Raw genomic sequence first — 113050 nt, 5'->3', positions numbered from 1 at the left:
CTCTCAGAAAGGAACTGCATCATCATAGGTGGGTCCAAGAGGATGAGCAGCCTCCGAAGAAGTAATAGGCCAAGACTTCCAGGAGAAGCTGAGAACAAGTGGCTTCTGCTGGCATGTGAGCAGCTGTGCCTCCAGCATTCTCTAAGCTGGGCCTGGAGGCTGTGAGGACCCCCGAGAAGCTAAGATATGAGGACTTTTTATATTTGGGCTAGAAGCACCCATCCACTGGAGAAGCATCTCCAAAGTATATTTGACGATGGAAGGGACCAAGAAGTACTCACAGGGCAGGTCTCCCACATGGTCCCACCATTATCCTGGGCCAGGATCCCATCACAGAAATCCAAGGAAACAAGCTGTGGCTGTGCCATTACCCCCTTACTCCCTCCCATTAGCCCCTTGCTCCCAGACCTCAAACACAGAGACAAAACCAGAACTCTGCTGCAACGTGTTTATTATGTGCCAAAAAAACTACACCACAGCTTACTCCACACATCTGTAGGAGAGTGCAGTCTTGCCTGCATATACTACAATGAGGTAGAGACTTCACACACAGCTTCACAAAACCCACAGAGTAGCTGGGATATGCAACAATGCAACGTCAGCTCAGCAGGAGGGAGGGGTTATGACACTGGTTCTTTGGCACACAGCTTCCCTAGGAGGGGCAAGTAGTTTTTGTGGGTTTTTTCTTTTTTCTTTTTTTAAAAAAAAAAAAAAAGGGAAAGAAAAAAAAGTCAAGTTTTCAAATTCCAGTGGCATTTCAGTCAACTGCAACTGTTATCTCATACATTCCTCAAATTAAAGATACAAGGGAAGGGTACTTGCCCCCTCTAAGAGAAAGGGCTCCTGTGAGCCTTCATCTGCCCCCACCGAAAAGCAGCCCTTTTTAGCTCAGTTACAAAAGAAAAAAGTCCTGTGACTTTGTGATTAAAAACTTCTATCAACCCCACCCCCCCCACATAAGTGCAACTTAAGGAGGTGCAATAAACCATTTAAAACTATATACAGCAGCCGCTCAAACACCGTTTATCCGGTCCAGTTTCAAATAAAACAAAAATATTTTTTTTTCTTGGTTGCAAATGCCTTGATTTGCAACTGTGAGAAACAGTGACCAGCAGTCCCCCAGACACAAATTTGCTATAATGTTAAAAGCTGCCAGGAAAGAAAAAATATCTTGTTCCAAACGACTTAAAAACTGTTTTAAGGAGTGTAAAAAGGAACCGGTAAAAACCCTCGAGCGTAAAATATGAAATATGATTTTGGTTTAAATGAAGAGCAAAGTCTCCTTATTGTTTACAGTAAAAAACACCAGCTGAACACTCAGTTTATGCCGTTCAGGTGGGGGTTAAATAAATGGAAAGGCACTGTATGGCAACTGCAAGAATGAAACCAATGAGACCTGCGCATCATCACCATCAGTATTGCAAGGAATGTAAAAAAGCGCTTTTAATAAATAAACCTAGGTGTAGGCATCCGTGTCAATACCTCAATACCTTCTGGACACGTAGTTCTTTTTTTCTTTTTTTTTTTTTTTCCCGCTTTTCATCTGCAAAATGAGGAACTAAAATCTGGGAAAACTACAGAGTCGCTTGGAGGGTAAGCCAGAGGGTCCTTGCCCTTGGTATACCCCCTGAAAACAAAACCTGACAAAACTCAATGTGCATTAATTAGTGCAGAAACAAAGACAGATTCAGCAAGTGCAAAGGTGACTACAATTTTCCCTTGTCCTTGGGAAGCCAGCTCCCTGGTCGCCAGTGGCAGGGTGGTGCAGGCTGTTTGCCTGACCTGCCAGCTTTGGGCGCCACAGGCCACTGGGCAAGGCCAGCTCCTCTAGCTGGAATCTCGGTTCTTCTGGTTCCGCATCAGGGGGCTGTGGTGGCGCAGGCCCTCCATGCTGTGCCGCCAGTGCCAGCAGCTCCGGCAGAAGTATTTGAAGCAGACCTGGGTTGGGGGAACAAAAAGGAGGATGCCATGCCTGTGCCAGCACCAGACACAGGAGCTGTTGCACGAGCTGCTTGTTCTGTTTGGAGAAGGGGTGGGAGACTCCCGATGGCCTCTGTGGGTTAGAAGAGATGGTCCCTAGGAATGCTCTCACCCCAACACAGAAGCCTGATTAACTATGGCAAACCCACCATCCTTGTTACAGGTCCCCTTACTTAAACATGTTGGGCTCGTAGTGTGTGCAGAGACCATGCTAGTTTCTCTTAACCCCTCTAACCATGACAGCTGCTCACCTATTCCCCTGCCCTTCTCACCTCCTACAGAGTAGTTGTATCACATGGCTGCTAACGTGGAGAATGTATAAAGATACTGACTAAAAATTCTAATGCTAGGCAACATCCTGCTTTCTTCCCATTAAGTGAGGAGAGGTGACTGGGTTTCTCAGTCTAGTCCCATCTCTTGGTTGCTGTGTAACGTCAGGCAAGCCACTAATCTCTGAGCAATTATCTGACTATGGAGATTATCTGTGAAAGATCCAGATCCATAAAAGCCTCGCAGATGAGGCTGATCAGAGAGATACTTGGTCTCAGGCTTTAGCTAACAATTCAAACTTAACTTCAAACTCTCACTTCAGAGCCTCAGTTTAACCATATTCAGAGACTCCAAATCTGATCAATGGCATCACTGCAACAAATTTTTAAATAAAATTTAAAAAGCACCCACTAAGCATGGAAGGACTGCTGCTGGTGTCCTAAGAGGTCCCAAACTTCCCCTAACACCTGTCAAAGGATGATACTGACTAGCAGCATTGACACCACTTGGATACTTGTTGGACACATGGAATCTCAGGGTCCGCCCCAAACCCACTGAATCAGAATCTAAGATCCTCAGGTGATGTGTCTGTAATTAAGGTTTGAGAAGCACTGCCAAACACATCCAGATCCACATTCCATCACCCAGGAACATTCAATAGAAAGCCACCTCGCTGCTTTCTGCCTGTCGCTGACACCTGTGGGTACAGCCCAGATGCAAATATCAAAGTCATCCAGAAGTTCAGATGTAAAGGAGGACGAGGCCCTTGAGTACAGAAAAATCAGCTTAGAAGGCCTCAGGGTTAGGCAGCTGAGCCTGGCTCCCACATGCTGCTGACCACACCCAGCCAGGCTTCTATCATCTACAAAACCACCTCTCAGCAATAGTGGCATACTGCATAGCAATATCCCAGGCAAGAAAAAGACCAAAGTATAAAGACTCAATTCAACATATTTTCTTAAGAGTTCTGGATCAAGCTATCTAAAGTATGTCTGTCCCTGGTCTGACCTTCAGCAAACATTACTGCTGCCTCCTCTATGCTCTCAGACACCACAGGGTACCTCAGAACTCCAACATTCAATGTCATGAACTTGGCATAACAATTTTTTTTTTTTTGACACGGAATCTCCCTCTGTCCCAGGCTGAAGTGCAGTGGCGTGATCTCGACTCACTGCAACCTCCGCCTCCTGGGTTCAAGCTATTCGCCTGCCTCAGCCTCCCAAGTAGCTGGGATTACAGGCGCCTGCCACCACGCCAGGCTAATTGTTGTATTTTTAATAGAGACGGGGTTTCACCATGTTGGCCAGGCTGGTCCTCCTGATCCGCCCACCTTGGCATCCCAAAGTGCTGGGATTACAGGTGTGAACCACCGCGCCCAGCCAACAATTTTTAATAGAGGGCAGGGACTTCATAGACATCGGACCCACCTGATCTCGACAGAAGAAAGGACCAGGCTGAGAACTGCAGATATGACACAGAGAATCTTCTAGGTAGGGGTCAATCTGAACCTGCACAAAGGCAAAATAAGAAGATGAAGTGGCTCTTCTTACCAGGAGGCTCGATAGGCTATAGAAGAAGGGCACATTATTGGCCACACACAGGAATGCGGGATATTGGAATGCAGGATATTTGCCTGTTTTAAAGGAGGCTTGGAGAGAATTATGGGCCTGAAGTACAGAAAGGAGTTCTAGAGGACAGACTCATACACCATGCACAGTCAGGCTGGATGCCTCTGGGATTCAGGCAACCACACACCTTAATGCCTGGTCTTCTAGGCAAACTGTACCTCAGTCCTCTATCAATTAGCAGTATAGGCAAGTGTTCGGAGGATTCCCAAAAGGTTGGAAAATAGGAAGTCAGGCTACTTAGCAATGCCAAAGAAATACCACAGTGAGGGAAGGCACCCTACACACTGAAGAGGCTCAACAGTCCCAGTTCCCTTCCTCCTCGGCGTACAAAGACCAAGCCCACTCCCAAACCCTAACCTCAATGTTAATTCTCAGGAATTTGGCTCACTTCCCTAAACACACCCAGCACAAACAGCTTCAGGTCTCAGGCCTGCCCTGGGTAGTAACTGCCCAAACCCCTCTCATATACCCCAGAGTAAGGGCATAAACCAGCCAACTCACCTTCTTTGTGAACTTGGTGGTTTTGATCTCCACAAAAGCAGCGCTGACTGCTTTCAGGTAACTCCGTTGGTTATTGAAAGTCACACGACCAGAACCTAGGACAACAGACACAAGCTTCCCTTCTAACCAAATTCTCCCAAATGCTACTTTTTTTTTTTTTTTTTTTGAGACGGAGTCTCGCTCTTTTGCCCAGGCTGGTGTGCAGTGGCGCAATCTCTGCTCACTGCAAGCTCTGCCTCCCGGTTTCACACCATTCTCCTGCCTCAGCCTCCCGAGTAGCTGGGACTACAGGCATCTGCCACCACACCCAGCTAATTTTTTGTATTTTTAGTAGAGATCGGGTTTCACCATTAGCCAGCATGGTCTTGATCTCCTGACCTCGTGACCCGCCCGCCTCAGCCTCCCAAAGTGCTGGGATTACAGGCGTGAGCCACCGAGCCTGCCCTAATGCTACCCTTTTAAAATGCAGGAAACCCTTTACGATACTAGTGCTGTCCGACAGAAATATAATGTGAGCTACTATGTAACTTTATTTATTTTTTGAGACAGGGTCTCCCTCTGTCACTCAGGCTGGAGTGTAACGGCGTGATCTCAGCTCACTGCAACCTCTGCATCCCAGGCTCAAACAATCTCCTGCCTCAGCCTCCCAAGTAGCTGGGACTACAAGCATGAGCCACCACGCCTGGCTAATTTTTGTATTTTTTTGTAGAGACGGGGTTTCACCATATTGTCCAGGCTGGTCTTGAACTCCTGGACTCAAACGATCTGCCCCAGCTCGGCCTCCCAAAGTGCCAGGATTATAGGTATAAGCCATCACGGTCAGCCCTTATGTAACTTTAAATTTTCTAGTAGTCACACTGAAATTTTAAAACAGTGGTGACATTAATTTTAATAATATATTTTATTGGCCGGGCACGGTGGCTCACACCTGTAAACCCAGCACTTTGGGAGGCCAAGGTGGGCGGATCATGAGGTCAAGAGATGGAGACCATCCTGGCTAACATGGTGAAACCCCGTCTCTACTAAAAATACAAAAATTAGCTGAGCGTGGTGGCGCACACCTGTAGTCCCAGCTACTCAGGAGGCTGAGGCAGGAGAATCACTTGAACCCAGGAGGCAGAAGTTGCAGTGAGCTGAGATAGCACCACTGCACTCCAGCACGGCAACAGAGTGAGACTCCATCTCAAAAAAAATTTTTATTTAACCCTATATGTTAATAATATTATTTCCAAATGTGACAACAGCTGTGTTTCCAAAACTCAATGGGGCCACATTTAGCTGGTGGCTACCATATTCGTACCATATTTGACAGTGGAGATCATGTTAGCGTGAACCATTCAGGAATGGGGGAAGAATTTGCAGATCAAGATGGGAAGGGAAGATAGAGCATAGGTTAAGGTTAAAGGATTCAGAGTGGAAGCCAAGATGCAGATAGAACACTTGTCTGAAGGGTAAGCCCAGCAGTTGAACTGAACCTCTCCTAGCCCTTAGGCACTCTGGAGACCTATTAAGAGAGCTGGAAGAAGCCCCATCCTGCCAAGTTCCTCCTCCGCTCCTGCGGCTTCTGAAGTCCCTGTTCTCAATCTGCTGCACAGTATTGGTGAGTACATGGTGCTCCTTCCTGACCAGATTCAGTGTGGGTGTGAAGACTAAGCATTTGGGGAGGTGGGTTAGCCACATGTTAATCACAGAGGTCAGGCTCTGCTCCACCTCCATACCTCATCATTGACATTTTGCCAGGACTGGCGAACTGACCTCCTTTCTCAGAGGAGCTGATCAAAACCTAGTGGTTAGGCCCACAGACTTCTGAGTTAGGAAAGCACAGGCCACACTCTGTTGCCTGACTCACTCAGAAAGTCCTCCTCCAGCCTGACCTGGTCTCTGACCTTAGACAATGCCAGAGCTTTTCAAGAACTTTTAATAAAAAACTCCAGGCAAGTTCAGAGAATTGCAGCCTTTTCATGAAATAGTACCTGTTGTCTGTTCCAAACTGGTTTTGCTGTGAACTCGGAGCTTCCAACAAAGTTCCTACCTCACTCTCACTTCTTATCACCTCCTGTAGTCTCCAATTGCTTTTTCTCCCACTGCGTGGGAGATGATGGGTAGAGGGCTAGATACAGAAGGGCCAGTACTCGTGACTTGTCTAGAAAAAGATAGTATGGTGCTGGTATATGCTGATCTGCAGACCTGGGTCAGGCCTCTCTCCTCACTCCCATGGGGAAGTATCACAATCTTGGTCTACTCCCAGGGGCCAACCAAGCTTTCGCACACAGAAGTGGGACACTTACCAATGGGATACTTGTGCTTATCTGTGTCAATCCCGGCATACACCACTCCACCAAATAGGTCGTTCAAGATGGCTGCCAGGGCCTCAGCATTTAGCATTCCATGCAGAGCACCGACAAACACCGTCCTGCTGGGGTCAAGCCTCTGAGATGGGCTCCGGACAAAGTTACTGTCGGCTAATACCCAGGGGATCACCTGCACCTGAAAACCACCCAAAGGTGTATCAGCCCTGGCAGAGAGCCACAGAGAGAGAGGTGCTTGCATGGCAAGGTACATGCTCTGGAGATACTGAAGCTGAGCTAAGGCCCTTACAGGGGTGAAAAGGTGCCGTTGCCCAATCTCAGGCACACAGGCGTCCAATAAACCACCCTGACTCCACCCCAACTGGAGTTGAATTTTACTGAGTCCATGTGTCCAGAATGGTAGAAGTGGACACAGTACTCACTCATGCTGGAAAGTAAGCAAAAAAGTACCACATGGCCAAACCCAGGAGCCCAGCATTCTATTTCAACCTCCAACTGTGTAGTTCCAACAAAGGGCTGTGGACACTGATGAAAAGAGCATAATCTGAAGTCCTCAAGAAAGGAAGGACTCACAGAGAAATGAAAGGCTAGGATCCTGAAGGACAGAGGGGTGGGAGTGCTTACGATATTTGTATGAGATGGTTACTGGCCCAACCTAGCCTTCAGAGGGTTTGTGCCAGAGCAGTGGAAATGACTGGCGAGAGGTTGGGTAGAAAGTCACATACAAGATCCCTGGAGTCTTAAAGGGCTGGGGCTAACCATGTCCTTTGCCTCTGAATCTCCTGAACCTGGAACAAAACCTTGTAGAGCAGGTGGAGTTGTCCAGAATGAAGTGAAGATCTAAAAATATGTCTTGAAGCAGGAAGAGATCTGAGGCAGAAACCAGCAAGGAGGCAAAAACAGTAGTTTCAAAGGACAGGTGATTAAGACTTGGACAAGGCTGGTGGCAACGAGCAGAGAACAGGCCAAGACCAAAGAGATTCTTCAACACAAGAGTCTGCAGTACTCAGACGGCATAAGCAGGATGGGCAAGCAAGGAAGAATCAGGCCTGGTAGGTGCTGGGCCTACACGGTCTTGGGATGAGAGGACCTGGCAGAAGTTATAAGAGGGGAGCCAATTTCACTGGAAGATGAAAAAGCCAATTTTGCCCACAAAAGAGTTTGGGATTACAGGACATCCCGAAGAAGGATCCCACAGGAAGGTGAGGCTCAGGTAGGACATGAGGCTAGAAAGGTGAATCTGGGTCTAAAGGTGAGAGAAGCCACAAAGTGAGTCATTTATCTGAACTAGAAACGAAGAGGGGAGTCAAAGATTGGCTATATTGGCGCTGGCGGGGAGAGGAACACAAAGGAAAAAGAAGAGAGGAAGGAGAACTGCATCAGCCTGTAGCCCGTGAATCAAAGAAAGATTAAATCCCTGTAAGGTGATGAGGAGGGAATGGGAGACAGGATGGTGTCTACAGGGGCACTGAGGAAGGGGAAGGGCTCTGTGATATGCATATGGCCATCTCTGGTTGTGAAAGCAGGAGGGGAGGAAAAAGGAGCATGTTAATTAAGTCCTAGAACATACTAAGGTGGGAAGACTACACGAGCTCCAGAGAGTAAAGAAGCAGAGAAGGTAGGGAAGCTGTGTGTCACTGTGGGCAGCCAGAGGATGAGCCTGCCCTCTCACTAACGCAGAACAAGAGCCAGCTTTGTTACATGGATTTATTTTAAATCTAATGTGACCATCCCAATAAAATAGGCATTTCTCCTCTTACCCTATAGATTTTTTTAGAGAAGCTTTAAGGTTCACAGCAAATCTGAGCAGAAAGTACAGGGATTCTCCAAATACTCTCTGCCCCCACACTTGTGTGACTTCCCCACTATCAGGATCCCGCATGAGAGTGGAACATTTTTTTATACTGACCCATCATCCCCACCCAAAGTCCATGGTTTGCATCAGAGTTCACTCCTGGTGTTTGTTTTACCTTCTATGGGTTTGGACCAAAGTATAATGACATGTATCCACCATATACAGAATAGTTTCACTGCCCTAAAAATCCTCTGTGCTATGTCTCTTCATCCCTTCCTGCTAAACCCCTGGCAACCACTGATCTTTTTTACTAAAATAGGCATTTTAGTTTCCCATCTTATAGAAGAGAAGAGGAAACAAAGTTTCAGAGATATTAAATATCTAGTCCAATGTCACAAAAGTTGTGTGCTCTCAAATCCGATTTTACCACCGCACTGATTCCTGAGCTCAAAACTTGCTTTGACAAGTGGTTCTCAAACACTACCCACTAGAACCACCTGGGGATCTTTATTCAGTTGGAGATTCCTAAATTCCACCCAGAGTGATTCAGTAAGTCTGGGATAAGGCCCAAGAATGTGCAATGAGATCCCCAGGTGAGATAAACTCGTTAGAGACCCATGCTGCCAAGGATACATAAGGCTGATATTAGAAAAAGCGTAGGAAGAGAGAATCTTGTGGGGAAAACCCACAAAACTAAATAAAGCCCTGAATAAGAATGAAGAAGTGACCCACAGGTGGGTGTGGGCTAAAGAGGAATTCACCCCCACAGACTGGGAGGTCACAAGGCACAGGAAGGGCAGGACCAGGGAAAAACAGCTGTAGGTTTATCAGTTAAGTCCAAGTAGAGAAGTTTGCTGTTCTCAATTTCATTTCTAAGACAAGAGGTTTGAAACCAAAGTGTTGGCTACAAGAAAGAAGAGCAGAATAAAGACGGGCAGACCATTTGATTACCATGAGCAGGCATGCGCATGTGTGCATGCACACACCCCATTAAGTCCCAAAGGTTGCTTTTTTTTTTTTTTTTAATGTAATTGAGAGGATACTGCTATTTTATTGTGGGACAAGAAGAGCCTTCTTGCCTCAGCAGGAATACTCCTTGCCTGCAGCCTGCCTATCCACCTACCACAAGAAAATCCAGTGCCTCAATATTCCAAGACCCTCGATCCAGAAAGGACATCACGCTAACTCACCTCCTTGCAGCGCATCCTTCGGCTGGACATCTTGAAATAATATTCACTCAGGCCATCTGGGCTCAGCGGGTCATGAGAGCAAGCCTGAAGCAAGGATCGGACAGACTTCTCTAGTTCGAAGACCAGATACACATACCCTATTCCCAATGAGAGGAAAAATCGCATTAATATCCCTTAGGTGGCCACTCCTCAGCCTTGGCTTTGCAGCAGGGCGTTTCTTCCAAGAAAGAAGGTCTTGTGTATAAGATACATTTTTGTTTTACTCCTGAAAAGTCTTGTTGAGTGGAAGCATTTGCTATGCAGATGCCCTGGGTTGTGGGCCTCCCTCCCACCCTGGTGAAGGAAAGGACTGGCAAGCTGAGACAGAGGATCCCACCATTACCACAGCTCTCTATGCAAGAACACAGAGCATGTTCAGGTCAGCAGAGCCAGGCTTTCCTGGGGGCAGGAAGGATGGCAGGTATTGCTTTAAACACCTACTTAAACCATTAGTTCAGTTCAATGAAGATGGGGCAGGGTGAAAATAGCACCTGCTCCTTTCTACAGGGAAGGGATCTCATTTCAGACCAGTGAGGAATCAGATGCTTGGTCCTCATTCCTGCCAACTCCAAAGGGACTTCAGAATTAGGTCAGGCAACAACGTAACTGGGCAGGACAGGCCGGCAAGGGAAAGCTTTTCAAATGCCTTATTTTGAGAGGAAAGGTGCTGCTTGGGTTCAGGTTTAGAGAGAAGTGTACAAGGAAGGGGTTTCAGAGGCAACTCCCACTGCTGTGTAAGTCTGGACAGATGGAACATTAGCTCAGAAGAAACAGAGGGACATGTTAGGTTGAAGAGAAAGTGCTGACAGATGGCAGGTCTGTGCCCTGGAGTGCCCACCATGTTACCAACATGCAGCTGTGACATCCCAGCACCCCTAGGTGCAGTTATGTACTAGGGAAGGGAAAAAAAAGCTCCTACCATGTCTTTATTACCTTTAGGCATATTACCTTTGGGAGGACACCGGGGATGCTTGCCATCCTTACCAGGCCACTCCACACTCAAAGAGCCAAAAACACGGAAGGTGTTAACTAATCCAGCTGCAAAGAGACAGAAAAGAATGGCAGAAGCTGAGGAACCATCTTTCCCAGTAAAGACACAAACACAGAATCACCAGCATTCTCCTCCCTGGCTCATCCCCACTGACAAACAACTCAGAAACGAATGCTGATCTCCGGTGTAAGCTCCCGACATAGGAGCACTATGGGGGTCTATGAAATGCACCTCTCCCCTCAGACACTCATGTAATACCCTGAGCTCAGGCAGGGCATTCAGCCCCTGGCCTCAATTCCAAGTTTCATGCTCCTGAAAGACATGCCCCACCCTTCAACTCTTAAAGCAGGTCTTAGAGACAGCTCACCTTCTGTAATATCCCAAGGAACACCTCCTAGAAACACCTTGCAAGAGTAGATGGGGTTCTTATAGTTCCGGGGAGGAAGCTGGCCACTCCAGGTACAGGTGGCTTCATTCACAGCTTTGGTAGATGGCAAAGAGATAAACAGGGGAGGTTAGAGAATCAACAAAGCCACACTCTTCCCTGGGGTGAACTTGTCCAGTAAGAACCTGACTGGCCACAATCCTTGCCCAGATGCCTGAGAGAATATCCATGATTATTCTGAAAAGCAAGAAATCTATGTCTCACCAATCCACTCAGTCAAGTATGATAATCCTACTTTGCTAATTCTGTCCCCACTAAAATTGAAAGGAATACCAAACCAGATGTGTAGGGTAAAAATTTACACCCCATGTTATTTTCAAACATTCAACTAATATGCTAACCACAAAGCAGTTTTATCCTGTTATTGCTTACAGTACTAATTCATAATTACTTGAAAATAAACAGAGCAATACAACATCTTGCAGGCTTACTGGTACAAATGGGCCTTCTCCCCAATGTTCAAATGAGAAACATTCTATTCTGTTTCCTTGTCTTGGCTCTGAACTCATGAATCACAGAAGTTAGGACACTGCCAATAAAAACCAGCACTGGCAACCCAGTAAGACAAGAATGTCACAACTGTTCCAAGCCAGACTCATCTTTATAGCACCCAAATAGACAATGGGCCTTCCTTGATGCCAGCATGGTAACGTAATGAATCAGTCTTCAATCCTGTCCCCACTGTTTGTACCTTTCCAAATCAGAGACTGACCTTAGTGAGGACTAGCTAGTTCTTGCCCATTTATTTCACCCTCCTCTTTCAGCAGAGAGGCAGACAGCCAATGAAAGGAACTATCATTTTCATTCAGGACAAAGATGTGGAAGGATATTTCCTAAAAGGAATAGGCCCAACGTGTTGCTACAGCAAGAAACTGGGCAATGTCAGCAATCTTTTACGACAAAAACAGAATATAATGGTCTCATCCAAAAGCATGGTAATGTCATTTCACAGGAAAACAATGGCACCAGAGAAAGTACAAAGATGGGTTGCCAAAATCATTAGGTGAACAGGGCACAGCACTATCAGAGGAGAATGAGATCCAGCCCAACTCTGTGAGCAAACAGACACACTGAAGCCTATGGAAACAAATGGAATGCAGAAACTAACACTAACTTAGTCATCAAATTCAGGACCTCTGAAGAGCCAGTGGTTAATGAATATCTCCCTGAAGCAGTACTAGACAAAGATGAAAAACATATTTAATACATATTTAGGATAATTTATTTTTTAAACCTTTTAAAATATATAGAGATGGGGTCTTGCTATGTTTCCCAGGCTGGGCAACTCCTCGGCTCAAGCCATCCTGCTGCCTCTGCTTAAGTGCTGAGCCACCCAGGCCAGCCTGAGATTAAATTTAAATGTCAGAACCTTAAGGATTCCTAAGAGACCAGGACATCTGGTGACATTCCTTACCTTAGAGGTTGACAAATGGACCCCTCCTTCCCCAGTGCATCCCTGAGTATACCGATCAGAAAGCCTCAGGGAAGAAAGCTCCAGCATGAGTTGTGTCTGATGGTCTTTGAATTAGAATGTGGGGAGGGTAGACAAAATTCTGGGCATCCCTTCCAGAGTTTCTCTTGAGGACATCCACCCGTGGAAAAAGTAAAAGCAAGAGCAGCACACAGCCAGTCTCCACGGAACGGCACAAGTGAGAGATGGAGCCAGCTCCTTGTGCTGTGGCACATGCGTGTGCCAGATAAACTGCCTCTTTCCTCTCCACTCAGCCTCAAGAAGTTCCTGAGTCTGTTCCCATTAGTATTTACTCCACAGAAAGATAATTCTTTGCAGATATGGAGACTTCACCATGCAACCAAGCCTCCTCTAGACAGTTCACAAGTGTGTGAACTAAGGTCACTTCCTCTCTGCTCCCAAAATGAGGCCTCAGGCCTCACACATGCTCACGGCACACTCACCTGCAGCTTGTCGGTGCAGCCTGGCCTCTCTCTCTATGCTGAAGGGGTCTTTGGGAGTTTCGAGGAGGTCCCAGGATGGCCACACAGAAGCTCCTGGCCATCTCTTTGAAGCACTGGTTGGGGAGGGAGTGACTGCAGCAAGAGCAGCTTGCTCTTGGTCCATCCGAGACCCTACCCCCATCTTTAAAGGGTCTCTGGGACCACCCCCTGACAGAGACAGGAAGGGCAGAGGTGGAGAAATGCGAAGGCTTGACTAGGGGAGGAAAAAGGAAGACAGAGTTTTAAAGGCTAGTTTTGTTATAAAGTAATAATCACATTATAGAAATTATTAAAAACATCCAATAGACATTTAGCATTTGACATATATTCTTTTAGACTTTCTTCCTGAGCAATTTTGATTAGTTCTAGTTATACTATAATTTAAACAAATGCTCCTTCTCTCCTCATTCAACTTTTCCATATTGCCAGTCTTTATAACCATTTAAAATGCATTTATCATATTCTATTTAGGGAACAAGGTGCATCTCACTGACCCATACTCTTCCTGTTATATATATACTTTCCAAGTTTTCAGAACCATAAATAAAAATTAAGATGTAGCTTCTTCATATTTTGTGTTTTCTTTGGTCAGATTCCTAGAAAGCTGAATGCCAAAAACGCTATCTATGAGAGCTCTGCATTGTATCATAAATGTATCAGAACACCATAAGCTGTGTCAAACCTTTAAATTCTAATTTACGTGTGTGAAATGATACATTATCAAAATAACTCGTTGACAGAATATTTTAAAATCCCCAAATATTAATCAGTCATGAGATAAATTTCCAAGACTGAGTCCAATCTAAGTAATATAGACAGAACTACCAGCACTGTATCTGACCCCATTTTACAGAAGAGGTAACTGCAGCCCAGAGAAGCAAAGAGACCCGCATGTGACTGCCCTTTTAGAAATGCAGCCTTAACAGATAAAACCAATGGTCAGTGAGAACACCATCGCCAACTTCCATATTCTAGGACAGGCTGACAGGCGATCACAACCAAAGTTGCCAGTCCTGGGTATGGGGAAGAGAAGAAGGTGGTAAAATAAGTAATTCTATTCACTGCACATTCAGCTCGGGAGATTTGGCCACAAAAATGCTTATAAAGCATCTGAAACTGTATTCTTATTTTGGGGTAATTTCTCACTGCCAATCCCACCTGTATTTACTTCTACTATCTCCTATCTATATTATCTGTACTAATCTATCTATAATATCCCCTACCTATTCTAATTCATTTGCCAACTCCACTTAGCATGAAGACCACACGCATCATACATGGCTGTAGATAAGGAACGTGAAATGCAAAAATTAACTGAGGCAACGTTTCATAGATTCATCATGGCATGAATTGAAAGCTGACACGGGTCAGTGGAAAAAATACAGGAGCTACAGTCAGATCTGGATTAAAATCCTATCTCTGCTAATTACTACTTAAAAATTTTTTACGTTATTACTTAATTGTGAGATATCATACATCAAAGTACATAAATGACACTGTTTAAGGGCTAAAGAAAGCACCCCGTGTAGGTAAAGAAACAGAACACTGCCAGGGCCCTCACGTTTACTTTTGAAATTAAGTGTTTTCCAGTACTCTTGGAGTAGCTAGTAAAATGAGAGTCCTGAGCTCAGGTCCTGCAATGTATTGCTCAATGGGTCTTCAAAGCATCCTCTATCCTGTTAAGGATGAGAACTCTACAAATGTCCACAATGATCTCCACTCCTCCCCTCATCCCATCTCCCAGCCTGCATTCCAGGGGACAGGCATCCCATAGATATTGTACCCTCCTTCCCCTTGGACACACACAGGCAACTCCACCCACAACTCCCCTTTCCCAAATGAGTTACATACAATCAAATCTGAGAGATGATCTGATCCAGAGCTGAAGCCACTGGTGTCTGAGTCAGAGGGGCTGCTAGATCGAGAGTCCAGGATGGGCCGGGTGTCCAGGCGTGATCCTCTAACTGGGGGTGCTGGAAACTTGTCCACCAAGTCAGACCCAAGGGGATCCAGAGGCAGGAAGCTCAAGGGGGGTTTTCCTAGGACATTTCCCAGTGGGTTATGGAGCATGCTCAGTACTAGGAGGACAAAAAAGGAAACCTCATGACCTCTTAGTTTTCTTTGCAGCCAACAGCCTCTTTCTTCTCCTACAGCCACCCAACAAGAGATACCAAAGGCAAGACAACTAAAAGCGTGCCAGCAAAACACAATATAATGAACAGATATATATCCAGCTCTGAGACCTGGCCGCAAGGGCCCTGTTAGAGGAAGTTACAAGCTGACTGAAGACCAGAGTTCCTGCTGTTACAATAGCAGCAAAACTGCTGGGTTCTGCTACCCAGGCTTAAAAGGTCAATGCCATTACTTGGGAAACTGTCACTGGGGACCCTGGTCACAGCTGCTATTAATGCCTGGATACACCTACAGCACACTTAGAAATCCCAAACCATACTTCATCTTTACTGCCTGACGATTTGTTTATTAGAAGAATTCTCACCTTTCTAATGCTATAATATAGAATTTCAGGCCACACCCCAGAAATCTGGTATAGCATAAGCATACCACCTCATGTGAGAGGTTCACTTATGCAAACTTCTAGCATATACAGATTCTCTTCAATGTACCCCTGAACTTGAAATGTTTAGGATGGAAGCAGAATGACATGGTTAAGCCCATTCTTTGACTTAAACTTAGGATGAAACCCTGTGTCTGACACCTCTTGTATATGTCTGTGAGCTCTGGGAAGCTCACTTAGCTTCTCTGACCCTCTGTTTTCTCACTGGCATTTAGGGTGGAGTATCAACTATTTCATGACATTGTTAGGACAGCTCAATAATTAGATACCAGATGGAAAGAGCTCAGCACAGTAGCACCCAGCACACAATAAATATTTAAATAGGAAACAAAAAAAGAGCAACGTTTTCCACACTTGGCCTGGGGGAACCTAAGCAAATCACACCCTCTATCTATGAGAATAAGGAATAAGAGGGCTTTGCCATGGAGCTATGGGTGTGCTAAATCTAGGAAAGAAGCCTTAATTTGAAGTTTTTTTTTTTTTCATCTGAAGAATGAGAACATTCACCTCAAAATGGCTGAGGTAAAACCAAAATAATATGTGTAAGTGCTGAATAACTGGCTGTGATTGGCCCCACTTCAGCCCTGACTAGCAATGAAATGAAACACAGGTCACCCAGAGCTGGTTTCCTCCCAGGCCTCTAAGTCAGTTTGAATGCTTGTCTGGAGCTGGAGTCCCAAGAAGCAGGAATAAACCCCTCAAGACTGAAATCAAAATCAATGCATGCTTTCAGGGTACCAGACACACATGCCATTGATGGAACATATACACAAGATCCCAAACATCTGTTAATATGGGACCAGACCAGCCCACGCTCCTTTAGGTATATGACCTCCCCTTTTGGATAAGACATGGTAGGTGTATCCTTAACATTTAACACAGGGGAAACTGTAGATATATCTATTTATCTAGTTATTATTTTGTAGTAAAAATAGCTTTAATTTTTAAAGAGACTGTCATAATACTGTTTTCCAAGTAGATGGAACTATACCATTTTACATTCCCACCGGCAGTGATGAGAGTTTCAGTCCCTCTACAACCTGGCCAACACCTGGTTTGATCAATCTTTTTATATCTAGCCAGTCTAATATGTATGTATGTTGTGGGATGTGGGTGGGGTGGAGCCACAGCACATCCAGCAAGGAGTTAGTTTAGCATTTTGTTTTTCAAGGAAACATTCCTAACTTTGAAATTGCCTTTTGAAGCAGTTTTCAAAGCTCTAACATTTAACTGTATGCTAAAACTAAGTGTCTCAAAATGCTTGGATTGATAACCATCAGAAATAATCCCTGACAAACTTCTCAAATAATCCTTTGGTCGGGTGTGGTGGCTCACGCCTGTAATCCCAGCACTTTGGGAGGTTGAGACAGGTAGATCACCTGAGGTCAGGAGTTTGAAACCAGCCTGCCTAACATGGCGAAACCCCGTCTCTACTGAAAATACAAAAATTAGCCAAGCGTGAAAGTGCACGCCTGTAATCCCAGCTACTCGGGAAGCTGAGGCACAAGAATTGCCTGAACCCAGGAGGCAGAAGTTGCAGTGAGCCGAGATTGCGCCACTACACTCCAGCCTGGGCGATAGAGCAAGACTCTGAAAAAAAAAAGTTCCTTGACAAACTCCTGCCTGATAGAAATCCAAAATCAAAGCCTGTAGAGTCCATGCCCTGAGAAGGCAGAATATGTGAAGATTTTATTCAAGGTTCCACCCTAATGCTGCAAAGCCTGGCAAAGAGGCACTGTGAAAAATCAACAGATCACATGCACTGGTCTTAAAAGTGGTACCGATGCCCTGGAGGGCCTCATCCTTTTCCACATTTCACAAAAACAAGTTAGGGTAATGAACAATGAGGTAACAATTCAAATCACAAAGAACCCTGACAACTAGGTTAAATAGTTTTTATCTTATTGTCATTTGTTTTTTTTTTTTTTTTTTTTGAGACAGGGCCTAGTTCTGTTGCCCAGGCTGGAGTGCAGTGGCTCACTTCAACCTCAATCTTCCCGGGCTCAAGCGATCTTCCCACCTCAGCCTCTAGAACAGCTGGGACTACAGGCATGTGGTATCTACCACATCTGCCTGATTTAAAAAAAATTTTTAGTAGAGGTAGCATCTATGTTGCCCAGGCTGGTCTCGAACTCCTGAGCTCAAGCAATCCTCTTACCTCAGCCTCATAAAGTCCTAGGATTACAGGCATGAGCCACTGCACCCAGCTTGATTTTATCTTAAGGGTAACTGAGAGACATGGAAAAGGGGATCTGCAGAGCTGTTGTGTGGATAGCAAAGAAGGCTGACCAGGGAAACTAAGGAAAAGTACCAGTAGGAACCAGTGTCCAGCAAAGAGGAAAACTAAGTTGGACTTAAAGGATTTTCTCCAGCAGAGCTCAGATACCTGGATGGACATTTGGAGCCATACAGAGCTATGATTTTGTTCCCCCAGGGGGGTATGAAGGAATAAATGTGACAACAGAATTGATGATAACAGCAACAAAGGAAATGAAGAATGGGTCGTGCATTATAGGCTAAAGACAGAACAAAGTCAATAAATTAGGAGCAAATAAATGGAAAACCAGTGATTTCAATAGGCTGATAGCTATAAGAGGAATGAGGGTGGCAGACAATATAAACACGAAGAGGTGGGACATTGAAGATTAAGAGCTCTGAGGATGGCAAGGTCCAGAGTATGGTAGAGGTGGCTGACTCAGAATGTGAGAAGTCTGAAATATTAGATAAGTCATTCATGTGGACACTAAAAAGACCGATGGTGATAACTGGGCCTGGAGTTAAACAATGAGATTTTCAGAGACCTGGGACAATGAGTAGGCTCTACTTGGCATAGCAGCATCTTAAAGGAAAAGTCTTCAGCTAAAGCAGAAGATGGGGGGAGCATTCACCAGTAAAAAGAAGAAAGCCAGTTTGTTAACCCTGGAAAAGGGGAGTTTCAAGTGGCACAGCAGAGAGCTCTGAGAGTTGTCAAGGGAGAAACAGCATAAAGCAGAACGCCAGAAAAAATACTCAAGAGGGGATGCTGCCCCAAAGGCTTGTATCTGAAAACACCAAAGATGGCAAGTATGGGCTCTGGTAACTGTCCTCACCCAAGGTTTTTTTTAAAAGGTATTTTGGAAAGAGTCAAAAAAGCAACATGGTAAGCACTACAGACCCCTTTCCTCATTCACATCATTTGTATTCACTATTGTGTTGGTACACCTGTTTTACCAGCCACAAACCCATCTACCTCCGCTAACTTGAAAGTTCTCTACTGTGCCTACAAAGGTATCTTGAGGCTTTGTCAAATTCCTGTACAAAGCTAGGAATTATCTCTGTAGTGATCCTCTAATCTGGCAATAAACCTAAGTAGAAAATGGCATGAAAACCCACGTTGGTCACTAACGAACTCTACTTCGTTAAGTGCTCACAGTTCATGGTCATTCATCTGTTCCGCAATCTGGACCAGGTTCAGTTAAGCTTCTAACAACTTACTGAACGTCTAGCACATGTCAAACACTGTGTTAGAAGCACTTTAGGTAAACAGTCTTCACCAAATCCTAAGAAGTGGCTGTTACTACTGCATCTTAACAAAAGGAAACCAAGACTTGGGGCAGTCAGTTTGTAAAAGTAACAGCTAATGAGTGACAGAGACTGGATTCTTTCCCACTCCAAGTACCATTCACTAGCTACTTTTTTTTTTTTTTTTTAATCTTTAGGACTTCACATCTGTTTGTCTTCACATTCCTCAGCACTTTTCCTTTGTCTGAATCCTTTAAGACCATCAACTACAGACTACTGATCTTCCCTACCAGAAGTCCCTGCTTTAGGACCTAGAGTATTTGGGTCTTCAATCTATCTAGGGCCTTGCCACTACAGGAACTCATTAAAAATGCACTTTGGGTCCCACCCCAGACCTGAATCAGAATCTGCATTTTTAAAAGATCCCCAGGAGATGTGTATACACATTAAGTTTTAGAAGCACTGATCCATACAAACCCGAGGCTTGCTACTTCAAATTCCTAATCAATTGCCTTATCATACCCAAACATCTTTCATATATAATTATTTCCTCTGACTTAAAGACTGGAGGTTATGGCCAAGTGCAGTGGTTCACGCCTGTAATACCAGCACCTTGGGGGACTGAGGCAGGAGGACTGCTTGAGACCAGGAGTTCAAGACCACCCTGGACAACATAGCAAGGCCTGTCTCTAAAAAAAATAAATCAGCCAGGCATTATGGCATGCACTGATAGTCCCAGTTACTCAGGAGGCTGAGGCAGGAGGATCACTTGAGCCTAAGAGGTTGAGGCTGCAGTGGGCCATGATCGTGCCACTGCACTCCAGACTGGGCAACAGGGCAAAATCCTGTCTCAAAAAAAAAAAAAGACTGGAGGTTATAATTTAAATACAGTTCTCACACTAAAATGGTAAATACCTAAGAGAAAAAAAAAAAGGCATCAGATAAAGAAATCAACAAGACTATATAGGACATTTACTTAAGAGTTCCTTCTCTCTGAAAACACTGGGTGGGAGTGGAGGACAACACAGAGAGGCAAGACAGACACAGTAACCATGAACAAATAAGAATATAAAAAAAGAATGGTAAGGATTATCATAGTTTCAGGAAAAGTGATGGCTAGAACAAGCTGATCACTGTGAAAAACATTCAAGACAACCCAAGGGACTTTGTAAGCTCACACGGAGCAAAACCAAAAGGAGCAAGGGCCTACTTAGAGCAGAAAGAGAAAAACGTTATTAAGGATTTAAGGACATTACTGGGTCACTTGACAAAACTGGAATATGAATGACAGTTTAATCAAAGTAGTGTTATCAACTTTAAATTGACTAAAGTTAACTGTTTTGTTACATATGAATGTTTGTAAGATCATCTCTATTCTTTTTTTTTTTTTTTTTTTTTTTTTTTTTTGAGCAAGGGTCTCCCTCTGTAACCCAGGCTAGAGCGCAGGCGCACAATTACAGCTCACTGCAGTCTCAACCTCCCACCTCAGCCTCCAAAGTAGCTAGCGGCATGCCACCATGTCTGACTAATTTTTTTTTTTTTTTTTTTTGGTAGAGGCAGGATCTCACTCTGTTGCCCAGGCTGGTCTCGAACTCCTGGGCTCAAGCAATCCTCCTGCCTCAGCCTCCCAAAGTACTCAGATCACAGGTGTGAGCCTCCGTGCCTGGGCCAATTATCTCTCCTCTTAATGATTCAGAAAACAATTATGTATTGATACATGGAGAGAGAATGTGCAAATGATAAAGCAAATGGGGTAAAATGAACATGAACAATAGGAGGTTCTGGATAAAAAGGATTACAAATATTCTTTGTATAATTTTATTTGTATAACTTCTATAAATTTTAAATTATTTCCATTTTTTTTTAATGACAGGAAGAAAAACAAGTCAATTCCCATTTGGCTTTCTTTGCCTCTTTCAAGGTAACTTATCTAATCAGCAGAGGGAAATCAAGCACAAGTAATAGGAACTAGGATCCCAGAGGATAAGATAGTAATTGAGTACTTTTGGAGTCTCTATTAGAAGAAATAATCTTCTTTTAAACATGCTTTTTAAAGTCTCAAAAAAATCTGCATAGATATTTGCAGGCCCACATGTGTAAAAAGTTGTGCCTTCTCAACCAAGCATACCAAGACCAATCTTTACCACCCTACTCCAATAGCAACTAGCTCAACATCTGGCAAAAAGCAGGTGAACAATGACTGCTGAATTCTACTGAAAGACAGAGAGTACGTATTCCATAGAGCCAGTACGCTAAGGCCCTACCCTTTTCTATCAAGGATATTCAATTTAAGGACACAATGGTTTTTTTTGTTTTTTTGTTTTGTTTTTTTTTTGAGACGGAGTCTCGCTCTGTTGCCCAGGCTGGAGTGCGGTGGCGTGATCTCAGCTCACTGCAAGCTCTGCCTCCCGGGTTCACGCCATTCTCCTGCCTCAGCCTCCCGAGTAGCTGGGACTACAGGCACCTGCCACCACACCCGGCTAATTTTGTGTGTGTGTGTTTTTAGCAGAGACGGGGTTTCACCGTGTTAGCCAGGATGGTCTTGATCTCCTGACCTTGTGATCCACCCGCCTCAGCCTCCCAAAGGGCTGGAATTACAGGCGTGAGCCACTGCGCCCAGCCTAAGGACACAATGTTGACTTAGAGTGTAATACAGATTTAGGGGAATAAACCTTAACTCATCCCTACCCAGCCCATCGCCAAAACAGAGGTTTAAAAACCAGTGACTCACCGCATCACATCTGCAACAATACTTCTTCCCTGAGTCTCAATTTCTTCAAAGAGAAAAAGGTTGAAGAAAGCTCCTCTGCTTGAGGAGGGGCAGGGTGGAAATCACTCTGTCCTAATCAACCCTCCCCAGACTCTACTGGGATCTTCAGGGCCACTGCAATACACTCCTACATTCAAGTACAGGAGCAAGAAAGAGTGTCTCACTGAATTATATACCAACCACATAGAAAAACGGGGAAAGGACTTGGATTGATGGCTCAGAAAGGGGCAATGCCATCCTAGAGAATAGGATCAGGGTGCCCCAGAATTAACACGTGGAATGTCAGCATCTCCATGCATCAGTTTCCTGCAAATATTAAATCAGAAGGGATATACTGTAAATTTGACTAGAAGATACCAAGAAGACAAGAGGCCTAGAACTTGCCAGCTGGTTTGATATTTCCTTCAACCCACAGAACAAGTGAATTTTGTGGAAACTGCCACCCATGGTCAGATGCCCTAGAGTGACCTAATTGTACCTCTATAGGGTCTGGCCAGGCAGTTCTCTGAGTGTCTACAGATCAAAGGAAGGAAAGCAGCAAAGACAATGGAAAGAAAGCAGCAAAGCAGCAAAGACAAAGGGAAGTGGGGAGACCTCATTTCAAGAAAGAAAACCTGTCTTGCTCCCAGCTCATGAGACCATACCTGCCCTATGTAAGGTTGCTGAGTACGCAGCACCGATTTCCACCAGCTGGGAATCAGAAGGAAAGGAGCAAAATAGCTAGCGTTAGACTGTTCCCATTTATATTCAAAGCCACGAGCATACCTAACTGGAAAGGCATTCTCTTTAAGCCACACAAACTAAAATCCAGTGGAAATGACAGGTCCCTTATAATGCAGGCCAGTGTCTCATCTCAAAGTCCACTCCCCATCATGGGGCACACAACTTCATAATTCCAAATGTCAAGTATTAACCTAGATGGATTAGAGGAGAGGGAGGGGTGGTGAGAAGTCCTAGAGTCAATCTCCAATAACGGCCAAGGCCCTGACCTCTTTGCTCTGTTCTTTCCTGGCCTCCAGAACACAAGGGATCATGGAAAGTCTGAGGTTTACCAAGTGCCTCCAGCTCTGGTGTCCAAGTGTCCAGCAAATTCCTATCTTCTAAAAATGGGTAAGACATTGTGCTCTTCCTAGAACAGACGTACCCATCCCCATTCACATGCTGGCAGGAAATCAGCTACAGACATCTCTCAGGGAAGTCATGGGGAGGAGAGGACCTGGCAGAGGGTTCCAGTTCATTAATGCTACCTCAGAGGGTATAAGAGACCAAATCAGCAGTAATATTTTTAGACTGATTGTTAATTTTCTCTACTTTCACCCTTCTATGCCAGCTCCTGTCGGTTTTACAGCTGAGTCACTGTTCAAATTTTTGGAAGCCTTCCCCAAGAGTACAAAGGCACCTGGAGTGTGATGGCAGCATTAGCAATGGCAACAAGAGCCTGGCACTGAATGCCTGCATTATAAGACCATCTGAGCTTGAGCTTAGCTGAAGGAGAGACTAGCCCCAAGACATGATGGTCAGATATTTGTTATCTAATGGGAATAGTCTAATGGGGAAAAAAATCTAACGGGGAAAATCCAGACCAGGAGCCATTATTTCTAGCCTGTGATATAAGGCCGTATACCTGGAACCCTTCTTCCCTATCACCATCCTTGGTTCTAGGTTGCTTACTCAGGATCTCTCTGAAGGAATAGGAAGGGGGGAGAGTAGCATTCATTCCATGTATGAAAACAGACCACTCTGCCTGTGACCCCAAATCTGCAACTCTATACCCTATCTCTACTGTGGCAGTAATCAGAGTGTGGACTTCCCCCCGACTGTGGATCCCACAAGTTCAAGTTAGTGACAAACACAGCCCTTCTCCCCAGTATAACTCCCAGTCTTGATCATCAGGCAAGTTCCATTACCTGTAGAAAAGACATATTCATGTCCCTTGTAAGGTCAGCACACATCCTGCCCCTGTCACTAACCACCTCAACTTCTTTCTCACCTAGGAGGCCTCCCTGGCCACACTGCTTCCCAGGTTCTCCCTCCTCTCTGCACTAAAAGCTTTCCCAAATAGACTACTTGAGTCCACAATACAGCTCATGCTCCACTGTATGATGAAAACTTTGTATAATTACATCACCGTCCCCTAGAAGTTACAGGGCCCAAGATACTGATCTTTGAAGAATCTGTCCATCCAGCTAAATCAACACAAGCAGGAGGCAGAAGGATGGGAGAGACCTTGTCTGAACTCTGCAGTTAAAAAACAACCAGGATAAACACAGTGGCTCAGCACTCATCATTCATTCAAAAAATATGTATTAGACAGCCATTAGCCAAGCACTGTTGTACTGCTGGGAATACAGTATTGGAGAACTGGGAGTTGAGGAAGATTTACAAGAGACCTGGTTGGGCCGAGGAAGTCCATGTTCCACATGAGAGAGACCTAATCCCGTTCTGAATGTCGCCTCAGAATGGTTGTTTGGAAGAAGCTTCAGATGAAAATTGCTTAAGACTCCCCACTCATCTTAGGCTGATCTAGCCTGCAGATCAATGGGGAGCCTGCAAGTGACACAGCACAGGGAACATTCCATTCACTGATTAGCAGTTAGGGTAGAAAACCAGAGTGTGGGCCAGGCACGGTGGCTCACATCTGTAATCCCAGCATTTTGGGAGCCCGAGGCGGGTGGATCACAAGGTCAGGAGTTCAAGACCCGCCTGGCCAAGATGGCGAAACCCCGTCTCTACTTAAAAAAAAAAAAAAAAATTAGCTCGGTGTGGTGGTGGGCACCTCTAATCCCAGCTACTCAGGAGGCTGAGGCAGAGGATTGCTTGAACCCGGGAGGCAGCGGTTGCAGTGAGCCAAGATTGCACCACTGTACTCCAGCTTGGTCGACAGAGTGAGACTCCATCTCAAAAAAAAAAAAAAAGAAAAGAAAACCAGAGTGTGAACAGGTTAGTCCTCAAGAGACTTCTAAAGGGGAGTGGGAAAAAACAGACATGCCATCTGGCATCCTTAGACTGCACATCTGGTCTGCCCACTGGGCTTCTGTACAAGGCATCATTAAGAGAGTCCTTGTTTCCAGGTCCCCCACAGTAGTCTCAGTCACCTCACTCTTCTGCTGCATAATGCTGCACACAAAAGAGTCGCAAGGGGGAAGGCAGGAAGACAAATCCAGTGGGTGGTACAGCTGATAAGCTGAGACTCAGGGATCAAGATGGGGCTGGAACTGTCTACCATATGCCCTCACCTTCAGAGATCTCATCAAGGGAGCACATCACCTCTAGCTGAATAGCCCCTAGAGTAGTATATGGTTACTTTAAGTTTTCTCACCCAATATGTTAGAGTTCTGCTAACAGGACCACAGGTGTAACAGGAAGCATATGAGTTTTGTAACCAGAGACCTGGGTTAGAATTCTGAGTCTTCCAGGAGTTGTGTCACTTTGGGCACTTTGTAACCTCCATGAGCCTATTTCCTCATCTGTACAAGCATTAAAATCATGTGATGTACTTAGCACAAAAATTAGTCGATAAATGGTGGTTATTAGTCACTCCATGCCCCATTCCAGGATACTGAGGACAGTTTCCACAGCCCTTCTGTTCCACTACGGATCTTAAGACATTGCAAGCAGGACAAGGGTAGCCCTGGACATGAGAAAGGGTAGCACTGGGGTATGAGAAAAACGCACTTATAACACTCATCTTGCCCCCAAAGTCTTCCTCCCCATCAAGGGGTGGTGCCTCAGGGTAGGCACAGTCTAGAAGAGAAGGACCCCACAAAGTGTTACATCCAAGCCCATGCAGGCCTTGCAGGTACAATTCTCAAAAACAGACTCTATCCCAGGGTCTTCTTGCAGGACTCTGAGGCCAAGGAAATCTAGATAGCAGAAGTACTCTGGCCCCTGGAGAATGGTATCCATGTACCAGCCTCAAGCTAAGAATCCAATGAAAGGTTGTTACAATGAAGAAAATCCTTAGGGGAAAAAATGAAAGCCCCTATCATAGCAGATGCAGCACTCGGTATACCTCCTCATTTGTTTTCCTTTGATAGCCACGGAGATTCTTAAAGGTAACAATTTTATCTTAATCAATGTTGTACTTCCAGTGCTGCACACAACGAATGCTCGATGTTTGCCAGATGAATTTAGCCAACAGCCCTACTATCTCCAACCTTGCTCGTTACTTAAGAGTGGTAGAAGATGGTCAGATGTGATGCCATAGCTGCCTTGGGCAATATATCACCAAACAGAGCTCAAGGAATAAGCTTGCATCTTGGTCTCTACACAGAGACAACAGTGTAACAGGGTATCTGCAAGGATAACTCCGAAAATGCCCAGAGCTGTTGAAAGCCTCCTCCCTCACTGAAGCAACTGAGCTAGCTGGTTTTCAGACGGAAAGGCAGTGTAGGCACTGGAATGTGGGCTGCATGTTCCCGCATTGCTGGTGAGGGTGCACGATCTGGCACTGCAGCTGGCTGGTGGGAGGGCTGCATCCTACTCCAGGAGGTAGTACCCTCATGTGGGCTTTCCAAGAAGGCCCAGAGCCCAGGGAAAGAAGAGCAATGGCTGTCACCACAGCTCCAAAACCAAAGGCAACATGACGATTAGGGATGGGTGTGTCCTCAACCCTCAGAAAGGAAAACATACCCACACTAACCTGCCTACACAGCCAGATCATACTGCTGGGGCAACTCTGGTTCTGGTCCTTATGAATTCTGAGGCTCAGGCTGCAGTCCCTCCCTGGTCCACAAAATCATGTAATATTTATCACTAAAGTGCTTGGGATGGAAAGTGGAAAAGAAAAACCATTTCTATTTCAGAGACAAACAGCTACAAGCACAGGCCTTTCAGGTGGTGGAGAAGCTGTGGATATTATGACTAGATCCAAGCTACTTTTAATAGCTGAATTTCATAGTAACTTTCAGACCAAGCTCTCCAAGCCCCCAGTGGGGCACACCTGCATTTCTATGGGCCCAATGTTATAATGTATTTCAGAAAGAGCATTGCAGCTTAGAGAATGAGAGCCAAAGAAGGGCTATACTTCAACCTGATGCCAATGAAAGACAGTGCCTTGGTCAAACACTGATCACCCACAGACAGGTGCCCATCTCCTGTGTGGGTTATTCTATCTTTTGCTCAGATACGGTGGAAGTGAGGCCAGGGGAGGCTGGCTTCATAGGCCCCCAAGGTTGGCGTCAAGAACACACAAAACAAAGTACCGTGGTCTCCAGGCATAGAATACCAAACAGTGACACCATACTTCCTTGCCCAGGGGAACAGGGTAGTTGCTGACCTTTCTGGAAAAACCTGAGTCAGCAGAAGGCCAGTACTTCAAGAAACCCTATCTTAACCCAGAGATAGTTACTTAAGGTAAAGCTCTCCCCATCCACATCCACATAAAACACAATTTCAATACCCCTCTCCTAAATGGGGTTTTACCAAAACAACTGGGCATTAAAATGCCTAACAGACACAACGGGCCCAGGCTCTGCAAAGCATTCTAAAAAAAGACCTGCGCCAAACAGGGTGGAGGCCACAGAAATCAACAAGACAGTACCTTGCTGCCATGGCTGCCGGTTCCTGGACCAGGGAGGGAAGGGAAGGACAGCAGGCTTGGTGTTTCCCACTGTCAGTACCAACAGCGAATGGCTGTACCACCCCCTCCCCCCCGCCCCTTACCACCTTTTCATTTTCCTAGAGTATCTGCTGCCAATACCTCTTTATTATAATTTACATAAAGCAAAATATGTAGCTTGTAAGTATACCTGTAGTGTTTAAGTTCACATTTCTTCCTGAATACTCCAAGACTTGTATTTGGGCAACCCTCCTCCTTGTACCACAAGAGGGAAATAAACAGGTAACAGAAGGTATAAGCAGAAGCAATTTAAGGGGGGGCTGCCAAGAAGTCCCTTTAGTTTGTCCCCACTGAACCCTACCAAGAAGACAAGGGATCCTAAAGGGGAGTGGCTCTTCTTTTATCCAGCTGGTCACTCTCAACACAAAGGGAAAAAAAAAAAAAAGATTCTCTAGCTGGGAGTTACCCCACCCCACTCACCCTGCCTACCCCTTTCCAGGATCAATGCTCTGAACCCTATGTTAAGTCAATTCCAAATATCTCAGTGCATTATCCAGCCTCATCTGAGGTTAAAATCCTTCCCTTGCCATGATTCAGAGACCACTCACTCTTCATATAACTCCCTGGTTTTTAAAACCACTGAATAATTCTGGTCATCCAGTAATCAACCCCTTAACTCCCCTCCCCCACCTAAAAGTGTTTTGCTTCATCATCTCCAAGACAGGCCTGGGCACCAGGGGGTTAGCTGGATCTTTTCTGCACAAGGCCACCACACCTTGGGGACCCTCCTCAGGGCCACTCCAGGTGCAGACTAACAACTCCAGGGAATTTATCAGGGTAAGTGGAAGAGCCATGCCTGCCTTTACGCGGAGCCATCTGTCCTGCCACACTCACAGCTTGCATTTCCATCTCTTGCAAAACAGCTCCATGTTGTATGTGTGTATGGTGGGGAGTGATGCAAAGGGGAACAGAACAACTGTTGCTGTGGATATCTTCGTTCACCACCCCCATGCATCCCCTTACCCCAGCCAACTCATTCTCTGGCACTCACCCGAGTGTGTGCTGCTCTGGGCTGAGGAATCTGAGTCCTGGGTGCTCCAGGGTCGGTCCCAGCCTGTCAGACTGAGGGACTGCAGGCCAAGGCACAGGTCATTTGCATCTGGGAGGCCACGGGAAGATTCTTGCGCAGAGGTTGGGAAAAGCATCCTGCTTGTAACTGTTTCTTCAGAGTCCTGGAAGTCTGTTTTGGACAGGAGCACAGCAGAAACCTCAGAGTTAAGGGCTGTTTTCCCCAATATTATCAACAGTAAATATTATTAATAATAGTTTCCCCAGGCTCACAGGCCAGACATCCAAGCTGGCTGGATGCTGCAGCCGCTGCCTCTGCACTTTTGGGGACGCTGGAGCAAGAGCAGTTGCCATACAGGCCCCCTCCCCTCACACACACACCCCTATCCCGTCTGCATTACAGACTGGGCCAGCATGTGATCAGGCTGCTGATGCTTCCCGCTGCCAGTGACATCAGCCGGCTGAGCCGTGCAATAGAGAGCGGCATCATCCCTCACAGAACGGGGGAGGAGCAGGAGGGGACGACAGGGAGGAGACTTGCCTCCCAGGGAAAGACAGCACAACAGCTACTTGGAATAGTCCCGGTGCAGTGCCGGTAAGTCTGGGTTGCAAGGCAGCGCCCTCCGGTCTCCAGCAATGGTGGCCAAGCAGCCCTTACGCACGACTGAAGTCCTCTCCGCCGACAGCAGAGCCAAAGCAGCCAACTGCCTGCTCGTGTGGCTCTGCCCTCCTGCCCCTCCCTTTCCCTCCCCCTGCTCTCCACCCCCAAACCCAAAAACACTCTAGTCCTGGACTCTCTCCAGCTGCTGGCTCAAGCCCTGGCTTTGCAGCCCAATGCAAAGCTTCACAGTCCTGCTAGCAAAAATCTGTGCTCCAAGTGGCCCCTGAGCAGCACCCTGACACAGCAGTGTTTACCACTGAGGAAGAAGATAACCTTCAGAAAAATACTGTACACTTGGACCCTGGGGAACAACACCTGGTGTTCCAGGCTTGTCTAGAGCAGCTTATCACAGAGAAAGGGGGTAAGCGTTGGCAGAGTGGGGGAGAGTCACTGGGCTGTTCCAGGTACACCTCAAAGGACATGGCCCACAACCCACATGCCAGAGTGAGACCTGCCCTGACTAGGATAATCCCTGTGCCCAGGTTCCCTCATCCCAACAAGATGGGTATTAGTCATGAACAGATATAGCGGCTCAGCTCCTCCCCTCCCTCCTGCAACTGTAGGCACAGACTGAGGAAACACTCTCAAAGCAGCATCTGACAAACCAAGAGAAACAGTCTCTGAAGTATCGTTACGCCCTATTAGAAACACCAAACTCTGAAACTTAATCACCTAGCTCTGTCAATATTGCTTCTCTTGCCCTTCCAGGAGCCCTGAGCATGATACAGGGCAGCCGTGAGGGCCACTGATGCCTCTAACACCCAGGCCCTCTCTCAGAGGTGCTGCACAAGACCAATGCTTTATTTCTGTGGCCACTCACAGCTCCAGCAACAAAGACTAAGAAAATTCAGCTTCTGGAGCTTCCGCCATTTCCTCTTTGCCATCTCCTCCCACATCGGTCCTTTTCCAACATGAGCCCAGGGTCACTGGGCTTCTTCCTCATAAAGGAGGGTAGGGCAACAGGCCCAGACTCACCAGGCAGGCTGCTCAAACCTGGACTCAGCTGGTAGCACTCCACCTGCTTGTTCTCCCCTGTTGCAAGGAGAAGCAAGCAGATACGGGAAGCATGCCCACCTGGGACCTCCCATGGCAGGGTCGAGAGAATAATGCTGCCACAGAAATAGCTGTTCAGAACTTCCTGCAGTACACCCTGTGTCCACAGGCACTCAGGCATAGCCTAGAAGGGAAAATTATCAGTCTCCTTCCTTTGGAGATTTTTTTTTTTTAAAGCTTTGCTGCTGTGTCATCCATCCACGTTATTCCTGCTGGCTGTAGATATTCTGCTTGCTCCCTATCTGTGTTTGTCAAAGCCTTGTTCATCACGGCAAAGGCCTAGCAAAAATCACCCATACTGGTGCTGCCCCTACCCCTGACTACTCCCCTCCTGCTTCTCTATGTTCACCCTTCCCTCAAGCTAAGGATATACTTTAGACTTCACCCATACATATTAGTTACCAAAACACAATGCTTCCTTCAAAAACATCCATGTTTAAGTATCTATTCCCCCCTACGCCAAATATCTATATAATCCCCTCATACCCCAATCTGAGGGCATCTATGTCTAGAAGCAGCCATTCTCTACCCATTAAAATCAGGGTGACTGTGCATATGATTACCCCCATCCCTCACGAGGAGAGAATCAACTATGCTCTTGCTACTCAAAATACAGTGTGGCAGACCAGCAATATGAGCATCACCAGGAGCTTGTTATAAATACTGAGTCTCAGGCCCCACCCAAGACTGACAGAATTGAGATCTGCATTTTAACAAGATCCCCAGTTAATATGTATGTATGCAAAAAAAGTTTGAGCAGTCGGGTGTGGTGGCTCATGCCTATAATCCCAGAACTTTGGGAAGATTGCTTGAGCCCAGGAGTTCAAGGCAGCAGTGAGAGCCATGACTGCACCACTGTACTCCAGCCTGGGCGACAAAGTAGTTCCCATCTCAAAAGTTTGAACAGTACTGATGTGTACAACTAACACAATCTTCCTACCCCAAGCTGAAAGACCCCAGGCCTGAGCAACAGGTCTGTTAAACCCATTTAAGACCAAATGGCTACATGCATCCAGGAGCTTGGAGTTCTACACACAGTATAACTCTACCCTCACCCCTACAACCCCCACCACAGACCTCACCTTCCTCCTTATCCAGACATTCCTCAATCTGTTGTTTCTTCCAGATAAAGATTTTCACTACCATTGTAAGATTTCTTCACTAGCTCCAACTCAATGCAGGCCATACCTGTTAAAACCATTAGTGTGGCAGGCTGGAAAAGTCAACAGCTTTAGATGACTGACAGACCTTGCTCTGCTCACCAGGTCTGCCACTGTGTCTTTCTGAGCATCTTTTCTTCTTTAAAGATGCAACAGTAGCCATCTTTTAGGTGTTTTGTGAGGATTAAAGAAAATATTTGAGGCCAGGTGCAGTGGCTCAAGTCTGTAATCCCAGCACTTTGGGAGGCCGAGGCAGGCAGATCGCTTGAGGTCAGGAGTTCAAGACCAGTCTGGCCAACGTGGTGAAAACCTGTCGCTACTAAAAATACAAAAAACATTAGCCAGGCACAGTGGCACACGCCTGCAGTCCCGGCTACTTAGGAGGCTGAGGCAGGAGAATTGCTTGAGCCCAGGAAGGGGAGAGGTTGCAGTGAGCCGAGATCGTGCCACTGCACTCCAGCCTGGGCAACAGAGCTAGACTCGGTCTCAAAAAAAAAAAACAAAAAAAAACAAAAAAAAAATCATAAACCATGTTCATGTACTGGAAGACTCAACAGTGCTAAAAAGTGATACCCACAAAATTAATATACAGATGTTCCTCAACTACAGTGGGGTTATTATGGTCTGATAAACCCATTGTAAGTTGAAAATATTATAAACGGAAAATGCATTTAAATACATCTAATTTACTGCACATTATAGCTTAGCCTAGCATACCTTAACTGTGCTCAGAAAACTGACACTAGCCTACAGTAGGGCAAAATAATTTAACACAAAACTTGCTTTATAATAAAGTGATAAACACCTCATGTAATTTATTGAATACTGTAATGAAAATAAAAACAGAAAGGTCGTATGGATAATCAAGGTACAATTTCAACTGAATGCGTATCATTTTCACACCATCATCATGTCAAAAACCTAAGTTGAACCATCCTAAGTCTGGGGCCATCTGCACATCTGTGTAATCCCAATATACCAGACTTAAAGCAATTCATTGGGGAAAAACTTTTTAACAAATGGCACTGGAACACCATATGGGAGGAGGGAATAAACTCTGACCTATATACAAACATTAATTTAGTAGATATCAGAGACGTAAAAGTGAAAGCTAAGTATAAACTACAAAGCCTCTCTAAGAACCTATCTTTGTAACTTGGTAGGGGAGAGGGAGTACATAGAAGCAAGGGTTTCTTTATGTAGAGTACAGAAAGCAATGATTATGGAGAAAGTTGATAAGCTGACCTTATCACAACGAAAAACTTCTGCTCATCAAGATACCACTAAAAAAATAATTACACAAGCCACAATATGTGAGAAAATACCCACAACCATATCTGACAAATCAGTAAAAGAAATCTTAACTGAAAAGTAACAAAATCTCAATTGTTAAAAGGCACAAAATCTGAAAAGCACTTCACAAGGATTATATAAATGGCCAATAAGAACTTCAAAAAGTGCTCAACATCATTAGTCAAAGAAATCCAAGTTAAAACCACAGTGAGACACTACTGCACACCTACTAGATGGCTAAAATTTAAAAGACTGTACCACATCTTGCCAACATTTGATGTTGTCAATCAAAGCTTCGTTACCGTAAATGGTACATCCACCTTGTACTTATGAAAACGCTTATATATGTTCTTCCTTTTCAATGGGAGAAAAGGTACATCCACTTTGAAAAATGGTCTGCCCATTTCTTACACAACTAACACATATTATCTTATGACCCAGAAATTCTACTCCTAGGAATTCAACTAAGAGGAGTAAAAGTGTATGTCTAATAAAACACCTGTGCAAGAATAGTCATAGCAGCTTTATTCATAATCACCCAAACGTGGATTCAGTCCATGTGAGAATCAACAGAACAAAATGTAGTACATGCATATACCATACTATTATTCAGCAATAAAAAGGAATAATACAGGCAACAATAAGATAATTATGGTGAGTGGAAAAAGCCGTTCATAAGTTACATATGTATATAATTCCACTTATTTGAATTTTTAGAGCAGACAAAACTAATAAATGGTGAAAAAAATCAGGTGGTTGCCTCTGGCAGGAAGTAGGCAGGTAGATTAGGAAGGGGTACAAGGAAAGTAGCTGAGGTGATGCTAACAGTGTGTATATTTTGATGAGAGTGAGGATACATCAGTCAGAATGGATCTAATGACACATTTAGAATTTGTGCTCCTCACTGCATATAAATTTTACCTCAAAAAAGTTATAAACAAATATAGTATTGAATACTAGTTAATGATATGCATGGTGAAGGATTTTGGGGTAAACTGTAGCAATGTCTACAATTTAAAGATATGTGATAAGGCAAATATGACAAGATGTTCACTGTTCAATCTAGGTGGTATTACAGGTGTTCACTTTGTAATTCTTTTAGCTTTTATGTATGCTTGAAAATGTTACTAAAATGTTGAGAAAAAAATAAAGTCAGACTTTTTCTGAAAAAATGAAAGTCTGACTGAACTAATTGATTTGACAATAAGAACTGACTCCAGGCTGGGTGTGGTGGCTCACACGTGTAGTCCCAGCACTTTGTGAGGCCAACGCAGGTGGATAGCTTGAGCCAATGAGTTTGAGACCAGCCTGGGCAACATGGCAAAACCCCATCTGTAATAAAAATACAAAAAATCAGCCGGGCATGGTGGGTGCACACTTGTAGTCACAGCTACTTGGGTGGCTGAGGTGGAAGGATCGCTTGAGCCTAGGAGGCGGAGGATGCAGTGAGCTGAGATCATGCCACTGCACTCCAGCCTGGGTGACAGAGTGAGACCCTGTCTCCAAAAACAGAACTGACTCCATTAAATGAGGCATTATAGTAGAAATTTTTTTCTGTAAATAAAGTTAAATCTATAGGCCCATGGCTTTGACAAAACATACTTAAAGCAAATGGTAAGATTAAATCATTTTTAAATAGCATGTTGGCAAAGGTGTGTTTTGTTTTGTTTTTGCAGTTGAGGCTATAGGCACACCACTATGTCCAACTATTTTTATTGTTTTGTAGAGACAGAGTCTCACTATGTTGGCCAGGCTGGTCTCGAACTCCTGGGCTCAAGGGATCCTCCCACCTCAGGCTCTCAAAGTGCTGGGATTACATGTGTGAGCTACTGTGCCTGACTGCAAAGGTGTATTTTTAAACTAACTTAAAATTTTTTTTTTTAATTTCCTACAAATGTTGCACAAAAACTATTTTAAGTTTTCTCAATCTTTTAAGTATACTGAATTAAGGTGTGTCTAAGTGAAGGACAGACATAGTAGTAATCTCAAATCTGTTTTTATTTTTTGAGATGGATTTTTAGAAACAGAATCTTGCTCTGTCGGGCGGCAATGCAGTGGCATAAACACAATTCACTGCAGACTAGACTTCCAGGTTTAAGAGATTTTCCTACCTCAGCCTCCCAAGTAGCTGGGACTACAGGTGCATGCCACCATACCTGGCTAATTTTTTGGGGGGGTATATTTTTGTAAAGACAGGGTCTTGCTATGTTGCCCAGGCTGTTCTCAGACTCTTGAGCTCAAGTGATCTGCCTGCCCCAGCCTCACAAAGTGCTGGGATTACAGGTGTGAGCCATTCAGCCTCATCTGAAAAATATAGCATTGATAAAGCTATATTGGGCCAGGCACGGTGGCTCACGCCTGTAATCCCAGCACTTTGGGAGGCTGAGGCAGGTGGATCACGAGGTCAGGAGATCGAGACCATCCTGGCTAACACGGTGAAACCCCATCTCTAATAAAAATACAAAAAATTAGCCAGGCATGGTGGCAGGTGCCTGCAGTCCCAGCTAATCGGGAGGCTGAGGCAGAAGAATGGCGTGAACCCAGGAGGCGGAGCTTGCAGTGAGCCGAGATCGCGCCACCGTACTCCAGCCTGGGCAACAGAGCGAGACTCCGTCTCAAAAAAAAATAAAAAATAAAAAAGCTACATTGATAAAGCATTATTGGTATAGTTAGGAAACTGAGTAATTCCATGTCTGGTATGACTAGGTAAAACGTCTTTTAACAAATTAGCTGGTTTTCAGTTCTTTCTTTTCAACAAATATGAAGGAGGAATGAACACAACTATCAGCCAGTAGATGACTAAAAATAATAATACATGACTAATTTTTTGCACAGAACTAAATCAAAGAATTGTATGAACTAGTTCATTCCCCATCTACTTATTTTATGTGAACAAGTTTACTCAGGGCACAAACCTATGGAAACAAAATGTATATATACAGTGTTGAAAATCCCAAGTTGGTGGGCACAGTGGTTCACACCTGTAATCCCAACACTTTGGGAAGCCGAGGCAGGTGGATCACTGGAGTTCAGGAGCTCGAGACCAGACATGGCAAAACCCCATCTCAACTAAAAAATACAAAAATTAGCTGGGTGTGGTGGCGTGCACCTGTAGTCCCAGCTACTCAGGAGGCTGAGGCAGGAGAATCACTTGAACCCAAGAGGCGGAGGTTGCAGTGAGCCAAGATCATGCCACTGCACTCCAGCCTGGGCAACAGAGCAAGATTCTGTCTCAAAAAAACAAACAAAAAAAAAAACCCCCAAGTCATTCCAACAATAAGTCAGTCATACAAAATTACATGTTTTTTTGTTTTGTTTTGTTTTTTTTTGAGACAGAGTCTCACTCTGTCGTCCTGAGTGCAATGGCAAAATCTTGGCTTACTACAACCTCCACATCCTAGGCTCAGAAAATTCTCCTGCTCCAGCCTCCCGAGTAGCTGGGATTATACACATGCACCACCACGCCCAGCTAATTTTTGAACTTTAGTAGAGACAGGGTTTCACCATGTCGGCCAGGCTGGTCTTGAACTCCTGACCTCATGTGATCTACCCACCTCGGCCTTCCAAAGTGCTAGGATCACAGGCATGAACCACCGTGCCCAGCCTTAAAATTACATGAGATTTTAAAAGACCTCAATTTATGTCATTAAAAACTATTTCCAGGCTAGGTGTGGTGGCTCACATCTGTAATCCCAACACTTTAGGGGGCTAAAGCAGGAAGATCACTTGAGCCCAGGAGTTCAAGACTGCCTGGGCAACACAGGGAGACCCCGTTTCTACAAAAAGTAAGACAAATAGCTGGACATGGTGGCGTGTGTCTGTGGTCCCAGCTACTGAGGAGGTTGAGGCTACGATGAACCATGATTGCGCCACTGCACTCTGGCTTAGGCGACAGGTACCTTGTCTCAAACAAAAAACAAAACAAGCATTTCCAATAAACAATTATTAAAGAATAAAACTTTATCAAGATTTATAACATTTAGATTGTCTTAATTGCCCTACCAATCATCATTATCACCTTTGAGACACAGGAAATAATTTAAAATTTCAGTTTATGTACTTTTGTTGTTACAGAGAAGGATGACATGTGATCAACAAAAGACTCTCAAGCACAAAATATTACATTAAGATAAAACTCAGCGGGAGAAGTGGACTACAAATACTAGGAGAAAAGAAATAATGGGCCAGGCGCGGTGGCTCACGCCTGTAATCCCAGCACATTGGGAGGCCAAGGCGGGCGGATAATGAGGTCAAGAGATCGAGACCATCCTGGCCAACATGGTGAAACCTCTTCTCTACTAAAAATACTAAAAATTAGCTGGGCATGGTGCCACGTGCCTGTAGTCCCAGTTGCTCGAGAGGCTGAGGCAGAAGAATCGCTTGAAACTGGGAGGCGGAGGTTGCAGTGAGCTGAGATCACGCCACTGCACTCCAGCCTGGAGACAGAGCAAGACTCTGTCTTGAAAAAAAAAAAAGAAGAAGAAGAAGAAGAAAAAAGAAATAATGAAAAGTTTCCCCCTGTTAAAGAACTGGTTTAAATATTTTAAAATAGATAATAGGTCTCAAATCTCTCTACTATTGTAAATCTACAGTTTCACTTATAATAAGAACGTAGATACCAAGTTAAATATGCAAGGGGTACCCTGTACTAAAAATTTTGTTGTGGTAAAATATACATGAAATTTACCACTCTAACCATTTTTGAGCATACAATTCAGAGGCATTAGTACATTCATATTTTTGTGCAAGCATCACTACTCTTCACCTCTAGAGCTTTTTTTACCCTAAGCTAAAATTTTGTACCATTAGACACTAATTCCCCACTACCCTCTCCTCCTAGCCCCTGGTTACCATTATTTTACTTTGTCTCTATGAATTTGACTATTGTAGGGACCTCGTAAGTGGAATTATACAATATTTTTCCTTTGTATCGGGCTTATTTTACTTAGCATAATGTCTTCAAGGTTCCTCCATGTTGCAGTACATCCCCAATTTCTTTTCTTTTTTTTTTTTTTTTTGAGATAGGGTCTCCTTCTGTCACCCAGGTTGGGATGCAATGATGCAATAATGGCTCACTACAGCCTCAGCCTCCCAGGATCAAGCAATCCTCCCACCTCAGCCTCTAAAGTAGATGGGACCACAGGTGCATGTCACCAGCCTGGCTGAATTTTTAGAGATGGAAGTCTCCCCATGTTGCCCAGGCTGTTGCTCAACTTCTGGGCTCAAGCGATCCACCCACCTAGGCCTCCCAAAGTGCTGGAATTACAGGCATGAGCCAATGCCTGGCATGCATGCATTCATTCATTCACTGATAGGATTTTGCTATGTTGCCCAGGCTGGCCCCAAACTCCTGGGCTCAAATGATCCTTCCTTGCCTCACCCTCTCGAGTAGCTGGGACTACAGGTGTGCACTACTGTGCCAGGTTTCCTTTTTAAAACTCCTAATTTTGCATCGTACACAACATTTTGTTCATCCATCCAATTCATCCACTGATGGACACCTGGGTTGTTTCCTGTTTCTACCTTTTGACTATTGTAAATAGTACTGTTATGAACACTAGCATACAAATATGTGTTCAAGTCCTCGCTTTCAATTCTTTTGTGTGTATACCTAGAAGGAGAATTGCTGGATCATATGGTAATACTATGTTTAATTTTTTTTTGGAAGCACCACACTCTTTTCTCCAGCAGCAGTACCATTTTACATTCCCACCAGCAATGCACAAATTTTCTAATTTCTCCATATCCTTGCCGACAATTTACATTTTAATAATGGCCATCCTAACAAGTGCAAACTGGTATCTCATTGTGGTGTACATTTTTTTTTAAAATTAGGTTGTACCCAAATGTTTGAAGATTGCTGTTGCCTAATTCATGAATCCCCAATGTTTTTAAAAATCTCCCCGACACCAGGTTTTTGTTGAATTGCCATCCAAGTGGTCCTAAAGACAATGGCATCTTCTTGCAGCATTCTACCTCCCTGGTTACAGTGATGGTCCCATAGGTAAGTATCTGACTCAAGCTGGGCAAGAATTACCCATCCCCATGACTACAGAGACCAGTCCAGGTATGGGTATGACTTAAGCCAAGCTAGCTGGGTATCTTTCCTTGAGATTTTTCTAACTGTATATAACGGAAAAAGAACTATTTCCTGATTGTCCATGATGCCAAAGGATGTGAGCATATACCCTTTCTCATAACTGGCAACTCTGCAAAAGGAGATAATGAAACTCACACTGGGAAATGAGCAGAGGAAAGACAGAAATAGACAAAATTGGAGGCCACAGATTCAGTATCCCTAGCTTTCCAGTGATTCCTTCCTATTCTATGAGCTTTGTATCAACAGCGTTCCAACATACCCCACATTTTACTAAAGTAAGTTCTAATTTGGTGTTTGATTTTTCACAAATGAGAGTGTTCTGCGTAATTCAGGCCCTTTAGCAAGGATAGACCAAACAAGTAACTACTGCATGCAGGATAAAAATCTCTGGGACAAAAGCCCTTAATATCCTGGCACCAGCTAAGAAAGTCAGCCACAAAAGAAAGCAGGAAAGAAGCTTAAAGACCACCTTGTCAAATTCCTCGCCATCCTGTCTTTTTTTTACTAGAAAGCACACAAGGCTCAGAGATGGCCATAAGCGACAAAGCTACTAAAAGGCAGAAGTAAGATCCAAATCTCGATTTGTTGGTCTCAAATACAGGGACTAACTGATCCCCTGACCTCTCTCCCACAATGGGACACTTTCTAGACCCAGGTCTACACTCATACATAATAACCCTACTCAGACCTGTTTTATCATTAAGTTAGCAAAGGATCCCTTTTCTGCACTCAGGTCCCCATACGGTGTACTAAACCTATCCCATCATACTAGGAGTTCTTTTTTTTTTTTTTTTTTTTTTTTTTGAGACACAGTCTCACTCTGTTGCCCCGGCTGGAGTGCAGTGGCGCGATCTGGACTCACCGCAAGCTCCGCCTCCCGGGTTCACGCCATTCTCCTGCCTCAGCCTCCCTGAGTAGCTCGGACAACAGACACTGGCCACCACGACAGCTAATTTTTTGTATTTTTAGTAGAGATGGGGTTTCATCATGTTAACCAGGATGGTCTCGATCTCCTGACCTTGTGATCCGCCCACCTCGGCCTCCCAAAATGCTGTAGGAGTTTAATTCTTAACACTAACTCCCTCACCCTCCCCACTACTCTCTCCACAATCTGTTACTTATTCAGCAGAAAGTCAATTTCACATTCGGGTGTTTCTAAGATTTCGCTGCTATGTGCATATATTATTTTCAAAGGTGATAATTTTACTTCTTACCCATGGAGAGCAAAAAAGACGACTGCTGATTCAAGGCTAGCATCATCCAATCTACTGCTTATGGTATGGGGGAGTTCTGAAGCACGCCATCCTGAAGACTCTGGTTCAGAGTCCTTGAATACAACATGCCATCTAGGTTGTAGGTAACAACTAGTTTTAGTAAAACTAGTATAACCAAAACACAATGAAACATTACTTTACCTGACACTACACTGTTCAAATTGGGGTCTGCAGAAGTTCCTTAAACAGTACATCAAATTGGAGACCCTTTACAGTGCCAATCACGATTGCATCTACATAATATAAAAGCCAGTTATTTAAAACAGGAAGGCAGGGTATTTCCATATAGAGGGTAAATTGGTACAACATTCTGGAGAGCAATCTGACAAAAACATTGAAAGCTTCAAAAGATATTTATTCTTTGATAAAGAAATACTACTTTTAGAAATTTATCCTATGTCCAAATAATCACAGATGCAGGCAAAAGCTTTAACTTCAGGTACTTCTTGTAAGTGTATAAAATAGGCACCTATTTAAACAAACTCCAAAATACAAAAACTGAATGCCAGAGGTTAACCTTTTTTGTATCATGAACCATTTGGCAGTCTGCTAACACCAATAAACCTTCTAAGAAAAATGTTTCAAAACATATAAAATAGTAATAATACTGAAATAGTAAATAAATATCAAGATATGTACAATGCCTGTAAAGGAATCAATATGAATTGTCTGATCATCCTATTGATACCAAATTATTAGGTCCTGCTAATATTGTGACTTGTTGCCTAAACTTACAGTTAAAAGAAATGCAGCTGGGCTTGGTGGCTCACACCTGTAATCCCAGCACTTTGGGAGGTCGAGGCAGGCGGATCACAAGGTCAGGAGATAGAGACCATCCTGGCTAACAATGTGAAACCCAGTCTCTATTAAAAATACAAAAAATTAGCCAGGCATGGCGGTGGGCGCCTGCAGTCCCAGCTACTCAGGAAGCTGAGGCAGGAGAATGGCGTGAACCCGGCAGGCAGAGCTTGCAGTGAGTGGAGATCGCACCACTTGCACTCCAGCCTGGGTGACACAGCGAGACTCCGTCTCAAAAAAAAAAAAAAAAAAAAAAAAAACAACCTACGTTTCAGTTAAACATCACTGAACATGAAGATACAAGTTTTTACCTGTCTAAATTATTGGACCCCCTGAATTCTATCCATGTACCCAGGTTAAGAATCCCATAATGCAGGCTGGGTGCGGTGGCTCACACCTGTAATCCCAACACTTTGGGAGGCAAAGGTAGGTGGATCACTTGAGGTCAGCAGTTCAAGACCAGCCTGGCCAACATGGTGAAACCCCATCTCTACTAAAAATACAAAAATTAGTCAGGCGTGGTGGTGGACACCTGTAATCTCAGCTACTCTAGAGGCTGAGGCAGGAGAATCGCTTGAACCTGGGAGGAGGAGGTTACAGTGAGCCAAGATCACGCCACTGCACTCCAGGCTGGGCAAGACAGAGCGAGACTACATCAAAAAAAAAAAAAAAAAAAAAAAAAAAAAAAAAAAAATCCCATAATGCATCTATCTACACAGTAAAATGCTATGTAGCCTTGAAAAGGGATATAAAAAATTAACACAGAAAGATAAAAGAGGCAAATAGTGTGTTCAAAATATTTAATATACACGTTTGAAAAAAAAAACTGGAGAGATACACCAAAATGTTAACAATAGTTATTTCTCGGTAGTAAGATGACATAATTTTTTTTTCCTGTTTTTTTTTTTTTTTTTACAGTGAACACATTGTAACAAGAAAAAAAATGCAAGCTATTAAACTGGGTAAGGTGACAACATCCCCTAAATAAACTTGAGTAGTTTTTGCAGATAAAAGCCCGTATTAGATTTCAAATTTGACATCAGGAGTTCAATGACAAAATGATATTAGGATCATAAATTTAAATAAGCCACAAAACATTAAAAATAAGAGGGACTTTGGAGGGCATTTAGCGGAAGCCCTTTATTTCACAGTAGAAAGACCCTCCCCCCAGTACTAATTCCAGAAGCCTTAAGTGCTGATCTCTGCATAGTTCCCTCTACCCCCATAAATGTACTCATTTATTCTCCAGACAAAATGATGCAACATATCTACGTTTGGAAACTAGACCACATTCTCCAAAGTGGAAGTAATCCAGACTGTAATCAAGACACAACCAACAGTTAAGCTTTCAGCGGCAAAGTCTGGACATTCCAGCAGATGGGGGTGGTACCATGCAGAATAAGACTTTCAAAATTTAAATGAAACATCACATTCTCTACTTTTCAAGGGAGAAAAAGAGCAGAAAACTTATTTTTGAAGTCCAGGAAGAACTAGGCAACTTACAACTATCACCACATTCCTCAAAACAACCCCATGGAGAAGACAGGCATTACATCCCTTTTACAAGCATTAAAGCCATGGCACAAAACAGGTGAAGCAATTTGACCAAGCTAAGCACTCATCTCATTCAAAACCCAAGCCCTTCCCCCACCATGCCCTTTATACAATTATATTGTAAAATTCCATTTTGTTTTTTAAAATAGCATACAAGTAATAAGTAAAAGATGATCACTTTCACATCTCGGCAGCGTTCCTTGTCCTCAATCCTACTCTCTTCTTTGAATGAACAGTTTGAGATATTCCTTTTGTACCATTTCCTATGCATTTGTGAACACTGTTACCAACACTGGTACTATTCAACTTTAAGTTCTGCCAATATGATAGGTTAAAAAATACACTACTTAATAAATGAGAATCTTGAGTGTCAGGCACTAGCTAGGCAACCAGGATATAAGTGAAGAAAAAAAAAAAAAAGTTACAGCTCTTGTCTTTTTGGGTTTACTATTGCAATGGTAGAGAAAAACCTGATAATGGTATAAGTGATAAAGTATAATTGTGAGCGAGGTGCTAGGAAGGAAACAGACATCGGGATACAAAAGTATGTAAGGTGGTTTCTGGCCTAATGGAGGAACAGTAGTTAGAATTTCCTTGGGTAAGTATGCCTTTCAGATATTTGTTAACCTCATTTGGAATGTTAATCTAATTTGATTGGAAGGTTGAAGCATTTTTTTCAGATACAAAAAAAAAAGCCACTAGCTATCAATTTTCAGTTTATATCCTTTGCCCTCTTTAAGAATGAGTTCTTATACTGTGGCTTTTCCTTTACATCAATAAGCCAGTACTTATTGTCCTCTAGAAAGAGAAATACCCTAAAAGAAAGAATACTCTAAAAATAATTTTGTTATACTTTTCTAAGCACTATGTTTAAAGTGCTTTAAACTCTAGACTATTTACAGAGGCCTATAGTTTTAAATGTTATTTCCCTTTAAAAAAAAATTACATAAAATAAATTTGATCTCTCCTTCTCTGTGTTTTTGGTCAGAACCAAAAGTTACCTAAGCTACATTTTTGTCCAGGTCAGCCACATTGCTGGTAAAAGCTAACTTCAATCAATCTGCATGAAAATGAGTAGACCACCTACAGTTAGTTTGTATTTCTGTGTTCATCGGGAAAGAATCTAAAGAAGTTGTAGGTTCAGGCTGGTTTCACAGCTATTCTAAATTTAGATTCACACATACGGTGCACATACACTCCCCTCTATACTTAGCGACATGGAATTGCACAGGTGTGAATTCAAGACGATTACTATTCCTAGCCTTTGTTAACATTTTAAAGAGTTAAAAGTTGCTAGTAAGGATGTCTGCTGCCCTAAGCCTGACTTATAGCATTTTCCCCAAGGGATTTTATTCATTAGGAACTAGATGACAATGAATTAACACACTACATATCTTTTAACTTTGCAACAGAGAAGGAATTGCAATTGTCTTTAAGACAGTTTCAATAGTTGCCACCCCCTAGTTGTAAAAAAGATTATCAGGAAATTCAACATAGGAAAAGATTTAAAAGACTAACAGAAAAAATAACTGTTCTACTTATAAAGAAAATGGGAATTAAAATGAGAATTCTGCTTACCAAAACTGAAAAATTACAGTTACAATATTCAATGGTGATGAGCCATTTAGGTAATTTTTTCTTCTCTATGTATATGGTGAGACAGGACTCTCCAACTGCTGAGAGAATCACAGAAGGACAGTATCTCCATCGAGAATTTAACCATCAAGAATTTTTAAAATATCAAAACTCTTTAACTTGGTAACTGTATTATAAGAATCTCTCTAAATACTCATAAATGCTAAGAAAGATTTACCTACAAAGATGCCTGTCACAATGCAATCAATTGCGAAAACTGAAAATAACTATTCTGTCAAAATGGACTACGAACTTAGCCATTAAAATACATACCTCAGCATATGACAAAGGAGAACACTTAAGTGGTTGGGGAAAGAGAGTAAGTTGTATACAAGACGACAGCTGCATGAAGATATTCAGAAATACGGAGAGAACTCAAAGTCATCAAAAACAACTAAAGTAGACTACAGGTAGTAGCACGTATAAATCTTTACTGAAATTTTCAAATTGTTTATAGCAAATGTAAACTACTCAGAAAAAAATTCAGATAATTTTAAGAAATTAAAATCTGGGTATGGCTCTCTGACAGAGAAATTCACAATATATATTTAAAATAGTATATTTAAAGAAAGATGAGCTGTCTTAAGAAAATAATTCAGTAAAAAACCTTTCTGGGATGCTATCTGGTCATACGTTTTAAGAGTATGTTTATACCTAAGTACAAACATTGAGAAGTAGTTCAGTACTTCTAAGATTCTACTATGAGGATAACGGCCAAATTTTGTTTTGTTTTGTTTTTGTTTTGAGACAGGCTCTGGCTCTGTCACACAGGCTGGAATGCAGTGGTGTGATCTCATCTCACTGCAACCTCTGCCTCCCAGGCTCAAGCGATCCTCCCACCTCAGCCCCTGGAGCAGCCAGGACTACAGGCACATGCCACCACATCCAACTAGGTTTTTGTTTTTTTTTTTGTATTTTTTTTTTGTAGAAACAGGGTTTCGTCATATTGCCCAGGCTGGTCTCGAACTCCTGGGCTCAAGAGATCCACCTGCCTTGGCCTCCCAAAATGTGGAATTACAGGTGTGAGTCACCGCATCCAGCCCAAAGGTTTTCTTAATGTGGAAGTTCATCCCCACATTAAGAGTTAATAAAATAATAGCATGTACAACTTCAAACAAGGAGGATATGAAGAATTATCTCCACCTAATTCCCTACCCCAGAGATAGCTTTCAAAGATTTTTATGTATACAAGCATGTATACACATAGCTTTTAAAAGATATATGCACAAATGGTCAAATATACCATTTCACATCTTTTTTCAAGTATTTTAAGAGTTCTTTCCACATCTGTATAAAGAAATCAGCTTCATTATTTTATGGCAGCATGGCAGTCCATTCCATGGGCATGATGTATCTAACCATTTCTCTACTGATGAGCATTCAGGCTGCTTCTAGTAGTTTTTATTTCTTCTACAAATAAGGCAATGAACATCCCTCAACATTGATCTTGACTTACTTGGGCAAGCATACTTGTTAAATGCATACACCTTACAATCCAGTACATTTAAAATTGATAGCTGTTGGTCAAAATTGCCCCAAGAACCACACCAATTTAAATTCCCAACGATATGGGAACTATTTCTTTGTACCCTTACCAAATTTTACTTTTTATGAACCTGACAGGTAAACAACAGAATCCATTGTTTAAATCAATGATGGGATTCTGAGCTGAAGGACAAGGAGTCTACCATATGTTCTTAAGATTGAGTATCTTTCATGTTAATTGTCCCTCTTTTCCCCATCACGTTCCCCATCTTAGAAAACAGATCCACATTAGTGTGCAAGACAAAATGACTCCTCTCTCCCCCATTCCCCGCAATCGTCTTGTTGAACCTAACCTTGAAATTTACACAAAATCTGTCCACTTATTTTGTCTCTATTATTACCATACTAGTCCAAGCCAACACACTTCTCACCTGAACTACTGCTATAGCCTCCTATGTTATCTGTGCTTTACCATTCAACACTTCCCATCCCCTGGAAAGCCCTGTACCTCTTAAACATCCCAAGTTCAGGCCCACGCCAAGGCCCTGCTGTTTGTTCTGCTTAATACTCCTGCTCTGGCCTTAACCCAGTTTCTCTACATGGCTGACTACTTGTTATTCAGTCTTCAGCTTAAATGCTACTTTCTGAGAGAGAGACCTCAATTGTATGTGGGGCGGCAATTTAATCACTAACCCCTGCCCCCATCCTAATCATTCCTTATCACATCCCATTGCTTAGTCTTCATATTGCTGAGTATAATCTGAAATTGTGGCCAGGCATGGTAGCTCCTGCCTGTAATCCTAGCACTTTGGGAGGCAGAGGCGGGTGGATCACCTCAAGTCAGGAGTTTAGGACCAGCCCGGCCAACATGGTGAAACCCTGTCTCTACCAAAAATACTAAAATTAACCAGACATAGTGGCACATGCCCATAGTCCCAGCTACTCGGGAGGCTGAGGCAGGAGAGGTTGCAGTGAGCCGAGATTGCACCACTGTACTCCAACCTGGGCAATAGAGCAAGACTCCAACTCCAAAAAAAAAAAAAATTGTATTACAGTCGGCACTCCCTACCTGTGGGTTCCACATCTTTGGATTCAACCAACCGCAGATCAGAAGTATTTTTTAAAATGTGTCCATATTAAACATGTACAGATTTGTCAGTATTCCCGAAACAATACAGTATAACTATTTACACTGCATTAGGTATAAGTAATCTAGAGATAAAGTATATATAAAGGAGGACATGCATGGGTTAGATGCAAATACTGTACCATTTTACATCAGGGACTTCGGCATTTGTGGATTTGGGTCATGCACAGGAGGTCCTGGATTCCCTAAAGATAACTAGGGACAACTTTTGTTTCTACTCCACCATATTTCTTCATAGCTTTTCTACAGGAGAGCAGACACAGTATCTGCACTTTTCACATCTGTATTCACAACATCTAGAAGAGTTTATCAGTGTTGACTAAAAGAAGTGCAGAATAGTCTTTTCCTATGTGTCCCCTTATCCGTTTGACAAAAAAAAAAAAAAAAAAACAGTTGTTAGTCTCATTAATTCCTAAGAAAACTCTGTAATTCAAGAAAGTTAACCTTCTGTTACCCATTACACATACTTTTTCCTCCTTGGTCACATATTTAAATTATATAATTCAATGGTTTTTAATACATCTAGAATTCTGCAATTGTTACAATTTTAGAGCATTCCATCATCCCCAAAAGAAACCTGTATCCTTTCAGACAAGATCAGGCACACTCAGGGTGGTATGGCTATAGACAGAAACCTGTATCTTTTCAGCAGTCACTCTCTGGGGATTTTTTTTAAGTTCAGCGATACATGTGCAGGTTTGTTATATGAGTAAACTCGTGAATTTGTTGTACAGATTATTTTATCACCCAGGTGTCAAGTCCAGTACCCAATGCTTGTTTTTTCTGATCCTCTCCCTTCTCCCACCCAACATCCTCAAATGGGCACCCAACACCCTCAAATGGGCACCAGTGTCTATTGTTCCCTTCTTTGTGTCCATATGTCCTTATCATTTAGCTCCCAGTTGTGAGAACATGTGGTATTTGATTTTGTGATCCTGTGTTAGTTTGCTAAGGATTATGGCCTCCAGCTCCACCCATGTTCCTGCAAAGGACATGATCTCCTTCTTCACGGCTGTGTGTAGTATTCCATGGTGTATACATACCACATTTTCTTTATCCAGCCTATCATTGACAGGCATTTAGGTTGATTCCATGTTTTTGCTATTGTGAATAGCACTGCAATGAACATATGTGTGCATGTGTTTTTATGGTAAAACGATTTATATTCCTTTTGGTACATACTCAGCAATGGGATTGCTGGGTTGAATGGAAGTTGTGTTTTTAGCTCTTTGAAGAATCACTACACTATTTTCCACAATGGCTGAACTAATTTACATTCCCACCAACAGTGTGTAAGCATTCCCTTCCCCCCCCCGCCACAATCTTACCAGCATCTATTATTTAACTTTTTAATTGTAGCCATCCTGACTGCTGTGAGGTAGTAACTTACTGTGGTTTTGATTTTCATTTGTTTTTTGTTTTGTTGTGTTGTGACATGAAGTCTTGCTCTGTCACCCAGGCTGGAGTGCAGTGGCACAATCTCGGCTCACCGCAACCTCTGCCTCCCAGGTTCAAATGATTCTCATGCCTCAGCCTCCCGAGTAGCTGAAATTACTACAGGCGCCTGCCACCATGCCCAGCTAATTTTTGTAATTTTTAGTAGAGACAGGGCTTCACTATGTTTGGCCAGGCTGGTCTCAAACTCCTGACCTCAGGTGATCCGCCCACCTCGGCCTCCCAAAGTGCTGGGATTATAGGCATGAGTCACTGTGCCCAGCTTGATTTTCTCTCTCCAATGATCAGTTATAAAGCTTTTTTCATATGCTTGTTGTCCATATGTATGTCTTCTTTTGAAAAGTGTCTATTCATGTCCTTTTCAGGACACTATCATTTCCCTCTAACCTCTCCCACCCCTAAGCAACCATGAATCTATTTTCTGTCTCTACAGATTTACCTATTCTGGATATTGCACATAAATTAGATCATACAATATTTAAAATTTTTTTCACTTAGCATGTTTTTAAGATTCATCATGGTTTTAGTTTGCATCAGAACTTTTTTTTTTTTTTTAAAGACAGGGTCTTAATCTGTCACCCAGGCTGGAGTGCAAGTGGCACTATCTTGGCTCACTGCAACCTCCACTTCCCAGGTTCAAGCCATCCTCCCACCTCACCCTTCTAATTAGCTGAAGCTACAGGCGTGTGCCACCACATCCGGCTAATTTTTGTATTTTTTGTAGAGATAGGGTTTTGCCATATTTCCCAGGCTGGTCTCAAACTCTGGCTCAATTGATCTGCCCGCCTCAGCCTCCCAAAGTGCTTGGATTACAAGCAGGAGCCACCACGCCCAGCCAGAACTTCAGTTATTTTTATTGCCAAATAACATTTTATTGAATGGATATATATATGGGTATACCCTGGAGACACTGCAGGTTCAGTTCCAGACCACCTCAAAGTGAATATTGCAATAGAGTCACAACCTTTTTGGTTTCCCAGTGCATATGGAAGTTGTTTTTAGGCCAGGCATGGTGGCTCACGCCTGTATTCCTAGCACTTTGGGAGGCCGAGATGGGCGGATCACTTGAGCTCATGAGTTTGAGACCAGCCTAGGCTACATGGTGAAACCCCATCTCTACCAAAAATACAGGGACTGGTACGGCATGCCTGTAATCCCAGCTACCTAGGAGCCTGAGGTGGGAGGATGGCTTGAGCCTGGGAGGCAGAAGTTGCAGTGAGCCAAGATTACACTACTGCACTCCAGCCTGGATGACAGAGCCAGATATTGTCTCAAAAAAAAAAAGTTAATTTTTGTATTATAGTCTATTAAATGTGTAATAGCATTGATGTCTTTTTAAGAAGTACATATCATAATTTTAAAACACTTCATTGCTAAAGAATCCTAACAATTGGGCCGGGCGCGGTGGTTCACGCCTGTAATCCGAGCACTTTGGAAGGTGGCCAAAGTGCCAAGGTGGGCAGATTACAAGGTCAGGAGATCGAGACCATCCGGCCTAACATGGTGAAACCCTGTCTCTACTAAAAATACAAAAAAATTAGCTGGGCATGGTGGCACATGCCTGTGGTCCCAGCTACTCGGGAGGCTGAGGCAGGAGAATCACCTGAACCTGGGAGGCGGAGGTTGCAGTGAGCCAAGATTGTGCTGCTACACTCCATCCTGGACAACAGAGCGATACTCCGTCTCAAAAAAAGAAAAAAGAAACTTAACAATTATCAGAGACTTCAGTGAGTCATAATCTTATTGCTGGTGGAGGGGTCTTGCCTCAATGTGCATGGCTGCTGACATAAGGGCGGTGGTTGCTGAAGGCTGGGTTAACTGTGGCAATTTCTTAAAATAAGACAACCATGATGTTTGCCGCATAGTTCGATTCTTCCTTTCATGAAAGATTTCTCTGTATCATGTGATGCTGTTTGATAACATTTTACATACCATAGGAGAACTTTCAAAATTGGAGTCAATCCTCTCAAACTCTGCCTCTGCTTTATCAACTAACTTTATGTGGAAATTCTAAATCCTTTGTTGTCTTCAACAAAAATGTTCACAGCATCTGCACCAGGAGTAGATTCTATCAATAAACCATTCATCTGTAAGAAGCAATTCATCCCAAGTTTTATCATGAGATTGCAGCAAATTCAGTCACATCTTCAGGCTCCACTTTTAATCCTACTTCTCTTGCTATTTCCACCACCAGTGTAGTTACTTCCTCCACTGAAGCAGTGAGAACCCCTCAAAGTCATCTATGAAGTTTGGAATCAACTTCTTCCAAATTCCTATTCATGTTAATATTTTAACCTCCTCCCATGCATCACAAATGTTCTTAACAGTATCTAGAATAATGAATCCTTTTCAGAAGGTTTTCCCAGATCCATCAAAGGAATAACTATCAATGGCAGCTCTAGCCTTATGAAATGTATTTCTTAAATAATAAGACTTGAAAGTAAAAATTACTCCTTGATCCATAGGCTGCAAAACTGATCTTGTGTCAGCAGGCATGAAATCATTAATCTCCTTGTACATCTCCATCAAAGCTCGAGTGACCAAGTGCATTGTTAATGAGCAGTAATATTATGAAAGGAATCCCTTTTTGTCTGTGCAGTAAGTCTCAACAGTGGGCTTTAAACATTCAGTTAGCCATAGTGCAAACAGATGTGGTGTCATGACTTTATTTTCCATTTATAGAGCACAGGCAGAGTAGATTTAGCATGTTTCTTAAGGGCCCTAGAATCTTCAGAATGGTCAGTAAGCACTGGCCTCAACTTTAAAGTTACCAGTTTCATTAGCCTGTAACAAGAGAATCAGCCTGTTCTTCAAAGCTTTGAAGCCAGAAACTGACTTTTCCTCTCTAGCTAGGAAAGTCCTAGATGGCATCTTCTTCCAAGAGAAGGCTGTTTTCATCTACATTGAGAATCTGTTGTTGAGTGTAGCCATCTTACCAATGATCTTAGCTAGATCTTCTGGGTAACTTGCTGCAGCTTCTCCATCAGCACTTGCTGCTTCATCTTGCACATTTATGTTACGGAGACAGCTTCTTCCCTTAAACCTCATGAACCAAAAAAAAAAAAAAAAGAAAAGAAAAGAAAAAGAAAAACCTCATGAACCAACCTCTGCTAGCTTCCAAATTTTCTTGTGCAGCTTCCTCACCTCTCTCAGCCTTCTCAGAAGAGTGTTAGGGCCTTCCTCTGGATTAAGTTTTGGCTTAAGGGAATGTTGTGGCTGATCTGATCTTCTATCTCGACTACTCAAACTTTCCCATATCAGCAAAAAGCCTGTCTTGCTTTTTTATCATTCATGTGCTTACCTGAGTAGCCCTTTTAGTTTACTGCAGGAACTTGTGCTTTGCATTCACAACTTGACTATTTGGAACAAGAGGCCTAACTTTCGGCCTACCACAGCTTTCGACATGCCTTCCTCACTAAGCTTCATCATTTCTAGTTTTTGATGTACACTGAGACACATGTGACTCTTCCCTTCACTTGAACACTTAGAGGCCATTGTAGGGTTATTAATTTTCCTAATTTCAATTTTGTTGTGTGTCAGGAAAGAGGGAGGCCCAAGAAAAGTGGGAGAGAGACAGGAGAACGGCCGACTGGTGGAGCAGTCACAGCATACACAAAGTTTATCAATTAAGTTCACTATCTTGCATGGGAATGGTTTGTGGCATGCCAAAACAATTACAATAGCAGCAAAGCAACAGTAAAAAAAAGTTGGAAATATTGGAAGAATTACCAGAATGTGGCACAGAAACATGAAGTAAGCACATACTTTTTGAAAAATGGCACCAACAGACTTGTTCAACACAGGATTACCACAAACCTTCAATTTGTATAAAACGCTGTATCTGTGAGGTGTGATAAAATAAAGCACAATAATATGAGGTACGCCTGTACTACATTCTGTTCATCCATTCATCACCAGTTAATAGACATTTGGATTGTTTCCACATTTGGGATATTATGAACGACACTGTTACACAAATGCCCACCTATAAGTTTTTGTATGAACATACGTTTTCATTTCTCTTAAGGAGTGAATTTCTGGGTCACATGGTGATTAACCTTGAGTAACCGCCAAATTGTTTTCCAAAACAGCTGCAACATTTCACATTAGCAATGTATAAGAGTTTCACTTTTTCTACATCCTGATCAACAATTGTTACTGCCTTTTTGCTACAGGCATTCTACCAGGCATAAAGAGGCTCCACTGTTCAAAGATTGGACCATCTAAACAAAAAAGGGTAACTGCAATGGATCAAGACACATCAAACACATTAAATCTATGAGTTCACAATGATACTAAAAAACAACTTACTGGTCAACTTTGGAGAATCCTAGACAATCAGCTCAATATTATGAAAGAAAGTAAAGAAAAATAAGCATTTAATTGTGCTTGATTATTTGAAGAAACGTTCTCTTCTGGTTTACCAAATAGTTCATGAAATTAAGTTTATTTTTTAAAAAGCATATCAACTAATAAACGAAAAACAGAGAATTAGAAAACTGCTATTTGGCAACCCCTAATGTATCTAGGTAGTGACCATCAATGCCTGATGATATCACTAGAAAAGAAGTACTCAGTATCACCTACTAAGTATTCTTGCTAAGAAAGTCAAACCTAAGTCTGCTCAAGTCTCTAGCTATAATCACCAATTAACAGAAACTACAGGGGGCCGAGGGACATGTGAAGTACTGCCATGGGAATGCAGTCAGTAAAATCTGTACTGCAGATAATTCCATAGAACACATGACCTACTTTTCTCAAAAAATTTATAGCAGAGGGCAGATGAAGAAAGCAATCCTAGCCTAAAAGCAACTTGAGACATAATCACAATCCTAACAATCACAGAATCACAATGCTATTCCTAAAGGATTCAAAACACAATTAGGTCTAATTTTTACTAAAGCTCACGAAAAATAAAGCAGTTAAGACAAGCATGTGGTGAAACTTGGACTGATTTATTCTCTTGATGGCATAATATTCTGACCGAATTCATTTGCAAATAAACTTCTGACATGAGAAGATTTAACCTGCAAATGCAAGTATTAATAAGCTTTCCATCTGAGAAAAAAAAGCCCAATTTGGAAAACATATGTACTAAAAAGTTCATTAAAATGTTCATTACAGGACAGGCGCTGCAGCTCATACATGTAATCCCAGCACTTTGGGAGACTGAGGCAGGCAGATCACTTGAGGCCAGGAGTTGAAACTCCAACATGGCAAAACCCCGTCTCTACTAAAATACAAAAAATTAGCTGGGCATGGTGGCGCACACCTGTAATCCCAGCTACTCGGGAGGCTGAGGCATGAGAATCACTTGAACCCCGGAGGCAGAGGTTACAGTGAGCAGAGATTATGCCACTGCACTCCAACCTGGGCAACAGAGGGAGACTCTGTCTCAAAAAAAAAAAAAAAAAAAGTTCATTACACTATTATTTATAGCAAGAAGATACCCAAGAAGCATGTAGTTTTGTTTACATGGCAAGAAGAGGATATGAACTGCTAAGTACTTTTGATACATCCTCTTGACATATTTAAGTCATTAATATGGAAGACAATCTAGCAACAAGCAAAAATACTCATGACAGGCTTAAGATACCAGGATGAATACATGCTATAGCTTCCCCTTCATCCTCCAATGCTAAAATGCCAATTTTGAAGAATCTGTAACCATATTAGAAAACAAAAAAGGATATCCTTGGTGTGCCAAAATCACAAAGAATCCTAAAAACAAGAAATATAGGCTGGGCACGTTGGCTCACGCCTGTAATCCCAGTGCTTTTGGAGGCTGAGGCAGGTGGGATCGCTTGAGCCCAGGAGTTCAAGCTCAGACTGGGCAACACAGGGAGACCCTATCTCTACAAAAAAATGAAAAAGTTAAGAGGGTGTAGTGGCACATGCTTGTAGTCCCAGCTACTTGGGACACTAAAGTGGGAGGATCAATTGGGCCTGGAAGGTCGAGGCTGCAATGAGCAGTTATCAAAATGTAGCAGGATTTCTTAAGGAATCAGAGAGACTGATGGGGTTTAGGAGTATATTTATTAATTAGGTGCACCGGCCCAGTTGGATTTACATCCAAAGGACTGAGCCCTGAACGAAGAGTTAAGTTACCTTTTAAGCATTTCGTGGGGCAGGGGAGATCTGTGCAGGGGGAAGCATATTACAGAAGCAAGAAACAAAGACAGTTATTTAATTAATTGAGACATGCATTAAATCATTTCTTACTTTCCAAGGAAAAACATGTTTTACAGCTTGAGTTTATCTGTCTAGTGAACTTTCAGCTGCACAGATAGAGAAACAGGGTCTTCACAGTGCTTGGGAAAGGAGGAGAGACAAGGCTCACTAGCCACAGAAAAACAGGCAGTTAATTTTTAAAGAACTCCAGCTCTTTCTCTTTTTCAGGGGGAATTGGGTTTTCTTACATACAACTGAGTTTCTGCTTAACATTTTTAAATTTCTTTTAATTCCTGTTCCAACACCACTCGACTCCAGCCTGCATGACAAGAATGAGACCCTGTCTCAAAAAACAAAAACCAGCAAGACAGATGGATTCAAAGTGGAAGGAGGAGATGTTGAAAGAAGACTTAACAAAACAGGAGAGCTGCTCCAGATATTACAAAGCTTGAGAGGTGTATAAAAGGAGTTACCTATAGGACTATTGACAATGACTGAGTTGGAGGAGCCCAGTAGAAGCAGACAGGCTGGTTCTACTACTTCACCTGTCAACCAGGAACCTGATGACATCCAGGTGGCATGATGAGACTACATATCCAGAAGTTTAGCTACTATTACATCTCTCCCTTGTAATTTCCCACCCTGAGAGCAGGCTAGCATAAACCTACACAGCATGTGCACACAAGATTTCTCAGGCATTTCAAAAACAAATGTCATTTAGGCTAGGTGCGGTGGCTCATGCCTGTAATCCTAGTACTTTGGGAGGCTGAGGTGGGTGGATCACCTGAGGTCAGGAATTCAAAACTAGCCTGGCCAACATGGTGAAACCTCATCTCTACTAAAAATACAAAAATTACCCGGGCATGGTGGTGCACACCTGTAATCCCAGCTACTAGGGAGGCTGAAGCAGGAGAATCGCTTGAACGTGGGAGGCGGAGGTTGCAGTGAGCTGAGATTACACCACTCCAGCCTGAGTGACAGAGCAAAACTCTGTCTCAAAAAAAAAAAACCAGGCTGGGCGCGGTGGTTCACGCCTATAATCCCAGTATTTTGGGAGGCGGAGGTGGGTGGATCGCCTGAGGTCAGGAGTTCGAGACCAGCCTGACCAACATGGTGAAACCCTGTCTCTACTAAAAATACAAAAATTAGCTGGGCGTGGTGGTGGGTGCCTGTAATCCCAACTACTTGGGAGGCTGAGGCAGGAGAATCTTTTGAACCCAGGAGGTGGAGGTTACAGTGACCCAAGATCATGCCACTGCACTCCAGTCTGGGTGACAGAGCGAGACTCCATCTGAAAAACAAAAACAAACAAAAAAAACCAAAGGCCATTTAAAAATACAAATTATAACCAATATTGACCAAATATTTTCAGAAAACCAAGAGATTCAATGTGGCAGCAACCTTAACATAAAACCTATACCTTTCCCATAAATATATACACCTACTGTGTACCCATAAAAATTAAAAGTAAAAAAATTTTAACTCTTATATCTGAGGAAATGAAGGATAATAAAGCCAAGAGAACAAAGTTTTAAAATAAATAATAATTCCCCCAAAGATACCAGACGATCCATTGGAGACCTTGGAAGTTAAAATTTGATTAAATAAAGCTGACAAATGGTCTGATTGGTAGAATGTTCACAAATGAAAAACTTAATAATGAGGTGGAAAGAAAAAGCAGTTCTCTTAAAATATTATGCAGGACAATAAAAACGTTGAAAAATACAAGAAGATTGGAAACACTCCTCACTACTACTTAACTGGACACGTTCCTAGGCTCTTCACTCATACCATCACACTAATCTTTACAGTAACCCTTCACGATAGGTACTAGTACTAGAGGATAATTAAAATATTGAAATATTGAAATACAACAGAATTTTAAACTATTTGAGTTCCACCTCCAATAAAGGCTGGCAAAGTTATTCAAACTAACCTTCTTCCTGAAAAAAAATGCTAACAATAAAGAGGGACATCATCTTAAAAGCATCTGCAATCTTACAGGATAGAACTACTAGTCCAAATTCTTTAAAACAAAAACAAACAACAACAAGCAGAAACCAGGAAACCCTCTCCCCACCTCAAAAAAGCACAATACCAGAACACAAAAGTCATTTTTAGTCTATGATGGAATCTCTTTGCCCATCTCAGCAAAGACGGTTTTATGGCCCCAAGAAGCAAAGGAAAAGAAGTCAAGGTTCAAAACATACCCAAGAAGGGAAATGAATAGGACAGTCTATCCACATTAAGCTGGGACCCCCCAGAGTACCTACAACCAGAATAAAACCAGGGCCCAAAATCTCCTGCTGTGATCTCTAAAATTTAAAACCTCAAAGATGGAGTTTAACAGCCAAATGAGGTACAATAGGGGAAAAGCAGTGAACTAGAATATAGAACCAAAATGTATACAATACGTAAGGGAGACACAAAAAAGTAGAAAATACCAAAGACACAAAAGATAGAATGAGAAAGTAGAATAAATATTTAATTACAGAGTCCCAAAAGAAGAGAAAGAAAAATGAGACACAGGAAATATATGAGGAGATAATGGTTGTAAATTGAGTAATGAAAGATACCAGTCTATACATACAAGAAACCCAAGAACTCCCAAGGAAGAAAAAAGATAACCATATTTAAACTAAGAGTGAAACATCAGAAAGCAAAGGGATAATTAAAACAAACAAGGAACAAAAGAGAGAAAAAGGTTTCAAAAGAGAGTGACCGACTTTTGAAAACCACTGAAGCCTGAACATGTTCAGTATATGGAGAGTGAAATGATAAATGCCAATCAAGAATTGTGTAACCACCAAATACATCCTAAGAAATGAACGTGAGAAAGAGATTTTCAAGGAAGATAAAGATCATTCACTGCCAGCAGACTCACAATAAAAATATTCATCTTTAACATTAAATATGCTCCTTGAGCAGAAGGAAAGTGAACCCACATGGAAGAACAGAAATTCAGAGAAAAAAAAAAAAAAACAATGAAAAGAGGACACATCTAAGTCTAAGTAAATAATGACTATATAAGATACTTTCTTCTGGGGTTCAAATATACACACAATTGAAATGTATAGTAGCAACAGCACAAAAGAAGTGGGGACAGGATAACAAGTTCTGTAAGGTCCTTGCATTTTCTAGGATGTGATGAAAGCACTAATTTCTTAGACGCTAGTAAGTCAATGATAACATGTTGTAATCCCTAGGTGTAGCCACAAAAAGATCAGTAAATATATGTTTGCCCAAGAGGCCATGGAAGAAAGAAAAAGGAATAGAACGTGAAGAACAAAGAAGACTCAGTAAAGATGATAGGTTTAAGCATAACAAAACGACATGGGTTTGGACGGGGGGAGGTTGGGTGGGTTCTTCATCCTCTCTCATCATAAACTACTTTTTTAAAGAACCCAGAACTTGTCTTTTTTTTTTTTTTTTTTTTGGAGACAAAGTTTTGCTCTATTGCCCAGGCTAGAGTGCAGTGGCGCAACCTCCGCTCACTGCAACCTCCACCTCCCGAGTTCAAGCAATTCTCCACCCTCAGCCTCCCGAGTAGCTGGGATTACAGGTGCGTGCCACCACACCGAGCTAATTTTTATATTTTTTAGTAGAGACAGGGTTTCGTCATGTTGGTCAGGCTGGTCTCGAACTCCTGGCCTCAGGTGATCCGCCCCCGCCTCCACCTCCCAAAGTGCTGGGATTCCAGGCATGAGTCACCGTGCTTGGGGGTACAACTTGTCACTTCTAATGTGGTTTTCTTAAAAAAAAAAAAAAAAAAAAAAGATTTTTACACTGGGCACGGTGGCTCACGCCTGTAATCCCAGCACTTTGGGAGGCCAAGGCGGGTGGACCTGAGGTCAGGAGTCCAAGACCAGCCAGGCCAACATGACTAAACCCCGTTTCTACTAAAAATACAAAAATTAGCCAGGCGTGGTGGCAGGTGCCTGTAACCCCAGCTGCTCAGGAGTCTGAGACAGGACAATCGCTTGAAACCAGGAGGCGGAGGTTGCAGTGACCTGAGATCACGCCACTGCACTCCAGCCTGGGCAACAGAGTGACACCCTGTCCCCTCCCCCCACAAAAAAATTTTTTTTTCTATTTCAGAACTATAAATAAAGATTTGCAGAATGGATTAAAAACCAATATCCCAACTATATGCTGCTTTCCAGGGTCATGTCTTACAATATAAGGTCACTGATTGACAGGTTGAAAAACATGAGAAAAGATATGCCATTCAAGCACCAAAAATGCTGTTGTAACCAAATGGGTATCAAAGTAAACTTTAAGGCAAAAACATGAGAAAGAAATGTATTTCATAAGTATCGAGAGATCAATCTACAAAGAAGATATAATTCTAAAACTTAATAAAAGCATACAAAAATCAATAAAGCCGAACAACAACCCTAAAAGGAGAGATAATTGAGATAATGAAAGCTAGAGATTTTAACACATTTCTCTTAGTAATTGATAGAATAAGCATATATTCCCCCTGCAAAAAAGAATATAGAAAATCTGAAACATCAAATTAGTAAATTTGACCTAACAGACATAAACAGAACACTGCATGCAACATCTGCTCAGTACACTGTCTTTATAAGTATATCTAGAACATTTAACAAAGTAGAGCATATGTTAGACTATAAAGCAAGCCTCAACAAATTTGAAGACTAAAATTATGTTAGAGGATGTTCTATGACCATAGTGAAATTAAGATAAAAATTCATAACAAAAAGACAACTAGAAAGTCCCAAATACCTGAAAGCTGTACTAGATTTCCTCAGGGACCAACAAGACATCCAATGGAAATTAGAAAATAGTCAACTAAATGATAATTAAAAAGACTTCACAACTCATAAAATGCACTTAAATCCATGCTGAGCGGGAAATTTATAGGCTTTGGTAATGTATTAAAAAGATTAAAAACCATGGGCCAAGAATGGTGACTCATGCCTGTTATACAAGTGCTTTGGGAGGCTCAGATGGGAGGATCACTTGAGCCCAGGAGTTTGAGGTTACAGTGAGGTATGATTGTGCCACTACCTTAGTGACAGGGCAAGATCCTGCATCCAGAAATATATGTATATAAAATCGGCCGGGCGCGGTGGCTCACACCTGTAATCCCAGCACTTTGGGAGGCCGAGGCGAATGGATCACTTGAGGTCAGGAGTTTGAGACCAGCCTGGCCAACATGGTGAAAACCCGTCTCTACTAAAAATACAAAAATTAGCTGGGCATGGTGGCAGGTGCCTGTAATCCCAGCTACTCAGGAGGCTGAGACAGAAGAATCGCTTGAACCCGGGAGGCGGAGGTTACAGTGAGCCGAGATCATGCATGGCACTCCAGCCTGGGCGACAGAGCAACCCTTCATCTCAAAAACTAAATAAATAAAAATAAATAAAATAAAATCAATGATCAGGGTAATATTAGTGAAATGGCGAATAAGGACCTCTGACAATTCTTCCTACATAAAAACCAATGAGAACACTAGCAAAAAATTGTCACAATAAACTTTGTCAGAACTCTGGAAATTAAACCAAAAGCTTGCAGAAATCTGGGGAGTATTTGTTTAAAAAATAAAAACAAGATAGCTGAATCTTGGTAAGAACAACATTCTTTGTGGCCTTTTAATTTGTATTATTTTCATACCTTCCTCCCTAGCTCTACTACAACCCTGAAAACCAGCAACCTGCATCACAGCAAAAATTAGCAGCCTGGAAGCCACTGAAAGGACAAAACAGTTGGAGCTCAAGCCCCATCCTCAATGAATTGTCATTACTTGACCTTTTACATGGTTACACACAAGGCCCCACTTATGTGGTTGTATTTGACCTACCTCCGAGCTCACCAAGTACAGCCAGCCATTTCCCATTTCCCAGGGAAAGTTTGTTTAAAAAAAAAAAATCAGAGGCAATTATTAAATATCCCAGGTGCCTGAGGCATTAGGCAACAGTTTAGGAACTCAACAGGCTAACCAAAAAAGCTTAAAAGGCTGGGGAATTAAATATGAGGCTTTATAAAAAACTCAATATATTCCTGGGAATCTAGGCTAACCTGCCTGCTGGAAAGAAAGCATTAGATTAGAAGGCCCTAAGCTCTCTCTCCTGGTTAACCTTGAGGCTCTGTACAAACAGGAAGTGAAGAATACAAGAATACTGCAGAGTTGTAAACTGTCTGGCTCAGTGTGGAGGGCATACTGGGCCCCTTGTCAAAGACTAGGAAACTTACTAGTTCTAAGCATGTAAGGCAGTTTCTGTCCATCATTAGCCAACTACTAAGATAACCAAGCAGAGACTTCAGTGGCCACATATTAAAAAAATGCGAAGTTTACAGAACTAGCTGAGAAAAGCCACTAAATGAACAAAACAAACAAGAACCCTTCAGCCTGTGGAGGACGGATAACCCGATTTCCAGACTTGCTACATTATTTTCAATGTCCAATTTACAAGACAAAATTTATAAGACATTCAAAGAAACAAGTATGGCCCATTCATGGGGAAAAAAATCACTAAAAATGGTCCCTGACAAAGGGCAGACATTAAATGTATTAGACAAATACTCTAGCTATTTTCAATATGTATGAAGAGCTAAAGGATACCATATCTGGCTGTGGACAATGGCTCTGTAATACCAGCACTTTGAGAGGCCCAGAACGAAGGATCACTTGAGGCCAGGAGTTCAAGCCAAGCCTGGGCAACATAGCAAGGCTCCATTGCTACAAAAAACAAAACAACGGGCCGGGTGCGGTGGCTCACACCTGTAATCCCAGCACTTTGGGAGGCCGAGGCAGGTGATCACAAGGTCAGGAGATTGAGAGCATCCTGGCTAACAGGGTGAAACCCTGTCTCTACTATAATACAAAAAATTAGCTGGGCATGGTAGTGGGCACCTGTAGTCCCAGCTACTCAGGAGGCTGATGCAGGAGAATGGTGAGAACCCAGGAGGCGGAGCTTGCAGTGAGCCGAGATTGATCGCGCCACTACACTCCAGCCTGGGTGACAGAGCAAGACTCCATCTCAAAAAAAAAAAAAAAAAAAAAAGACAGAAACAAGAAACCATATCCAAGGAACTAAAGTATGAGAATAATGTCTCACCAAATAGAGAATATTACTAAAGAGACAGAAATTACATATAAAAAAGAACCAATTAGAAATTCTAGAGCTGAAAGGTATAATAACCGCAATGAAAAATTCACTACAGGGGCTCAACAGCAGATTTAAAAAGAAAAACAATCAGCAAGGCTGAAGATACAGACATGGAGATTATCCAGTCTGAGGACAAGAAACTACAGAGCCACAGATACATCTGGGATACAGTCAAGTATACCAAGATACACATATTAGAAGTCCCAAAGCAGATGAGGGAAAGAGACAGAATATGTGAAGAAATAATGGCAGAAAACGTTGATGAAAAACATTAATCTACATATTCAAAAAATCCAATGAACTGCATAAGCTCAAAGAGACCTACACCAAGACACATTAAACTGTCAAAAGCCAGAGACATAGAAAGGGCAAAACTGCAAGAGAGAAGCAATCATCATATATGACATACAAGGGATTTTCAATAACATTAATAGCTGATTTCTTACCAGAAATTGTGGAGCCAGAAGCAGTAGGATGACATACTGAGTTAAAAGAAGAAACTCAACCAAGAATTTTTTATCAGCAACACGATCCTTCAAAAATGGAGAAATTAAGACATTCCTAGACAAAAAGGGAGTTTGTCACTAGCAGACCTCCCCTACAACAAATACTAAAGAGCATCTTTCCCAGTGAAGTGAAAGAATGCTAGACAGTTACTTTAATCCACATGAAGTAATAAAGAAGACCAAAAAAGATAACTACATAGGTAAATATAATAGAGAGTATATTTTTGTCTTTTTTTTCTCCTATCAGATTTAAAAGATAACCAAATGGGGGCGGGATAAGAAGGTATTGGTCAAAGGGTACAAAGTTTTGACCAGGATGAAAAAGTTCTGAAGAGCCATTGTATAGAATGACGGTAACTATAGTTGTATAGTTGTATACAACTATACAATGTATTCTATAGGTGTACTTGCTGAGATTTTAGATGTTCTCACCACAAAAATATAAGTATGTGAGGTAATGAATATATTAGCTTTAATCATTTCACAATGTATACATATATCAGAACATCACACTGTACACCATAAAGTTCTCATTTGTCAATTATATCTTAAAGCTAGGAAGAAGATAAAAGATAGCTAAAGTTAATTATAAATCTGTATTGATAGGCACACCATGTATAAACACCTATTTGTGGCCGGGCACAGTGGCTCATGCCTGTAATCCTAGCACTTTGGGAGGCTGAGGTGGGCGGATCACCTGAGGTCGGGAGTTCGAGACTAGCCTGACCAACATGAAGAATCCCTGTCTCTACTAAAAACACAAAATTAGCCAGGTGTGATGCCGCATGTCTGTAATCCCCGTTACCCGGGAGGCTGGGAGAGGAGAATCGCTTGAACCCAGGAGGCAGAGGTTGTGGTGAGCTGAGATCGCGCCATTGTACTCCAGCCTGGGCAACAAGAGCAAAACTCCACCTCAAAAAAAAAACGACATATTTGTAATACATTAACAGCACAAGAGGAGGAGAAAATAAAGCGATACTGGTGCAAAGTTTCTGTATACTACTGAAAATAAAATTGGTTATTATTTGACCTAGATTGTTAATATAAATTAAGGTGCTAGTTCCGGCTGGGCATGGTGGCTCATGCCTGTAATCCCAGCACTTTGGGAGGCCGAGGCAGGCAGATCACTTGAGTTCAGGGGTTTGAGACCAGCCTGGCCAACATGGCGAAACCTTGTCTCTAACTAAAAATACCAAAAAAATTAGCCGGGCATGGTGATGGGTACCTGGTATCCCAGCTACTCAGGAGGCTGAGGGAGGAGAACTGCTTGAACCCAGGAGCTGAGGGGTTACAGTGACCCGAGATGGCACCACTGCACTCCAACCTGGGTGACACAGGGAGACTCCGTCTCAAAAAAAAAAAAAAAAAAAAAGCTAGTTCTCAGCACATGCGCTAAGCAAATAACTTAAAAATACATAGTAAAAGAGGCCAGGCATAGTAGCTCATGCCTGCAATCCCAGCACTTTGGGAAGCCAAGGTGGGAAGATCACTTAAGGCCAGGAGTTTGACACCAGCCTGGGTGATAGAGCAAGACTTTGTCTCTTTAAAAAAACAAGAAACATATATATAAGAATGACAAGGAAATTAAAGAGACAAGGAAATTAAAATGTCATAGGATTTTATACCAGAAAATATCTTAACACAAAAGAAAGCAGTAATGGAAGAATAGGGAGAAAAGACACAAGACATATGGAAAACAAACAGAAAAATGGCAGGTGTATATCTTATCAGTAATTATATTAAATGTAGATGGATCAAACCCTTGAATAAATGACACACTGACAGAATGGACTTTTTAAAAGCATGATCCAAATATATACTGCACAACAGGAGATACACTTTAAGACTCAAAGACACAAATAGGGCTGGGCACGGTGGCTCACGCCTGTAATCCCAGCATTTTGGGAGGCTGAGGCAGGTGGATCACCTGAGGTCAGGAGTTCGAGACCAGCCTGGCCAACATGGTGAAACCCCGTCTCTACTAAAAATACAAAAATTACCCAGGTGTGGTGGTGTGTGCCTGTAGTCTCAGCTACTCGGGAGGCTGAGACAGGAGAATTGCTTGAACTGGGAGGCAGAGGTTGCAGTGAGCCAAGATCACACCACTGCACTCCAGTCTGGATGACAGAGCGAGACTCAAGTCTCAAGGAAAAAAACAAAGACACAAAAGACACAAATAGGTTGAAAGGATGGAAAAAAGTATATCCTGCAAATAATAACCAAATGAGAGGTAGAATAACTGTACCTATTACCAGACAAAACAGACATTAAGACAAAAATTGTTACTAGAGATAAAGGAGGACATTTTATAATAAAAGGGTTAATCTATCAAAAAAATTTAACAATTATAAACACCAATGAACCTAACACAGACCACCAAAATATATGCAACAAAAACTGACAGAAATGATAGGAGAAACAGATACTTCAACAGTAACACTATTGTTGGAAACATCAATAGCGCACTTTCAGCAATGATGGACAGAAACTGCCTTACATGCTTAGAACTAGTAAGTTTCCCAGTCTTTGACAAGGGGCCCAGTATGCCCTCCACACTGAGCCAGACAGTTTACAACTCTGCAGTATTCTTGTATTCTTCACTTCCTGTTTGTACAGAGCCTCAAGGTTAACCAGGAGAGAGAGCTTAGGGCCTTCTAATCTAATGCTTTCTTTCAAGCAGGCAGGTTAGCCTAGATTCCCAGGAATATATTGAGTTTTTTATAAAGCCTCATATTTAATTCCCCAGCCTTTTAAGCTTTTTTGGTTAGCCTGTTGAGTTCCTAAACTGTTGCCTAATGCCTCAGGCACCTGGGATATTTAATAATTGCCTCTGATTTTTTTTTTAAACAAACTTTCCCTGGGAAATGGGAAATGGCTGGCTGTACTTGGTGAGCTCGGAGGTAGGTCAAATACAACCACGTAAGTGGGGCCTTGTGTGTAACCATGTAAAAGGTCAAGTAACGACAATTCGTTGAGGATGGGGCTTGAGCTCCAACTGTTTTGTCCTTTCAGTGGCTTCCAGGCTGCTAATTTTTGCTGTGATGCAGGTTGCTGGTTTTCAGGGTTGTAGTAGAGCTAGGGAGGAAGGTATGAAAATAATACAAATTAAAAGGCCACTAAGAATGTTGTTCTTACCAAGATTCAGCTATCTTGTTTTTATTTTTTAAACAAATACTCTCCAGATTTCTGCAAGCTTTTGGTTTAATTTCCAGAGTTCTGACAAAGTTTATTGTGACAATTTTTTGCTAGTGTTCTCATTGGTTTTTATGTAGGAAGAATTTCAGAGGTCCTTATTCTGCCATTTCACTAATATTACCCTGATCACTGATTTTATTTTATTTTCATTTATTTATTTAATGTATAGAACAAGATGACAGTATCAGGAAGGAAACTGTATACTTGAACACTATAAACCAACTAGAACAGACACAAGATATTTCAATCAACAAAAGAAGAATACACAATCTTAAGTGTATATGAAATATTCTCCAGGACAGACCATATGTTAGTTAGGCCATGAAGTCTCAATAAATGTGAAATGGCTGAAATCATACAAAGTACATTCTGCAACCACAAAAGAACAGAATTAGAAGTCAGTAACAGAAGGAATACTGGAAAATTCTCAAAACGTGGAAATTAAACAACATACTCTTCATCAATGGATCGAAGAAGAAATCACAGGGCAATGAGAAAATACTTTGAGATAAAGAAACACACCATACTAAAACTTACGGCATGCAATGAAAATAATACTTGGAAAGTTGTAAAATCCTATGTTAAAGATTATGCCAAATGTCGTAGCTCACACCTGTAATCCCAGAACTTTAGGAGGCTGAGGTAGGAGGATCACTTGAGCCCAGGAGTTTGAGACAGCCCAGGCAACATAGTGAGAGGCCCCGCCTCTACAAAAAAAACATAAATTAGCTAGGCATGGTGGTGCACAACTGTAGTCCCAGCTGCTGAAGAGGCTGAGGTGGGAGGATTGTTTGAGCCTGGGAGGTCGCGGCTGCAGTGAGCTGTGATCACGCCACTGCACTCCAGCCTGGGCAACAGAGCGAGAGCCTGTCTCAGAAAAAAAAAAAAAATAACAATAGTAATTAAATATCAATAACCTAACATTCTACCTAAAGAAACTAGAAAAAATAAACACAAAGCAAGCAGAGGAAGCAACAAAGATTAAAGTCGAAATAATGTCTAGAAAAACTATTAAAAAAAAACAGAAGTTGGTTCTTTGAAAAACATCTGCAAAACTGATAAACCTTGAGCTAGATTAACCAAGAAGAAATGAAAGTGGGTACAATACTACCAACCTTACAGAAAGAAAAAAAGAATATAAATTACTATGGGCTGGCTGCAATGGCTCATGCCTGTAATCCCAGCACTTTGGGAGGCTGAGGTGGGTGGATCACCTGAGGTTGGGAGTTCGAGATCAGCCCAACCAACATGGAAAAACTCCGTCTCTACTAAAAATACAAAATTAGCCAGGCATGGTGGCGCATGCCTGTAATATCAGCTACTTGGGAGGCTGAGGCGGGAGAATCGCTTGAACCTGGGAGGTGGAGGTTGCGGTGAGCCGAGATCGCCCCACTGCACTCCAGCCTAGGCAACAAGAGCAAAACTCCGTGGCCAAAAAAAAAAAAAAAAAAAAAAAAAAAAATTACTATGAATAATTATATGCCTGCAAATTAGAAAAGATAGGTGAAATAAATTCTACAGCCAGAAATTACCAAAACTAACTCAAAGAAACAGACAAGCTGCATACGCTTTTAATGAACAAAAAGCCTGTATTAGTCATCAACAAACTTCCCAGAGAATAGTCCAAGACAAGAAAGCTTCGCTGGTGAATTCTACCAAAAACCTAAAAAAGAATAAATACCAATTATTCACATGTACTTTTTCAAAAAGCAGATGAGAAGGGAACACTTTACAACTCAGTCATGAAGCACGCATTTCCCTGATACCAAAATCAGGCAGAGACCACAAGAAAACAAAATCATAGACCTATCTGTTTATTAATCTAAATGCAGTGGCATCTAAGATGGATTACACACTATGACCAAATGGGGTTTATCCTAAGAAGACAAGGTTGGTTCATTATAAGAAAAAAAAAAAATCAATAAAATATATTATTAATAGAACAAAAGTAAAAAAAAATCACATGATCATCTCAATGGACACAGACAAGTATCTGATGAAAATCCAATACCCTTTTATGATAAAAATATTCAATAAACTAGGAATAGAAAAAAACATCCTCAGGCCGGGCCCGGTCACTCACGCCTGTAATCCCAGCACTTTGGGAGGCCAAGGCCGGTGGATCACCTGAGGTCAGGAGTTCGAGTCCAGCCTGACCAACATCATGAAATCCCATCTCTACTAAAAATACAAAAATTAGCCTGGCATGGTGGCACGCACCTGTAATCCCAGCTACTCTGGAGGCTGAGGCAGGAGAATTGCTTGAACCCGGGAGGCAGAGGTTGTAGTGAGCCAAGATCATGCCACTGCACTTCAGCCTTGGGGACAGAGTGAGACTCCAGTCTCAAAAAAAAAAAAAAAAAGAAAAGAAAAAAAGAAAAAAAAAATCCTCAACTTGATAAAGGGCTCCTACAAAAACACCCACATCTAACATCATATTTAATGGTGAATGAAGTCTGCTCTCTTCACTTCTATTCAAAACTGTACTGAAGATTTTAGCCAGCACAATTAGGAAGGAAAATGAAACAAAAGGCATCTAGATGGAAAAAAAAGTAAAACTATCTTTATAGATGATACACCCAGAAGGCATGATCTTAGATGTAAAAAATCCTAAGAAATCACACACACAAAAATCCATGTACAAAAACCAGCTCTATTTCTATACACTAGCAATGAACAATCTGAAAATAAAATTAACAGTTTGACTTACAATAGCATGAAAAATAAATATACTTATGAATAAATTGCAAGACTTGGACACTGAAAACTATAAGAAATCACTGAAATAAATTAAAACAAAAAATCCCCAATTCATGCATTAGAAGACTTAATATTGTTAAGATGGCAATAGTAGGCCAGGCACAGTGGCTCATGCTTATAATCTCAACGCTTTGGGAGGCTGAGGCAGGAGGACCCTTTGAGGCCAGGAGTTCAAGACCAGCCTGGCCAAGACCCCATCTCTACAAAAAAATAAAAATAAAAATTAGCCAGCAGCCACAGTGGCACACACCTGCAGTCCCTGATACTCAAGAGGCTGAGGCAGGAAGATCACTTGAGCCCAAGAGATCGTGTCTCAAAAAAAAGAAAACCCCAAAAAACAAAAACACAATGATCTAATAATTTTCATCTCATTAAGTTTAAAAAAAACACACAGTAAATCAAACCCAAAGAAAACAATAGGAAAAAAAAAAAGACACATAAAAGAAATGTATAACAGAATCGGGGGAGGGGGGGATCAAAGCCAAAAGTTTATTTAAAAAAAAAGATCAGTAACACAGACAAAAAAAAGCAAACGTAATGTTAAGAAATACTGGAAATTTTGTAATCCCAGCACTTTGGGAAGCCGAGGTGGGCAGATCATGAGGTCAGGAGATCGAGACCATCCTGGCTAACACGGTGAAACCCTGTCTCCATTAAAAAAAAAAATACAAAAAAATAAGATAAAATAAAATAAAAACTGGAAATTCTAAAACATCAGAAGAAGCTTTTACATAAACATTTATGCCAATGAATTTGAAAATTTAAATGAAACAGAAATTCCTAGAAAAACACAACTTAGCAAAACTTAGAAGACGGAATAGAAATTTGAGCCAGGTGCGGTGGCTCATGCCTATAATCCCAGCACTTTGGAAAGCTGAGGCGGGTGGATTGCCTGAGGTCAGGAGTTCGAGACCAGCCTGGCTAACATGGTGAAACCCCATCTCTACTAAAAATACAAAAATTAGCCAGCCATGGTGGAGTACCCCTGCAGTCCCAGCTACTTGGAGGCTGAGGCAGGAGAATCGCTTGAGCCCGGGAGGCAGAGGTTGTAGTGAGCTGAGATCATACTATTGCATTCCAGCCTGGGTAACAGAGCGAGAGTCTGTCCAAAAAAAAAAAAAAAAAAAAACACACAGAAATTTGAATAATTGTATTTTAAAAACTGGGTCAGGCAAGGTGGCTCACACCTGTAATCCCAGCACTTTGGGAGTCCAAGGCGGGTGGGTCATGAGGTCAGAAGTTCAAGATCAGCCTGGCCAAGATGGTGAAACCCCATCTCTACTAAAAAATACAAAAATTAGCTGGGCAGGTGGCAGGCGCCTGTAATCCCAGCTACTCAGGAGGCTGAGGCAGGAGAATCGCTTGAACCTGGGGGGGCGGAGGTTGCAGTAAGCCAAGACTGCACCACTGCACTCCAGCCTGGGCAACATAGTGAGACTCTGTCTCAAAAAAAAGAAAAAACAAACCAACAAACAAAACAAACCAACAAACAAAAAACTGAATCCACATTTTAAAAACTGTTCCTCAAAAAAACAAAAACAAACAAAAACACACTCCAGGCCCAAGTGGCTTCAGCAATGAATTATATCAAAATTTAAGGAAGACTATTATAAATTTCACACAAGCTCTTCTCAAGAACAGCGAGGAAAAAAAAAACTTTTCAAGAAGCTAATGATTTGCTTCAAGAAGCTAACGACTCTGACACCAGGGATATTTTAAGGAAAGAAAATTACAAGCTTATCTCTTATGTGCATGAATACAAAAATCCTGAAGACAACATTTACAAATGAAATCCAAACAATATACTAAATAAAATATATTATGAACAACTTGAGTTAATTCCAGGAATGCGAAGTTGGCTTTACTCTGGTATTCTTTCCTGAATGTTATTCCTACATCTATAGAATAAAGGAGAAAGGTTAAATGAATAGATGCAGAAAAGCTGATATAATTTAGTAACATTCATGATTTTATGTTTGTTTTCTTGGGGTTTTTTTTGTTTTGTTTTGTTTTTTGGAGACAGTGTCTGGCTGTGTCACCCAGGCTGGAGTGCAGTGGCACGATCTTGGCTCACTGCAATCTCCACCTCCTGAGCTCCAGCGATCCTCCCACCTCAGCCCCAAGTAACTGGGACTACAGGTACGTGCCACCACACCCGGCTTTTCATACTTTTGTACAGATGGGGTTTCACTACATTGCCCAGGCTGGTCTCTAAGTCCTGGGTTCAAGTGATCTGACCACCTCAACCTCCCCAAGTGCTGGGATTATAGACATGAGCCACTGCATCCTGCAGATTTTCTTTTTTTAAAAGCCTCTTGGCAAAGTCTGAAAAGAACTTTCTTAATCAGATAAAAAACATTCACAACTTCAGCATATTTAAAGGAGAAATGCTAAGAAGTTCACTCACAACCCCTCCCCTAAGACTGGAAACAAGCTCCCCCCGGGGAGAGAGACACTCACCCTGGATGGGAGCCTGGAACTCTACCACCCCGCCCCGCTCCCCCCTCAACGCCCCCCTGGACAGCCCAGGAGGCTGCCAGGAAGGGACTGGCCTCCTTGGGAGGCTCCCAGGATCCTCTTCAGCCTCGCTGCTTCTGAGTCCCTGCCGGCAAGCCTCCGCCAAGCGGTGGCCTTGCTGATGCCTGGGGAAGCCCACCGGGAGAGAGATACACACCCTGGGTGGGACCCTGGGGCTCTAAGACCCCCTACCCTGGGACGGCCCCAGGGGCTGCTGGAAAGGGACTGGCCTCCTCGGGAGGCTCCCAGCGTCCTCTTCGTCACTCCTAACCACATAAAAATATGGGTCTTGCTCCCAGGCTGGAGTGCAGCAGCATTATCACAGCTCACTGCAGCCTCGAACTCCTGGGCTCAAGTGACCCTCTCACCTTAACCTCCCAAAGTGCTGGGATTACAGGCACGAGCCACTGCACCCAGCTGTAATATTCTATTTCTTGACCCGGGTAGTGGTTATGTGGGTGTCTGCTGTATAACTGATTAAAATATACAGGTGTTTTATGCAAGTTTCCATATATTCTATGTTTAACAATTTGGAAAAGTCCACCAAACTAGTCCAAGAATTAAACAAAACACAATGATAATCTAAGTAATCACTAAAATTTACTGAAGTCTAAATAAATACTGATTGTGAACACATACATACACACAAAACTGCAAGTAAATTCCTAGATATTATCAGTACCAAATGTCGGGGGGGAGTACAGTTTGAACACAAAATGAGGGCCTTTTTCAGCTTAGGCACCCAGTTTGAGAGAATGTATTCATTAAGCAATTGTATAATGTTACCTAACATGCACCAGGCCCAATACTGAGGATTAGAAATCCAAGGATTTCAAAAGATCTTTAAAAAAAAGAAAGAAAGAAAAGAAAAGAAACCCAAGGATATTTAAGACCTAGTCCTTACATATTCTTCAAGAGACTTACAGTATAAACAGAAAACCTAGTTCAACTCTTTAAAATATAAGTGTGTGCGTGTGTTTGTGTGTGTATATATATATATATATATATATATGACCTCAGCCAATGCTCTCACAACTGCATCTTTATATACCCACACTATCACAATCACTATCACCATTTAGTAAGTGCAGTTATGTGCATCATTGTAGATAGTATTCAATACAAATCTTATTTAAGCTTCACAAAACCCCTACAAATGGGTACTATTTCTACCTATGTGTCTAAAGAGGAAATTTAAACTCAAAGTGTAAGCCAAGGTCACAGCAAGTAAGTAGCACGACCAGAATTTGTTCTCAGGTCATCTGCATTCAGAGCCTGTACCCTATCTTTCTTTGGGTTTATTATGAAACGGACAAACAATGTTTTTTCAAAACTGTACCCTATCCTCCCATTTTAAGAATGTATATGTTTACAACACTACATGATGGATCCACAAATAAACACGAAGAGCCAAGAAGGACCTTGCTTCATCTCACGGATTGACAGACTACAGAACATTGGAGGCAGGACAGTGTTATAAAGTTTCTGAAGTGACAACCAAACCAACTTTGAATAAAATAATTTTTTCTAGGAAGACAGTCAATTTAGTTGTCAATTATGTAGCAGAAGAGCATTCATTGCACAACTTCATCTGTCAGTGATTTTAATTATATAATATGCATGGAATGTCAAGAAACAGCAGACAGAATGGCATAAAGGGAAGAACCCTGGGACACAATTCTAGAAACTTACTCTGGGTTGATGCCAGATCATATATGCTACACGTATTATTTTAACTTCAGAAAATATTTTATAATATAAAGAAAACAAAATCAAGTTGGATTTACAGCTATATCAACTGGAATTTTGAAGTATGACAATATCTAGAGTCTACATGGAACGTGACTGAAAACTCATGAAATCCTAGCAGGATTATAAACTGGTAAATGCACTTTGAAAAAGTATCAGCAACTTGAAGCGTGAAGACAATATACCAAACTCTGCAATTAACTTCTAGGTACATACTCAAGGAAGCTCTTGTGATGTGGGCACAGGAGACATAAACAAGGATGTTCACCAAAATACTGTTTATAATAGCAAAAAATATATATTTACCTAAATACAGCAAAAAATATACACCTAAACATTTACCAAGAGGAATATTGTATATATTTATGTAAAATATTACTACAAAGCAATTAAAATGTATTGATTTTACTTACAAATAACTATCAATATGTACACATTGTAAATATGACACATGGAAAAAAGCAAATGCCAGGAAGATAATGTCATATTCTTTGCATAAAGATTTAAAACATATGACAATCAGGAGGCGGCATGAGGGGTCTTCTTAGTTGCTTATATCATTCTATTTCTTGATTTGAGCTTGAGAGCATGAGTGTATTTGTTTTGTGACAATTTACCCAGTTATATACTTTAAACTGTGCATTTTCCTCAGTGTATGTTTTATTTACATAAAAATGTAAAACGATGTTTATGGACATACACAGAGAAGTATAAAAACACGGATGGGAAGGAAATACACCAACTTCAGGAGAGTTATCTCTAGGAAAATGAGGAAAAGAGTACACTTAAGTGCAAAACTTTTATTTGATGTTTATATTGTCTGAATAAAGGTCTGAATCAAACATATCAAAATCTTAACATTTGTTAAAGATCGGTGGTAAATACATTATTTTACATTCCTCTTTTTAAATTTTTTTTTTTTTTTGAGACGGAGTTTCGCTCTTGTCATCGCCCAGGCTGGAGTGCAGTGGCATGATCTCAGCTCACTGCAGCCTCCACCTCCCGGGTTCAAGTGATTATCCTGCCTCAGCCTCCCAAGTAGTTGGGATTACAGGTGCATGGCACCACGCCCGGCTAATTTTTGTATTTTTAGTAGAGACAGGGTTTCACCATGTTGGCCAGGCTGGTTAAAATTTTTAAAAGCAAAAAACCCTATAAAAGCAAATATATGCATTTAAATCCTACCATTCAGAGATAACTATGTTTACAAAGGTTAACAGCTTTGAGACATAACTGACATATAAACTGCATGTATTCAAAGTGTAGAATTTGTTATGTTTCAACCTATGTATACATACCCACGAAACCATCACCAAAAGTCAAGGTAATAAACATATCCATCTTCCCCAAAAGTTTATTTATTTCATTATTTGACCATTTATCCTCAAGTTCTGCCCCAAAAGTTTAATGCCCTTTTTAAATCCTTTCCTACCTACCTCTGAGTCCTCTTGCCCAGGCAACCACCGATCTCCCTGCTGTCACTGGAGGTTAGTTGGCATTTGATAGAATTCTGTGCCAACAGAATTATGTGGTATATACTCTTTTGTCTGGCTTGTTTCACTGAACATAATTATCCTGAAATTCATCCATGTTGTAGTAGCAACAATAGTTTATTCCTCTTTACTGCTGAGCAGTATTCCTTTGCATTTGTTTATCCATTCATCTATTGGTGGACATCTGGGTTGTTTCCAGGTTTTGGCTATTATATATAAAGAGGCTATGAACATTTGTGTTAAGTTTGTATACGGATAAATGGTTTCATTTCTCTTGAGTGTGACCAATACTACTCAAAACTGTCAACATAATCGAAAATAAGGGAAGTCTGAGAAACTGCCACAGTCTGGAGGAGCCCACATGATGACTAATGTGATATCCTGGGTGGTATCCTGGTACAGAAAAAGCACATTAGGTAAAAACTAAGAAAATCCAAATAAAATACAGACTACAGTATCAATATTGCTTCATTAGGTGTGACAAATGCACAATAATAATGTAAGATGTTAGCAAAATAGGGGAAATTAGGTACAGGATATACAGGAATTCTCTATGCTAGCTTTGTAACTTTTCTATTAATTGTTATTAATTCTATTAAAGTTTTTAATTTTATTAACTTTTGTAACTTCTTTGTAACTTTTCTATTAATTGAAAGCTATTCTAAAATGTAAGCTTATTAAAAAAAAAAAGAGTGGAACCACTGGGTCTTATGGTAGGTAAACATTTAACCTTTTAGGAACCTGCCAAACTGTTTTCCAAATAGTTGTACCATTTTGCATTCCTACCAGCAGTTTGACAGTTTCAGTTATTCAACATCCCTGCTAATTCTTGGTAAGATCAGTCTTCTCAATTTTAGACATTCTAAGAGGCAAAAACACTTTTTGTGTATATTTTGTCAATATATACATTGAAAACACACATATATACACATATGTATATTCTCTCTCATATACACTTTGACAAATGCACAATACGTATGTATGTATATATGAGACAGAATATGTATATTCTTCAAACAAGATCAGCAAAATCAGACTTCCTGGTTCCTATAGCAAACTGGCAGTTGCCTAGATCCAAATCTCTCCATATATCCTCTAAAACTCACAGATGAACAAAAGCAATAAAACTCACATCTCAAAACTATAGACTATTTGGGAGACAGGTTACCTCAAACAATTTGCACATAAGAAGGACTTAAATGTCCAAAACCTGAAATATCTACTTCTGGAGCCAACACTAGATAGGGCTGTCACAGCAGCAAACAAACAGAAAATGGCACTAAAAAACAAACAAACAAAAAACTCCTTTACAATAGCATTAAATACCATCAAAACCTAGAGATAAACTTAAAGAATCTGCAAGACATCTACAAACACTAAGAAAATTTTTAAAGACCAGATAAGCAAAGGGATATATCAACTTCTTGAATTGGAAGACTTGTCAACATATCCATTATCCAGAACTTGATTCATAGGTTCAATGCAATCCCAATCAAAATCCCAGTAGAACTTTGTGTATGTGGGGCAGGGGGTGGAGCTTGGACTGATGAGCTGAATCTATAATTTATATAGAAATGTGAAGATCCAAGAAAAGCCAAGAATCCAAAAAGACAAAGTTGAAGGACTTCACTACCAACTATCAAAGCCTATTATAAAGCTACAATAATTAAGACACAAGGACAGATAAATAGATCAATGGAAGAGAAGAGAGTATCCAGAAACGGATCTGTACATATACTATGGATGCCTGATTTATGAGAAAGGCAACATGGCAATACAATTTAAAAGAATTTTCTTTCACCAAAATGATGCTGAGTCAACTGGCTATCCACACAGAACAAAATTAATCTTCCCCTTCTATCTTATACCATGTACAAAACAAAATTCCAGATGGGTTGCAAATCTAAGTGTGAAAGGTAAAACAACTTTAGAAAAGAAACATATACTACCTTCATGACCTTGGAATAGGCAAATATTTCTTAAACAGGCCACAAGCATTAAACACAATGGAATAAAGTCAGTAAATTATACTTCATTACAATTTAAGTTTTCTGTTATTCAAAAGATGCCAATTAAGAGTACAAAGACAAATCACAGACTCAAAGAAAATAATTTTAATACATATTTCAGACAAAGAACTCATATGTGGCCTATATAAAGAACTGCTACAAGTAAACAAGAAAAAGGTAGATAACCCTAAGAAAAATGAGTATAAGGCCTGAAGAGACACTTCAAGAAAAAGGATATCCAAAGGCCAGTAAACATGAAAATATGCTCAACTTCATCAGTCACTAAGGACATGAACATTAAAACCACAACAGATACTGCTACATACACCCCAAAATGGCTAAAATGAAAGACAATACAATTATTGATGAGGATATGAAACAACCCAAACCATCGTACACCACTGGAAGTGTAAACTGGTATAACCACTGAGAAAAACTGGCAGCATCTCAAAGATAAACATACATATACTCTATGACCCAACAATCCCTCTCCTAGGAAGATAACCAAGGGAAATTAATTCACCAAAAGATAATAGCAGCACTATTCGCAATGGCCCCAAACTGGAAACAACTCAAATGCCTATTAACAGTATAATGAATAAGCACTGGTACATTCATACAATGGAATACTGTAAAGCAACAGGAATCAATGACCCACAACCAGTTGCAACATGGATGAAACTCACAGCTAAAGAGTACATATCTGGGCCGGGTGCGGTTGCTCACCCCTATAATCTCAGCACTTTGGGAGGCCAAGGCAGGCGGATCACGAGGTCAGGAGTTTGAGACCAGCCTTGCCAATATGGTGAATATGGCCAGTATGTCTCTACTATGTCTCTACTAAAAATACAAAAATTAGCCGGGTGTGGTGGCGTGTGCCTGTAGTCCCAGCTACTTGGGAGGCTGAGGGAGAAGAATCCCTTGGACCTGGGAGGCGAAGGATGCAGGGAGCCAAGATCACACCACTGCACTGTAGTCTGGGCGACAGAGCAAGACTCTGTCTCAAAAAAAAAAAAAAAGTGTACATATCTGTGATTCCATTTATGTAAATTCAAAATCAGGTACAATTTATGTATGCAATTAAAAGTCAGCATGAACTGGGTGTGGTGGCTCATGCCTATAATCCCAACACTTTCGGAAGCCAAGGCAAGGAATTTGCTTAAGCCCAAGAGTCCAAGACCAGCCTGGTCAACACAGCAAGATTCTGTCTCTACAAAAACTTAAAAAAAAAATTAGTTGGGCATGGTGGCGCATGATTGCAGTCCCATCTACTCAGAAGGCTGAGGCAAGAGGATCACTTGAGCCCAGGAGTTCAAGGCTGCAGCGAGCTATGATCATACAACTGTGCTGCAGCCTGGGTGACAGTGATACCCCATCTCAGAAAAATAAAAAGTTAGCATAACAACTGCCCTTTGTAAACTAGAGACTGAAAGGACTGCAAGGGGAATTTTGGTGTATTCTTAATTTTTGCCTCTACATGTGACTAGTTATACAAGATGTGTTCAGTATATAAAAATTCAGTAAATAGTACACTCATACTTTTCTGTAAGTTAACTTCAACAACACAAGTTAAATCGTTGCCACTTAACTGTTACAGCCACACAGTAAGGTTCCATAAAAGTTTATTTTGTGGGAAACAAGACTTCATGAGAGTAATTTCAATCATTTCCTGCAAGATGGGACTGAATGTATTAAACTTTGTTTTGGAATAGCTTTTCAGACAATTTAGTGACGATACGGTTTATGATCCAGTACAATAAGAAGTGAAACCATCTCAGTCAAAAATTCAACATTAGTCATGCCAGTAATCCCAGCAACTTGGGAGGCTGAGGCAGGAGGATGGCTTGAGGCCAGGAGTCTGAGACCAGCCTGGGCAACACAGTGACACCATGTCTCTTAAAAAAAAAAAAAAAATCCAGGCCAGGTGCAGTGGCCCACGCCTGTAATCCCAGCACTTTGGGAGGCCGAGGCAGGCGGATCACCTGAGGCCAGGAGTTCAAGACCAGCCTGACCAATATGGAGAAACCCCGTCTCTACTAAAAATACAAAATTAGCCAGGGGTGGTGGCACATGCCTGTAATACCAGCTACTCAGGAGGCTGAGGCAGGAGACTCACTTGAACCCGGGCAGAGGTTGCGGTGAGCCAAGATCCCACCATTGCACTCCAGCCTGGGAAACAAGAGTGAAACTCCATCTCAGAAAAAAAAAAAAAAAAATCTAACATCAGGCTACAACTATACAATTCTTTGGTCCTACATTAAAAGTCAGCAGTCTATTTAGGTCTGGGAGCTGGTTACATGGTTGTGTTCAGTTTGGGAAAGTTGGAGCTCTTCGCCTATGATACAGCATGTACTTTCCTGTATGTGTATTATATTTCAGTTTTTAAAAACTGTTAAATAAACATATCAGTGCTAAACCTTACTTAGGACTGCTTTGGCTAGTCAATTCCTTTCTAAACCTCCAAGCTATTTTAACTAATTATTGAGAAATGGCATCTCAGTGAATTAATATGAAACTGCTCCTCCAATCATTGCCTCCATCCTAAATATTGTCTCCCTGCCCATATAGCAGTTAAGACATCCCTTAATGATGTTTCACCACTTTTCACATCTTTACAGACACCGTTACTAACAACTCAATGCATTAATGCTTAAATCACATGTCCATTTGCAGCCCATTTTCTCCATTCCTCACAGATTCCAAAAGGTCTATGGCTTAAAGGACTAGGGAATGTGGAGAGGGCCCTCTAGGTGGCAGACATCCCTGTCATCTCCACTAGACAGTTGTTGGGGTAGGAAATCCAGCTCTGGCCTGACCTTCCAGCCCCACCCTAGCTCCTACCACCCCCATCATGCAACAAGGGCCTTCTTGGTGGGGTACTAGCCCAAAAGCTCAGGCCTTTGCAAAACCCTCTTAAACCACAGCAAGTCATAACTTTCTTGTATACAAACGGGGAATTCAGATGCTCCAGGTACTCTTTCCCCGCCCCGCCACATCTCTCTCCAGAGTCGCACTCTATCACCCAGGCTGGAATACAGAGTGCAACCTCGGCTCACTGCAACCTCCAACTCCCGGGTTCAAGCAATTCTCCTGCCTCAGCCTCCCAGACTACAGGCACGCACCATCATGCCCGGTTAATTTTTCTATTTTTAATAGAGACAAGGTTTCGCCATGTTGGTCAGGCTGGTCTCAAACTCCTGACCTCAAGTGATCTGCCCACCTCGGCCTCCCAAAGTGCTGAGATTACTACAGGCATGAGTCACTGCACCCAGCCCACATCTCTTCTTCATTAATTTCTATTCAGTCAGGGACAGACAGCAAGTCAGTTGTCTAACCAGGGGTTCAACCTTGTCTTCTTTCTTGGAAGCATTCTCCATCTATACAAATACTTCTCTTGGAAGACCCTCTTGCTTGGCTTAAATGACAAAGCCACATCCTACCCCAACCTCCTCCACGGACGGGGATGGAATCACTTCAAATGCTACCCCCTCCTTATGTGATCCTCTTTATAAGCCAGGGAAGGGTTGAGCTAATGTTTGTGGTAGGAGGGACAGCTCTGTGACCTTTTGGTAAGCCCTGGCGGGAGGTATCTCGTCTCACCTCTTAGGGATTCTCATTACACCACAGGTCATTTAACAGCTCTTTAGTCTCAGCTTTGGGCCCTAATGGCCAATTCTGGAGCAACAGAAAAAAAAAATCTACTCAACATCCAGTTAAGACTAAAGTAATTTTAATTCTCTTCAAAGCCTATTTCAAATGCTGCTTTAACCAGAAGTATTTCCTAGGTCTCAAACCAAACCAACCTCTTCCTGACCCTATCACAGCACTTTTCCAATGATGCTTTATCAACTGGGTTATGCATGCAACTAGCAATGTGAAACACTGTGTTAGGAAACACACCATTTGAAAATTTATTACAAAATGTTTGTTTTAGAAGAACTAGTGGGGAAAAGCATACAGAAAAAAACTACCCAGCCAGGTGCGGTGGCTCATGCCTGTAATCCCAGCAGTTTGGGAGGCCAAGGCAGGTGGATCACTTGAGGTCAGGAGTTCAAGACCAGCCTGGCCAATGTGGTGAAACCCCCATCTCTACTAATACAAAAATTAGCCAGGCGTGGTGGGGCATACCCGTAATCCCAGTTACTCAGGAGACTGAGGCAGGAGACTCACTTGGACCCGGGAGTTGGAGGTTGCAGTGAGCCGAGATCACGCCACTGCACTCCAGCCTGGACAACAGAGCGGGACTCCGTCTCAGGAAACAAAAATTACCCATAATTTTTTTCTGCTATTACCTACCTTCACTGTCACATTTATATCATTCCAGTGTTTTTCTATGCATATATATTTAAGGCCATTCTTTTTACACTTTGCTTTTTTACACCTGTCTTACACTTCGCTTTTTTTCATTTCAGACACTGTAGTTATCTTTCTTTGCCATTAAGTAGTCTTCTATAAACATTATATTTTATGGTACATGATATTCCATGGTACAGCTCTCCTATCATTTACTTAACATTCTGTTGCCAAATTGTCCCTAGTTATAATGCTGTCCATAAACAATCTTAGGTTTTCATAATTCTGATTATTTCCTTCAAGGAACAAAATTACTTTTGATCAGAAGCTACAAGTTTGGGTTATTTCTTAAGGTTCTTCATAGAAAAATATATATCCTAGTTTACTTTCTCATTAATCATAAGGTTGGTGTTTTTGCTGGTGACCACAGAAAAAATGCTCTCTGCTGTAGGCCAGGCATCCTTGTTTCACCATTCGAGAATACAGGCCCACAGCCCTGAGCTGAATCACAAGTGGAAAGCAGAGAGAGTTCACCACACAAGGGAGGGGCTGGGTATACGTGAAGGGCTCAAGAACATCAGCTACCTTTGACAGAAACCTTTCCTAGAATTCCTTGAGTTCCCTTAAATCTGCAGTATTGTCTTAACATCTGAGCCCCATAAGAAACCTGTGAGGCAGGTTGAGCAGGTACCATTCTGTCCTGCAGCTGAGAAAACTGACCTCTTTATCTCACTGCCCAGGGTCAAGCTTAGAACCCAGGTTTCCAAATTTCCTCAAGATCTTCCTCCTGCTTCTCTTAGAAGGTTCTAAGAGGCTGAGAAGGAGCTGAAGAGCCCGAGAAGTCTTTAACTTGTACTTCGGCTACTGACCCTGGGCAGAGTATAATGGTAACAACATCGTCACCAGACCCTGGCATCTTACCAGTGAAGTCACTGGGCTCCCTGGACAGCTGCAAACACACACTCTGGAAAGCTCCTCTCCCACCAATCATGGGTCCTTTCCCTGAAGTCCAACACCTAGTATTAGCTGAAAAATATTTTCCTGTAAACTAGAAAAGTTTCCAGCATCTCTGAAACAACCCAGTGAGGTTTAAGTCATTGTTGAATTGTTGAGTGTCATACTTTTTTTTTTGGCAGAGGTGGGCAGGGGTCCTGCTCTGTCACCCAGGCTGTAGTACAGTGCCACGACCACAGTTCACTGCAGCCTCGACCTCCCAGGCTCAACTGATCCTCCCACTTCACCCTCCAAGTAGCTGCAACTAGGTGCACACCCCACATCTGGCTAATTTTTCTATTTTTTTGTAAACGGGATTTCACCATGTTGCCCAGGCTGGTCTCAAACTCCTGGCTTCAAGTGATCCACCTGCTCCAGCCTTAATTACAGGCTTAAGTCACCATGCCTGGCCTGTCATTCTTACTGGGACATAATACATGCAATTTTCTCAAAGGAGAAAAACAGAACATGTATTAGAACTAAGAAAGATGACTCCCTGAACTTTTAACTCAGCGTAAACTAAAAGAGAATTGGGCTAGCTCATGACTTACATTTTTCTTTTGTACAAGTCAGAAGAGACAAAAACCACCCCCACCCCCAAGTATGCCCTTCTCTCATTTGCCTTCCTGTACGACAGAAGCAAATGCCACAAGTTAGTCACTCCCTTAATATGCCTCTCCCTCAAACATTACGCTATTTAATGCTCACATACTCCTGCATTTTTGTGGGAATTATTTCTAACGCCAAGTTAAAAAATAAATAAAAGAATTTACAACTAAAAACAGTAGTTGTCCTTTGGTATATGTAGGGAATTGGTTCCAGGACCCCCAGAGTATACCAAAATCCGCACATACTCAAGTCTTGCAGTTGGTCCTGAGGAACCTACCTATACCAGAAAAGTCAGCCCTCCATATGTGTGGGTTTTACATCCCTTGAATACCACATTTTCCAGCTTTGGTTGAAAAACATCTGCATATAAGTGGACCTGCACAGTCCAACGTAGTGTTGTTCAAGGGTTGACTGTAATTATCAGTCCTTGTTTTGAGAATCCCCATTGTGGCTAATTGTTTTCAAGGTCCATTTTTAAAAATTAAACATATATTCTTTCATCTAAAACAACTGAAACAGGCCAGGCACAGTGGCTCGCGCCTGTAATCCCAGCACTTTGGGAGGCCGAGGTGGGTGGATCACCTGACGTCAGGCGTTTGAGACCAGCCTGGCCAACATGGTGAAACCCCATCTCTACTAAAAATACAAAAAATTAGCCAGGTGTGGTGGCGGGTGCCTGTAATCCCAGCTACTTGGGAGACTGAGGCAGGAGAATTGCTTGAACCCAGGAGGCAGAGGTTACAGTGAGCTGAGATCGCACCACTGCATTCCAACCTGGGCGAAAGAGCTAGACTCTGTCTCAAAAAAAAGAAAGAAAGAAAAACAAAATATAAAATAAAGGCCAGGTGCAGTGGCTCACACCTGTAATCCCAGCACTTTGGGAGGCCAAGGCAGGCAGATCACAAGGTCAGGACATCGAGACCATCCTGGCCAACATGATGAAACCCCATCTCTACTAAAAATACAAAAATTAGCTGGGTGTGGTGGCGCGTGCCTGTAATCCCAGCTACTAGGGAGGCTGAGGCAGGATAACCGCTTGAACCAGGGAGTCGGAGGTTGCAGTGAGCCGAGATCACACCACTGCACTCCAGCCTGGCAACAGAGTGAGACTCCATCCCCCCAAAAAAAAAGAAAGAAAGAAAGAAAAAGAAAATATAAAATAAAATAAATAACTCAAACCCAAAACACTTCAACATTCTTATAATGGGTTGCAACTCCCACAAAATGAAACACCATTAGGACATCCACACCTCTTGGAAAGAGTCAACTTCAGGAGATGCTGCCCTCTATCTCCACTATTCCTTGGAGTATCCAATAGATACAGAAACTAAATGCGTGCTGACTCATGTTTAAAAGCTGTTAAAACATTCGAGAGCTACACTGTCCAGTGCAGTAGCCACTAAACACCTGAAATGTCCATGTTGAGATATGCTTGTAAAATCCACACTGGATTTTGAAGTCGTAGTACTAACAAAAAAAATCTCATTAATAGTTTTCATATTAATTAAATGTTGTCATATTATAATATATTGGGTTAAATAAAATATTAATTTCATCTGTATCTTAATTTTAACATGGCTACCAGAAAATCTGTAACATATGTGATCCACATTATATCTCTTTATATAAATACTTGTGTAATCTGTGACCTTTTCTTTTTTCCCCAACCTTTCTGTGTATCATAAAGTAGGTTTACACATCCTAATCAAAGGCAGTCTTCACCCAGAGAGAGATTCAATCCATAAACTAAACCACAAAAAGGCAAGTATTGCCAGCAACTCAACATTGTTCTTCACAAGCTTTCCAAGGAAGACCTCTTACATGCACTACTTAGAAGCAGATCTGTACAGATGCCTACCACGTTCAAGTTTTCAAACCTAAATCACCTGGCAAATGATCATGAATTCCTCGGTTTACAGGTGTAGTGCAGACTCTACTGAAATCCAGAGAATTATCCAATATGGCATTTATCCTTCGAAAGATATTGGCATTACTACACGTGGAGAGAGCAGGTGCTTCCTGGTTGTCCCAGCAATCTTTTATCCTTCCTGCTTCTTCTTCCTAGACACAGAAAAAAAAAGATATTTAGGTTTTCTACACTCCTTTATGACCCCCTTTCTCTCCACATTACGAATTAGATAAAGTAGGAAGGACTTAAGTATCTTCTTTATACATTAAAACACTTAATGAGCGTTTACTATGAGCTAAGTACTCGGAACTGTAAGAAAAAAATACCAAAATATTCTTGGCCAATTCGTGGAAAAATTTCCACAAAGGATACTATTAAGGAAGAGAATCAAGCACCAGGATTTAAGGCAAAAAGGGGTAGGCTAACTCTACTAGTTTTCTACAAATATAGTCAGGTTTATGATTAGGATTGCCTTTATCTATAAAGCTGCTAACCTCTGGGCCTTAAGGGAAAAGGTAAACACCAGCTGCCAGTCTTTCGGTTGTACAACAAGAAGGTCTGGACAAGAACTCTTTTTCTGAATTGGTTCAATTGATATTTTGTTCCTGGAGTCAGAAAGTACCTTGCCAGTAAAGGACTTTTTAAAATATACTAAAACACTTAATGAGTGTTTATGATGAACAAGGTACTCAGAAGTTCTTTTAATACTGGACAATGCCCCTGGCCACCCAGAATGCCATGAATTCAACAACAAAGAGGTATACATGCCCCCAAATACAACATCTCTAAGTCAGCCTCCAGATCAAGGGGTCATAAAGACCTTTAAGGCTCATTACACATGCTACTCTACAGAAAGGATCGTTAATGCTGTGGAAGAGAACCCCAATAGAGAGAAGGTCATGAAAGTCTAGAAGAATTACACCAGTGACAATGCCATCATTGTTACAGAAAAATCCATGAAAGCCATCATGCCCAAAATAATAAATTCCTGCTTAAAAAAACTGTTTCCAGATGTTGTACATGACTTCACAGATTTACCACAGAGCCAATACAGGAAATCATGAAAAAAACTGTAGATATGACAAAAAAGGTTGGGAGTGAAGATTTCCAAGACATGGACCTTGGAGAAATCCAAGAGTTAACATACCAGAGGAATTAGCAGAAGACAATTTGATAGAGATGAGCGCTCCAAACCAGTGCCAGACATGGAAGACGATGTTGAAGTAGCAATGCCAGAAAACATATTGACATTAGATGATCTGGCAAAAGGGTTCCGATTATTCAAGGCTGCTTTTGACTTCTTTTACAATACAGACCCTTCTATTACACAGGCACTGAAACTAACGCAAATGGTGGAATTAAGATTGGTACCATATAGAAACATTTTTACAGAAATGAAAAAGCAAAAAGTCAGTCAGAAATTATTTCTGTAAAGTTACACTGACTGTGCCTGCTTCTCCTTACATCCGCTCCACATCCTTCCACCTTTGCCACCCCTGAGAGAGCAAGACCAATCAATCCTTCCTCTTCCTCAGCCTGCTCAATGTGAAGACAGTAAATATGAAGATCTTTATGATTCACTTCCACTTAATGAACAGTAAATATATTTTCTCTTATGATTTTCTAGTAACATTTTTTCTCTAGCTTACTTTATCGTAAGAATACGGTATAAAATACATGTAACATACAAAACATGTGATCAACTGTTTATGTTATTGGTAAGGCTTCCGGTCAACAGCAGGCTATTACTCAAGTTTTGGGGGAGTCAAAGTTATACATAGATATTTGACTGTGGGGGGTGGTCCTCCTAACTCCCACACTGTCCAAGAGTCAACTGGACCAAAAACCAATGAACTGTACATTAAAGGTGAACTTTAGGGTATGTAGATTTTATGTCAATACAGCTGTTTAAAAATTTTCATTCTGCCATTTATTGGCTGTGTGATATCACAGTTACTTAACCTCTATGCCTCAGTTTCCCCATTTGTGAAATGGAAAAAGGATACCAACTTTTTGATGACATATGTAAAGCATTTTGCATGGCATACAGTAGCTGCTAATTTGTATCTGCAAACACTAATTATTGAATACAAGAGAGGTAAGTACCAACAGTGGTAAAACCACCCAAACTGATTAAGTTATACAACTCTATGTGGTCATTATTAGTACATACAACTTTATTAACTGGCATGAGAAGATGGGTAAGACATTACCGAATGAAAAAAGAACTCCTATATATATATATATAAAAAATCATGAACCCTTACACAAAAACTATTCTTTTGGTATTCCCTATCTCGGTAAATAACACTACCATCCACCAGATGCCCAAAGCAGAAACGTAGGTACCATTCTTCACTCCAGTCTCCCTCACTCTCCACAGCCAATGCCCAACATAAGAAGCAATGAAATATTGGTTGACAGATTGAGTTTTTTAAGGGGAGCCTGCCTCATCAGTTCTATTATCCTCAATTATCTTGCGGAAAACAAAAACAGACCAAGTAAGGAAACTGGCACTTAATATCTCATAAGCTGGTCACATCAAAACAAAACAAGAAGAGGCCCGATGTCATTTTGTTTGGCCTACTAAAATCCAAGTGAGCATGAGAATGACCAAGAGCATTTACAGTTTTACCAACTCTGCAGGATGACCTTAAAGGGACAAACTTGAGCCTCACGTCAGCCTCAAGTTCTTGAAGACTGGTGGTACCCTCTGCAAACTGTGAAGAAGACCAAAATACACAATCCTACAAGGTTGTTTTCCCAAGCTCTCTAGAGTGGTGCCATTGAGAACTGTTAAATCCAGTGACACACAAGGCCCTTTTCACAACTGTAGATTTCTAAGCCGATTCTCAATTTCAGGAAGGCAACTTCATGAAGGCTAAGATGCAAAGATTTATAACCTGCAGAGAGGAGGTCTCGCTGTATTGCCCAGGCTGAACTTGAAACTCTTGGGCTCAAATGCTCCTCCCACCTTGGCCTCCTGAGTAGCTGAGACTACAGGCACGTGCCATTGCCTAGCACAATCTGCATTATCTTAAGGTTACATGCTTCATTCTTCACTGCCTAATAAACATTAGCCGACTGCCTGCTCTCTATAGTGAGCACCCCAAGGGGCAGCAGATTAGACACAGACTAAACCAAAATAAAGTTTTGAAGTCTGGAAAAGAACTTTTGGCAGGCAGGAGCTCAAAACCAGCCTGGGCAACATGGCGAAACCCTGTTTCTACAAAAAATACAAAACATTAGACAAGTATGATGGTACATGCCTGTAGCCCCAGCTACTCAGGAAGCTGAGGTAGGAGGAATGCTTGAACCCAGGAGGCAGAGGTTGCAGTGAGCAGAGATTGTGCCACCACACTCCAGCATGGGTGACAGAGCAAGACCCTGTCTCAAAAAAAAAAAAAAGGAAAAGAAAGAAAAAGAAAAAGAACTAAGACCCGATCCTGTAAACATCCACAACACAGACTACAACGTGCTGTAAACGTACATTGTCCTCCAAGCCAAGGTGGCTTGGAGGGACAGAATGTGCCTGGAAATGGGGGTAAAGAGGAAGTTCTAAAGAACACAAGAGAGTAGAGAGGCATTATCAAAAGTGGTCCAGTGTGGTACAGCATTAGGTATAGGAGAGAAAATTGGAAAAGCCTCATATGCCAAATTAAGGAGTCAGCATTGTCTTTCAATACACAAAATTGTGTCTTTTCAACACACAAAAATTAACCTAGCTTTTAATTACTGTAATAAAAGTACTATATATATATGGACTACATGGATTCCAGATCCTGGCCACATCTAAAGGCAAGTAAATAACAAAGTGAGTCTTAGAAGGAGACCACCAGCAACTACATGACAGATAAGTGGCAGAAGGATTAGTGAGAAAGTACCATAGTAGTCTAGGGAACAGATGCAGACTTGGGAGTCTGGGAGAAAGGTATTCCTTAGGAGAGGAAGGAAATCTTACTATTTCAAGGAGTCTGAAAAAAAAATCTAATTTAGGAATGTGTCTGGTCACCCTGCCCCACTCCTAATCCTGTTAGGAACATACACACCTTCCCAAATCAAGGCAAATGATATCTGACATGCCTCCCTCCCCTTCTCTCACATACATCAAGCCAGAGCTCTAGCTTAAGATGACATTATAATAGAAGTGAATGAGGTGTTCAATGTATATTCCAAACTGTTTCATCTTATAGTTACCAATGTTTGCCTTAACCAATTTGGAAGGAGAAAAAAAAAAATCAAAGCCAGGACTGTCACATGGCGAACAGATCTACTACTCTCCTTTGTGTACAATAGGGATAAAAGTAATACTATCTCATAAGGCTTTTTGTGAATTAATGCACATAAAGTACTTAGCATAGGGCCTGACATGTAATTATGTGCTGAACCAACGAATACTGTCTATCAGTCGTATCATTATTATTATTCAGAGGCCACCACAGGGATCCTTGAGGAAGGATCTATTGGCTCATTAAGTGAACCAAAGACCTATGGCAACTATTTCTCTGAAGACTCCAGGCCCTTCTATTCCTGGTACCCCCTAACTCTTCCTCTTAATCATTTGACTTAAAATCCTTAATTAAAAGGCAAGAGATATGATTCAAATAGACCTAAGGGCTGAATCCACTACAGGTTCAGTATCCCTCATCAGAAATGCTGAGATGACAAAGAAGTGTTTCAGATTTGGATTTTTTTTTTTGGAAGCTGGAACATTTGCATATACATAATGACCTATCTTAGGGATAGGGCCCAAGTCTAAACACAGAATTCATTTATTTTTTTCTCTTTTTTTTTTTTTTTTTTTTTGAGACGGAGTCTCGTTCTGTCGCCCAGGCTGGAGTGCAATGGTGTGATCTCGGCTCACTGCAAGCTCCGCCTCCCGGGTTCACAGGATTCTCTCGCCTCAGCCTCTGGAGTAGCTAGGACTACATGCGCCCGCCACCACGCCCGGCTAATTTTTTTGTATTTTTAGTAGAGATGGGGTTTCACCACGTTAGTCAGGATGGTCTTGATCTCCTGACCTCATGATCCGCCCACCTTGGCCTCCCAAAGTGCTGGGATTACAGGCGTGAGCCACTGCGCCCGGCCAAATTCATTTATTTTTTATATATACTTCATACACATAGCCTGAAGTTAATTTTATACAATATTTTTAGTAATTCTGTACATGAAATTAAATTTTGACTGTGTTTTAACTGTCACCCATCATGAATTCAGGTGTCTAATTTCTACTTGTGACATACTGGTGTTCCAAAAGTTTCAGATTTTGGAGCATTTCAGATTAGGGCTGCTCGACATGTGTACTGTGTATATTCACACACGCACCACACACACACACATTTTTTAAGAGATGGGGTCTTGTTCTGTCCCCTAGGTTGGAGCACAGTGCTGCAATCACAGCTCACTGCAGCCTTGATCTCCTGGGCTCAAGCAATCTTCCTGCCTCAGCCTCCCAAGTAGCTGGACTACAGACATGCGCCACCATGCCCAGCTAATTTTTTTTTTTAACTTTTTTTTTTTCCCCTCAGAGAAAAGGTCTCGCTATGTTGCCCAGGCTGATCTTGAATTCCCGGGCTCAAGCGCTGCTCCTGCCTCAGCCTCTCAAAGTGCTGGGATTACAGGCATGAGCTACCACATCTAGCCAATACTGATCCTTTTAAACCGTCCAGTTATATGAATTCATAGTTCCTCATTTTCAAAACAGAAACCTACTATCCACCCCATACTCACAGACCCATTTACTTTGTGTAGTCCATCTGAACTTTCATCAATGTATAGATCTGCATTCAGACCAATGTTTTACCATGATAAAAAATATTTTTCTCTTGGTTATTCTACTATTGCCTGACAGTTCCTGCCCTTATTTTTAGCATATTTTGCCATAAAGTGAGGTCATTTGTAGCTTTTTTTTGACCTTTAGTTGGTCTTCTACTGTCAACGGGAAAGAAGGCTTTAAGATAAATCAGAGACTTAATAGAGTGCAAACCTTAATACTACCAAAAATCAGGAGTCAACAGGAAGAATTACTTGGCAATGCTGTAAAACAAAAACAATTCTTTAATTAAAAAATTAATTTAAAAACAATTCTTTGTTTAATGCTAATGATATAGAGACAAATACCCTCAAGATAAAACTAGTTCTACCTATCTACCTATTGTTAGAAAGAATGGCTTTTGAGGAAACTCACCTAATACAAGTTATTTTATTTGAGACAGAGTTTTGCTCTTGTCGCCCACGCTGGAGCGCAATGGCTCAATCTCCGCTCTCTGTAACCTCTGCCTCCCGGGTTCAAGTGATTCTCCTGCCTCAGCCTCCCGAGTAGCTGGGATTACAGGCATGTGCCACCACGCCTGGCTAATTTTTGTACTTTTGGTAGAGACAGGGTTTCACCATGTTGGCCAGGCTGGTCTCAAACTCCTGACCTGAGGTGATCTGCCTGCCTCAGCCTCCCAAAGCGCTGGGATTATAGGCATGAGCCACAGCGCCTGGCCCTAATCCAAGTTATTTTAGATCAGGCCTCAATTTTCTCCTCTCCAATAGATAAGAGCTGACACTCCTATCATGAAACTGTTTTCCTATAGCCATGATCATCAACTAGGACAACAAAGGTGAGGGAAATAGTCTGAAGAAAAGCATTTCCCTCCTCCACAAAGGAAAATCCTCCTCCTCCTCCTTAAAAGTGGGAATCATTGTTTCGAAAAGCAGAAAGAACACAGGCTTTGCAATACAAACACCAGGTCTACCACTTAGGTATCACTCTGAGCCTTGGTTACCTAAAGGTATAAAAAAAAAAAAAAAGAGGGTAGCACCTACTTTGCAGACTTCGTAGTAGTCAGAAATACATAAAGTACATGGATATGCTCAATAAATACTTTTAGTGGCAGATGTCCAATTACACACCAGTTATTAAATTATATCACTGTTACTCAGAGGTATGGTTTCAACTTATTCATCCTAGCCAAGTTCATCAAGAAGCTTATTTACTTGTTTTAGCATATAACTGGGTTTTTTTTTTTCCATCTGTGGTTCGGAAGTATCACTCATAACTTTTTCTTTAAAAATCTGAACCACACTTTGTAGATATGTTTGCTAAAGATCCCCAAATTTTATATTTATTTGTATAGAAGAAATGAACAATTGTCTAATTTGGAAACCTTCGCCCTGCCTTTAAATATCATACTCCCCAGACCCAGCATTGTGATAGGATGGCCATTCTGGCAGCTCAAAATCTTTATTTGGGGATACTCACCCTGTCGTAAATGAATGCCAACTACCATCTCTGGGTTTTTACTCAGTTTGCCTTTAATCGACAACATAATACCAATGCTGAAGACCCTTCAAGACTATTACTATTAATCATGTACAATGGATTAATAGCCAGTTGAGAAATTTATAGAAGACTGTTTGAAGGGCCCAAGGTTTACTCAGTCCTCCAGAGAGAGTTCTAAAACTGGGGTCCCATGGATTGGAATGTAGTAATCCTCCTGACAAAAATGTGTTCACACTAAAAATTTTTCTGAAGTATTTTTCCTCCATTTAATCAGATGGTTTTTAAATGCATTGGTCTTGAACATTTAGACTTTGTTTTTTAATTAAGCCAGAGTAGCAGAAAGTAATATATACTTAGATGTCCCAAATAACTGGTTCTGCTGAGACGTACTCTGGCAATTTGCCTTTATTTTTTTTTCTATTTTTATTTTTGAAACAGAGTCTCGCTCTGTCGCCCAGGAGTGCAGTGGTACAATTTCGGCTCACCACAACCTCCGCCTCCTGGGTTCAAGCAATTCTGGTGCCTATGCCTCCTGAGTAGCTGGGACTACAGGCATGTGTCACCACACCCAGCTAATTTTTTATATTTTTAGTAGAGATGGGGTTTCGCCATGTTGGCCAGGCTGGTCTCAAACTCCTGACCTCAGGTGATCCACCCGCCTCAGCCTCCCAAAGTGCTGGGATTACAGGCATGAGCCACATGCCTGGCCTGCCTTTAGTTTTATACCAATAATAAAGCTAAACAAAATTTCTATTGCACGGATACTGAGGATTTTAGGCATATTCTATTACGATTTTGAAGAGCCCTTATATGAACACTCATTTAGAGAAATGTCATTCAGACCACAGATCAGGAAATGCTACAGATTCCCATGAAGAATACATTTTCCTTATGGAAGAATGTAAGTCTTCTAGCCAAATTTCTCTATTTACTTTAGTCACCAGCTCACTCAAAGCCAGATTTTGGCTCTACTTTAATGACTCTATAGTTTGCTGAGAGATGCTTCTCTGTGTTTAAATTTCTCCTTGGTCCTACACCTCAAGTCTTCTATGCAACAATGTCAGGAATAAAAATTTATCAGGTTGGTCCATATGAAATTGTCAGTATTTTACCTTTTTCAACCAACAAAATGGCAATTTCACATAGTTCAACCTAATATTATTTCGTAAATGCTGACAACCCACTAGGTTAGATGTTGAGATTACAGATATGTATATATAAAACATACTCCTTGCCCTCAGGAGAATTATTCAGGTAGGAAAAAGAAACAAATCTAGTTAGCTAAGTGGAGATCAAGCATAAAATGCTATAGAAGAGAGGAATAAAGTAGGGTATCTAAAATGGTTTCACAACTCAGATGTTTTGCCTAGAGAATAATGAAAATGCAGAATTTCAATAAGCAGGCATGAGAAAAAGCATTAACACACAGAGAACAAGCACAGAGAGGATACAGAACACAGTAAATTCAAGAAAACAAAGTAGTCCAACAGGACTGGACAGGAAGGCTCACCAGGAATAAACGAGATAAAGCTACAGGTCCTAACCTCCTTCCTGTGTCGGAAAGATAAATCCATCAACAGATACAAGATCTCCTCTCCCTGCATCACCTGACTTTCCTCTCTTCTCCACTGGCTCCCCTTCAGTTTGTCAGTATGTTCAAGACTCTTTCACCTTAAAAAACCACCACACCTTCCTTGATTTAAAATATCCTCCCAATTCACTGCCAATTTCTTCTGCTATACTATCAACCTTCTTGAAAATATATGATCTTTATTTAACTTCCTGTTCATCCTCTCAATCCACAATGTCCTGCCAGCACTGATCTCTCCCCTTCCCCAAAAAGACACTAAACAACTGCTCCCAAATTAATGCCTTCATAGCTGCCAAATCCAACTGATACTTCAAGTCTATCTTACTCTGCATCTTTGTAGGATCTGACCCTTCAGCTATTCTCCACTCAAGTCAGGAATCACTTTCTCCTGGCTCTCCCTTTCCATCTCTGGTTATTCTTCATTTTTCATAGGGTACATCTATTGTCCAGTGTTCTTTTTGCTCTCTTAACTCAGTGTGGAAGAGGAAATACTACAATTTCCAGGACAGGTTTATGAGAACATTAGAGAATATTTCATACCAAAACACCTCAAGAATATTGAAAGCACATGGTCACTATAATTTTAACTCTCATCACTTACCTGTCACACTGCTAACTGTATGGACTGTAAGGTCACCAATCTGATAAACTATAAAGGTCCCTCACAACCTGTATCTCAGCACTGCCCCAGAATAGTATCTGCTGCATTTGCAGGCACTCAATACAGATACCACATGAAAGGCAGACCCGTACCACACTCCTGTCACAGGTATTTTTACCACCTCACTCATAACCTTCATAAATGGTAGTGACTCCTTTCTTAAGATTCTAGATACATCAAGAGAAATATTCATGAATTCTACCTCTTCTCCCTGTCAAAATTCTCAACCACTAAAGTCATTTTGGGATTTGGGGTTTTAGGTTTGGACCACAGACCATTCTTCATCAATAAAAAAACAAAGGCTCCAGAGTTGTCTCAAAGCTGTTCTTGGACCTGGTCTCCATCACCTCTCCATATAATGCTTCTCTGGCTGCCTTGATGCAGAAGAGGGAACTTGGAGTCTGGGATTCCGATTTAAGCCCCAGTGCTCCATTAACTAGGGAACTTTGACCAAGATTTTCAATTTCTCTAAGCAGGTCTTTTTATTTGTAATGTGAGAATGACAGAGTCTCATAAATTCTCCTGAGGAATAAAAGAAACTAAAGGCTCTGGACAGTTGGTCTACATGACCCTACTCTTGCCCTCACCAATTTGACACAGCTTCCATTACTATCCTTTTTCTGCACTTACTGACAAGGTATCCTTCTTCCTATTTAAAAAGCAATTTTGGAGTCCATTTTTTCTCATACCCACAGGGCCTCTTGGTTATACCTGCCACAGCTCTCACACCTTTGTAAACATCATCAGGTCTCTCCCATGTTTAGAACTTTTCTTAACCCTGCTCTTCCCTCTAGTAGCCAGCCTGTCTTTCCCTAGCATCCCCATCAGCCCTCCGTACAGAGTACCCCATCTCTACGGCCTTTACTCATCTCTTTAACCCTCGAAGGCAAGCATCAGATGCTTCTCTCCCTTTCCACACATGCTATTCTGAAACACTTTTTTTCAAACCAAGTTCACTGTGCCTTAACAAATCCTATGGACATTTCCTGAGCCTTTTAAGAGGTCTTCATTCCTGCCTGGATATTCTTACAGGATCTCTGGAAAGTACAAATCTAATCACCTACTCCAGAGGGCAGTGGTCCACAAACTTTTTGGTCTGAGGACTCCTTTATACTCTTAAAAATTACTGAGGTAATTTTAAGTACTTTTAATTACTCAAGAGCTTTTTGTGTAAGTAGGTCATATCAATATTCACCCATTAGAAATTAAAAAGGGGTAGATTTATTAACCATTAAAAAAACCTATTACATATTAACACAATGATTTTCCAAGACAAAAAAAATTTATGGAGTGGCATTGACATTTTTGCAGATCTCTTTAGTATCTGGTTTAATATAAGATAGCGGGATTTTCTGGTCTGTTTCTGTATTTAATGTGTTGTCATGTGTTATTCTGGTTGAAGTATATGAAGAAAATCCAGCCTCACACAGATACATAGTTGGAAAAAGGAGTATTTTAATATCATTGTCAGATAACTGTGGCTATTAATACTACACCAAAATTCTCAACAAATGGTAACTTCTTAAAGATTAGTTACAGTATGGAATCTGAAACCGTATGTACTCTTCATATGCTGTTACATTAAAATACATGGGTCAATCTTGCATTTTGGATGGATCTTTTACTCCTATCTGTTAGTCATTTGACAAATATTGGCTTGAATTATGCAAATATAACAAATGTTGACACACTAGTTAATAGTAAATAGTACCACCAATCTCACCAGGGGACTTCAAGTATTGGGGCAAGTGTCAAGCTCATGTGGTGGCAGATAAAGGTCTTCCAAAATTCTTATTTTCTTCTTCAGTGCTCAAATTGTATCACTGGCAACAAATAAAGTGAGCTATTTCTTATGAAGTGACTGGCTTACTTGGTTGATTTTCAAGAAAATGTCTGCCAAATACCCAAAGTTGAATAACCATAGTTTGTTAGTTGTTCTTCTGGTAAAGAAAAAAAAGGTGTTCAAACGAAAAAAAGAGGCTTATTCTTGAAACTCAGTCACATTTCCTTGAGACAATCATCATACTTGGATATGAAGCAAAAGTACTTTATACTGACTTCTCATTTGTCACACAGAATATTAAAGGCATATATTCAACGGCTGAGATGTAATGAAATTAATTTTACTGCTTCCTCAAGGACATTTGTAAGTGACACTGGCTTTTCTGGGAATGTGTACCATGAAGAATACAATGACTGCTACTACAGTTTAATGGCATTGCCCTGATTCCTGCTAAGTAAGTGCCAGCCGTTTTACTCACCCCCATTGCTTTTGCACTATCGGTACAAATGTCAACACAGTGGGGTGGGGGAGCAGAAATCAACCATGTCTTAGAATTATAAAAATACTTCTGACTTTATAGCCTCTTAAAGGGTTTTGGTGACCACTAGGCAGGCATGGACCTAACTTGGAGAACTGCTGCCACAGAGTAAAGGCCAAGTTCCTTATCAATAGCATATAAAACCCTTCATGGTCTGCCTTCAGCTTAGTGGCCAAGTTAAGTCCCTCCTGGTCTATTCCTACTTTATTCTGTTGTGTGTTCCCTCTCAATAAAAGGACAATAGTTATAAGTGTGTATCTTGATGAACATTCACTTATCTGTACATACCGGAGCAACCACCACACACAGCAAGACACAGAACATTTCCAACAATCTATAAGGTTCCCCTGTGCCCTTTCCCACACTATCCCCCAAAGAGTTTACTATTCAGGCTTCTGTTGTTACCAGTTAGTTTTGCCCATTTTTGAACCTCTTATAAATGCAATCATGTGGATATTCTTTTGGGTCTGGCTTTTTTTCCCCCCCACTTAACTTAGTATCTGACATGTCTACACATTAAAGTACAGAACAGTGGTTTTTATCACTGTGCTACATATTAATAGATGTGGATATATGTATTTATCCATATTCCTGCTCAAGGGTGTACAGAAAAGATTTAAAGTAACAGGTCTGACTGGTGTCTTTTAGCTACCATCTGGGAACCTAAATTTTGAGTTCCCACCATTCCCAGAACTGAGTGACTTACTATACCCAAATGAACAAACAATATGGTTTATGCTGAACATCGGCTTTCCTCCTGGAGTCTGAAATTTTGGTACATTTCAGGCAGAGGCTACCTATTCAACCAGTCCTCAGACACACACGTGCAAACACTCTCTCTCTGTCTCTCTCTCTCTGGGTGCCCAGATTCTAACAAGCTATTCTGGCTGGCAACATTTTACATATGTTGTCAGCTGTAGGGGAATTAAACTATGTCCTGTTTAACTCTCCCGGGAAAAGAACATTGGAAGCCTGTACCAGATTTCACCCCACGTGCCTTTTCCCTTTGATGGTTTTTCTCCATATCCTTTAGCTGTAAGCTTAGTTATGAGAACCACTATATGCTGACTCCTGTGAATCTTCCTAGTCAATCATCTAATTTAGGCACTGTCTTGGGGGACCAGACATAACAGGCGTTTGTTGTTTTGTCCTATTTTTAGGGACAGGGTCTGGATATGTGGTCCAGACCAGAAATGAACTCCTAGGCTCAAGGGATTCTCCTGCCTCAGCCTCCCCGGTAGCTGGTACTACAGGTGCCACAACTGGCTTGCTTTTTCTTCAGATTTTGAATATTATGAATAAAACTGCTGTGAATATTCTAGTGCATGCCTTTTTATACTCACATGTGCTCATTTCTCTTGCACATAGGAACACAAGTGGACTACCAGGTCATAAGCTAGTACCCCTTGCGCTTAAAATTCTAGCAATACTGTACTTCTAGTTGCCTAAAAACAGCCCTGTTTCATATCTCCTTGTCCTTATACATGTTGTTCCTTTTGCCTAGAATGTCCTTCCCACTCCCTACACTATGCCTGTTTTGGCAATAACCTTTAAATCTTTTACCTGCCTACTTCTGATGTTATTTCTGATGAGGAAAAGGAAGAAATTGGTTCTGTTTTTATATCTGCTGGGTTTAACATACCTCAGATAGATACATGCATTCGGTAGTCCAATCAGAAGTATAAGTCTTCAGAACAACCAAGGCTAAAGAGCTCAATCTAAAACTTGGGCACACAACAGTCAACTGGTGCTTCTATGGGAACACATGGGCCTCCTGTATATATAAGGAGACAGGAATGATCCAACAGGGTTGAACTGTGAAGAATGCGGCATTTGGGGAGAAAAGGAAGCCTGCAAGTACCAAGACAAGACAAGATTGATCAGATAAGAAAAAAAAAAAAAAAAGGAAGCCATAGTCTTACAAACCAAATGGACATTTCAACTACAATAAGAGACCAACACAGCAGAGGTATGAATTTTACAAATTCAACACAGCAGTGTATGAATTTTACAAATAGTACTAGTCTAGAAATGAGAAAACCTGGATTCAAGTTCTGTCTCTATTCCCTGCTCACAGTATAAAATTAGAGTAATCACTTTCCATTCTAAACTTAATTCTCCTAGTCCATGAAAAGAGGATGTCAGAGATTATATCTGGCTTTGGTGTCAACTCCAAGTTATATGTAGGAGACAGGTCTCTAACACCTTTCGAGCTTCAAAACAATTCCAAGATTACAGCTTAAAAAAAAACAAAAACAAAAACAAAAAGCCTCAGGAGAAAGGGCAGACACGTGGGAGACAGACAGATGGTGTCAGGGCCAGAACCCAGGAGCACAAAGCCAGAATGCAGAGAGCACAGGTGTTAAGTAGTAAGAGATTAAGTGTTCTGTAAAAAGACACAAAAAAACCAACCTGCCCTTCACAGTAACTGTTCTCTTCCAACAGAGAGCTACTCCCACACTTTTATCAAAGGGGACTGTAGGAAGTGGGGCTAAATCTGTCAGGATGGTACATAAAGCAGCATATTATGCTGGCCAAGAATAAAGAAACAAGTAACACTATTAGTCAAGTTACTCCTAAAATCAATAGCTACTTGCAACCAAGACCCGTTTTTAGCATACAAACCAACCTTTACACCTGCCCTCTGGGGATTCTCCTGTTACCTCAAGGCAACTCATCACTAATGCCTTAAATAAATCAAAACAAAGAGTGTTACCTCACTGTAATTTAAAAGGACTGTTCCACCATTCAAGAATACAAAAAAAAAAGAATTCAAAGGTTATCCATGCCTAAGTGTTCTCCTGAACTACTGAAAGTAAAGCTCAACCCCATTCAGTCAGAAATCCTCCCAGGTCCAAGTTAATCAAAACCACATTATATATTAGGGTGGCAAAATAATCCCTAACATTGGGCTTAAAATGACACCTAATAAAATTCATTGGAAATTACATCTACAATGTGAATTTAGCACTCTGAAATTTGGATACTAACTTTTTACAGCAAGTCAGATAATTTTCCTATGAAAATATGAAATATTACATCATACATGTTTTAGTTCAATCTTTTTCAGCTAGTTTACTATAATTGAGAAATGCACTGTTGGGGCGGGTCCCATCTTCAACATAAAAACTTTCTACAGAATCTGTGCTCACAGAAGATGAGACGCTCTAAAGCAGGCTGCAACAACGGCAGGAAAAAACTAAGGGCATTTCCAAAACTGCAATGTTGGGTGCAAAGGAAGCAAAGTTCATGGTGACCAAAAGGCTTTAAGAGCCTGCATGGTGGCTCATACCTGTAATCCCAATACTCTGGGAGGCTGAGGCAGGAGGATGGCTTGAGCCGAGAATAAGCCTGGCCAACATAGTGAAACCCCATCTCAAAGAAAAAATTTTTTAAAAAGTAGCCAAGCATGTTGAATGGCTGTAGTCCCAGCTACTTCGGAGGCTGAGGCTGAAGGATCCCTTAAGCCAGGGAGCTTTGAGACTGCAGTAAGCTGTGATTGCACCACTGCCCGCCAGCCTGGGTGACACAGTGAGACCTTGTCTCAAAAAAAAAACCTTAATAATAAAATCTTAAAAGGCTTAAGAAACGGTAAAGGGTGCAATCAGTGCTTCTGGGTCTTAATTCAAACAAGAGAAGCAAAATTCTTACATAACCTCCTCTACCATAACTTCTAGGTGCAAAACACGTCCTACCCTTTAGCCTCAGGGGCTTTCTGGCAAATTCTCCCCAGAGTCAGTACAGTTTATATACCGCCTAGGAAAAGCAGATTTGCAGAACAGGATGAGATTAGCACAACTTCTCCATAGCAGAGAAAATAATTTGTTATTTGATCCCATGATTCTTTTACTGCCTCCAATACTAGCTACTAAAAACAGTGTAAACATTAATATTTAGGTTTGGTGTGCATTTCTGTCTCAAACTGTAAGCCAAAAGTACTAATACTCTAATTTTCCCTTAAAATAAACATAACTTTAGAAAATAATCATTTAGCTAAGGGACCTGAAACCAATGAATGAGAAAGCTTGCACAGACAACACCTAACATTATAAATGCAAAAATAACACCAGCAGAGAGCTACTTTAGTCACCTCACCCTTCCCCTCCCCAGCACACTCCACACCCCCAAATCCACAAACACTGAACTCATAGCTGAGTGCCTTGCTGGTAAAGGTTGCTAAGAAGCAGCTAGAGGCAGGTAACATTTTAAAGTTTTCATCTTTCCAAAAACTTTCCAGGATACAGGTAAGAAAGCTATCTAGCTTGTGTCTGAGTTTACATTCTCACAGAAAAAAATTCTTTGGCAAAAGCTCTGAATATGCTTTTTACTCCTTTAAACCCTTGGGAATGAGGCTGGGCACGGTGGCTCACACCTGTAATCCCAGCACTGTGGGAAGCTGAGACGGACAGATCACGAGGTCAGGAGTTCGAGACCAGCCTGGCCAATATGGTGAAACCCCATCTCTAGTAAAAATACAAAAATTAGCTGGGCGTGGTGGCGCGTGCCTATAGTCCCCACTACTTGGGAGGCTGAGGCAGAAGAATTGCTTGAACCCCAGAGACGGAGGTTGCAGTGAGCCGAGATTGTGCCACTGCACTCCAGCTTGGGCAACAGAGTGAGTCTCCATCTCAAAAAAAAAAAAAATCCTTGAAAATGAAATATAGGAAAAAAAAAATGTACATACCCCTTTACATCCATAAGTGTGGCTGTGTACAATGCTGGGATTCTAAGTTTTATCCAGAATTGAAATCCCAGCCCCTCATTTCTGGGGCAGGGCTATTTTATGCCCCGGGAGCTTATCTCAGATTTTACCACAGACTGCTTTAAAAAAATTTTTTTTAACCTTTATTAATTCTTCCTGGAAATCTAAGAGACAGCATTATGGGAATCCTAGCTAAGACAGACAAGGTGAGATTTAGTAAGCTCCATGTTACTTTTACAGGTCTTAAAACAATTATATAATTTCAAATTTGCCTTGCCTCAGACAGAAAAAGTTAGTACTGAAATTTTAACTGTCCTGAAAAAAAGGAGCCTTTTGTGCAGAGGGTTGGGAGGGTCACCCCCACAGTGGGAGGAGCCTGCCTTCCCCAGACCTCCCGCTCTCAGGATCAGCTAACTGCTCTGACATACATTGTGGAATGATAGACACAGCACATTCCTCCTAACATCAGCACTGCTGTACTAACACTCAGAAGACCCACACTGACTTCTACAGCAACTGGGATTCCTGCCAATGCAGTTAAGGTTCACTTTGCCTATAAATGTGACCAGCTCCCAGACCACCACCTTTTTTCTAGAATGTACGCCACCAATAACCCCTTGATCCTCTGACATAACAGAAGACACATAATAGGCTGGGCTACGGCACCAGAAGGACCTAGGTTCACACAATTCCATCACTTAACAGCCTTGTGACTTGATTTCTAAAACCTGTTTCCTTTTCTGCAAAACAGCGGGGAAATCCAAAACGGATGTTTTAAGACAGATTCCAAACTAGCCTTCAGGTTGAATCCAACATTAAAGACATGTTACATTTGGTCTATAGTGTTTAAAATTTTTTTAATGCTACATTTAAAAGTCAGGAGATCCATCAAAATAGAGATAGCCAGTTTAGAAGCAAGTCAAAGATCCACCGACTCTGAGCCCACATTTTTGCTGAGCAACAATCAGCTAGTGGCTGCTCCTTTCAAAGAGGCATATACTCTGTAGTTCAGAAGCCATTACCTTTCTTTCCTCCTCCTTTGCTCATTTATGTTACCTCTGGCCCCCACAGGGTTTGAGTTTGCAACCCATTTTGAAGACTAAGAATAAAACTAATGGTTGTGCTCAGTGAAAATGCTTATTAAGGCAGCTATTATCATTAGGTCACTAGTTAAGTTTGGTGCTGAGCCTGGAGTCTTACTACTTTATCTTCCTCCTCCACTTTTTACTTCACGGGCACTGGTTTGTGCACTACAGTGAAAGAAAAGCCCATAGAACCATTCCTGTATCAAACGCCTATGGCCTAACCCAAACTGCAAACGTTTCCATGATTATTCACCACAGGCATCAGCTCTCCAACCTCTGATGTGCTGCACAGGCTGGCACAACCTCCCTCCCACACCTGTGAGCCTAGACCAGGCAGTTGTTTACAAGACAAACGGTTCGGAAGGGGGAAATCAAGTTTTGTTTTGTTTTTTGAGACGGAGTCTCGCTCTGTCGCTCAGGCTGGAGTGCAGTGGCCGATCTCGGCTCACTGCAACTTCCACTTCCTGGGTTTAAGCGATTCTCCTGCCTCAGCCTCCCAAGTAGCTTCGATTATAGGCGCCCACCACCACGCCCGGCTAATTTTTGTATTTTTAGGAGAGACGGGATTTCACCTTGTTGGCCAGGCTGGTCTTGAACTTCTGACCTCAGGTGATCTGCCCGCCTGGGCCTCCCAAAGTGCTGGGATTAAAGGCGTGAGTCATGGCGCCGGGCCGTACTTTTTTATTACAAAGGTTGACTTACACACAGAGTAGTCAACTTCCAAATCCTACTTCTATAAACTGAGCAGGCACTACACCAGGCCACCCAAAGTTTAAATCGCCGTGACAAAAAATTTAAAAAGTGAAACTCAGCCAGGCGAGGGGGCTCACGCCTGTAATTCCAGCCCTTTGGGAGGCCGAGGTGGGCGGATCACGAGGTCAGGAGTTCGAGACCATCCTGGCTAACATGCTGAAACCCCATCTCTACTAAAAATACAAAAATCAGCCGCGCGTGGTGGCGTGAGCTTGTAATCCTAGCTACAGAGGAGGCTGAGGCAGGAGAATCGCTTGAACCCGGGAGGCGGAGGCTGCAGTGAGCCGAGATCGCGAGACTGCATTCCAGCCTGGGTGACAGGGCAAGACTCCCTCTCAAAATAAATAAATAAATAAATATTAAAAAATAAAAAGCCAAACTCCTACAGCAACGTGCTCTGGCAATACAGTTCAGCTCCAAGCCAGCTCAATGGGGACAAATAAAAGACCAGTGATGAGTCCCCAAAACACCGTCCCCAGGGTTTTCCGACAGCCAGCAGCCCCACTGAGCTCCACAAGCTTTTCTAACTATGCAAAAAACCAACCAGGAAAACAATCACCAACTTGAGGTTTCCAAGGTTGGGTCCTGTTTGAATTTATTTTTATTTTTTAACCCAGCATGTGTCCCTACACTCAAAGGGAACATGAGCCTCAGGGTGCAAACTGTCCTTAGCAGACACTCTTCCCGCTAGCAAGGGACCGCACCGTCACCTGAGGGGCAGCCAAGAGGCGGGCGGTGCACCTGTGCCTTCCAGAATAGGAACCCCACCCACTTGCCCCTCTTCCCCACCAACGACACAGCCCAGTAGTTGACTCAGGTGCCAGGAGAGAGCGCGGGGAGGCTGGGCGGTAGCCAGGGAGACCAAGGGAAGCGGTTGCCAGAGAAATGCGGCGTCAGTCAGGGCCGGGGCTGCAGGCGCGGGGCGGGGGAGGAGAGACGCGGCCTCCTCCCAGGCGGGCCTGGCGGGAGGCACCCCGGCTTCTAAGAGCGAATTCGGCTCCCGACTCTCTTCCCCCAGCTGAGAGCACGGTGCAAGGGGCCAGGGCTGCAGGGAGCAAAGTGCCCCCGAAAAATAAGCGCGCGCCCACGAAAGCGCCCAAGAGCCCAGGCGTCTGCCTGGCTTTTCTCGGTCACGGGGTCAACGCGGGGCCGCTCACAGAGCCTTCTGGTCTCCCTGGGTCCTCTAGAAATGAGGCAGCAAAGCCTCTGTCGACTCGACCGCTGAGGAACCCATGACATGAAAAAGCCTCGGGGAATGACGCCGGGTGGGACACCCCAAGGTGAGGACCCCTTTGTGGGTGAGTCCCCCCACACTCAGGTGACTCCAGGCGGGCACAGGCCCGCCCAACCAGCTCGTCATCACGGGGGGCGACTCGTCCAGGGCCCCAGCCGCTGCTCCGCCAAACCTGAGGCCGCCCCTGAGTCTGGGCACCTGGCCTCGTCCGGCACTGAGGAGAATGACCAGAACGCCAGGCCACATGCATCCGCTCGCCAGGCTGAGGGTCCGAACAGCACAGCCCAGAGTGGGCTCGGGTCGCTCCCCGCCTACGCCACCTCCGCGGCCTGCAAGCCTACCCCTCTCCCGCCCATGACCAGGACCCACCTCAATGCCGCCAGCCCCGCGGGTCTCCCGGGCACGAAGCCCCGCCAGTCTTCCGCCCTCGCGCCACACTACCCGGCCAGCCCCGCCCCCGAGACTCCCTCTCCGGCGCCAAGCGAAGGTGTGAAGCCACGTGACCTGCCCAGGATTGGGAAGCCGCACGAGGGGCTTGAGCCCTCCACCTTAAAGGGGCCGCGCCCGCCGCCGTCGTGGGGCTCTCCACAGAGCACGGGGTCTACGCCGTCAGCAGCCCCGCCCCGTCCCGCCCGGTCCCCCCCACCGCGCGCCGGCTGCTAAAGAGACCCGCAGGGGGCGTGAGCTTCCAGCGCCAGCGGCTTCGGGTCTCCCGTGCGACGGCAGTGTGAGAAAGAAACGTTCCGGGCGCCGGTGCTCCTTTATGTCCGGTCAGCTCCCGTCTGGACAGACGCTCGAGGCCGCCCGGAGGCCGCAGTGCGGCTCGGAAGCCCCACCGGCCGCCCCCGCAGGGCTGCGGCGCCTTTAAGCCCAAAGGCCCTGAGTCACGAGGAGGCTCCCTGCCCCCCTCGCCCTCCACCCCTCCACGAGGCCCCACGCCCGCGGGCACGTGACCGCGCCCCGCCCGGGACTCGCCCGCACGGGGCGGGGGATGGGGGTACCGCGGCGCCGGACCCGGCTGCGCGCGGACCGTTAGCTACTGCGGCCGGGACGCGGCCCCGCCCAGGCGAGCGGCGGGCGGCTCTTACCAGCGGGAACGCCATGGGGCCGGTGTGGCCCTGCGGGGCTGACGGGCTGACCGGCCAGCCGGCGGGCGAGAGACGCGCACGCACGTGGGCACTATTTTTGCAGCGGGCCGCGCGCAGCCCCGCACCCCGGCAGCTTATGAAGCTCCTACGAGCCGCTCCTCGGAGCCGCCCCCCGGCCGGATGCGGAGCACCTGTGTCGGCCCCGCCCGGGCCCTCGCCTCCGCCCCCTCGCGCCCCGCCCCTCCTAGCAGGCCGAGTCGAGGAGGGCTCCGCCGCCCACCCGGAACCCGGCGGGGACTGCCGCCGCTGCTAGCCACAGCTGCCCCCTGGGGGGCCAGAGACCTAAGCCTGAGCGCGCCATCACCTAAGTGACCCTTGCCGAGTCACTGTCTGCCCTGGGCCTCAGTTTCCCTCTTAACGAAAGAGGGCACGATTTATAAGCCCCTGCGAGCGGCGGCGATCGCTTCGTCAGTACAGCCTCGTGTCCGCGCTCCTTCTCTTCCAGTGATCTCTCCAGGGCGAGAGCCTGCCCTGCATCCTTGGTCGGAACCGTAGCCCCTGGGCTCCAGGAGGCGCACTCACTTTAGACCCACGGCTCCGTGCGCTGCAGAGGGGGCCGCGAGAGTCAGGACGTTCCAGAAAGTTCCAAAGACATCACTGGTCCTCTTTGGACCGGAGTTCTCCGAAGAAACCGCTTCCGGCGCTCCTGACACACTGAGATAGAAAGTTTCACAGAAATAGGGCAAGGGATAGGGCGAGGGCTCCAGGGCAGGCGTCCTAGGGCACCTGGCGCAGGGGCGGACTGGAAACCCCAGGCAAACGCAGAGGCGGAGATGGCATTCCAGGCGGGAGATCAAGCAAAGGCAGAGAGGGAGGACGGCACCGAGCGGCTCCCTCTGACCAGGACTGAGGATGATGCGACCTGATACCGCCGGAGGGAAGCCTGGGCCCGGTTTGTAAGGGGCCTTTATTCTGCAGACAGCAGGAAAACTATTAGAGAATTGTAAAAGGGGTTGGCAGTTGTCGGGTCTGTTTTAAGGTGTTGCTGGAGACGTAGAAGAGGTTGGACAGAAAAGGGGGAAACAAGGGACTGGAGTGGGGAGGAAAGGGACCAGAGTTTATTGAACATTGCTAAGTGTTTTACATGTGTCATGTTATCATGATACTATTTAATAAGCACTAACTATGCTCCGGTCCTCTCCTGGCACTTAGGAAGGATGGTGCTGCCCTCTTCCTGGGCTTGAGCTAATGGCTAAGGGGAGAGGGACAGGTAACCGTCAGTTTCTGCCTGAGGTGATGGAGAAAGAGGAAGCTGATAGTATAGTCTAGTGTTTCAGAAGGATTAAGGGGGGAAGGGTGGTGAGCGTGAGAGTAGAAGTCCACGAGGGGGTGAGTGACAGTGGGAGTTGGCCAGTCTCCATCCACTTGGTCTACTTACAGGAGCTTCTTTGGGTTGCTGAGGTCATGGGCAGAAAGGGTGATGACTACAGGGACAAGGCAGGAGCAACTTCGCTGGGACCCCTACCTCTTGAGCCATGCTTTCTCTAGGAGTAGCCTACTTGAGTCTTGTCCTGGCCCACAAGCAGCGTAGGACGGCTGCTTCTGAGAGGGTGGCACACCCAGATGCCTACAGCACAGGAGCCAAGTGAGGGTGGGCGACAGCACTGAAGGCCCAAGGCACACCCAAAAGGGCTGTTAGCTGGTGAGCACCATGTAGAAACGAGGTCCCAGCCCAGTCATCTTTCAAGAAAAGCTGGAAGTACTTTTTTAAGTGAAATCTTGAATGTGAATTTTAATGTTGGTTATTAATTCAAATGAAAAGAGCCAAGCCCAGCATGTCCAGGGGCCCCATGCAGCTCACTGGCTGCCAGTTTGTGATCCCTGACATCCTTTCCTCCTCTCTGACCCAAAAGCTGAGCAAGATAAGAACCTGAAACCCAGAATAGTGCCCAAGGGAGCGGGTGTCTGGAGGCCCTTTCATATTTCAAAACTGTCAACCATAAGATAATGAAGGCATCTTTCAAGAGACTTGGAACAGAAACTTCTGCTGCCTAAAATCTCTCTCCCTAAACTTTCTGTTGCAGGTAATAATAATAGCTCGTCTTCACTGACCACTTACTGTGCGCGTGGGAAAGTTTTGAGTGCTTTACCTATGTTATCTCATTTTGCAGATGAGACTGAAGCTCAAAGAAGTTAAGTAACTTGCCAAAAGACTCCCAGCTAAAAGTGTGAGAGCAAAGACTCAAACCAAGGCAGTCTTCTGGTTTCAGAGCCTGAAGTCTTAACCAGGTGAGAATAAAACTTCCAGCCTGCTTATGTGTGTGCTTATCTGTGAATGACCCCAGAGCTGACTGCAGATGTTGAGAGAAGAGGTAACTTTGACCAAATGCAGTCATGACCTCAGGTGTGGGCAAGTCCTTGCTCCCTACCTGGACTTGGCTAGGCCTGCATGTCATACAGGAAGAACAGTCCCTCTGAAGGTGACCATAATCCACAGGGCAGGGTGTGGAAAGTGACAGAGGTGAATTTATTAAATGACTTGGTCAAGTCCCCACAGCTGGTCACTGGCAGAAGCAGCAGAAACAAATAGGCAGCATTATCTATTCTCCCAGTCAACAAACAGCCTTTGAGCCCAGCTATGCCTGGCACTGTCTCTGCAGTCAAGCCCCAGACTTACAATACTGATTTTAAGTCCAACTATATAATTAGCTGGACTACATTTTAAATATATGTACTAGGGAGACAGGAGGGACCCTATAGTCTTTTATATGCTCAAGTGTTCAGTGCTTCTGCAGGAGGCAGAGAGCTAAAAGAAGAGAGAAGTTTGATGGGAGAAAATAATTTCCTGGTTGCAAAAGATAAGAAAAGGAATTCACTCAGGAACTCAAGACCACAAGGTAGACACACACAGTCTCTGCTCAAGTTTTGCCAAGCTCTGTACAGAAGAAACCATGTTCTTTGTTTTTTCAAGTTCCTTTTAAGTGGGATAAAAAAGTGGATTGGGGCCAAGCGCGGTGGCTCATGCCTGTAATCCCAGCACTTTGGGAGGCCTAGGCAGGCAGATCATGAGGTCAGGAGATCGAGACCATCCTGGCTAACATGGTGAAACCCCGTCTCTACTAAAAATACACACAAAAAATTAGCTGGGCATGGTGGTGGGCGCCTGTGGTCCCAGCTACTTGGGAGGCTGAGGCAGGAGAATGGCAGGAACCCAGGAGGGGGAGCTTGGAGTGAGCCGAGATCTCACCACTGCACTACATCCTGGGTGACAGAGCGAGACTCCATCTCAAAAAAAAAAAAAAAAAAAAGAAAGAGTGGATTGGCCCCACCTTTCATCGTACACAAAAGTAAGTTAAAAATACAATTCTGAAAAGCTTTACTTAGAATTTTTTCAGAAGAAAATATAGGAGATTTTTTTTTTTACCTCAGCCCGTGGATGAATTTTGTAAACTTGGAAAAATAAGATTGGAACAATAAGCACAGGATATAAAGGAAGACAATACATTTGACCACACTGGAATTAAAAACTTTGGTTTACTAAAAGAGTTTGTTTGTTTTGAGGTGGAGTCTTGCTCTGTCGCCCAGGCTGGAGTGCAGTGGCACGATCTCGGCTGACTGCAATCTCAGCCTCCCGGGTTCAAGCAATTCTTCTGCCTCAGCCTCCAGAGTAGCTGGGATTACAGACACCTGCCACCGCACCCGGCTAATTTTTGTATTTTTAGTGGAGACGGGGTTTCACCATGTTGCCCAGGCTGGTCTCGAACTCCTGACCTCGTGATCCGCCCGCCTCGGCCTCCCAAAGTGTTGGGATGAGGCGTGAGCCACCGCCCAGCTAAAGATATTGTTTAAAGCTTGAAAAGACAAGCCATAGACTGGAAGAAGGTATCTCCAATCCATGTATTTACAAAGAACTAGTTTCCAGACTATATAAGAAGTTCTATAATCAATGAGGAAAAAACACAACTCCACAGAAAAATGGGCAAAAGATGAGAATGGACAGTTGACACAAGTGAAAATCCAAATGGCCAATAAACATCAGTAGATGCCCACCCTCATCAGTAACCAGGGAAATGCAAATGAAACCACAATCAGATGCCGTGCCACACTTTTGAAATGGAAAAAAATGATCAAGTTTCACTGTCCCAGTAGCAGGATCACTGCCAGTGAGGGCGTAAACTGGTTCAGCTACTTTGGTGTGTGCTTTTATGTTTCACATCTTTTAATGGAGAGAAGGCAATGCATAGAGTGCACAAATCTTTTTTATTTATTTATTTATTTATTTATTTTGAGATGGAGTCTCGCTCTGTCGCCCAGGCTGGAGTGCAGTGGCGAGATCTCGGCTCATTGAAAGCTCTGCCTCCTGGGTTCATGCCATTCTCCTGCCTCAGCCTCCTGAGTAGCTGGGACTACAGGCGCCCGCCACCACGCCCGGCTAATTTTTTGTATTTTTAGTAGAGACGGGGTTTCACCCTGTTAGCCAGGATGGTCTCGATCTCTTGACCTTGTGATCCACCTGTCTCGGCCTCCCAAAGTGCTGGGATTACAGGCGTGAGCCACCACGCCCGGTCAGAGTGCACAAATCTTAAGTATATACCGAGGTAACCACCACCCGCATGGAGACATGGAATCTCTCCAGAACCCCCACTGGGTTCCTTCCTGCCCCTTCCCACTTTATACCTCCCTCCTCAAGGTACCGTTACCTTATTCTTTTCATTACAGATTCGTTTAACCTGTTCTAGACTTCATATAATTTTTGGTTTCTTTCATTCAACATACCTGTTAGATCCATCCATGTTGTTGGCATGTAGGAGTAGTTTGTTCCTTTGTATTGCTAAGTAGTATTCCATTGTGTAGATACACCATAATTTATTTCTGCATTCTCCTATTGATTGGAATTTGAATTCTTTCCACTTCGGGGACTATTATGAATAAAGCTGCTAGAAATATTGTTGATGTGAAGTATAGCAACTCTGGTGAGCAATTTGGATTCTCTAGTTAACTTGAAAAAGTGTATACTCTATGACCCAGCAATTCCATTCCTAGGAAAATATGTTAGAGAAACTTTCATATGTGTTAAGAAACATGAGTAAAAATGTCTGTAGCTGTTTTGTTAATAGTTACAAAAACAAAACAAAATAAAATAATCCTAAATGCCCACCAACAGGAGAGTGGATCAATAAATTATGGTATAGTCATACAATGGAATTCTATATATAAGTAAAAGTAAATGAAATACAGCAGATCACATCAACATGACTTACAAACAATATTGAGTGAAAAAGCAGGATGTAGGAGAAAACATACTCTCAGATGCCATTTATATAAAATTTGAAAACTTGTAGTACGCACCACCATCACAAAGTATGGTACTATATATTGTTTAGGAACACGTCTATCTATAGTGAAAGTACAAAAAAAAGGATGTTATTGATAAACAGAAAATTCAGAATGATGATTTGCTTCAGGTGGGAAAGGAAGCAGTCATGAAATGAGGGGTGTGGGGGACATTGGATTGATGAGCACTGAACTGATGAGTGCTTCAGTTCTCAAGTTGGATGATTAGTAGACAGGTGGTTATGATAGTCTCTAAACTTGAAATACATAATAATATTTTAAAGAGACAGAGATGGGGATAATTAAGGGCCGTGATGTGCTGGTAAATGTTTGACAATTGGCTGGGGGAGGGAAGTGATTTGTAGCATTTGTCTCTTTCCATGGCATAAAAACTCCCACCACGGCTGATTTCAAATTGTCAGTGTGACATCATCTGGCTCACAGAATTCCTGAATGTGTAATAACAGTCAGCCCTCATGAGCCAGGAGAAGCCAACTCAGGCACACCACTCAGACACTGAATGTGGGAGCAGAGTGCTCTGAAGGCCAGACTCAGGGATCCAGGCTCCCTGAGGGCTTTCCCAACAACCTAGGAGATGGGTGGAAGGCTGGATTGTATTATTTATTTATTGCTATTAAGTTACCCCTAAAGCTAAGCAGCTTAAAACAACAAATATTTATTATCTTGCACAATTTCTGGGAGTCAGGAATCAGAGAATGGCTTAGCTGGCTGGTTCTGGCTCAGAATCTCTCATGAGTTTGTAGTCATGATGTCAGCCAGAACTGCAGTCACTTGAAGCTCTGCCTTGGGCTGGAAGATCAGCCTCCAAGCTCACTCAAGTGGGTGCCAGCAAAAGCCTCAGTTCCTTGTCACATGGACCTCTCCATAGTGCTGCTCAAGACATGGTAGCTGGCTTGAGAGAGAGGAAGAGAACAACCAAGATGGAGGTTCAAAGAATTTTATAACCTAATCTGAGAAATGACATACCATCATTTGTATCCTATTATTCACATAACACCAACATTGATAATATGTGGGAGGGAATGACACAAGGATACAGATATCAGGTAGCAAAGATCATTGGGGAGTATCTTGGAGGTTGAAGGTGAGTGCTGGTTGTCCTGAGATGTTTGTAATGGGTTAGTGGATGCCCAGAGACATGGGAATCGGAGAGGCCATCCCCTTTGTTTTGCAGCTGGGGAAATTGAGACATTCAGAGATTTACTTGAGAGTATGCAGCTTTTCTTGGTGAGGGTCAGGAGTCCAGGGTCTTGGTCTTGCCTTGGTACCCATGAGAAACACCAACCCCACCTCTCCCTCCCTGACTTCCCTCTGAAGGTACAGATGCTGGGGTCTTAGCACATCCAAGGTCAAGGTCACCTTGCCCAAGCTCTCAAGAATTCCTCTTCCTCCATAGCTGTTTCCTTACATTCTTCACAGCCAAAACAAGACAACCCTCCTATTTCCACATACCCTGCCCCTCCCACAGAGGCTGTTGTTAACACATCCCTAATAGCCCCAAAGAGAAGCATCTGCCACTGTGTTGGCATTGCTGGACACAAATCCATGTTGGCCTTCTGAAATCCCACTGCCACTTGGAGCCTGGTGTCAGACTGTTTCAGGACTCTGTAATCTCTCAGCAAAATGAAACACTGCCCCAAACTGGAAGCAGACATGAGGAAGTTGTGCTGCCACGCTTTTTCTTGCTGGATGCTGTTTACCTGGGTTATTCAGTCTATGAAAACGCATCAAGTTGAGCACTTGTGATCTGTACAATTTTATGTAGGAATACTATACTTAAATATTCATAAATTTATAAATTATATAAGTTTACAGATTCATAAATTTAAATACTGAAACTTTAGATTTTTAAAAAAAAAAATTTCCAAAGCCAGGGGCGTAATGTATTTGGGGCCTGGACAGAGAGAAGCATTCTTTCTGTTCTCCAGATGCCATAGGGAAGCAAAGCCTCAGTGACACCATAGCATCTTCTGCAGCAAGGGGGCAGTTGGTAATGGGAAAATAATGGGGGTTCCCAAAGGTCAGGATCAAAAAGTTCAGCCCTAAGTGCTTTCTTCTGGACAGGTCAGTGGGATTGGGGATGCAGGGAGAGAGACTGGGGTCAAACCAGAGCCATCAAGTCAAAGACCCAAAAAGGTACATACTGCTTCTTTTCCTTGAGGATACGCCACTTTTAATCCTTATTCTCCATATCCCAACCTGGGCTCCACCCTCCCAGGGACCAATTCACCATCCTTCTCTTGACTCTGGGAGCCAAAAGACCAGGTGGTGACAGAAGGAAGACTCAGGCTGAGGTCCTCGGGTGGGTCAGAATTTTCCAGTTTTCCCTTTCCTTTCCAAGCCAGGACAGGGAAAGTCCTCCCACTCTGAGTTCCACCCTCAACACCCATCCTTTTGATGTGGAAGATACACTATTAGGAGGTGACTCTCAAGATGCCAAGCAGAATAGGCTGAACTAGTGCAGGGGTTTGCCTTAGTCACCAGACAGATGGGAGTTCAAGCATGGGCACAGCTAATGTCGCAACTCCAGGGTCCTTGTAGTGGCTTCCTTGGTATCTCTAAATGGATCTATTCCCCCTGGTCACCAGCCACTGCAGCTAGCCAGGTGATGCAGCCTGGCTGGAAACGAGCTGTCTCTCTTGCCCATTTGCCTGGGCATTGTTTTGAAGCCATCCTGGACTAGATTCCAGTTCCCAGCCCCTCTCTGAGCTCATTGTCCTCTGACCCATCAAGGCCTGTGGTCAGGCTCAGACCTAGATCCCCACTGATGCACTACCCCATCCTTGTCACTGCCTCTGTGCCAGTCCCTGTGCTTCTATCCGCTTCCAGGCCACTTTCGGCAGCCCTTCCTTTGCACCAGCAGAGTCCTAAGAGTGCTTCCCAGTCCGTCCTGTGGTCCTGGGCCCCACCTGAATCCCACAGCCCTGGGCTAGTTCCCTGGTTGTCCCATCAAAACTATTCATGACTGGCCAGCCATGGTGGTTCATGCCTATAATCCTAGCACTTGGGAGGCCGAGGCAGGTGTTTTGCCTGAGCTCAGGAGTTTCAGACAAGCCTGGCCAACATGGCAAAACCCCATCTCTACTAAAAATACAAAAAATTAGGCTGAGTGCAGTGTCTCACGCCTATAATCCCAGCACTTTGGGAGGCCGAGGCAGGCAGATCACGAGTCAGGAGTTCGAGACCAGCCTGACCAACGTGGTGAAACCCCGTCTCTACTAAAAATATAAAAATTAGCCAAACATGGTGGCACACGCCTGTAATCCCTAATCCCAGCTACTCAGGAGGCTGAGGCACGAGAATTGCTTGAACCCAGGAGGCGGAGGTTGCAGTGAGCCGAGATTGTGCCACCGCACTCCAGCCTGGGCAACAGAGCAAGACTCTGTCTCCCAAAAAAAAAGAAAAAAAAAAAAAGGCTGTTCATGGGAAGCATTTTCCCTGCCAACTGAGATCCAGACAC

The 113050-nt window shown here is 42.7% G+C and overlaps 1 protein-coding gene across 15 annotated transcripts; it reads right to left on the bottom strand.

The window, feature by feature from the left end:
* Window positions 1-434: 434 nt before the first annotated feature.
* Window positions 435-104459, bottom strand: CPEB1 (cytoplasmic polyadenylation element binding protein 1). 15 transcript variants are annotated; one of them, XM_016927294.4, is made up of 14 exons: window positions 102624-102735; window positions 97016-97224; window positions 84678-84870; window positions 83508-83682; window positions 28559-28747; window positions 14953-15179; window positions 13063-13315; window positions 11071-11184; window positions 10661-10750; window positions 9674-9810; window positions 6668-6866; window positions 4380-4474; window positions 3678-3758; window positions 435-1938 (listed from the first exon to the last, which is right to left on the bottom strand). In XM_016927294.4, the coding sequence occupies exons 3-14, from the start codon at window positions 84771-84773 to the stop codon at window positions 1828-1830; spliced, it is 1767 nt and encodes a 588-aa protein (XP_016782783.1). In that variant the 5' UTR covers window positions 84774-84870; window positions 97016-97224; window positions 102624-102735; the 3' UTR covers window positions 435-1827. The 15 variants fall into 15 exon arrangements, with proteins under 15 accessions (XP_016782783.1, XP_063650371.1, XP_063650374.1 ...); XM_063794301.1 differs by lacking the exons at window positions 84678-84870; window positions 97016-97224; window positions 102624-102735 and adding exons at window positions 51127-51233; window positions 103517-103603; XM_063794304.1 differs by lacking the exons at window positions 84678-84870; window positions 102624-102735 and adding an exon at window positions 51127-51233.
* Window positions 104460-113050: the final 8591 nt, after the last annotated feature.

The sequence above is a fragment of the Pan troglodytes genome, chromosome 16 (genome assembly GCF_028858775.2).
Source record: "Pan troglodytes isolate AG18354 chromosome 16, NHGRI_mPanTro3-v2.0_pri, whole genome shotgun sequence".
Lineage (NCBI taxonomy): Eukaryota > Metazoa > Chordata > Mammalia > Primates > Hominidae > Pan > Pan troglodytes.
The sequence above is the reverse complement of the archived record's forward strand: the minus strand, read 5'-3'. Positions and strand labels throughout refer to the sequence as shown.

Coding starts and splice junctions, on each gene's coding strand:
- CPEB1 (XM_009429696.5), bottom strand. CDS start 84,773: ATGTTTTCTGGCATTGCTACTTCAACATCGTCTTCCATGTCTGGCACT. Junction 9,811..10,645: donor CAAAGGTAATATGCCTAAAG/GTAATAAAGACA, acceptor CATTGGGAATAG/GGTATGTGTATCTGGTCTTC. Junction 6,867..9,673: donor GAAGGATGCGCTGCAAGGAG/GTGAGTTAGCGT, acceptor GGTGGTTTTCAG/GTGCAGGTGATCCCCTGGGT.